The sequence below is a fragment of the Nicotiana sylvestris genome, chromosome 2 (genome assembly GCF_000393655.2).
Source record: "Nicotiana sylvestris chromosome 2, ASM39365v2, whole genome shotgun sequence".
Taxonomy (NCBI): Eukaryota; Viridiplantae; Streptophyta; class Magnoliopsida; order Solanales; family Solanaceae; genus Nicotiana; species Nicotiana sylvestris.
Window position 1 is genome coordinate 97,228,394 of NC_091058.1, and position 128,315 is coordinate 97,356,708.

The window sequence follows — 128,315 nt, forward strand, 5'->3', positions numbered from 1 at the left end:
CATTCTTTAAATACCAGAATAATACAATAAATTAACGGAATAAAGGTTTTAACATTTATATTGCAAAGTAAAAGGAGGAGGTCTTCCTAATGATCTTTTGTCAAAAAGCATATATTTTTTCTCATAGAAATTTTCAGCTTCTCAATTTACAACTAACAATAATTTAATTTATTTTATTTGTATAATTAGTAGTTTTAAGAATCTGTGCAACTTTTATTTTAATTTTAGTTTTTATTTTTCTTAGTCTTGAACTTTCTTAATTAGCTAAAACTTAAGTAATATTCATTGATAATATATAGTAAACTATACATTACATAGATTATTTGCTACAATTAAATTAAATTTATGAATTAAACCAAATGTATTTTATTTATTGGCGATTTTCATTCTCATAAAAAGAGGGATAATATGTACATTTGTTATTAACTCGATAATTTTTTTAAAATTTTATTGATATTTCTTAAACGTCGCGCAAAGTGTGGTAAGTTTACTAGTATTTAATAAAGTGCTCTTATATTTGAGTAAATTTTATGGATGGTCATCCAACTTTTGAATTCATTACATAAAAGTCATTATTCTTTGTTTTGTCACACCAAAATTATTTTACTTTGCTTCTGTTATTACAAAAATCATTTTGGACGGATTTTAAAAACTCTCACTTGAAAAGTGACGTGGCAGCCTTATTTAGTGTATTTACTTAACTATGTACTAAACCCATTATACCCACATAATTTATACACGAGCTAGTATTGACTATAAAACAAAATTTGACCCACCCATTTACCATAAAATTGATTCTCCTAATTCTGCTCTTTCTTCCCATCATTATCGCAAACCGTGATTAGAAAGAAGTCTCGGGTCTCTAGGAAGTTGAAAATTATGAAGGGGTGTTTTTGTATTAAATTTACAATTTGAATGGCATGGAATGTGCATTTAGTAATTTTCAACTATGAGATTCATTCAAAATATTTGTGTTAACTTATTAAGAAGTATTTTTTGGGGGGTTGGTCTTGCTTACTAGCTGTATATGGTAGAAATCGGGGCTACACGATTTAGTCCTTCGATAGAAAAAGTAATACCATGTCGGAAAACTAGGGCGTCGAGCTCGGGTCGAAGTTCCTTTCCAAAGTCGATGTCGATATCACTTACCGAGGTCAGAAGAAGGCATACTTCGAGATGATGCCGATATGATTCAGTAATGGAAAGAACAAGATACCCGCAATGGACCGGAGATCATGGCGTGAATTTCGGAATAGATTGGCCTTCGGCGATTAATCAGTCATCAAATATGATTTTCTACTATAATTAGAACTGTACCTTATTTAGGACCTCCCTATTATATAAAGGGGAATCCCATCCATTTGTAAAGATTCCTTATTCACTGATAAGAAAATATATGCTCATTACTTTCTTGCTATTTCACTTACTGTTCATCAGAGTTGCTTTATAATTTGCTATTCCTATTATCACACCTCGAGATTATCATAGGTCGAGGCCGAGATTTGGCTTGCATACTGGTTTGATTTACTTTATTCTCTAATTTAGCTATTTAATTCCTTGTTTATCAATTGATATTGGATTAAATCACATATCCTTAAAATCACAATATAAGTTTAATTGTTACTCGAATTATAGGGTAAACAGTTTGGCGCCCACTGTGGGGCTAAGGATAATAGTGATTGTTTTAGTGTTGATTCTGATAACACACGTTATTTCACACTTGTTCTTGTCAAGTATTTTTGCTCTCAAGTTAAAACATGTCAAACTCACAAAACACACCTATACATGGTGATGATGGTCTCGGATTTCACGGGGAAAACGATAATGTAATTGTTCCAGAAGTCAGGGTGCCACCGGCTAATCTCGGGGGAGCACTGATTGCGGATCTAGTCGATATCCATTCGCACGTTGCTCTAAATGCAGACCTAGGACCCCGAAGGGAGTATACGTAGGGAAGGACGATCTGGTTGTCAAGGTATGCAGGGTAGAAGAGACGGAGGATTTAGTCTCTAGGTGATAATCGAGATGCTACAGGCTCAGCAGGCCACTATTGCTCAATTGCAAAATCAACATAGGACTCAAAGTGGGCCGAGCCGGAAATCACTCTCCATACCAAGCCAATGCCAGAAAGGTCAAATGGTAACGAATCAGGGACTGATCCTGCAATAATAAAAATGCTCGAGGAGCTCACCAAAAAAATTGAGTCAGGAGAGAAGAAAATCGAAGATAATGATAAAAAAAGTGATAACATACAACTCCCGAGTTGATCAGATACCGGGGGCACTCCGATCCTAAAGGGTTTGGATTCCAAAAAATTCGTGCAGAAGCCTTTTCCTCATAGTGCGGTTTGAAGCCCATTTCTAAGAAGTTCCGTATGCCAGATATACCTAGATACAATGGGACCACCGATCCTAATGAACACATCATTTCGATCCTAATGAGATCGAGTCTGTTTTGTTGAAAACCTTTCGTGAAACTTTATCAAAGGGAGAAATGATTTGGTACCACAACCTGCTCCCAAATTCCATCGACTCATTTGCCATGTTAGCAGATTCCTTCATGAAGGCACACGCCGAGGCCATAAAGGTCGCAATAAGAAAATCTGACATTTTCAAGATAAGACAAAGGGATAACGAAATGTTGTGGGAGTTCGTATCCCGATTTTAAATGGAACGCATGGAGTTGCCACCGGTCGCAGATGATTGGGCAGTTCAAACTTTCACCCAAGGGTTGAACAAGTGGAGTTCGATGGCATCATGACAGTTGAAACAAAATTTGGTTGAGTATCCAACAGTAACTTAGGCAAATGTACACAATCGATATCAATCGAAGATCAGGGTCGAGGACGACCAATTAGGAGCCCTTTCTGATTCAGTACATCCAAATAGGTCGGCAGTTAAAACCCCGAGGGACGTCGATAAGGAGCCAAGGTCGAACAGAGAATGATATCAACCATATACCGTAGATCAAAAGAGCAATGGTTTAGGATGTGATTACACTCGGAATGATCGAAGAAATGATCGAGGACAGAATTCTTGGGGAATTATGAGCAAAAGTGGTTTTGATAAGCATGTCGATCCCATAGAGGCACCTCGGATATCAGAATATAACTTTAGCAACGATGCATCGGGCATTGTATCGGCAATCAAAAGGATCAAAGATACTAGGTGGCCCAGACCCATACATACTGATCCTTCCTAAAGAAACCCAAATTTGATGTGCAAGTATCATGGCACGCATGGTCACAAGACCGAGGATTGCAGGCAATTGAGGGAGGAGGTAGCATATCTATTCAATAAGGGCTACCTTCGAGAGTTACTCAGTGATCGAGCCAAGAATCATTTCAGAGAAAGGGACTCCAACAGGAAAAATGAACAGGAGGAACCCCAGCATGTGATTCATATGATCGTCGGTGGGGACGACATTCCCCATGGACCCATATTCAAATGCACCAAGGTATCAATTAGTAGGGAAAAATGAACCCGAGATTATGTGCCCGAAGGCTCCTTATCATTCAATGACGAAGAAGCAGAAGGCATTTCTTAGCCACACAACGACACTTTGGTAATTTCTATCTTATTAAATAAAGTTCAAGTTAAGCATGTTTTAGTGGATCCAGGTAGCTCGGCGAATATCATCCGATCGAGGGTCGTGGAGTAGCTCGGCCTATAGGATCAAATCGTGCCCGCAGCTCAGGTCTTAAATGGCTTTAATATGGCCAGTGAAACCACTAAAGGGGAGATTATTTTGCCAGTAAACGTGGCTAGAACCATTCAAGATACCAAATTCCATGTGATCGCGGGCAACATGAGGTACAATGCCCTACTCGGAAGACCTTGGATCCACAACATGAGGACAGTCCCCTCGACTCTCCACCAAATGATGAAATTCCCAACGTCAGACGGTGTAAAAAATAGTATACGGGGAGCAGCATGCTGCAAAGGAAATGTTTGCGGTCGATAAGGTAACGACGATATCAATGCTATCAACCTCAAAAAAGTCGAGCATCAAAGGTAAACAGGAAGCCAAATATCAATCACAGCCACCAGCCTGGACCTAATCAAAGAAGCAGGGGATAGGAGAAGAAGAAACCTATTTTATTAAACTAATTAAATAAAAAGATAGAGGGTAAATCCTAGTTAAGAATAATTAATTACAGATCTGAGATGAATGATATGAATAGAAAAACATAGCTGAGTATAAATGCTAGCAGTGATTATGGACAGAATTAATAACATGAAGAAAGATGCATTAAGCGACATTAAATGGCAATAAAATGTAAATAAAGGAAAAGAGTCACCCAATCTTGAGTGAGTCGGATCCTCCTTCATTTGATAAAGATTAATGATAGACAAATACAAAAACTTTAGGACCCTTTTTGGGTCAGATGGAGTTATAGGATCACAGATCCTCTAATCTTTAGAGAAATGTCTTTTTTCTCTTTTCTAGAGAGAGAGAGAGAGAGAGAGAGCCCTTTTTGGAAAGTCCTCTATTCCTATTTATAAGGGGTATCCCTAGAAAATCTCAAAAAAGTACAATTAGAGGGAATATCCAGTAGAATATTCCCTTTGAGGATTCCAAAGCAAACTAGTTGTTACATCTATCATCACTGCCCGACCTCGGCCTTATTGATCTCTGCCCGACCTCGGCCTTATTGGTCACTGCCCGACCTCGGCCATATTGATCTCTGCCTGACCTCGGCCAATTGTCTCCGCATGTCGAATTTCTCTAATATGATTTTGGCCCATACATTTAGTCCCTCCGCTTATCGAGGTCGTCTTTTGGTCGAGCTCGGTGAGCGGACTTCATTAATCGTAGTTCGAGAAACTCGGATGGGGAGGTTGACTAGTGTGGGTCGCGGTTGAGGGTGCCGCTCTTCGGGTCAAAAAGTGGTATCCCCTCAGGCTGAACTTGAGCAGGGTGAGATCGGGGCCAATGACTCGAGTGATGAGTTAATCGAGAAGACGGTAGAGTTGGAGAAGGCCGACGAGGTCGGGATGGCGACTTTGGCAAGGACGGCGGCATCGGAGAAGGTCATTCGCGTCCTCAGATCTGGACGGGCGATTCGGCCCTTGTAAGATGCCTTTTCTGATACTTTTGATTTGGAATGCTACTTTTTGCTGATCATTCCTAATTCTATTTTTCTTTTTCTTGAACGTTTTCCTCGATTGATGGTTTCAAAGGAATCATTGGTAGGCGTTAATCTAAGCGTGATCGAGTGTCTTTGATTGGTTCGAGCGAAGTCAGATGTTGCGCTATGCAACTCGAACAAGGTCTAGCTGTGAATCAAGTTCGAGCTAGGTCGAATGAGAGTTAAATTCGAGTGAAGTCGAATGTTAATTCGGGCGAGGATGCCAAATGCCAATTCGGGCGAGGAGGCCAAATGTTAATTTGGGCGAGGCCGAGTGTTAATTCGAGCGAGGTTGCATTCTTCTTTTTGGCGATGGTCTTTGGCCATATGGGTGTTATTTCGAGCTAAGGCTGAAATATTGACCTGTTGTAATTCGAGCGAGGTCGAATTCTTCTTTTTGGTGATGGCCCTTGGCCGTAGGGGTGTTATTTCGAGCTAAGGCCGAAATGTTAACCCGTTGTAATTCGAGCAAGGTCAAATTCTTCTTTTTGGAAATGGCCTTTGGCCGGAGGGCTGTTATTTCGGGCTAAGGCCGAAATGTTAACCCGTCGTAATTCGAGCGAGGTCGAATTCTTCTTTTTGGCGATGGCCTTTGGCCATAGGGGTGTTATTTCGAGCTAAGGCCGAAATGTTAACCTGTTGTAATTCGAGCGAGGTCGAATTCTTCTTTTTGGCGATGGCCTTTGGCTGTAGGGGTGTTATTTCGAGCTAATGCCGAAATGTTAACCCGTTGTAATTTGAGCGAGGCCGAATTCTTCTTTTTAGCGATGGTCGTTGGCCGTATGGGTGTTATTTCGAGCTAAGGCCGAAATATTAACCCGTTGTAATTCGAGCGAGGTCGAATTCTTCTTTTTGGCGATGGCCTTTCGCCATAGGGGTGTTATCTCGAGCTACGGCCGAAATGTTAACCCGTTGTTTCACTGTCAGATTTTGGAGGATCGCAGGTCGCCGTACTATTTGTGCATACGTCAGGGTGAATCCTGGCGTACTCGATTTTGTTTTTACTAGAGAATATTGGGTGTTCCCTAGGGGAGTCCCAGTTTTGCTTAGCTTCTACATTTCTTGCGTGAGTCCCAATTTGCTTAATTTCACTTGCATTGGAGAGTATGACATGTTTCCTGGGTGATTGCTCCTGCTTCTCTTAGAGAAATAGTTAGTTAAAATAAAATGAAAGCGTTTGTTACCTCGATTTGATCGGTCGACGAGTGGAGAGGAGTGACCACGTTCCCTTCTCCGGTTATGCTTTTAGTGGCCGCTACCAATTTGGCAAGAAAGGGTTGTTCTACCGAATAAAGAGGAATATATGCGGAAAATACCCTAAATCTTAGAGGTAGAAGGCAAGCCCTCATCAAGTACAATCCCGACATTCATCTTCACGAAGACGTCTGAATCGACAAACTTTCCGGAACCATCATCTCCGTCGATTTCCTCATCGGGAACGTAGAGGCTCAATTTAATAGATAATAACAAGAAAACTTTGGTCCTTCGCTTTTGATTTACCTTTATGCTTCTTCCCCAATTATTCAGCTTCTCTTATCAATGTAGTGACCTGGAACATCTTGCCAGCACCCTCGCAATCATTGGTGGTGATGATTGGTGTGTGGATATAAAGAAAGTCATTCTTCTGAAAGAATGTATGGATGGCATAAGCCAAGGCATTACGGATTCTTGCAACTACAGATATCCAGTGTAATCCCACTATACAGATGCAATATCAAAATAAATTTGTAAGCTCAAACTATGACATCCTCATAAAATGACAAAAGACAAAGAAGTTCCATATGCATGTAATCCCGAATTATGAGAATATGTTTTATTTGCAAAATTAACCAACATCATAAAATGATACAAATTTATTTTGTGATCTCACATATTTCAGCACTAATGATAGGAGTCACTAACAACGGAGCAAAATAGACCACCGCGTATCTTCTTTCAAGAAGTATAAGGACTAATTGCATCAATCAATCCTACCTCACTTCCAAATAATTTGTCGTTATTCCGTTTATATAGAAACATAAGCAAAAAAAAATGGGTATGAAACTCAAAAATATTTGGAAATCAAAGAGCAAATAAGGAAGTTCCACAAGCGCTAAGGTTGTGGGCCTACATGACTTATATTGGTAAAGTATAGGTAGACAGTGCGCGTCGGTTGGAAGCCAGAATCCTTGAGCTTGTCTATGAATTTCTCAAGTTTGCATTTGTAACGAAGGGATGACGCTGCAACAAGTAGAAAGTGGAACTAGAATTGAATTTAGTTCTAGAGGAAACTAAACTTTTAACTAGAAAATTCCCACAGACGGCGCCAAATTATTTGAACAATAAAATATGAGACCTTTTTTGTTAAACTAATTAAATAAGAAGATAGAGAGTAAATCCTAGTTAAGAATAATTAATTCTATATCTGAGATGAATGATATGAATAGAAAAACATAGCTGAGTATAAATGCTGGCAGTGATTATGGCCAGAATTAATAACATGAAGAAAGATGCATTAAGTAACATTAAATGACAATAAAATATAAATAAAGGAAAAGAGTCACCCAAGCTTGAGTGAGGCGGATACTGCTTCATTTGATAAAGATGAATGATAGACAAATACAAGAATTTTAGGACCCTTTTTTGAGTCTGATGGAGGTATGGGATCACAGATCGTCTAATCTTTAGAGAGATGTCTTTTTTCTCTTTTCTAGAGAGAGAGAGTCCCCTTTTGGGAAGTCCTCTATTCTTATTAATAAGGGGTATCCCTAGAAAACCCTAAAAAGTACAATTATAGGGAATATCCAGTAGAATATTCCCTTTGAGGATTCCAAAGCAAACTAGCTGTTACATCTATCATTACTGTCCGACATCGGCCTTATTGATCTCTGCCCGACCTCGGCCTTATTGATCACTGCCCGACCTTGACCTTATTGATCTGTGCCCAACCTCGGCCAATTATCTCCGCATCTCAAATTTCTCTGATCTGATTTTGACCCATACACTAACTTCAAACTCGAAAGGGTGAAGTTGAAACTTCAGACCTGAGGTCTCAACTCTCATGTTTGATTTCGAAATGTTTAATTTTAAATAATTTGTAAATTTCGATTATATTTAGCATTCGTCCAAGTTGTTATTTGTGCACTCGGCCCGAATATTTTGGTAGTCTTTCTGCTTGACGAAAAAAAGGGTCCACTTATACTTGAGTGAAAGAAGCCAATCGGTGTATATATTTATCCAACCACTTACAGCTTGTCGGGAGGGTTGTTACCCATCATTTCATAATATATTGTATCGTATTGTATTGTATTATATTGTACTGTATTATATTATATTGTACTGTATTGTATCGTTTGATAAATATAATGTTTGGAAAGATCGTATCGTTTGCTGTTGTTTCATGATATCACGTACCGACAATATAAAGAATAAACATGCAATATTATAAAGAAAAATTATGATACGGGCTAAATTTATTATATAAAAAAGTAGGGTAAATGATAAAATAAAATTATTTAATAATAATGAAGGGTGAGATGAGAGAAAAAGACAAGATAACAATGCAACCATACCAAATCGGTCGTTACGTAAAGTGACACATTTCGTCATTACATAACGACGGATTTAACAATACGATACAATAAAATTTAAGTAACAATCAAAACATATATCGTATTTAAAGTAATAATACGATACAATACAATAGACCATCCAAACAAGCTGTTAGACTAAAAATAGTCGGCTCATATATAATATATTTATAATTCATATATAAAAAAAAATATGTATAACTCAATGCAATAAGTGTATAATGTATGTACAGTATAACGGCTAGAAAATATAAATAGTAATTTCTGACTGGTTGTTTGCGTAAAGATTCTAATATATTTGAGCTAGACAGCTAAGGCAATTGTAGTAAAAATTGTGTGGGGTAACCACTTTTTAAAGTGGTCTTTACTTTTTATCCAGTATTTTTAATGCTTAGTAATAGTAGTCATTAGTCTATTAAAATTAATATGAAAAGACGTTATTCTTTCTTCTATCTCTTTCATGTTAGGAAAAATCTCTTAGTTATCACAGCTCCATCCTGATGTACGCAAACAGCTTAAATAACGATACCAATTGCAATGCTCGTTTGCCTTTACACCTCTAAATAGCATCATTAATCCCACTGTGAATCTGTACGATTTGAGAGAAAAAGAGAAACAAAAGGAAAAAAGCAAAAGTTAGTGCAAACCTTATTGAATGACTAGAATTTGAGTTATTATTGCAGTAAAATCAGATACAAGCAAGCAGCGGATTTGCCAATAAAGATTTTTAATTGGCAGAAACATAGACGCATTGAAATATCGTCTATTCAGTTCTGGGTCTGTCAAACCATTGACAGAGAGTTCAATTACTTGCATGGTAGTACTATTACTACACTTTACACATTCCCATTTACAGCAATCACTTTTCTTATTATCAACCCAAGTGGAAAAATGGTTGTAATGAGTTTTAAGGGCTGCTTTGATATGCAACACATCAATTCTCTCTTCTTCCAAACAGGCTGAATTATCATACACCAAACCAACAAAAATAAGCTGAAAAGTTAAGGATAATCGGTCTTGAACTTATAGTTACAAGTTCAAAAGTTAAGGACAATAGGTCCTGAAGTCCTGAACTTAGACTAACAAGCTCAAAAGTTAAGGTCAATAGGTCCTGAACTTAGGCTAAGAAGCTCAAAAGTTAATGACAATAGATCCTGAAGTCCTGAACTTAGATTAATAAGCTCAAAATTAAGGTAAATAGGTCCTGAACTTAGGCTAAGAAGCCCAAAAATTAAGGACAATAAGACTTGGACTAAAGTTACAAGTTCAAAAGTTAAGGATAATAGGTCCTTGAAGTCCTGAACTTAGACTGATAAGCTCAAAAGTTAAGGACAATAGGTCATGAACTTAGGCTAAGAAGCCTAAAAGTTAAGGACAATAAGTCCTGAACTTAGACTAACAAGCTCAAAAGTTAAGGACATTTGGTTATGAACTTACAGTTACAAGTTCAAAAGTTAAGGACACGTAGTCTTGAAATCCTTAACTTAGAGTTACAAGTTCAAAAGTTAAGGACATGTAGTCCTCAAGTTAAGTTCAAAAGTTAAGGACATGAGCAGAAGGGTATTTTCGTCCGAGCAGTTAAAGTTTATTAAAGCGGTGGCTAAAGACTAAAGACATTTTAAACAGTAACTTAAAAGTAAATACATGTGTTATTAGTAGCTAACCGTGCACTTCCCCGCCAATTGTAAGTTTACGTCCGCATGGACGATATGAGAAATGATTCTGCAAAAGAGCCTCCAAATTGTCGCTTCAGCCCCATTTAAAACTTCTGTTGTAGTGCCGTCGGACCCAGGGCTGGTCGCCTGGTCATCGGGGCGGAAGTATAATGACCCAAGTTCACTGGTCCGTGAATTGAAAGAGAATGATCAAAATTTTCCCAAAGTGATGGTTTCCCCAAATTCCATAATAGGTTAAAGATTAGCTTAAATCGTGGAGAGGCCCCTTGTGGCTAAGAAACTTGTTAGTTGGATATGGCTTCTATGGCTGGTATTATCGAATAGGATGGCTAAAGTATCAATATTTTTCCACTTCAATTCATACATTTTAGTGCACAAAATTTGGATCTCTTATTTTTGCAAACACAAATTATGCTAAGTTTGAATTTATTACCATATATTAAGTAATGAGCGCCAAAGTATTCCAAATAAACATATGCTTAAGATTTTAAACACTCCTTAGCCGTTACTTAACTTTAACATGAGTAAAAAGAAAGGGATATGAAATATGAGTAAGCTGGCGCCACAACGACCAGAATATTTATCCAAAATTCTCTCACCACCCAAACAAAAACATTCACAACTTTTTGAGTGTGCGTGTGTGCGCGCGCGCAGAAGGAGGACAGCTGCAATGGCAATGGCAGTAGCTCTTCGGAGGCTTTCATCTACAGTTGACAAACCCATTAAGCGTCTCTACAATGGTGGCTCTCTCTATTACATGGTTTGTTTTTGTTTAGTAGTAGTATCAGTTTTTTCCTTAAGTTAATTTCTCTTAACTTTGGTCAGTTTGTTGTTGCCTTGTTGAATTAATTCGTGTCGTTGTTGTTGTTGCAGTCATCTTTGCCAAATGAAGCTGTCTACGACAAGGAAAAATCTGGAGTCACCGTAAGCTCGTGATGAATTTGAATTAGTGTGTTATTTGAACTTATACTCGTCCCTTTTAGTTTCTGACTTGAAAGCCTGAATATTTTCAGTGGCCAAAGCAACTGAATGCCCCGCTGGAGGTTGTTGATCCTGAGATTGCTGACATAATTGAGCTTGAGAAAGCTCGCCAATGGAAGGTTCTATCTTCTTCTTGTTCTTTTTCTTTTTTTGTCCATCTCCTGCTCCCTGAAATTTTGTTGAATTACCTGTATCGGTATAATTTGATAACTTCACGTGATCGGTCAAAGAGCTTCGTCTTATATTGGAGCACTGCACCCCCAACCTCCCCTAGAAAGAAAGAATGAAAAGAAGTCCTCGAAAAAAAAACTTATGTCAGATTGTAGCAAATTAGAAAACTTAATAAGCACATAATGTTTGTGAAGCCGTGCCAAAAATGATGTTTCGGTTTCATCAAATTGAAGATAAACAAGTCTATATGAAATGCCTTTCAGATAACTTTTTATTATAACAATGGTATTTGGGTTGGATTTCACGCATCTCAACTATTGAGTAACTTTGTCCACCAAGGCTTAGGCAGATGGAAAAAAAATCACCTAGTGTTTCTATTTCAACTGAGATTTGAACCCTGGTGTAGGCGCAAATGCCTTTCAGATTACTTTGTGGGGAGTTCCAGTGCTGAAATTAATTAACTTATCAATCTCCTGTTAAGAATTCTTTGTCAGAAAAAGAAAAGGTTAAGAATAATTATGTCTCATTCCTTTTACTCTTCTTATCACATATAGTTTCCATTTGTGGTAATTGTCTTTCTTTTGTTTAAGATGCATAGAATCAGTTCGATATGGAAGTTAAATTCCTTACCAGAGTTCAAAATGCTTTCTTTAGGGGCTCGAACTCATTCCTTCAGAAAATTTCACTTCCCTTTCGGTGATGCAAGCAGTTGGATCAGTTATGACTAACAAGTATAGTGAAGGATATCCTGGTGCCAGATACTATGGAGGAAATGAGTACGCAGAATGTTTGCTAAATTTCATTCTCCTAATTCTTTTCTAATTAACCTGTATTTCCATGTTATATATCAGCTTCAGATATTCTTTTCCTATTATGAGAGAATGAGTGGCTGTCCAGGTATATAGACATGGCAGAAACTTTATGCCAGAAACGTGCTTTGGAAGCATTCAGGTTGGATCCTGTAAAGTGGGGAGGTAATAGATTTCTTTCATTTTGGGGCGTATTTCATCACCTAAATAGTGCTAGTAATAAAAGTACTCTTCCTTAATTAACCTTTATTATTGCAGTGAATGTGCAGCCTCTATCAGGATCACCTGCTAATTTTCATGTTTACACTGCATTATTAAAACCTCATGAACGGATCATGGCTCTTGATCTTCCTCATGGTGGACATCTTTCTCATGGATATCAGGTGCTTCTATATACTGGTATTCTGGTTATTGAGAACCAGTAACTTTGCTTAAAAAAAGTGTAAGCACTTAAGAAGTTTCTGCTAGTGGTTTGTGGTGTAAATACTGTACTCCTTCCTGGGTCCTTGGTAATGGGAATTTGCTGTTACCTGGGCTTCTATGAGGTGCATTTGTTATATTACTTATATCTTCTGCTTTATCATTCTCGTGGATGAAGAATTTCTCTAGGATTTAGGCCAACACCAGATAAGTTTGGCAAATATTTTTGTCCCACATCGGTGGGAAAAGAAGAGTTGGGGGGATTTTCCCCCTATAAAAGAAAGTTTAATGTTTAGGATTTAAATACACCTCTCATTTGCCTTCTTATCTTCTTAAGGCATTTGTATCTTCTCTCTTTAGTATTATTTCACTTGTATTTTTGGAGTGGAATAAAATATTGGTTGTGTCCGAGGAGTAGGCAAAATTAGCCGAACCTCGTAAATTTTGGTGTTCCTTTTATTGTTGTTTTATTGTCTTATTTATTATTTGGTGGCTGTCATAATTTTTGGTATAGTAGTTGTGACTTATTCACACTATATACATTTGGCTTCCGCAACAATTGGTATCAGAGCCAAGGTACTGTCTAAGTATGCTCTGTGGTTGCAGCATAGTCTGATCTTCCACATCAGAAAAGATTTATCTTGGTAACTGAGTCAAGGTTCTGTCTGAGTATGCTCTGTGGTTGCAGCTTAGTCTGATCTTCCACACCAGAAAGGAAATAATCTTGAATTGTGTCGTCAGCTATTAAATAATATTTGTGTCAAAGATGGGAGACAATAAACAAGAAGAATCTACATCAAGTGTCAACAATACGTCATCATTGGCATCTTCGCTTATGACAAGAATTGTGTCAAATGCGAAATTTGCGGTAGAAATATTTGACGGGTCCGGACATTTTGGGATGTGGCAAGGCGAGGTTCTAGATGTCCTTTTTCAACAAGGGCTAGATCTGGCCATTGAAGAAAAGAAACCAGATGTTATTGGAGAAGAAGATTGGAAGATTCTCAACCGTGTTGCTTGCGGTACCATTCGATCCTACCTTGCTAGAGAGCAGAAATATCCATACACAAAGGAAACTTCTGCAAGTAAATTATGGAAAGCACTGGAGGATAAATTTTTGAAGAAAAACAGTCAAAATAAATTGTACATGAGGAAGAGACTGTTTCACTTCACCTATGTTCCTAGTACCACGATGAATGAACATATCACCAGTTTCAATAAGTTGGTCACAGATTTGCAAAATATGGATACAACTTATGATGATGGTGACTTGGCCTTGATGTTGTTGGCGTCACTTCCTGATGAGTACGAGCACCTTGAAACTACTCTACTCCATGGAAATGACGAAGTTTCTCTCAGAGAAGTTTGTTCGGCTTTGTACAGCTATGAACAAAGAAAGCGAGAAAAACAGAAGGGCGGAGAAGGAGAAGCACTATTTGTGAGGGGTCGTCCTCAAAATCAAACGAGGACAAAGAAGGGAAGATCCAAGTCAAGATCCAGACCCAGCAAAGATGAATGTGCCTTTTGTCGAGAAAAGGGGCACTGGAAGAAAGACTGTCCGAAGTTGAAGAATAAGGCCAAACATAACAATGGAAAGGCCATTATGGATTCAAATGTAGCTGATTGTGATGATTCAGACTTCTCATTAGTTACAACAGAGTCATCAACATCTTCAGACATATGGTTGATGGACTCGGCTTGTAGCTATCATATGTGTCCCAACAGGGACTGGTTCGTGGAATTTCAAGAAGGAGAATATGGAGTCGTCCACACAGCGGATAACAGCCCTCTTACCTCATATGGCATTGGTTCAATACGATTAAGGAACCATGATGGAATGATCAGAACATTAACAGATGTTCGATATGTACCGGATTTGAAGAAGAATCTCATCTCTGTGGGAGCCCTAGAATCAAAAGGGTTCAAAATCATTGCAGAAAATGGAGTGATGAGAGTATGCTCCGGTGCACTAGTGGTAATGAAGGCTAATCGGAAGAATAATAATATGTACCGCTATCGTGGCAGTACAGTTATTGGGACAGCGACAGTGACATCCAGTGACGACAAAGAGGCAGAAGCAACCAAGCTATGGCACATGCGCTTGGGACATGCTGGAGGAAAATCCTTGAAAACTCTATCAGATCAAGGATTGTTAAAAGGAGTAAAGGCTTGCAACTTGGAGTTTTGTGAGCATTGTGTCAAAGGGAAACAGACAAGGGTTAAATTTGGTACAGCGATCCATAATACTAAAGGCATTTTGGATTATGTACACTCTGATGTTTGGGGTCCTTCCAAAACACCTTCATTGGGTGGGAAGCACTATTTTGTAACCTTTGTTGATGATTTTTCTCGAAGAGTGTGGGTGTATACAATGAAAAACAAAGATGAAGTGCTGGGAATTTTTCTCAAATGGAAGACGATGGTGGAGAATCAAACAGGCAGGAGGATCAAGTGTATTCGCACAGACAATGGAGGTGAATACAAAAATGATCATTTCAATAAGGTCTGTGAAAATGATGGCATCGTCCGACACTTCACTGTTAGACATACACCACAACAGAATGGAGTGGCAGAACGTATGAACCGGACCTTGCTGGAGAAGGTACGGTGTATGTTGTCCAATGCTGGCTTGGGCAAAGAATTTTGGGCTGAGGCAGTTACATATGCATGCCACCTCATTAATCGTTTACCATCTGTTGCTGTTGATGGCAAGACACCATTTGAAAAATGGTATGGAAAGCCTGCTGTAGATTATGACTCTTTGCACGTGTTTGGCTCAACTGCATATTATCATGTGACAGAGTCAAAATTGGATCCAAGGGCAAAAAAGGCTATTTTTATGGGAATTACTTCTAGAGTCAAAGGATATCGTTTATGGTGTCCTATGACAAAGAAAGTAATATTCAGCAGGGATGTTACCTTTGATGAATCTGCTATGGTAAATAAGGTAACAGAAGATACCAAACAAAATGAAGGTGCGTCTAGGCAGGTGGAGTTTGAGGGAAAATTTATTTTTCCTACACAAGAAGCAGATGAGGAAACAAATGAAGATTACCCTCTGGAAGGAGAGCCAGTAGAGGAGATTCCAACTCAGGAACCTCAACAACAACTTGAATCAATAGCAACCAGCAGGCCAAAAAGAACAATAACGAAACCTGTTCGTCTCATAGAGACGGTTGCTTGTGCAACCTCAATTGTAGCTGATGATGTTCCTACCACTTATAAAGACGCTGTCCAAAGTTCAGAAGAAGATAAGTGGAGGATTGCCATGAATGATGAAATACAGTCCCTTCATCAGAATCATACATGGAGATTGGCCAATCTCCCGAAGGGAAAGAAAGCAATTGGGTGCAAATGGGTATTTGCAAAGAAGGAAGGATTTCCTAACCAAGTAGATGTTCGCTACAAAGCAAGATTGGTGGCCAAAGGATATGCTCAAAAGGAGGGAATTGATTACAATGAAGTGTTTTCTCCAGTTGTAAAACATTCCTCCATTAGAATTATGTTGGCTTTGGTAGCACAATTGGATTTGGAACTAGTTCAGATGGATGTAAAAACTGCGTTTTTACATGGAAACTTGGAGGAGGAAATCTACATGACTCAGCCAGAAGGATTCAAAGTTGCTGGAAAAGAAAATATGGTGTGCAAACTTGAAAAATCGTTGTACGGATTGAAACAATCTTCTAGACAATGGTACAAGCGATTTGACGAGTTTATGTTGCGGCAAGGGTACAAGAGAAGCAAATACGATCATTGTGTGTATTTGCGCAAGCTTAAAGATGGTTCCTTTGTATATCTTCTCCTATATGTTGATGATATGTTGATAGCTTCCAAGAATTCGGAAGAAATTGATAAGTTGAAGATTCAACTGAAGAAGGAGTTCGAGATGAAGGATTTGGGTGAGGCAAAGAAAATTCTTGGCATGGAGATAATAAGAGATAGACGTTCAAAGAAACTCTGTTTATCTCAGAAAGAATATTTGAAAAGAGTACTACAACGTTTTGGCATAGATGAAAAGACTAAGCCAGTTAGTACTCCACTTGCTCCCCATTTTAAGCTAAGTACTACTATGTCGCCAAATGATGAAGCTGAACAAGAGTATATGTCAAGGGTACCATATGCAAATGTTGTTGGTAGCTTGATGTATGCAATCGTCTGTACGAGACCTGACATTTCACAAGTTGTTGGAGTTATTAGCAGATATATGCATAATCCAGGAAAGGAGCATTGGCAAGCTGTGAAGTGGATTCTACGGTATATTCACAATACTGTAGATGTTGGGTTAGTTTTTGAGCAGGAAGACAATCAGTATGTAGTTGGATATTGTGACTCAGATTTTGCGGGTGATCTGGACAAACGAAGATCAACTACTGGTTATGTGTTTACTTTTGCAAAGGCACCAGTTAGTTGGAAGTCTACTTTGCAGTCAACAGTTGCTTTGTCTACAACAGAGGCAGAGTACATGGCTATTACAGAGGCTGTGAAAGAGGCAATTTGGCTTCAAGGATTGCTAAAGGAGCTTGGTGTTGAACAAAAAGGTATCACAATTTTTTGTGATAGTCAAAGTGCTATTCAATTAGCGAAGAACCAAGTTTATCATGCAAGGACGAAGCACATTGATGTTCGGTATCATTTCGTACGAGAAATCATAGAAGAAGGTGGAGTCACGGTGAAGAAAATTCATACTACGGAGAATCCTGCTGATATGCTGACAAAGGTGGTGACTGCGGTCAAGTTTCAACATTGTTTGGATTTGATCAACATTGTTGAAAACTGAAGATTGAAGATGAAGACACAATCAAAATTTGTTATTGAGAGAAAATTGAAGATGTGGAATTTTGCCAAGGTGGAGATTTGTTAAGTTTGGCAAATATTTTTGTCCCACATCGGTGGGAAAAGAAGAGTTGGGGGGATTTTCCCCCTATAAAAGAAGGCTTAATGTTTAGGATTTAAATACACCTCTCATTTGCCTTCTTATCTTCTTAAGGCATTTGTATCTTCTCTCTTTAGTATTATTTCACTTGTATTTTTGGAGTGGAATAAAATATTGGTTGTGTCCGAGGAGTAGGCAAAATTAGCCGAACCTCGTAAATTCTGGTGTTCCTTTTATTGTTGATTTATTGTCTTATTTATTATTTGGTGACTATCATAATTTTTTTGGTATAGTAGTTGTGACTTATTCACACTATATACATTTGGCTTCCGTAACAATTTCATCTGATATGCGAGTAAGGGACAGTTTAAACTGAAATGTTGTTAAACAATCTTATATATCTGTGTATGCAATTTTTATCAGGTTGGTTCATACATTGCATTGATCTTTGTTAGTTAATTCATTAGTGATGCTTTGCCACTTAAAAAGACCGAACTTTTCTGCTTTAAGGTCATGCATGATCTTAAATCTGGAAGTTAATACCGGTAAAAATTGAATTAAATGAAGTTCGATGCATGTCAATTGATGCATATATGAGTGCATGTACCTGTTATGTTCATACATGCTGTACATAGCTCGAGGTGGAGTCGGCTTATTTCTTGTCAAAATTTGATTTCTTCTTTCTAGTGCAATTATTGTATGGTTTCAATTTGATTACATTATAAAGGGGTTGTCTTATGTTATGTTTGATTATCACAGACTGATACGAAGAAGATATCTGCAGTCTCTATATTCTTTGAGACAATGCCATACAGACTCAATGAGAGCACTGGCTATATTGACTATGACCAGGTAGTCTCTTCTTTCTTATTATAGTTCTTTTCATTTGACTCCTACACTTTACCCTCTCCTTTTAAATGGTGCACTTGTGTAATCATATTCAACATTGTAAATCCAGCTTTTTTTTAAGAGTTCCTTATCTTTCGAAGCAATAGTCATGCTGAGGCACAAAGCATTTTATAACATGATGAAAAGTAAAACTAATGTAATGTGATGACCGAAGGTCCATCATTGATTCAGTGTAAAGATGTCCAGATAACTGTTCATTAGTATGAGACAATATTTTGGAGCTGGCATTGCCTCCATTATTACATTTTTCAGATTATTTTGAAGTTTCTTTTACTTCTTATAACTGATTTTTCATCTGGTTATGTTAGCATGTGTAAAAGAAATTTATATGTTCATATGATAAGTACTATTGAAGGCTGATCTACTTTACTTCGTGCTTGGATGTTAGATTCTTACTAACGGGTACCTGTTCTTTTTGAACATTTTGTGACTTTTGATTTTTCTATGCAGCTTGAGAAAAGTGCCACACTCTTTAGGCCAAAATTAATTGTTGCTGGTGCTAGTGCCTATGCACGTCTTTACGACTATGAACGAATCCGGAAGGTAAAATTTACTTCACCATTGTGCAATATTTACTTTAGTTGTCTATATCAGCTTCATAAATTTTAGAGTAGGCATTTGACTTGTGCCTTTTCGCATATCTTACAGGTCTGCGACAAACAGAAAGCTATTTTATTAGCAGATATGGCACACATTAGTGGATTGGTTGCAGCTGGAGTCATCCCATCACCATTTGATTATGCTAATGTTGTCACTACCACAACCCACAAATCCCTTCGTGGGCCTCGTGGTGCTATGATTTTCTTCAGGAAGGGTGTTAAAGAGGTTAACAAGCAAGGCAAGGAGGTAAGTCTTAACTGTCACCTCAGCATCACATCTCTTAATATTTAACCAGCTTTTTAGGACTCTTTTCTGGTTGCTGGCTAAATCTGAGATACATATCGCATAGTAGCTAGTGTTGAAACTAATAGCCTAATTACATTTTGTTAATTCTGAAGGTTTTGTACGACTATGAAGACAAAATCAATCAGGCAGTCTTTCCTGGACTTCAAGGCGGTCCTCACAATCACACCATTACTGGCTTGGCAGTTGCCTTGAAACAGGTTTGATATCCTTACAACAGCATTTTTAATGCTTTTTTAATTGAATAGCCACTGGCTAAGTTCTTACTCGACATTTAGGGATATTCCTGAATAAAATATCCCTGTGTCCTAGCTGATGAAATAAGCTCTGCGATTTAAGAACTGAAGGATTTTGATGTTGGTTCAGGAAATGATTTTGTGAAACAAACAGAATATACTTATTGCCCCAGAATTTTACTATAAACACCTGCAGATAGCACTTTTGATGTCTTATTAAATCTTAATTTCTTTTCTCTGAGTGTGTAAAACTTATGGATTATATAAAGCAGCTAGTCGAGGACTAGAAACTAAAGCTCGAAAAGGTTTTAAGACATACATGAATGTCATTTATGTATTACTGTATTCAAAGTGTGCTGGGAGGTTTTGGAAGAACAACCTCTCTAGCCAATCGAAATTCGTCTTACTCCTTGTTGGCCTCAACACTTTCTGAAAAAACTTCAGTAACTCGAAAGGCCTTCCATTTTCTCTTTAGTATTTCTTAGGCAAATGTGAAAACTATTGTGATGGTAGTAGTTCTCATTATGCCTCTAATCCTACTAAATGCAGGCAATCACTCCAGAATACAAAGCATACCAAGAGCAGGTCCTCAGCAACTGCTCAAAATTTGCCCAGGTAAGAGAATGAGATATGCAGTTCCTAATAGAAGCATATAAGTGAAATCCGTAGTTTATTTACAGTAATCTATAAATTATGGTTGAGTCATTATCTCCATAATATTGATTTCGTCATTGCTGCTGCATATTTTTCAACCTTGCAGGCTTTAATGGAGAATGGTTATGAACTTGTCTCTGGAGGAACGGAGAATCACTTGGTTTTGGTGAACCTGAAAAACAAGGTAAAGTATGAACTCTTAGGACAAGGGAGAAACCTTCCTCTGTGAGTTTACTGTGAGGACTAGTAAATTTAACAACTGCTTTTGATGAATTAACAAAATAAGCAGTACAGTTATTGCAATGAGCTCTTAGAAAGATCGTATGAGGCATTAGTGCATGAGCTTGCTCCATGTTATGTAGTGGCATCTGTTATGTATTATCGCGAGAGAAATAGTACACCACAAATATTGAGCGTTGTCCTTTTACAGGGTATTGATGGTTCTAGGGTTGAGAAAATCTTGGAAGCTGTACATATTGCAGCCAACAAGAACACTGTTCCTGGAGATGTATCTGCCATGGTCCCCGGTGGCATCAGGATGGGTAAGACACCTCTCTCTATGATATTTTCTTCCATTTAGTTATTCTTCCTTGTAAACAAACTTGATAAAACTGTTGTAAATCAGGAACTCCTGCACTCACTTCTCGGGGATTTGTTGAGGAAGATTTTGTGAAAGTTGCTGAATTCTTTGATGCTGCCGTGAAGCTAGCAGTGAAAGTAAAGGCTGAAACTCAAGGTATGTATGATCCAGCTAGTAATGAATATTGGTTATACCATGTTTATATACTATGCGCCGATGGTGTAGTTAAATTGAACCCACAAGAATAGGTAACTCTCCATATTAAGTTTGATATGGTAACCTGGAAAATAAAGTAATAACCAGTTAGTAGTTAGTTTTTACTGATAGTGTAAAAGTTCTTAACATCGTTAGTGCATATAACTTGAATCTCATAAAACAATACCCTATTGATGTCCATCTGACTTGTTAGGTATACATGATTTCCAAAGTATTTGCCGTTTCCTTTTATTATCACTCTTTTAGTTCTTCACAGGAAGAGTTAGATTTTGGTACCTCAAATGTTTGCTTCATTTGACATTTTGTTTTATTTTTGTTTTTAAATATTAACTCCTTCCACAGTCACCATAAATATCTTATTGTATCAGGGACAAAGTTGAAAGACTTTGTAGCAACGCTACAATCCAGTGCTCCAATCAAGTCTGAAATTGCAAAGCTCCGCCATGATGTAGAGGAGTATGCTAAGCAGTTCCCTACAATTGGGTTTGAAAAAGAAACAATGAAGTACAAAAACTAAGAGTACATACCCAAGGTATGTCATTTATGGATGCTTTGTTTCATCATGAACTGGTGTCATTTGACTGTGACGAGCCATATAGCAACTGAAGCTTATAAAAATATTTTATGGTACTTCATATCGTATAGCCTGTGATGTGAAAGCGTAAGGATCATTTTCAGTGCTTTGAGATTGGGATTTTATTAGCATAATAATATGAATCTCAAACTTGTTCGTGTTGGTTTTGCTTGAGAAGTAGTTCACATCAGATTTCTGTTACTGCACCTGGATAAAATTCTATTGCAGCCAGAAACAGACGTGGATCCAGGATTTAGATTCTGTGGGTTCAACTTTTGATTTTTAGCATTGAACCCATTGTATTTTTAAAGTTATGAGTTCACACCTACCATTTGTTGCAATTTTAATGAATTTTTGCACATAAATTTATGCTCCGCGGCGAAAGTACTGGGTTCAGATGAACCTGGCGGGCATACTCTACATCCACCCCTGGTCAGAAACAGAAAAACTGTTGAATGCTACATCTTTTCAGGGAAATACTTCTCAAGTGATAATTTTCCCTTTCTCCTTACGGAATGTATTGTTCTCCTTTTCTTTTCAAAGAAAAAGAAAACGTATACAGATATATGCGACTCATATTGATTTTTGTAATTAGATGATAAATGTAAAGATACCACACAATTAATCAGAATAAACTTAATGATGATATAACACTTCCATCCAAAGTTTCCAACACATAGACGACTAGATGACAGATTTGGTTATGAAGTTCCAGACCATTCAGGAACACGTCTGAAAGTAAGTGCAGCTAATAAGCTGTTCAGAACTTGATCAACTGATGTATAATTGGGTCATTTTGTTGTAACACGGTAGAAATGTTGAATCTTGTCGCTGTGCTTGTAACGATTCAGATTTACTCCTTTCTATATCTATCCAACGTGGTTCTTTCCTTGGTCTTCATATTGAGGCTCATTTGTTTTCTTTTCACGTCTGTGGTTTGCATTGTGCGCGTAACAGGCACCTGATATCCAACTTCGTAAAGGTGAAAGGCGAAGAAAATCCAGCTATGGCTTGCTTTCAAGCACATGATTCTCATGCTTATGTATGTAAAATTCCAGCAGACGTTGGTTCCCATGTGAGCCAATTTGTATATTAAATACTTACGATCCAAAAGAGGTCTTGAAGCAATAAACTCTTGTTACCTTACATTTTTGTTCATTTACAAGTGGGATTCTGTTATCTCAAATGCTCTGCTTCATTATGTTACTACAACGACTTGCAATAAACCCTTGAAATTTTGTTACTACCACGACTGTGAATGAAAATCCTGCAGGTAATAAGAAGCTTAAAAAATGAAGCCCATCTTTTTGAAATCTCACTATAGTAATGCCAATAAAAATCGAAAATGAGAGACCCAAAGTAATGATAAAATGACTTGTAACTGTGAAGCTTTTTGTTTTTTAATCTTGGCCAATTCAAGTTGATCCAAGGCTCTTTCGTTCTCGGACTGATCCCCTGGATCTTCTTTAGCCGCGGGAAGACTTGGTTCTGTCAAAGGACCAGTCTTCCTACTCAACATAGGACTTAGCTGGGAAGAGACTTTCTTCTTCTCCCCTGCCAATCCGGGAGCGGCCTTGTCTTTTCCTTTGTACTATTTGTAGTTGATAAAGAATAAGCTCTAGAAGCGGATAGGCCGATGGTAGGGAAGGCTAGCACACCGAGGGTTCGAATCGCTCTCTTCTTTTTTGCTACTCCCTCCGTTTCAAATTAGATGAGGTACTTTCCTTTTTAGTCTGTTCCAAAATAAATGACACATTTCTAAATTTGGAAATAATTCAACTTTAAACTCTTCATTTTACCCATTGTACCCTTAATGAGAAACTTTTATAATCTCACAAATATCATGGTCTCACAAAGCTTTTACCCCTTAAGTTTTTAAGACTACAAGTTTCAAAAGTATTCTTCTATTTTCTTAAACTCTGTGCCGAGTCAAACTACCTCATCTAAATTGAAACGGATGGAGTAATTGAATAGATTTTTTTCTTTAGTGATTTTGCCCAACCTCATCTTTCTTCTCTTTTATTATGTTCTTGTCGTTCTCTGTTCTATTTGGGGCAACACAGGTTGAGTAGTCTAGTCTGAATTTACATCAAAATTTAGATAGATTGGCACTTAAAAGCTGACTTAAGTAATCTTTTTGGGACAGAGTGATGATAACATGACTATTATACCCCATCAAACTCAGAGGAGTGCCTTGAAACCTTACAAGTTAAACTCTTTTTTCTCAATCTTTCATAGACAACTTCTTTGATATCACCACATTCCTAACATATATTTGGCACCTATAAGTTCCCACTCATGTCTCACCCTCAAGACATGTTTCCTTCCCTATCTATCTATATTTATATCTATATTATTATAAAAGCACGAATAATTTATGCTAAATATTGAACGACTAAAATATCCCTGAAACATTGATCGACTTTTATGCCCTTAAATATTTCTATAATTTAAGGATCTAATGATAAATTACCTAATGATAGAATTCTTTTTCGATTTAAACTATACATATATCCGACCCTACAACGTTGATCCTACTTGAATTAGAAAAATATTGTTCCTAATTACAATTTTTTTTATAACAATGCACGTAATAAAAGAAAGATACCTACTAAAAGAAGATTTTAGTACTGCGTTATCGAAAACTTGTATAACATTCTAAACAATGTTGAAATTCTTACTATTCTTTAAAGCCTTAATTTGTATTTAGTACATATAAAGCTACAACTAAATTAAGTTAGTATCTTTTACCTAAATATTAGGAGTTACTACATATTTCAAACAAATTGAGTTAATTTTTAAAATATTAAATAATAAGAAAATAATTAATTGATAATTTTTTAAAATATAAAATCTAATTTTAAAGTGTTAAAATAATAGGGGAAAGTTTAGATGAATGTTTTTATTTTACATGATAATAAAGTGGTGAGATTGTGCTCTTTAATTTATTTATTTTTACTTCAGTATGAGTAATTAATTCTTTTACAAATTTCTCAAAGAAAATCGATTGAGGTTAGTCTAGATTAGGTTTCCTAAAACAAGTCCGTCCAAGTCTCCTATATATCGAAATTTAACAAATTTTTTCGTTGATTGGTTTATTTTCATTAGATGCTCATGCGCCATAACTTGGTAAAAAAATATGTATATTTCTCCTAAAAAGTACGTAAAATATATTTATACGGAAAAAGATTATCTGCTATTATTTTTTGTAACAGTTAAAAATATATATATTTCTCTAAATTCTTAACTAATCATGGACTTAATTTATCAAAACACGTGTATGATTAATATTTTATTGCTTTGAATGTGATAACGTAGTAATAATTTTACTCGGATTATATCCGACATAATTTAAATTTGACATAATTTTATAAAACTGAGACAACCCTCATAAATATGTCAAAGTACAATAGTGAAAAAGTAATACTTTTTGGAGGTGATTCAAAGATGGACAACTATATGTTTACTTTTGAGATGGAGAAGCCAAAGGTATAGAAGGAAACATACACCAAAAACGTCCTTTATAAAGAAGTATTAGAGATGATACTACCACACTGAATATTTATACACTATAAATAGAATATCATTTAACTTAACTAAATCGATCATCTTTGTAGGTTAAGGCGATATAATTTTGAATTCAAGTATTCTATTAATGTAATAACATTATTTTTAGCATTTAAATGGTTGTTGTATTTTTATCACATTAATTACTTTACAATAATCATATCATCTTGTAAATAATTTCTTACTAAATTTAGTTAGTTGTTCTTTCACATAAAAGTTCTGACTAAATATTTACGTGAAATGCACGTACATAATAACTAGTGTTTAAAAAAAGTTGGACAGAAGAAGTGGTATTTAAGTTAAGATTCAAATCAACATGAACCATATTTTCTCTGGTTGAGATGTTCTACTAGATTGAGGTAAATGTTACTCCATAATTTACTAAGTTTAAATGAAAACAGGTCCAAAACTTTAGGTAAAGTTTGAATATTGGAATAATTCAAATATTATTAGAAGAGTATATTTCAAAGTGTTATGAAACAATAAAAAAAAAAGAATATTGCAGAGAAAAGTAGAGAGAGAAGATTCTTATTGATTTGTGATCAATTACAATGGAATGGGATCCCTCTATTTATAGGGAAATAGTGACTTAGCCACTAAGTAAAATCCCTAAAATCTCTCTAAAATATAGACATTCACCATAAATAAAATACTATTTATAACACTCCCCTTTGAATGTCTATTCAACAGATAATGTGCCTCGTTAAAATCCTAACTAAAATAAAAATCAGTGGGAAAAAATTTCTAGAAAAGGAAAAAGAGTACACATGTTTAGAAATACGCCTTTTGGTTGTCCCGTTAAAAATATTGCAAGAAAAACCCAGTGGGACAAAATCTTGTAAGGAAAAAAGAGTACAATGCGTATTAACTCCCTTTGATGAGAGTATCAATTCACATCCTTGAGCCTTCGCATCCCGATCTTGTATACTAGCTTCTTGAAGGTTGACATCAGTAAATATTTGGTGAACAAATCAGCCATATTATAACTTGAATAAATATATTGCACCTTGAATCATCATTCTTGATAGAGATGTAATGTCTTCATAAACTGCCGTGGAATGGCTTTTTCAATATCTCCATAGAGGTAAAAAATTCTCGCTATCACATTATCATGCTTATAGTTATAGCAAGATGCATATGTGCACAAATTGCACTTACTGGTCCTTTTGATCTTGTGTGATAGTGATAATATGCCAGTATACTCTTTAGAGAAACTAACTGCTTGAATTCTGAAAATGAACAAACTTGTTAGTTTTGAAAGTTTAACACATATATAATCGCACGTTGAGATGCAATGCCCCTAGACAAATAATCCCTTTCTATTATGCATTTGCTCGGCTGCTTGTGTCGTCCCAGCTTTCTTGAAATTTTTATTGTTATTCACTTTTATTTATTATATATATCTTTTATCGTGGTGGTCGAATCTTAGAGATTGCCTACGTATCATGCCCCCACATGAATCAGACCTTGCGTAGTTCGGACTAAAGGCAATCACTTTTATTCATTACACAAAGATGGAATTACATTTGAAAACTTTAAGAAAATGGCTTGAAACACACACACTTAAATCAAAATAAAAGATACAATTCTTAACATCTCACAACGTGCCCCACTTTCCACTTGTGTTGTATATTATTAGACTATTTGCTCAATGTGGAGCTTGACCTGGATGACCTCCCAGCGTACGATACATCCTTTCCAATTCCAATGCTAGATGACGGGCAAAAGTGGGTGCATGTTCTGTAAACCTTTCATAGTCCATTCCCTGACAGTTTACGTAACTCTGAGAAGTGTAGACCGCCAGGTAGTGGATTTGTGCCCTGAAATCTTGGAGACGTTGGTCTTGGTTCTGCAATTGCTGCTGACGAGTGGTGGCTATATCTCTGACACGATTTTCCCGATCTAGAGCTGATTCTAATAGAGCTCGGAGTCTGGCCTGCTCTAATCTTGCTTGCGCTCTTTCCCTGTCGAGGTCTGCTTGTTGATGTTCTCTATTGCATCTTCTTGCCTCTTCTAGTTGTGAACGAAGCTGGTCTTCTGATCGCATCCAATAGTCTTTTTCCTTCTTGAATTGTGCCTTGTCTTTTTCGGATTGCCTATCCTGGCATTCCTTGTTAGATCTGGCTTCTTCGTTTAATTGTTGGATCCTTTCTTTTGCTTTGCTCAATGCCCTTTCATTTTTCGCAAGAATGGAATCATAATTTTGCATTCTTTCAAAGAGATTGGCGATGGTTTTTTGATCTTTCCAACTCCTCTTTGGCGTTTCAGAAACTCTTTTCATTTTTTGGAATCGGACATGAAGACTTTCATTCTCACAAGCTAGACTCTTCTTCTCGCCTTCGGCTTCTTGTGCTTGTAAATCTTTCTCCAAACTGAGGCTTCTCAGATTTTCTTTTAGGGCATGGATAGTTGCTTTGTACCCTTTTTCTTTTTCTCCCCAGATCAACCGCTCTTGGATTTTATCATTGAAGTTTTGAACATGGGGTCTTTTTGTTGGCCTTTTTAGCTCAGGTTCTGGTACATCATCCACGCGAGACCGTTTTTCGAACCACCTTGCATATCCAGGATTTATCTCACCCTTTGTAGTGTCTGGGACTTGAGTATCACTTTTCAAGTATCGACATCCATTCCACATCTGCTGAAGTAGAGCTTCGGGAATAGTGGCTTCTGGGTGTAATTCGATTACTTGCATACTCAAATCTTCATCATCAGGAACTATTTGATATCTCCCTAGTTGCCTTAGGACTCTTAGTGGTGCATACGGCTGAATGCTTCTTAATCCCAATAGTAGTAGATAACTATTTGAGGTTGACATATGTATTACTTCCCTCATCGGGAGCCATCCCAGGGTCCATTCAATTTGATTTGCCGTTAAAGCCTTTAGATGAGATACCCATGCTTCTATCCCTTCTGGAGCTCGATAAATTTTTGTTCTTTCCTCATAGCTCTCGATGCAATTATCATTGTTTGACCCATACTGTATGATCTTGGGTTGTTGCTGGAGATGTTCAATCACCCACATTTGCAACAAAATTTTGCATCCTTCAAAGACTTTTGCTCCTGATTTGTATAACCCGATAAATGTCTGATAGAATGATGGGGACAAGGGTGTGATTTTCTTTGGTGGTAAGGATTTGCACAACTTTTGCGGTGCGAATATCAATTGTTCGCTCTTTGTTTGGGAAGACCATGACTCCTAGAAAAGCCACCATGAAAGCAAATCGACGGTGAATCTGCCAAGTGTCTTTGTTTTGCTTATTAGTAAGGCCTTTCTCATGAATTTCGAACCCATCTGACTTTCCGAACCTTGAATACAAAAAGTTGAAGGAACAACATCCATTGATGACATTGTTTTTCCTGATTTGACTGCTGATGTTCAGAAGACCGAAGAATCGATGTACCGAAGGAGCCTTTGTGAATATCAAGCTTTGATTTCTTAGACTTCCGTCAAAACCAGCATAGCCAGCTATCTCCTCTAATGTAGGAGTAAGCTCGAAGTCAGAGAAACGAAAAACATTGTGAACAGGGTCCCAGAAAGTTACTAACGCCGCAATCAGATCATCACGGGGTTTAACTTTCATAATGTCCGTGAGATTTCCCAAATGCTTGACGACCCATTTTTGACTGTCTTCGCCTAAATCATACCACCACATTTGAAGCTGACATAGAAATTCTTCTGTACTTGTGGACGAGGGGCTTTGTGTGGTGCTCATTTTGTATCTGAAATTTAATTTTAATAAAGTCAAAATTCATTTTGAAAATTTATACTAAAAAAAATCATTTTCGAATTTTTATTTATTTATTAAATACCTTTATTTCAAAATTTTAAAACTATTTTTCTTTTTCTTTTTTTTTAAAAAAACAACCTATTTTATTCTTCAGTTCTCACCATGATTTCATTTAAGCTGGTCAACAAGCATGTTCGAGGCAAATGAATGCACAAGTAGCAAGTAGGATGCATCAGGATGGTCTTTTTGTTTCGGGTTCACCTGTCCTAGACAGACCCAACCCCTGTGTTGAGTCTCCAAGGCCAAATGTACATGATGCAAATAGACGTTCCTACTAGGGATCCGGTACATGGCTGAGTTATTCTAAGTGTAAAACCTGAGGTTGATTGCTCTAAACCTGGCTTACCCAAACGGACAGTTTGAGCCGAAGCGGGGGCAACGTACCGGGAGCACGAAAGTCTGCCCGGCCTAGTTACTTGTCCCAACTCCGTCTTATTTGGTATGACTTTAACAGAAAGGTGGGTCACGCGCACGTGTACACCATAAATTCAGAAGACTCAGAAAGAAGGGGGTTTCGTAGCAGTTGTATATATTCACAATTCAAATAATATTAAAGCGGTAAAAAACAACATTTAGCATATTAGCATATAAACAGTTGAAAATCATATAATAAATAAAGCCAATTATTGCAGTTATCTTAAGCTCGAATTCTTTAAACCCTGAACCAGTGGTTCTGGGTTACAACACGAATCCCCAGCAGAGTCGCCAGAGCTGTCGCACCTCCTTTTTACATACCCGAGAGGGTACAAGGGAGTTTTCTCCAATTAAAGGACAGTCGAAACGGGATTTATTTAATTATTTCAGAGTCGCCACCTGGGAATTTTAAGGCGTCCCAAGTCACCAATTTTAATCCCTGAATCGAGGAGAATATGACTCTGTTTATTATTCTGCGAACCAGAAATCCTGAGTAAGGAATTCTGTTAATCCGGAAGAAGGTGTTAGGCATTTCCGAATTCCGTGGTTCTAGCACGGTCGCTTAACTATTTTTATTATTGGCTTAATTATCTTGATTTTACTAAATATGTTTTTATTGCATGGTTTTATTACTGCTTTTTACTTATTGTTTACGATTATAGGGACGAATTACGCGTACGTATATTCGTATTATATATTTTTATAATTACCGAGGATCGTGCCACGCATACATGTACACAATAAATTTGTCCATGTTATAGTTTTTTATAAAATATATATTCGAAAATAAAAAATAAAATCAGGAACATCATCACCCCTTTTGTTTAGATAATGAACTGCACACCTCGGGTTATATGAAATTATTTAACACCTTTGGAAAAATCCTTTTCTTCAATATTCGCTCGAAATTGCGCGTACGCATAATCCGAGTTTGCTTTTTTTAAAATATAATCAGGGTACGCGAACGCATCCCTAATTGCGCAAAATACTTGTAATGGTATTATGGATTTTTCACAAATTATTTATTATATTCATACATTTTTTATGTGAAAATCATGAGAACTCCCATTTTAGAGGCATTTGAATTCTTTGAAAAGAATTCACAATCTATTAAAGGTTGCCCGTCGATAATTTCCGAGTATAAATTATATTCATTCCAACTATTCAAATTCAAAGAACAAAATAAAAATATGATTAATGCTATTTTTGACAAATATAACATATATATGGCAAAGAATGAATTGTATATGAAACTGAAAATGAATTATAAAGGAAAGAATATTTTTCAAGAACTTTTTTTATTATTAATTAGTGCAAGTTCTATTCCTAATTACCATTGATATAAAGTTTTGCAATTTGTGTTCACACATCTCATCTTATTCTCATATACTTGTTTTGATCCAATAGGCGAAATTAATTTAATTAATTATGCCTATGATTGAGTTATATATATAATCAAACCCATTTGATTCTAAATCTATGTGAATTATTACAACTATTAACTTTCACATCGTATAAGTTCCTAAACCCTTTTATTATTAAGAAAGAGAACAAGTCTAATTGACTTAATAAAATGATATTGCATGCAATATTACTTACCATATTTGACATCGTGAACATAACGGATTATACTAACTCGTCTTTCAACTATAGATTAGGAACACAACCAATGTTATGCCAAAAGATAGCTAATTGCAACCAATCATCATCTAGCTTTAAACAACAACTAATTAACTAACAAAATAAACTAATAGCATATTTTCTTTGATATTTCCATATTATGCTATACCTATCTAATAATACCGTAAAGTGTAAATAAAGCCAACTTTCTGCCATGCTTCCTATTTACACAACTCAAAGATAACTAAACTAATAAAATTTCAGCATGGATAACATTATTACAAAGTGAAAAAATAAGACAATCAACTTGTAGCCATCAAGTCGAACTCACTACTGGCTATCCAACATGAAATCAAAGTTGAAACTTAAATGTTTAAACTTAAACGATAGGAGGCAATATTACAATTTAAAATTTCATTTATTTGTCATGTTGAATCTCTTTCCAACATAAAGTTTAAGAGATATGTACCTGAAAATGAAGGTAGAAGGAGTAAATTTCAGCAGTTGCAGCAGTAATAAATTCAGCAGAATATGCCAAATAATTCAGCAGATTTGAGCAACAAACAGGATCCGGGGAACCCAAATGAACAGTGACGATATTTTTAAAAGACACTGCAGATTTTAACTGAACAATGGAATCAAATAAAGTTGAACAGATTCAACAAAAGAACAATATTTCAGATTTCAGTTTCTTTTCAGTTTCAAATTCCCATTTTTCTGATTTTTTTGTTTCTGCTGCTGTATCTGTGTGTGTGTGTGTATGACTGTTCTCTTTGTTTCTTTTATGTTTCTTCTTCCTATTCAGATTCCGAAAGGAATTTGATTTTTCTGCTTGATTTTCCACACTCAAATCTGACTTTTCACTCTCTTAAAATCTGCTAAGTCAGATTTTCTTTTGAACTACTGATTTTCTCTCTTTCCTTTCTTTTCTGTCTGAAAAGGTTCCTAAATCAGATTTTTCTTCTTCTCCTCTCCTAAAATTTCTCAAACTCTCTTCAAGTCCCCCCTCTTAAGCTGTCCAGCTCCCTGTATTTATACAAGGCTGGTCATATACTCTTTTAGTGCTGGATGGACCCTTTTCTCTTTTTAAAATCAGAAAGTTTCCATTAAAACTGCTTTTGAATAATTTAAAACTAAGTGCTATTTATCCTGTTTTTCAGCAGCCCCATTATCCCTTGTTCCCCATTATTACTTAAATTATAGCCACTATCATATTATTGAAAGCACACTATCACATTACCCTACTGTTTCATTCTAAAATAAACCTGAAATCCTTCTGTAATTACAGCCCTTAAACTAAAATCAGAATATGTTGCAAAACAGATTTTAAAGTCTGCTTTAACAGTTATAACCAGTCCTAGGATTAAAGACAGTACATCACATTTATGCACAAGAGTTGAATTAAGATAGATGATTCTCAATTGAATACTGAACCTGAATAATACCCACTAACATTACACAGAATATGCAGGATCATTTCGACTGAGATTCAAAACTGAACCAAAAAACAAACAAATACAGGAGCATTGTCAATATACTGACAATGCCCTGAAACTCAATGCTCAGAAATCAACACATATACAACATTCATTTGAATTTACTGGTTTATTAAACAAGAACTAACTGCTTAACAATAACTAATTAACTGGTTATAGCAAAATAATCTATTCAAAACAGGCTATCTCAGTCAACATTTCCAAAAGCAAGATTCATAATACAACTAATCGACGAACTTAATCGAGTCGATTACACACATTGTACATAATCACAATCAACAGAAACAATTCACATTTAGAATCAAGTTGACGGGTAGGGGACAGTATAACAAAAATTTGACTAGAAAATTATGAAGAATTAAACAAACTAATGAAACGAACATAGAATACACATACAATGCACATAAAAAATAGAAATTACCTCTGAACCTTTAAATTCAACTGAACTCAACTCGACTTGGATTTGGACTTTGTTTGAAATCAAACAGACCTTAGTCGAAGTATTTTCCACTGAAAATACTTCGACTAAGGTCGATTAAACCTCAATCTTTATTCAATCGGGACAGAATCCAAAAGTCTGGTATTTTTAGGGTTCTTGAAAGTTCGATTTGGGATTTACTCATTTCTGGTTAGATTCGAGGGAAACCAAAGATGTTCTAGGCATGAGGGAGGTCAGGGGGGTAACTGGTGTGAGTTTGAAGTAGGTTGGGATAAGGTCAGGTTGTACTCGAATCTTCAAATGAAGATTCGAGTAGTTCCAGTATGATTCGACCCATGCAACTAAAAGATCCTTGGTGAGGGAATTTAGGAGAAACTGTGGTGTTATTTTGGAGGTCATCAGAGAAGATAAGGTTTTCAGGCCAACCTTCGATTTAAGATTCGAAGAGTTGGGGCCTAATTCGAAGGAAACCAATGTTAGATCTGTGTAGAGGATGTTCAGGGGATTCTAGGGTGTTATTTTGGTGACCGGTGGTGTTGATGCCGCCGGGTTTCAGGCGGTGGGATCCTAGGGCGGCTAGGGTTAGGGGGGGTCTGAGGAAGGTGATGATGAACAGTAGAGAGGGGGGTTTAGTTACTGGGGCCGGGGTAGGGGTCTGGAACTTATATAGGGGAGGGGTGGATTGATCTTGTCCGTCCGATCAAGTAAGATTCACGGTCAGGATCATCTCACTTAACCAAACGACGTCGTTTAGTTTAACGTTGGGGTCAGACTGAATCGGGTCAATGGGTCGGGTTACGGGTTGTGGGTTAGGGTGATGAGATCTCATCCGTTGATTGGATTTGATCGAACGGTCCATGATGAACCACGACTAAACGTTGTCGTTTTGACTCTTTTTGGACTGGACCGGACCTGGGCTAAAGGGGGTAATTTGGTTTGGGCCTGGATTTAAATCCAGGTCCGATTATATATATATTTTTTATTTCTTTTTCAACTATTTCATTTTTCTAATTTAAATTTCTAATTTTAATTATAAAACAATTTTAACTTCACAAAAATATATTAATTACTCTATAACAATTATTTAACACACAGACAAGACATCAATCACACAGTGGAATATTTAAAATAGAACTATTGCATATTTTTTGTGATTTTATTTAAATTATCTTTTAAATGCATAATTAAATCCTATATGCATGCAACATGTATTTTATTTTATTTTTTCATTTTATTATGACAAAGTAAACACTTACGGACATAACACAAGTATTTAACACCACGCAAATTCAAAAATTATACAGTAAAAGAAATTTATTTTATTTTTTGATTTATTTTGGAGTAGTTTTCGTAAGGCAAAAAATTACGTGCTCACAACGTGTACCGATTTTCAAAAAATGTTCAGTTTTAGCTTACAGTTCAGCTTATAGTATCAACTTACAATTCATTATTTGCTTATAAAAGTTTATATGATTTATAAGATTTTCGTTATGTCCGTTTTTTCCATATTTTTTCCAGAAGGTCTCACTCCGCCTTTTTAGGAGGTAGCCTATGAGACTTATTGGGTATACTTTGGTGATACTTGGCTCGTTTGGGCCTGCTACGTCGTGTGACAGGTATTGAGGACGTAGGTAGCGAGGCACGTGGCTAGAGGAGATATTCCGAATTTAGTTTATAAACTCCATTGATTCATCCCAGCGGTAGCAGACTCTTTTCATACTATTATTTCTTTATAGATATTTATTTTATTTTCGGGGAATGCCCTGCAGGCTATGTATTTCAGTTTTGTCAAATTCTAGAGGCTCATGACTTGTTAGTGGGTTAGTATTAAGATATTTTAGGATTTATCCTTTATTGATTATTTTATCAGTCAGTTTAAGAACTGCGACTTGAGTAGAATGAATATTTAAGCGCATTAGGTTGGTTTCTATTGAATCTGAAGTTTTGATACAATTAGCACAGGGTTCACTCAACGAGTGGTAAGGGTTGAGTGCCAATCACATCCTACCTCAGTTGGGGGCGTGACAAGTTGGTATTAGAGCCAGGTTTGAGAAATCGTAGGGAGTCATGAGTCGTGTCTAGTAGAGTCTCATTTATGGTTATGTTTTGCACCATACTTATATTTGGGAGGCTACAGGACATGTTAGGAAAAAAATTTCTTTGTTTGACTCTTACATTGTGCGTTAGAGCTAAACATTTTAGAATTCTAACAATCTTTTTATCCCTCGTTTCAGAACAAATTGGTTAGAACAAGATCAACTTCATCATCTGATGCTAACAATATTGATATACCAGCTGGTAATCATCAAGAAGCACCAGCAGAGGTGCATACTGCACCAATGGCACCAGCTGCAGTTAGAGGACGTGGCAGAGGTAGAGGTCGTGGTCGAGGTCAAAATGCTAGGGGTAGAGGTAGAAATGTCATAGGTAATCAGGCTCGTGGTAGGGCCACTAGACAGGCACAGGCTCCACCTCAGCAGGCTGATAATGACTAGGTGGAAATCACACCCCCTCCTAACCTACTCAGGGCAAATCAACCACAGAAGCACGATGATCGAATTGCCAGAATTTTGGACTTTTTGGAGTCCCTAGCCCCTCCTGCTGGTGGTCGGGCTGCACCTGTTCATGCTCCTCCTTAAGACCCTCATGATTCGGATGAAAAGATTATAGAAGATGATTTTCAAGCTCCACTTGAGGTACCACCACCAGTTATCCCTGCAAATATTGCCCAGTTGGTGTAGTTACCAACAGGAAAAATTGATCCACATGCCTTTCTGAGATTAAAACTTCCTACTTATAATGGTACAGACAAGCCAAATGAACCAATTTTATTTTTGGAAGAGATAGAGGAAATGTTTATTTCTTTGGGTTGTCTTGAAACACAAGCCACAGAGTTGATTGGGTTTCGGTTGAAGGGTGCAGAAGGAAAATGGTGGAGAGGTTACAAGAAGGCCAGAGATTCTATATTACCGCCACTTGCTTAGCCATAATTCAAAGAAGCTTTTAGGGCCAAGTTTTTGCCTAGCAGTCGAATAGATGAGCTCCGACGCCAGTTTGAACATCTTAAACAAGGTACCATGTCAGTGACTGAATATGAGATAGAATTTACAAACTTGACAGAGTATGCCCCTAATTTATTACCGACAGAGAGAGAAAAAATGAGAAGGTTCATTGAAGGCTTGAATCCACATATGGCAAAAGATATGACTTTGCATCAGGATGACAAGACTTATCTTCAGGTTGTTAATATTGCTACACGTAATGAGGCATTTGATAAAATTGCCAGGGAAGCTAGAGATAACAATAAGAAGGCTAGAACAATAGGTAGTTATAGTGAACTTTCAGTTGGGGATAAGAACACGAATCATTAAGCTCACATTCAATCAACAGCTCATTTGTCTCCTTATCCAGCTCCACTCACACATGGCCAACAAAGTAAGGGTCAGACCTATCAGGGGTCCATTGCAACCAGTCAAGTCCAACCTTGGTTCTCCTATCCTATATGTTCTTTGTGCAGCAAAAGACATCCAAGGAAATGCCTTTTGGGTCAGAAAGGTTGTTTCCACTGCCATGATCCAGGTCATATTAAGAGAGACTGTCCACGGCTTAGACAAAATCCAGGGAAGGCTCCAACTACTCAGGCAACATCCATAGTTAATTCTGCAATTGCACCTCCTCCAATTCGGGAACCTAATACTCAAACTGGGCATGGTGCCAATAGAGGTGGAGCTCAGGGAGGAGGCGGACCGGCCAGATTCTATGCAGTTCTAGATAAGCAGAATGTGGAGGCATCTAACAAAGTTATTACAGGTATTCTCTCAGTTTGTGGTCGCCCTGCGTATGTATTGGTTGATCCTGGTTCAACTTTCTCCTATGTGTCTCCTTATTTTTGTGTCGAGTTTGAAAAAGCACTAGAACAATTAGGGGTTCCGTTTGAGGTTTCCACACCCATAAGGGAATCTGTTAAAGTTGAATATATATTCAAAAATTGCATCATACAGTTCAGGGCCAGGAAACATTAGCCGATTTGAACTTATTAGATATGGTTGACTTTGACATCATAGCTGGCATGGACTGGTTATCTTCTTGTCATGCTACAGTTTATTGCCACACGAAGACAGTTAAATTCTCATTTATTGGGTAAGATCCAGTTATAATTAGAGGTGAAGGGGGTACGCCTGTGGGTAAGTTTATTTCTTACCTTAAGGCTAGAAAACTAGTGAGCAGCGGGTGTTTGGCATATCTAGCACATGTGCGGGATATGAAAGCCTAATCCCCAATGCTTGAATCAGTACAGGTTGTGAAAGAGTTTCCAGAGGTATTCCCGGATCTCCCAGGGATACCACCAGATAGGGAGATTGAGTTTAGCATAGACACATTGCCAGGAACTCAACCAATCTCGATTCATCCTTACAGAATAGCTCCAGCTGAGCTAACTGAACTTAAGAAACAGTTACAAGACCTCTTAGATAAGGGTTTTATTCGACCTAGTATTTCACCCTGGGGTGCTCCAGTGTTGTTCGTGAAGAAAAAAGATGGTTCCCTACGGATGTGTATAGATTACCGCCAGTTGAATAAGGTTACTATCAAAAACAAATATCCACTACCTAGGATAGATGACTTATTTGATCAGTTACAAGGTGTTAGGTATTTCTCAAAAATAGATCTAAGGTCGGGATACCATCAATTGAAAATCGAAGAAGCAGACATCCCGAAAATAGCTTTCAGGACTCGATATGGTCACTATGAATTTTTAGTAATGTCCTTTGGGTTGACCAATGCACCCGTAGCTTTTATGGACTTAATGAACAGAGTCTTCAAGCCTTTCTTAGATGCATTTGTTATAGTATTTATCGATGATATTCTGGTATATTCCCGTAGCTAAAAAGAGCATGAGAATCATTTGAGAACAGTTCTTTAAATATTCAAGGAGCGTCAGCTTTATGCCAAATTCTCCAAATGTGAATTCTGGCTCGATACAGTTACATTTTTGGGACATGTGATCTCGAGAGAAGGCATTAGAGTAGACCCACAAAAATAGAAGCAGTTAAAAAAATTGGTCTAGGCTGACGACCCGTATAGAGATTCGCAGTTTTCTAGGATTGGCAGGTTACTACCGTCATTTTTTAGAAAGGTTCTCTTCACTAGCTGCCCCATTGACAAAGTTAACTCAAAAAGATGTGAAGTTTCAATGGTCTGAAGCTTGTGAGAAAAGTTTTCAAGAACTCAAGAACAGGTTAACTACAACCCCAATCATGACTCTACCCAGCCCTACAGGTAGATTTGTGATATATTGTGATGCTTCCAGAGTAGGGGTAGGGTGTGTTCTTATGCAGAATGACAAGGTAATTGCTTATGCTTCTAGGCAATTAAAGAATCATGAGAGAAACTATCCTACTTACGATCTTGAGCTAGCGGCAGTTATTTTTGCTCTAAAAATATGGTGTCACTACCTTTATGGAGAGCAATGTGACATTTATACAAATCATAAAAGTTTATAGTATATATTCTAGCAGAAAGAGTTGAACCTGAGACAACGTAGGTGGTTGGAATATCTTAAGGATTATGATTGCAATATCCTTTATCATTCGAGCAAAGCGATTGTGGTTGTTGATGCTATGAGCAAAAGATCCATGAGGAGTTTGGCCAGGTTGTATGCGGTGGAACGTCCAATAGTAAAGGAAGCCCAACAAATAGCTAGCCAAGGGATTCGTCTTGATGAGAAGTATGATGGAAGGTTGATAGCAAGTATGGGTGCTAAGTTTACTTTAGTAGAGCAAGTTAAAGCCAAACAATTCGATGATGCTAGCTTTCTTAAGCTCAAGGAAAGTGTCCTTAGTGGTAAGATTAAAAAAATTTCACTTGATGAGAATGGTGTGATGAGACTTAATGGTCGCTGATGTGTGCCTAATGTAGATGATCTTTGCATAGCAATTATGATAGAAGCTCATAGCTCCAAATACTCAATACACCCAGGTTCTACTAAAATGTATCATGATTTGAAAGATATTTATTGGTGGGATAATATGAAGCGAGATATTGCAGATTTTGTATCGCGGTGCCTAAACTGTCAGCAAGTAAAAGCTGAACATCAGAGACCAGACGTCTTAGCTCAAGTCATTGAAATACCAGAATGGAAATGGGAACGAATAAATATGGATTTCGTGGTTGGCTTGCCGCGAACTTTTAAGAAAAATGACTCTATTTAGATCATAGTAGACCGACTCACTAAGTCAGCTCACCTTTTGCCAGTCAAAACAACTTACACAGCACCCCAGTATGCAGCATTATACATAAAAAAAATTGTTCAGTTGCATGGTTCTCCTACGTCCATTATTTCTGACAGGGGTGCTCAGTCCAGTTCTAGAAGAGTTTTCAGGAAGGTCTCGGTACCTAAATTAATCTAAGTACGACCTTCACCCTCAAATGGACGGGCAGGCCGAGAGGACAATTCAGACCTTAGAAGATATGTTACGAGCATGTGTTCTCGATTTTAAAGGAAACTGGGATGATCATCTGCCTTTGATTGAGTTCGCATATAATAACAGTTATCAAGCAAGTATTCAGATGGCCCCATTCGAAGACCTATACGGTAGGAGGTGTCGCTCGCCTATAAGATGGTTTGAGATAGGTGAAACGAAGCTTATTGGGCCAGACATAGTACAAGATGCATTGAAAAAAGTGAAACTAATTCAGAAACGACTTAAAATTGCTCAAAGCCGACAAAATTCATACGCAGATATAAGACACCGCGATCTTGAGTTCAAAGTGGGTGACTATGTATTTTTAAAGGTGTCTCCAATGAAGGGCATTATGAGGTTTGGTAGAAAAGGGAAGCTTAGTCCGAGATATATAGGGCCTTATCCAATTCTTGAAAGGATTGGGCTTGTGGCATATCGTCTAGCTTTACCTCCTAAGTTATCTTCAATACATCTAATTTTTCACGTGTCCATGCTGAAAAAGTACTTTCACGAACCGAGTCATGTAATTGATAGGCAGGACATAGAGTTTGATGATGATACTCTGTCATATGAGGAGGTTCCTATAGCTATAATAGACAAGCATGTTCGTAGACTTAGAACCAAAGATGTTGCTTCGGTAAAAGTAATATGGAGCAACCATTCAGCTGAGGAAGCTACGTGGGAGCCAAAAGAAGCCATGAAGAAAAAGTATCCCTATTTATTTTACATTTCAGGTACATAATTTATTTAATGCTTTAAAATAATTAGATTGGTAAGTTATGGGGTGTTTGTACTTATAGTGATGTGAAGCAGCTTTAGCAGGTATATTGGTATGCCTTGATAATGTATTTTATTGGATTGAGCAACTGGAGGTGCGAAAATATTATTGTTGGGTTGTTTGGACAGGTTGAAAATTTTGGATAGCTCCAGTTACAGAGGAAATTCTGTCGACATTTTTGGGAATTTTTGGAGTTAGACAAATTTTGGGGTCCTAAGATCTTTCTTTTAGAAAAAATACATTTGCGACACAACATTCGAGGACGAATATTCCTAAAGCAGGGGAGAATGTAAAGACCCGTAATTTTCTAGCTTAAAATTTTGATAATACAGGTTTAATAACATAATTAAGGTGCCCGAAAGGTATAAAGACATACACAGTCTAAATAAGGTATTTAAAAATATTAAAATATGTACATAGGATTAAAATTTAAAAAAAAACAAATAAGATAAACTGGGCCAAAGCCCAATAAGACTACATAGGAACGTATTTGATTGGAAGGGTTTCAAAGCTATATGCATTGGTCTTCCTTAGTCACTAACCTACGAGAGTAAAAGGGGCAAGAAACAGAGAAAAAAAATCCCTTTTTTTGCTAACACATATAGCAACGAAAGAGAAACAGATTGGAATAACAAGCTACTACGGTAAACTCCACTTTCTTGTCTTTCTTTAACATTTTTAGTTTATTTTTCTTTTCCTACTATTATTTATCTACCATTAGTATATGCCTACTTGATTTAGAAAATCTCAAAAAGATCAAATAGTTTGATTAGTATTGGAAGGGAGTACTCTTAGTTTACTCCGTATTAACAAGGTTCAGAATAATTTAAAGTTTTGTTCTTTATTTGGGGCATTGTGTTAGTTTGGAATAAGTTAAGTAGCAATTGGATAGGAATGTCAGTGAATGAATATTTTGACCTTTGAGGTACTCTGAATGCAATTAGTCTGATACTTGATTCTTAGTCCAATTAACCAGGAAAGGATTCTAAGTATAATATTTGGAAGAACTAATCTAAGTTAGTATTAGTGTGTTAGGACGATAATCACTGCCAATGGGATATTTCCCTTGGACAAGAGAATTGTAAATAAAGTTATATTCTTTGAGTACGCATTGATGTAAATTGAACTTGATTATTTCATGTAGATTGAAAATTTGTGAATCGGGAGTGTTTAGAGGATACGTGAAGTCGAAGCTGAGCTAGATTTAAGGTGAGTTGAGGCTTACTCTCCTAGTAGAAAATTCCATTAGAACCCCTGAACTCCATGTGTTCAATAAATCTAAGTCATGTCTTCTTGCGATCCAAATACTACGTTCACTTCATTCTTATTCAGTACGATGAAATATGTGACAGAAACACATGCTCATTTGTATTGCCAGTCATTACGTGTGTTTGTTTGTGATATTTATATTCAGTTAAGTATTCAGTTTTAACATTAATTCATGCATCAATGTGATTATTTAGTAGGGAGAAGTGGCCAACCTCCCCAGCGTGAGTGCCATGATGCCAGGGTTAGTTACCCCACGCTTGCAGGTGCCAACTGTTTGTTGGGGAGATAGGCCGATACTCCCTCGTACGTGTTCCCAGATGCTCACGTACGCAGGGCCACTATGTGTACCGATTTTCAGAAAATGTTCAGTTTTGGCTTATAGTTCAGCTTATAGTATCAACTTACAATTCATTACTTGCTTATAAAATTTTATATGTTTTATAAGATTTTTGTTATGTCCGTTTTCTTTCATATTTTTTCTAGAAGGTCTCGCTCCGCCTTTTTAGGAGGTAGCCTATGAGACTTACTGGGTATCCTTTGGTGATACTTAGCCCGTTTGGGCCTGCTACGTTGTGTGGCAGGTATTGAGGACACAGGTAACGAGGCACGTGGCTAGAGGAGATATTCCGGATTTAGTTTACAGACTCCGTTGATTCATCCCAGCGGTAGCGGACTCTTTTTATACTATTATTTCTTTTTAGATGTTTATTTTATTTTCGGGGAATGTCCTGCAGGTTATGTATTTCAGTTTAGTCAAATTCTAGAGGCTCATGACTTGTTAGTGAGTTAGTATTAAGATATTTTAGGATTTATCCTTTATTGATTATTTTATCAGTCCGTTTAAGAACTGCGACTTGAGTAGAATGAATATTTAAGCGCACTAGGTAGGTTGCTATTGAATATGAAGTTTTGATACAATTAGCACAGGGTTCACTCAACGAGTGGTAAGAATTGAGTGCCAATCACGTCCCACCTCAGTTGGAGAGATATCTTTTAAGTGAGAGAGAATCTCAAGGGAGAGATTTTAGGATATGAAATTTTGTACATAATATAATTAAAAAGGTAAGACTTTAAAATAAATTGTACTAAAAGTAATTTTTATAATAGAAATTGTAGGGAATATAAATAAGTCTTTAAAGGATCGTATTCTATGTAAATTCCTCTTAAAAGGAATCTGTCACGACCAAAAAACCTAACCTGTTGTGATGGTGCCTATCGTGGTACTAGGCAAGTCGATATTTTCAGAACACTTTCAAAATTTAACAGAAATGAGTTAAGACATTTAAAATAATCAGAGTTTTACATAACAACGGGGTAAACCTAAATTATAAGTATGAAAAAATAGCCCGACATCAGGGTGTCACTAAGTCATGAGCATCTAAACAACCAGTTTAGAAACAGAGTCTACAACAGTCTGTGCCAAAATGCCAATACAGGAAAGAAGAGATAACAAGAAAGGAGAGACAAGGACTGCGAATGCCGGCAGCTACCTCGTAAGTCTTTAGTAGTCAACCATGCACGAGATCAACGTCCTCCATGTCCGAAAACACCTGGATCTGCACACGAGGTGCAGGGAGTAACATGAGTACATCCAACTCAATAAGTAACAATAATAAATAAGGAATTGAAGATAGTGACGAGCTACACAAATATAGTTCATTTTCGGTGATTTCAGTAAAGAATAGACATGCTTTCAAATCCGACAGCTTAAGTCAAACCAGTTTTATACAGTTTTAAGTTCAAGTAAACCGGATATAAAATCTTTTAGAAATTCCATAACAATGATAGATAACAACTAAGTGCAACAACAAATGAAAGCAAGTATAGTCTCTCAAGGCAACAGTCACTCAACTCATCTCAACAGCTCAATCACTCGACTCTCAGTCCTCAATACTCACACTCAATAGGTACCTGCGCTCACTGGTTGTATAAAGACTTCGGAGGGGCTCCTTCAGCCCAAGAGGTATATCGATGCGGCGTGCAGCGCGATCCAATATATAATTAGCTATAAGGCTCGTTGCGGCATGCAATCCGATCCATATATATTCAGCCCTCAGGCTCGTTGCTACGTGCAACCCGATCCATATACACTCACATAGCTCACAGCTCGGCACTCAAGCCCTATCTCAGTCACCAACCTCTTTAGTCCCTCAGACTCTCATAAATCATATAAATCAGCTCAACAGAGATAATAACATGAATTAACAAGAAACAAGAAGAGACGGAGGTGTGATACGCAAGTAAAACCATGGCTGAGTACAAAACAACAAATATCAGCTAATACAACAAGTACACGACCTCAACAGGTCCCAACAATAATATCATATGGCCTTAGCATGAATTCTAACATGAATTAGAGTAAAATTTCCCTAAAACAGAGGGAACATGTAGCTAACAGTAAGCTATTCGACTTTACAATCTCACGGGACAGACCAAGTCACAATCCCTTTGGTGCACGCCCATATGCACGTCACCTAGCATGTGCGTCACCTCCAAAATAATCACACGACACAAAGTTTGGGATTTCATACCCTCGGGACCAGATATATAACTGTTACTTACCTCAATCCAAGCAAAACGCTACTCCAAAATGTCTTTGCCTCGTGAGTCGGCCTCCAAATATCCCGAATCTAGCCACAAGTAGTACAACATAATTAAAATAGGCTAAAGGGAGCAATTCTTCAAGAAAAGTACTAAAATATAGCCAAAATCCGAAACTGGCCCAAACCCGGCCCCCGAGCCCATATCTTGAAATCCGACAAAAATCACGAAACCCGAAAGCCAATTCACTCACGAGTCTAACCATACTACATTTATCAAAATTCAACATCATTTGGTCATCCACAACCCCAAAATTCACTCTCCAATACTCTAGCCCTAAACCCCCAAATTTCACCTCAAAAACTCACCATCTAGGTGTAAAATTAGTGGGGAAACATTATTATTGAAGATAAATAGGCACAAGGAGCTTACCTCAGTAATCCCTTCGAAAATCTCCTCATAAATTCCCAAAGTCCGAGCTCAAAGTAATGAAAATGGTGAAAAATCTCGGAGTCTCATTTTTTATATGATCTGCCCAGGCCTTTCGCACCTGCGCTCCAGGTCTCGCACTTGCGGAGTCTCTTCTATGGCCCTTCGTCCGCTTCTGTGGAAATGACCAAGATCCCATTTTCCGCATTTGCGGCTCAACCTCGCCTCTACGGGCTCGCAGATGCGCTCCCTTTCTCGCACCTGCGCCCCCTGCCCAGCCTAGCCTTGCCCATATCTGCGCCCATCCTGCCGCACTGCGGCATCTCACCTGCGGCTAGATTCCTCGCAGGTGCGATTACACCAGCAACATGCCGACTTCAGCAATTTTCAAACTTTAAAACCTATTCTATTAACCACCCAAAATAAACCCGAGGCCCTCGGGACCTCAACCAAATATACCAACAAGTCTTATAACTTAATACGAATATAGTCGAACCCTCAAATCACCCCAAACAATATAAAAACACGGATTACACCTGGATTCAAGCCTAATGAACGTCTAAACTTCCAAATTCCACAAACGACACTGAAACCTATCAAACCACGTCTGATTGACCTCAAATTTTGCACACAAGTCACAAATGAGACCACAAACCTACTCCAATTTTCGGAAATCCAATCCGACCCTGATATCAAAAAGTCCACTCCCGATCAAAATTTCCAAAATTCCATCTTTCGCCAATTCAAGTCTAATTCTACCACGGACCTCTAAATCACCATTCGGATGCGCTTCTAAGTTCGAAATCACCTAACTGAGCTAACAGAACCATTAAAATTCAAATCCAACGTCGTTTACGCATAAGTCGACATCCGGTCGACTTTTTCAACTTAAGTTTTCAATCAAGAGACTAAGTGTCTTAATTCACTCCGAATTCACTCCATATCCAAACCAACCAACCCGATAAGTCAAAATACAGATGTAAAACACAAAAGAGGCAGGAAATGAGGGAACGAGGCTATAACTAACGAAACGAACAGCCAGGTCGTTACAAAATCAAACTTATATCAAGTGGAGCTAGCCTTCGATTATGAGTTCAGTCAAACTCAGTAATTTTGGTTCAAATGTTGTATTAGAATATGTATAAATTACTAATTTAGAACCTACTAACTTAAAAGGACAAAAATTCCACAAATCCCAACTCCGTATATGAGTTCTATATATCATATTCATCGTGATATTGACCTATTTTGCAACCATTAATCGGTTGAGAATCATAAAATGTAGAAAAGTTAACATAAATAGCCACCCACTTAACCGTTTAAACTAAAATTAATCGACAGATATATAATATGTGTATAATTCCATGTATAATATGTGTATAATAATATATAATTAGTGTATAATCCATGCATATAGGTTTTAAAAAAAGAAAATAGTGAATATGATCGACTATTTGTGTAAATAGTGAATTCGGTCTTGATCATATATATCGCGCGAAGTTATTATTGGGGCATTTACACAGATACCCACTTTTGGGGCCGCCTTCAAAGTTATGCCTGCATTGCACAAAAATTTACAAAATTTACCCACCGGAATCTGAAGTTGTTCTATCTTTCAATACAATTTCAAAAATCAAATCTTAAGTTCTTCTATCTTTCAAATGCAACTCCAGAAAATTCAAATCTTAAGTAGTTCAATCTCTTCAAGGCAAGTTCAGAAAACAAATATTAAGTTCTTCTATCTTTCAATTACAACTTCAGAAAATTCAAATCTTAAGTAGTTCAAACTTTTCAATGCAACTTCAGATTTTGAATCTTAAGTTCTGAAACATAAATTTATTTTTTGAATTTTAACAATCTAATATACGATTCAACGCCCAAATCTACTTCAAATGAGCTCAAATTTGAAACATAACTTTCAAATATCATAAGGAACAAACCTCAATCATCGAATTACCACAAGGACAATAAATCTAACAAACTCATTTGCAACTAAGAAGAAGAAGAGAAGAAACCCTAAGCACAACTTATAATGGTGTTTTGCAACTAAGAAGAAGAAGAAACCAGAAGGCTCCTGGATACATGGGACTTGAATACATAGAAGGAGAAAGCATCATCAAAGTTCCTGAATACGTGTTGTAGAAAATAAATTGTGTCAAGAAAATAAAATCAAGATTGAAAAATATTGCAACAATCGTAGTATTTGATTTCAAGTAATATGAGTGTTACAATTTCTATGATTCCTCCGATTCTACTTTTCCAGTATAAATTCAAGGGCCTTTGAGCTTGATCTTGAATTTGAATTTGATTTATTCGTCGTGAACACTTTGATTGCTGCTACGAATTGTATCACTAACAAGTAGCCTTGATCTTGAACGCATTGTATGTAATTTGACTTCGTTCTTGATCTTGAATACTTGAAATTTGTGTTGAAGTGCTTGAATGCTTGAACACTTGCAATTTGCAGAGAATTGTGGCCTTTGATCCACAAGCTCCCTTGTGTCTTCTTGTTATAATTTTTGGTGTCTTTTCTGAGTTATGAAGACCTCTATTTATAGTTGTGAGAGGGAAAAGTTATGATAAGAACAAACTCTTTCCGACTAATCAGATTGAAGAGTGACAAAGCCGCATTTGATTGGCCAGAATCACTTGCATATGTGGCGCGATTTCATTGGCCTTTTAATTTGACTGGGCATGCCTTGTCATTCTGACACATGGCACGATCCTATTGGCTCTTCCGTTTGACGTGGCGTGCCACATCATTTGACACGTGTCACCCAATTGAGCCTCTAGGAAGATGGCATATTGGACCTAATGAAGTGGGTTCATCATCTATAGCCCAACTAAATGGACTAACCCAATGGATTAAAACTTACTTATTTAATCCATATATATTGGACTTATAATTAATCCAATTATATTAGCCCAATAAATTTATTTGAACTAATATATCTTAAATTTAAAAATATAGTCTAAATAATTTTATGGATTTAAATCCAATAAAATTTAAATACCTATAAATACCTCCTACTTCAAGACTTATCGAGATATAGATGTGTCCAACTTAGTAGATGAGGCTTGAAGTACCATTTTTAGCTAACTCCAATTTAAACTTTCCAATCCCCTTTTTTTTGAAAAGTTTATTTATGAAATGGGTAACATCTCAAATAAAGAGAAAATCAGAAAACAACATAATTGTCCCATTTGTGATTATTGCCAAGGAAAAGTCCTTGTATTGCTTTGATGTGGCACATGTGAGTCAAACAAATAGTACACAACATTAGAACTTTTAAGGAGAAAGACTCCAAATTAAGGTACCTTTTCACGTATCTTACAATTTGAATTCTATTTGGAAGGTGTCTTACAATTCAAATTCTATTTGTAGTAGATAGTGTTCGACCGCCTTAGTTGTTAATCCCACATTGGGACTAAATCCTTGATGCCGTTCTTATAAGCCTATATAAACCTCATACCGTCTCGTCCATTGAGAATCAATATCTGGTCAAGCAATAACGAGAAGGTAATTTCTATCTCTTTTCTTCTGCGTTCTTTTTTTTGTAGGCCAAGAAGTGAAGGATAAATCCTTGTCGATATATACGATCAAATTCACAATAACATATAAGAAGATATATCCCTCGCAATATATAGACGGACAAATTTACATTGCTATATAGATGGATAAATTCATATCAACATATAGACAGATAAATTCATACCAACATATAGACGAATAAATTCTCATCACCATATAGACGGAAAAATCCACATCATTATATAGACGGACAAATACCCATCACCATATAGACGGACAAATACCCATCACCATATAGACGGACAAATCCATATTACCATATAGATGGACAAATCCACATTACCATATAGACGGACAAATCCATATCACCATATAGATGGACAAATTCGCATCACCATATAGACGGATAAATCCACATCATCATATAGTCGGATAAATCTAAATCAACATATAGAAGATTGAACCCATGACAATATATAGAAGGAAGAATTCTTAATCGCATATAGAAATTTGCCTAAAGCACAAATGACTAGAATCTTCTCCTTCGTTTGTCAATTGTCGTTGACTTAATATTTACTAATCTTTTTATTTTATTTTTTTATGCAGTTTTGAAGAGATGGTTCACTTCAGAGACTACACATCTCCATCCTTCAAGCGCAAGTATCTCATAATCGATGCTAAGAATGGAGGGGTTATAACCAAGCTGTTGACTTACCCTCCACTAGTTGGTCGATATGTAAATTTGTGGCCACCTCTGCAGAATTCCCTCCATATGGTGGATTGGACTTCAGAGCACAACCAAAAGCCAACTAAAATATGGTCCCTTCAAACTCCTTACCAATGAAAACTCAATATCGCGAGTACCCTTCCTTGCTTGGGACGGTGTGTGATTCAAAGAAAGATACGTTGGGGAGACACTTTGAGAATTGACGATGAATATCATTATATCCCGGGATATTGGGAATGGGATGAGGACATATTTGGCAGAGGTCAACGGGCTTTGAAGACAACAAGAATTTATGATGCTGTCTATGCTTCTTTATTTACATATGATCGAAATTCAAACATCTTGCGAGCGTTTCTTGAAGCTTGGTGTCCCACAATAAATACCTTACTTACATCAGCCGGAGAACTATCAATATCTCTTAGGGATTTACATACCATTGGCGGTTTACCTATTGGAGGTTCTCCCTACGAATAAGTTGTGCCCGAAGCTATCGAACTCACAGATGTTAATGAGAAGAATGAAAGATTTACTCCTCAAGCTTGTGGATACTTGTTTACCGCCTTTAACCATCTTCAAGAAGGGGAGAGTCATGATCCAAAGGTCTCATTTAGCAAGTGGATTGAATTTTGGTGCAAGAGAGACTTGAGATATAAACCTGCTCCAGCAAGGAGGGAGAAAAAATCTACCAGTTTGAAGTCAACGCACAATCCCACTGGAGCTATACCAGAAGTAGTTGCATGGTCTAGCGCGGATGAGACGATGTTTGCTAACATTATGGTTCGACATTAAAAGAGAGAAGGCACATATCTGGCGGTATTATTATCTTGTTGGTTGTGTGCATTTGTATTTCCCTTTCAAGATGGCGATTTTATTCGACCCGAGACCTTTAAAACAGCGAGCATGGTGGCATATGGATGGAAATTCAACCTTGCAATCCCAGTTCTAGCGAGCATCTACTATGGTTTGAACAAGATCTCCAAGTCCTCGTAGCTTGAGCATATCAAAATCTCTTTTCGCATTCATTATGTATATGGTTGGTTTGCTCACTACTTCAAGACACACTATGGGCTTCCAAAAAGGCCATATGTTCGATTGATGGTGGCATATTCTGGGGAAGGTGATGCAAGGTATTTGAATGATACAAATGCAAAAAAGTGCATCCATCAAGCAGATAATGCATCCATCATGCAGATAATGCATCTTGGGCTTCTACCATGCTAGAGGGGTCTGAACCTTACTATTTTAAGGATAATGATAAAGCATCGGAATCGAAAGTCAATTATTTTATGAGTATCCATTTTCATTATCTTCCTTTGAGGTGTGGGAACTCTTTCATTCTTGAACCATATAGTCCACATAGATTCAGCCGTCAATTTGGATTTTATCAGACCAGTCCTGGTATTTTGGAAAATGACCTTTGTAGCGCCTATTAGAAGAAGGACACAGATTTTGGCGAATTTGTGTGTTACATAATTCCACCAGCGCGAGGGCGACCTTCCCCCGGCTATATCTATGGTTAAAAAGCTATTTTCATCAGAGTACATATCTTGGTGGACAAGTGTACATGGGAGCTTTCTTGAAGATCATTTAGAATCTTTGGTGACTTTTGTTGGGCCAATCACTGATGTACATTTAGAGATCACGCCTCAAGAACATAACAACAAGGACAAAGCTCCTACTTTGAAATCCCAAGTGGTTGCACCATGCGATATCAAGGGACCTCCATATAAAGAAGCTCAAAAAAAGAAGGACCTTCTCAGGCTCATCAAGTCCATGAGGGTTCCTTTCCATTAGGCATTGTTGTCCCTACCTCCAACAAACGCCCATCCTAAAATGAGAGTGATAGTAGTCATGGCGATCAAAACTTCAAGCGGGTGAAGACATATTCAAACAAATAAGGAGACACTGATTTGGGTGTAGTCGAGATTACCTACAGTATTGGCAATGCTTCAAGGACTTTGACGGTCATTAAAGAGTTAATACTTAAAACTTTCATATTGTCTTATAACATATAGGTAACTTCACTAACCGTCAATCTTTTTTTTATATGCAGCCAAATAATGATCATATTTCGATAGCGTCACACCAAAGCAAGCCAGAGGGTAGTAGTGAATCTGGGGCGAATCCGGACTCGAGGAAATCACTTTCGATATCTAAGTCAGACCAAGAGGCGACTTCCATTCCTAATCTTGGAGAAAAATCGGGGCCTAATTTTCACCAACGATTAGCACCAATGATATCTATATTTGATGGAAGAAAGGTTGTCTTGACTCTTCGCAAGGATTTCATCTTGAATGTTTGGGCTAAAATTCATACCAAACTCTCTGACCTTACTGCAGACAATGCTTCTTCTGTTCAATTCGAGATCCAAGTGATTTTCGAGGAGATGTATGGAAAGGGTGTGGATATTTCTTCTCTAAAAGACCTATTGATGTCTTTCTTTAAGCTTGTCAATTTATATGACTAGGCACGATCAACTCTTTCTGATAAGGTTGGGGACATTGAAAAATCATAGCCATTTTTAAAAGCCAAGCAACATATTGATCTTATCTTGACTGAAAAAGGGGAGAAGGACGAGGAACTGTCTACCACTAGTCAATCTCTCAAAGAGGCCAAGGAGAAGGTGAAACAGTTAAGAGCTCTCCGAGATGCTGCCAAGAAAGAGGTTGAAGAGATTGAATCTAGAGTCTCATCTGCTGAAGAGGCGTACCGTAGATGTTCTGATGTTTCCTTAGCGACTGCTGATAACTTGGCCGACGTGGAGATAAAGAAACAACACTTAGAGGCCACCCTTAAGGATTTAGTCAATTACAAGTTGGGTTTAGATTAGCCTATATAGAGTATTTTATTTGCCTCTTATTTTTTTCCTGCATTTAGTTAACTAGCGACTATCCTTGAAACGGAAAACTCCATCTGTTTTACTTTACATTGTGCGTTTTTATTAATGTTTCCCCATCTTTTTTTATCAGTATCAATAGTTGCTTGCTTAGCATGATGCATTGACGTCTACGTAATAAAACTTGGCTTTCATTTAAACATAGTTGTCGTTCGTGTCTCGAGGTTCTCTATATCTGAAGATATATCCTCCTTTTTCTTTGAAGATGATATTGTTTATCACCTTTGTATCTTTGCGGTGGGAAGTATATATCTCAGTATGAGAACGTCAAAAATATGAGCCATTTGATTTTATGGGAACTAAACTTTAAAATATAACACATATTCGATATCAGCAATCAAACATGTTCCAAATTATCCTGGACAATATTTTGAAACTAACTTTATATTGCACCATGCTGTCAATTCCAGATTTGCGCAGTCTTACCAAAAATTTCATATCTTGGTGTAGAAACGTCAAAATTACGAGCCATTTAATTTCTTGAAAACTAGACTTCCAAATATAGAAGATATCCAAAATTCTCAGTCAAACAACTTCAGGATTGGCCCAAATAATATTTTGAAATCAACTTTATATTGTACCACGCTATCAATTCCAGATTTGTGCAGTCTCACTAAAAAAATCACATTTTGGTGTAGAAATATCGAAATTGCGAACCATTTGATTTATTGAAAACTAGACTTCAAAATATAGAACATCTCCAAAATTATCAATCAAATAACTTCAGAATCGTCCCAGATAATATTTTGAAATCAACTTTATATTGCACCATGCTGTCAATTCTATATTTGCGCAGTCTCACCAAAAAAATTCATTTCTTGGTGTAGAAACATCGAAATCACGAACCATTTAATTTTTCAGAAACCAATCTTCAAAATTAAACCATATACAAAATTCAAAATTTAATACATTAAGGATAGTTTCAGATAATATTTCAAAGTCAACGTAAAATTCTGACACGCTGACGATTTCAGATTTGTGCGACTTCACCAAAACTTTTGTATCTTGATGTAGGAACATCGAAATTATGAACCAACATATCTAAAATGAAAGATTTAATACCTTAAGGACAATTTTGGATAATAATTCAAAATTGACTTTAGTTTTTGATATGCCAACAATTCTAAATTAGTGCGACTTTGCCAAAGTTTTCATGTCTTGGTATGGAAGCCTCGAGATCGAAAGACGTTTTACTTGCCATCAATCAAGATTCAAGAGCTACATTCTCACAAATATCTTGGGTTCATGTATCACTGAATTTGAAACGTTGTGCCAAACAATCTTTCTTCTTATACTTGTGTTCCCTTTTGACGTCTCTCTTCTCTTCCTTTTTTTTCTAGGGAAGAGGGAGGACTTGGAGACCAACAAGCTTGAAGGTTTGTCGAACCTGAAGATATAGAGAATCCTTGGACTTCAATGCAAATACTTGGCATCCTCCTAAAATCGTCCTGTTGAAGATACCAATTTACATGGATGGTTTCCCCCTTTAAATCAAATGAGATCCAAAGTTCAACAGGAGGGTGGCGTTTCAGCTTAATTTTACATTCCTTCATACTTCATTCGGACAATAATTGGGGCACTATGTATCTTTTGAAATCATGCGACTGAACTTAGAATGAAACTCTAAGCTGCCTACGTGCCTCGGTGAAGAGGATCAAGTCATACCGTAGTTCATAATGGGTAATTTTTTTAATAAATTTTTTTAAGTCCTAACTTTTGCCCAGGCTGACTCTTTCGAGGTTTTCAACCTAGCGGACTTTTTTGTATGCGTCGTACACAATTTAGACTCATGCCAGCCAGGAGTGTAGGAACATGCAGTTTAGGCTCATGCATCAAGAAGCGTTGTAACTTCAAGGATAATACTTCTTCAAAAACTTGTCATTGATAGGGCCGATTCTCATGCCATCTGCATTAACCAACTTGTAAGTCCCACTTGAGTATGCTTCTTGTACGACATATGACCTATCCAATTTTGAAGTGAACTTCCCTACAGGTTTATGAGAAGTAATAATAGGCCTTCGCACGGCAAGGACTTGATCTCCTACTTGAAAGGATCTCGGGAGAACTCTTTTATTAAAGGCACGAGACAATCGAGCTTGATAACATTCAAGACTCTATTGAGCTTCCAACCTCTTCTCATTAAGAGCCTCCAACTCTGCTAATCAAAGTCGAGCATTTTCTTCATCAGTGATCCCTTCTTGAATAGCTGATCCTAATGAAGTTATTTGACGCTCGAGTGGCAAGACGGCTTCGACTCCATAGACAAGTGAATAAGGAGTCGCTTGCATTGGCGTGCGGTGATTTGTCCTATATGCCCACAGAGCTTCTTCCATACGGTCATGCCAATCTCGTTTGGATTTGGAGACGACTTTCTTTAACAAGTTGCATAGAGTCTTGTTGAATGCCTCAGCTAGACCATTGGCGGCAACATTGTACATATAAGAGTTACGTTGCTTAAAGCCAAAGAGATCACAAATTTTGTTCATCAACCTATTGTCGAATGGCTTGCCATTATCCGTTATTATGTAATGAGGAATGCTAAAATGATAAATTATGTTTACTCGAATGAAACTTGCAAGATTTTCCTTCTTTACTTCCATAAGAGCAACAACTTCAGCTCATTTTGAGAAGTAATCAGTTGCAGCCAAGATGTATAGGTTCCCACTAGAGGACTTTGGTAGTGGTCCAACAATATCCAATGCCCAAACATCAAACGGCCAGGATGCAATAGTCGGGTGCAACACTTCAGGAGGCTGATGAATAAAATTTGCATGGAATTGGCAAGCCTTGCATCTTCGAGTGTAGTCCAAGCAATCATTTACAATCATTGGCCAATAATATCATATCCTTTTTATATGAAAGTGGAGCTTTGATCCAGACTGATGTGACCCACATACCCCATAATGTGCTTCTTGCAAAGCTTGGAATGCTTCATTTTTCCCTAAGCATCGTAAGTGTACTCCTTCGAATGGCTTTCTATATAGAGTATCTTTGTAGTAAAGGAAGCGAGGTGCACGACGACGGATTTCAGTCCTTCTCCTCGGATTTTCTGGAAGTATCCCATAGCTTAAGTAGTTGATGATGGGTTGTCTCCATTCTTCCTTCTCAGCTCCAGAAATTTCCACAAGATGCTCGAGTTCATTTTCTTTAGTTTCACCTCATTTGGCAGCGGTACTACCCATTTTTGGCAGATAGTAACTTGAGCTTGATAAGGCAGGGTTAGCGATGAAGCTAGGGCAGCTAGAGCATTAGCCTTCTTGTTTTATTTCCTAGACACATGTTGAATAATCACATCACCAATCCATCCCATCAATTTCTTAGCATAATTATGATAAGGTCGTGGTTTAGGTTTCTTGACTTTGTAACTACCTAAAAGCCGATTGACCACTAACTGGGAGTCACCAAAGACTTGCAAGTGTAACTGCTTCATATCAACAGCAATTTCAAGCCCAAGTACTAACAGTTGATACTCAGCAACATTGTTGGAACAGAGTTGTGTCAAGGTGAAGGAGTAGGGAAAAACTTCACCTTGGGAAGTGACAAATACTACGCCAGCACCAGCTCCTCCACGATGCGCAGCACCATCAAAGTACATCTTCCATGGAGGTTGAACTTCAACGACCATTGCCTCCTCATCCGGTAGTTCGTCAGTTAGCTCCCAATCATCAGGTATCAGATGATCTACCAAGAAGTCTGCCAATGCTTGTCCTTTTACAGCCTTTTGAAGGATATACAAAATCTCGAACTGTTGAAATTGGAGGTACCATCTCGCTAGTTGATCACTAAGAACAGGTTTTGACATCACAAACTTGATGGAATTTACCTTAGAAACAAGACAGACAACATGAACTTGAAACTAGTGCTTCAACTTTTGAATTGAGAAGACTAGTGCCAACCACAACTCTTCAATTGGCGAATAATTTAGATCATTTAGTGTCATCATCCTGCTCAAGTAGTAAAGAGAGTTTTCTTTTCCCTCACTATTTTCTTGAGCCAACAGCGCTCCAACAGACCTTTCTTGTTCCACAATGTATAGTATCAAATGACTTTCTAGGTATAGGGGCTGCTAAAATTGGAGGCTTCATCAAGTAGGATTTAATGCTCTCAAAGGCATTGCTACACGCTTGGTCCCATTTGAAAGGGACACCTTTCTTCATAAGGCGACTGAATGGTTGACACCTCCCAGCTATGTTTGAGATGAATCTCCTAAGATACGCTAACTTTCCTTGTAGACTTTCCAATTCGTGAATATCCCGAGTCTTAGGCATTTTCAAGATTGCATCTACTTTGGCTTGATCAATTTCAATCACTCGATGTCGGATAATGAAACCAAGGAACTTTCCGGAAGTAACTCCAAAGGCGCATTTCAATGGATTCATCCTAAGTTGGTACCTTCGGAGCAACTCAAACACCATTCTCAAGTCTTTCAAGTGGTCTCCCCTCTTTCGTGATTTTACCACCAAGTCGTCCACATAGCATTCAACATTTTTGTGGAGAAGGTCATCAAAAATATTCTGCATAGCCCTTTGATAAGTAGCACCAGTGTTCTTCAAGCCAAAAGGTATTACCCTGTAGCAATAAATACCTTTTAGGGATGCGGGATGCAGTAAGATCTTCCTCTTTTGGTGCCATGAGAATTTGGTTATAGCCCGACGAACCATCCATAAATGACATTGCCTTGTACCCATTAGTAGCATCGATCATCATCTTTGGAATAGGAAGCGGGAATTCATCTTTAGGACACGCATTATTGAGAATCATGAAGTCAACGCATACTCGAATCTGGCCATTCTTCTTCCTTAAAGGGACAATACTTGAAACCCATGTTGGGTATTTAACTTCCCGAATAAATCCAGCTTCAATGAGTTTGTTAACTTCGGTTTCAATTAGGGGAACCAAGTCTGACCTAAAATGCCTTTGAGCTTGCTTAACAGGATGAGTGCCATTCTTGACTACAAGGTGATGGACTACTACTTTAGGGTCCAAGCCAGGCATTTCTTTGTAACTCCAAGCAAAGACATCCATAAACTCCTTGAGTAACTCAATATAAGTGCTTTCTTCATCAACTTTTAGTAAAGCACTTAGTAGGTGGGTCTTGGTTCTTCATCAGTGCCAAGGTTAACTTCTTTTAAGGCATCAATCGTTGCCTTCGCCCGTTCTTCAAGTTCAGGGGGAACATCTTTCGCATCTTCATCTTCTTGAGGGTCCCCATCGTTGAAGGATATGTGATAACATGGTGAAACATCGTCCAATTTCTCGTCATCCTCCATTAGAGATAAAGCATCGTGCTCGCCTTGCGCAGCAACATGATACGAAGAACCTACACTTTCTTCGTCTTCATCACGTTCTTTAGTGTAGACCACAGTGTATGGCTTTACTTTCAATACCTCATTACACGAAACTATGACTTTTGTTTGTCGCCTTATTATAGAAGGAACCGGACTTTGGAAATCCTTAGAGATCTTCTGAATTTTGGGCGAAGTCGGTGTTCTTGTATTTTGATAATTTCTCTAGAACTTATTCCCTTTCTTTAATGGACCCAATCTCAAACACAAAAGTCCTCACAATTGATTTTCCAAGTCGATCAAAGACAGAAGGCTTGATAGAAGCGACAGATTCATTTTCTACAGTGATATAATTGTTGTTTGCCCTTCTTATAGAGATGCGCACAGGTGACAGTTGCTTGTATCCCAAACCTTCACGTGGTTGCCTCGTCGCAGCTTCTAATGGGATCTTCCCTAACTTTGACGGTACGTTGGAATTGTATCCAGCTTTTGCAAATAACTGTAAGCATTAGGATCAAAACCTTCATCTGTTCGCTTTGTAGGGAGTGCCACATTCTGCAAATAATTTTGGGCCACAAACCCTGAAGTGGCTTTGAGGACAACTTTATTGCCTCAATTTGTTTTACCGGAAGAGTTAACTCCTTTAGCATGTTAGTTTGGAGATAAGATGATTCACCTTCATCTTTATTACTTTTAGGGACATATTGAAGTGCAGGAGTTACTTTCTTGCCATAAGACGCAATATCCCCTCTATAACATTTATTCGAGTTAGGTTGTACCTCCTCAGTAACATATTTGACTCTACCAGTAGTCACCTTAGCTATTTAGTTGTAGGCTCATCATTCTTCCTTTTTATGACATCATCAGCTTTTAGCTCCTTCATAATGCGGTTCTTTAAGTAGAACTTTGCATCGGCGAAGTGTGACTTAGCCTCAGTGAATGGCTCATCATCAACAACTATCTTATTCTCGACTTCACCCTCATAGTATTTCAAACTTTGATGGCAGGTAGATGGAACCACTTTATTCTCATGTATCCAAGGCCTTCCAAGCAAGACACTGTATGAAGTCTTTGCATCGATCATATGCAGCCATGTACTTGATTCCATATCTTCAATGGTGATTCCTATCCTGATCGCACCTATGGCACTTTGCCCCCCTTGGTTGAATCCTTGGATCATCACACGGCTTTCAGAGAGTTCGTTCATGGGAATACTAAGTTCTTTCACAGTGTAAATTTGCAATATGTTCACTGAGGATCCTCCATCAACCAAAATTTGATTTACCCTTTTATCACGCATATAGTTAACCAGGTACAACGGGCGGTTATGAAAAGTGTCACCTAGTAGAAGGTCGTCATTTGTAAACATAACTTTTTTCTCCCAGGCGTTAACTTCTTGAGGAATAGACTCGATGGGATTTTCTGAAGATGGTGCCAATGATATGTTATCACTCTTTTCTTCCCCTTATCAGCATTGCAACAAGAGGCCTCAATATCATCATGGGAAATCTTCATGCGGAACCAACATGGCAAGAAATCCTCCAAGGTCACTGGATGTCGTGGCTTTTGAGGGTGGTGCATCTCCACTTTTGCTTTCTTAAAACGCCTAACTGGATTCTGTTTCATTGGTCTTTTTACCATCATCTTCCTTATTGGTTGTTCTATTGATTCTTTTCGTGGGCTCCTTTTGTGGCGCCTACGACGAGTCACCAACATCCAACCTTCATTATCATCAGGTTGATCGTCTTTAACTTTGTTGTTCTCCAGTAATTCTTCATCTTTGATTTCTTTTAAACTGCGTAACTCATCTAGACTGAATGAGCCAAAGGTGATAGAGAATTGGTTTGCGCTTGCTTTCTTATCTTCAAGCATGATCTTCTTTTCATGGGCCAAGTCCATAACTTTGTCCTTGAAGACAAAACACTTCTCCAGAGGGTGGCTTACAAGTCGGTGATATTTGCAGTAATTTTGGTCATTTATTTTCCCAGCTTCATTTGGTCGCTTCATCTCTGGAAGCTCAATGAGATTTAACTCGAGGAGTTCTTCAAAAATTGCTGGCACATCAGAGTATAGAAATGGGTATTCCTTCTCTTGCATTTATTTTAGAGTCAACTTCCTACTTGGTTTATCTTGAAAAGAAGTGGATTTCGTATTATGCTTCTTGCTCACCTTCATTATGAACTTCACATGTGATGTGTTGACATTCATGGCTTCTTTGTTTTCTGACCTCGATACCAACTTGCTCCATATCTTGACTTCTTGCTTGCCGCTCCCTTTGCGAGGCTCATAGATAGGTAACCTTTCGTTTCCAGCGGAGGCTATGCTTAACTCCATGTCGTGGGCGCGAGTCGCAAGTTCTTCAAACATGCTAGGCTTGATACCTTGCAAGATGTAGCGGAGTCCCCAATACATGCCTTGGATGCACATTTCTATGCCAGAAGCTTCACTAAGCCTCTTTTTGGAGTTGAGGCTTGTATTCCTCCAACGATTGATAAAGTCGATAACTGGTTATTTGTTGATGAGTATTTGTGAGTTCTATCATACTCACAGTATGTCTCGTGCTATAAAAACGATTGAGGAACTCTTGCTCTAGTTGATCCCAGCTATCAATAGATCCATCCTCGAGGTCTATGTACCAGTCAAAAGCATTTTCTTTTAGTGAGCGAACAAACTACTTGACGAGGTAATCTCCATAAGTCCCAGCATTATTGCACGTCTCAACAAAGTGCGCCACATGTTGCTTTAGATTACCTTTACCATCAAACTATTGAAACTTTGGAGGTTGATAACCAACAAGCATCTTCAACATATCGACCCTTGCAGTGTACGGCTTCGCATATGCAAGGGAGGACTTGACAGCAACTTCATACTTATTTTTAATAGTTCCTTCAATAAACTCCTTCAATTGATCGATTGGAATCATCCCTTCAGATGAGACACGGATCGCCTTAGCGGATGCTACTTGTCTTGGGGGAGAATCACTCTTTGTAACTTTTGGGAGCTTGCCAGGTGCGTGGGTAGATTCTTCTTCCATCAAGATTCTCACCCTATCTATTAGCTTGTTGATTCTATCATTTTGATTTTGCATGCACTTGGTCAAGCCAGCGATTGCTTCCGTCAAGTTTGCCAACTGCTCCTCCACAGATGAAGTGTTTGTCATCATGTCTTGCATGATTGTTGTGGACGATGGAGAGTAGCATGGATTGTCACACAGATTGATCCTTGATTGGATCATGTTATGTGGTGTAAGTGGGGAGGATCCATCACTTGAAGCATCATCATCTTCCTTCATAGTAGAGTGCTTAGATCCGGAGAGGTCAAGCAGAGCAAGAGTTTTCTTGATCTTTTTAGCAACATCGCTTCCTCCTTCGGGTGCATTTGTGGAAGACCTTGCCCCTTTTAAGGATGAAGATTCGCAAATAAGGGTAGATGCGGACGGCACTTGGGGTGCTTATTGTCCTAAAGAGCTTGTTTTGCTCCTCGTAACTGGTACAAAACTTCCAAAGCTAACATCGAGGATGTTTTCCACATCAATATAGAACCTGAAATTAGCAGCCTTGGTGGAAGTTGAACTGGAGTTGATTTCTTTTGAAGCCATTTCGATGTTCCTGAACTTTGGTAATTCAAATGTTGAGATGAGAGGTAGAGATTATCCCACTGGGTGTGCCAGAATTTGTAGATAATAAATTGTATCGAGAAAATAAAATCAAGACTGAAAAATATTGCAACAATCGTAGTATTTAATTTCAAGTAATATGAGTGTTACAATCTCTATGATTCCTATGATTCTACTTTTCCAATATAAATTCAAGGGCCTTTGAGCTTGATCTTGAATTTGAATTTGATTTATCCGTCACGAACACTTTGATTGTTGCCACGAATTGTATCACGAACAAGTAGCCTTGATCTTGAACTCCTTGTATTTAATTTGACTTCGTTCTTGATCTTGAATACTTGAAATTTGTGTTGAAGTGCTTGAATGCTTGAAACTTGCAGTTTGCAGAGAATTGTGGCCTTTGATCTACGAGCTTCCTTGCGTCTTCTTGTTATAACTTCTGGTGTCTTTTTTGAGTTATGAAAACCTCTATTTATAGTTGTGGGAGGGAAGAGTTATGATAAGAACAAACTTTTTCCGACCAATCAGATTGAAGAGTGACAAGGCCACATTTGATTGGCCAGAACATGTCACTTGAACATGTGGCGCGATTTCATTGGCCTTTTAATTTGACTTGGCATGCCTTGTCATTCTGACACATGGCACTATCCTATTGGCTCTTCCGTTTGACTTGGCGTGCCACATCATTTGACACGTGACACCCAACTGGGCCTCTAGGAAAATGGCATATTGGGCCTAATGAAGTGGGCTCATCATCTGTAGCCCAACTAAATGGACTAGCCCAATGGATTAAAAATTACTTATTTAATCCATATATATTGGACTTATAATTAATCCAATTATATTAGCCTAATAGCTTTATTTGAACTAATATGTCTTGAATTTAAAAATATAGTCTAAATAATTTTATGAATTTAAATCCAATAAAATGTAGATGCCTACACATGTGACATGAATACAAAGAAAAAGAATAAAGCAACGAAGAAGAAGATAAAAGTGTATGTATCTGAAGTTACCAAAAAAATAAAAATCAGTTAAACCTTTAAAAAATATATATGAAAAAAATAATGGATAGAAAGCTATTGCGTCCACACCAGGTCATAATATTCTATTCGAAATTACTGCAGCCATTTAGTTACCGACCAATTTTATCCTACCAAGAAAGTTATTATCGTCGAACTTCGCTAAAGTGTCACATGTGTACATCGACCAAAAATTGTCAAAGTTTCTAGTTGCCATCATCTAGAAAATCTAATTTATGTTATAGATCATTTACAAATTTTCCATAATTTGAAGGCCTTATTCCATCTCTTATTCTGGACCAATTAGGCTTGCCCAGCTTTCAGAGAGGCTAACTGGGCTCATACAAGTTGGCCCATGGGCTTTAATAGATATTCAGAAGAATTAGACAAACGAAAAGAAAAAGGAAGCAAGGTTTACTCTTTATTTCTGTATATGATTAGAAACCAAATTTCTGGTTATGAAGAGTGAAGGTATTTGATGCAATACCCATGGAATAGCTATTTGTGTGTATACGTTCCACAGTTGCCTCATTCATCGCTAAATCGCCAATAAAGAGGGAATGCATTTTGAAATGTAATATAAAATGGTCGATCATATTGTAAACGTGGTCAAAGAATACTTCTTTAGGGGTTGAGACTACTTTTTCCTTTTCTTTTATCAAATGAAAAGGTGGAGAAGTGCCAGTAACGTAGCCTAAGAAAGAAGAAAATTAAGAAAGGCAGATTAAAAAAGAGTATATATCCAGAACCTCTAACTCTATATAGATTTAAACAACCAGAAAGTATTTCATGTAGGGATGGTTTTGATACACTCAGATAAAGAAGTAATATATGCAGATAGAGATTGAAGCTTGGAGATTATATTCTGTTATGATGCTAAAAAGACCACTAACTAAACGATGCTAAGACCTATTAATTGTGTTCCCTTTCGAATAAATCATCAGCTCCAAATTCACGCTTTCTTTTGAAGCCTCTGCTTTAAGATAGATTTTAAACTTTATTCCTCAAGCAAAATCGTTAATGGAGACCTCTATGAGTTCCCACCATCCCAGATTTCTTCTAAATCTGCTTTGACTAAATGATATATCCTGTTCTTCGGCTTCTTTCAGTTCTAACTGTGTATATATTATATTGTTGGCAATATATATAAAAAGTTATTGTCAATGTTTTTCACCTTATTTTCCAACAATCACATGCAAAATGTGCATATAAAAGATCGCGACCAAACTTAGTTGGGATTCAACTCTGTCTACAGATACGGCCGAGAAAAAAGAAAATGTTTCATTACAATAGTAGCCATGGATGTTGATTCTCATAATCATTTGAGTTAAATAAGGAATTGATGCATGTTTACATCATTTATTAATGTAATTATCATACTCATCGCAACATACAAGTGCTTGAAGAAATCACAATTAACAAAGACACAGGAAAGTGATTCAATGGGAATGAATCTTGAAGCTAAATGACTTAGTCAGCCATGCCTTCCAGCCCTTTTTCCCATTCTGAGCAATCCCATTTGCCCTTCCTTCTGTCATCAGTGGCTGTTTTTGCTTCTTACAGAGGATGAAATTCCTCACTCCTACTGATCCTATCGACTCCAATGGTCCTAGAGCTGAAAAATCAGTTGAGAAAAAAACGTTATTAATGCCTAAGTAAAGTCACCAATATATATGTACTTCTGCAGTGTTTACTCCACAGTGGGATAGAGGTAGGGATTAAAAAAAAGAAAAGAAAAACAAAAGATTAAGATATACTATATTGTGTACCATCAAGTCCAGCACTGGCTGGGTAAAAGAAGAAATCATTGACATGAAAGCCCAGAACTGGAAGTCGGCCCTCACGAGCATATTGTTTCAGGGCAATTTCAACAACACCAGCAACCTTATCATTCTCACTCACTACAAATCTTAACGGCCCAGCACTTCCCAAGACATTGACCGTGATCAAGAACCTAGTAGGAGTATTCTTTATTGGCTTCTTCTCCATCTCTCCTTTCTTGTTATATAGTAGTTAAGAAGTTTTTAGATTTTCAAGAAGCAGCTAGGTGATTTTCTACAGAGCTGCAGTTATTGAGCCAAAGGAGATAGACAAGTTTCTATGAAAATTGATCTCAAGGGTCAAGGCCAATACAGCGATAGTACCAGGCTTCTTTAACAGAGCCAAAGGAGAGGCAAAACGACAAGTAAAGAACAGCGGGCATCAAAGTTTTGATGATATCAACCATTCAAGCCGCGAGGACAGGTGCTCTTGCTCAGGCTTCTGCAAATGAAGAAAACAAGGCGTGGAGATGTGAAATAGGGAATAGTTGGAAAAGTTAACGTCAACTACGCAACCTTTTGGCAGAGGACGAAAAAAGGGAAGGCTATGCTTCTTGAAATGTGACTCTGGATTCTTGCTCTGTTTTTTGGGCAAATCCAATGCCTCTTCTTCTATTATGTACATATAAAGTATTCAAGTTAAATACACCGTAACTTTAAGTAAAGAATTTGTATACTTAACAAATACCTGGCATGAAGTATGTTATACATATAACGAGTCGCACGAATCGCGTTGGTTTGATTCTTGAATTCTCAAGTTTAATGCTCTGGTAGAATAAATAAAGAATAAGTGAAACACACAACTACAATTTATTTAAACCATAATGGATTCAATAAAAATAAGTTACATAAGCAAACATGGTTTCTTTATTAATTTTGTAGAGTACTAACTACTAAGAATCCATGTATAGGTTAGTCGTCCATCAAAACTTAAACAATGGGACATTATTGGCAAGGATAAATAAAAAATTTCCTTTTCAGATTCCTCTTAAAAATTGAAATAAATCCTTACATTCAGTGCTGTGTAAGTCAACCAAAACATAAGTAATGGGAATATTTGCTAGAATAATTTACCTAAATAGCCGCCCATTTAATTTTTTTAAATTAAAAATAGGCAACGGATGTATAATATATGTCTAATTCATGTATAATACATGTATAATTGTGTATAATCAATATATAATCTATATATACTGGCTAGAAAAAGTGAATAGTGAATCTTGTTGGGACCGAAAAATTAGGTGTCATGCGGAATCTAGTAAAACAAACTTTGAACAACGACAACAAAGGAGAAATCTACCAAAAGAGATACAAACATATAACGTGGTTCGGTCAATTAAGCTACATCCACGGGCGGAGATGAACAATCCACTATATAAAAAGAGAGTACAAAAATATTGAGAGAACAACCTCACGAAGAGGCAAACACAAGTGACACACTAACATTTGTCCCGTAAAGTTCTTCCCCCTAAACACAACTCTCAAACCCCATATGGCTACATTGTGGATGTTGTTGAATGAGAATGATGGATCTTCAATTTATAGAACCCCAAAACTTTTCCTATAAGAAAAAGGACTAGCCAAATATGGAAAAATTATACTTTTCTTCTAGGAAAAGAAAAACCCAATTATGATAAATATGTTGTCATTTTATTCAAGAGATACGAAAACTAATTATGGTAAGAAAATTAGGACAACACCTAATAATTCTCCCCCTTTGCTTGAATTTTCTAACAAAATAAACTTGATCCACCTTCATCACATAACCTTCAACAGGTCGCATCTCCAAATTTTCACCCAAATTTCTCATACAAAAACCACGATTACCGTCAAATAGGTTGCGACTAAAACTGAACCCGCCAATATGAACCTGTCTTGAACCTTGCTCTGATACCATTGTTATGTTACGGAAGAGGCAAACCCGAAAATAAAGAAGATAAAGAACACCAAATTTTAACGTGGAAAACCTTTCAAATCGAAGGTAAAAACCACAGGATCATAAAGATCCAAAAAGATCCACTATAACAATAAGAGGGTTACAAAAGTTCTCCAAATTGGCTACACAACAAGTGCCAAACACGGAGCAACAATAGCAACAAAAGCAATAACTAATCAATTGAAGAAAGAGGAGAATCCACAAAAATAAAGCTGCTATTCGAGGCTCGAAATCAGATGCTTCGACCTATATATCCGATCTTCACCGTTCGAATCAAATATGAAGATATTAAAAACACTCGGTCAAAGTTTCAGCCCGATCCAACGGTTAACGAATCAGAAAACATGATTTAAAGTTGGTTGGTTCGAATAAAAATCTGCAGCAAAAACAAATACTTTTCTTCTCTCTTCTCTCTTAATGAAAGCTTTCTCAAAAACCACTCTTATGTGCTTAAGTCTTTGAAAGATTTCTATCAATGAGAATAGAATAATTCTCCAAGGTTGTCCTTTCTTGCCATAATGGTTGCATGTAATATTATAGTATTTGAACCTTGACTTACTTCTACTTTTACCTCTATTCCTTGAGCCTCTTGTTCTATCTCGCCCCCGGTCTTCTGCAACCAAGATATCTGCTTGTGAGGATGAACCCTGAGATTGTCTCCTTACTTCCTCGTTCAATACACCACTTTTGGCATATTCCATGGTCACCTTACCTCCAGGGGTTGAATTTGTCAAAGAAACACGAAGAGTTTCCCAAGAGTCAGGCAGAGTATTATGAAGTCAAAGTCCTTGTATCTCATCATCAAAATTAACTCCCATTCCAGACAGCTGATCAAGGACGCCCTGAAAAGAATTTATGTGATCAAGGATAGGGTTGTCTTCCTTGTATTTAAAGGTCATCAATTGCTTTAGCAGGAACAACTTGTTGTTCCCAGTTTTTGAAGCATAAAGAGTCTCTAACTTTTCCCATAATGATCTCTTATGTGTCTCATTCACAATATGGTTGCGAATATTATCTCCAACCCATTGTCGTATATGTCCACATACTAGTTGATGCTCGAAATCCCAATCTTCATCTGATATACTCTCGGGTTTATAAGCTGCAAAAACGGGTAGATGCATTTTCTTCACGAATAACAAGTCTTTCATCTTGCTTCTCCAAATATTATAATTGCTCCCATTTAAACATACCATCTTGCTCATATCCGCTTTCATTCCGTAACAATAAGAAAATCAGGATAACACCTAACAATTCTCCCCCTTAGCCTGAATTTTCTGACAAAATAAACTTGATCCACCTTCATCACATAACCTTTAACAGGTCGCATCTCCAAATCTCCACCATAAAATTTATCTCAACGTGTGTAGCACTCCGATCAAATTTCTCATACAAAAATCACGATTACCATCGAATAGGTTGCGACTAGAACTGAACCCGCCAATATGAACCTGTCTTAAACCTCGCTCTGATACCACTTGTTGGGACCGAAAAATCAGGTGTCATGGGGAATCTAGTAAAGCAAACCTTGAGCGACGACAACAAAGGAGAAATCTACCAAAAGAGATACAAACATATAACGTGGTTCGGTCAATTAACCTACATCTACAGGCGGAGATGAACAATCCACTATATAAAAAGAGGGTACAAAATATAGAGAGAACAACCTCACGAAGAGCAAACACAAGTGACACACTAACACTTGTCCCGTAAAAAATTTCCCCTAAACACGACTCTCAAACCCCATATGGCTACAATGTGAATGTTGTTGAATGAGAAGGACGGATCTTCAATTTATAAAACTCCAAACTTTTTCCTACAAGAAAAAATGACTATCCAAATATGAAAAAATTATATTTTTCTTCTAGGAAAAGAAAAACTCAATTATGATAAATATGTTGTTCTTTCCTTCAAGAAAAACGAAAACCAAATATGGTAAGAAAATTAGGACAACACCTAACAAAACTGACGGGCCATCTGTGTAACAATATCCCTATTTACAATGCTTCAGTACGCTCCATCGGTCAAGTACTTCACTCCATCATGATTCGGCACTGGTATTTAAGTCAGAGGTGGATCCAGGATTTGATGGTTGCGGGTGTCACTGCATTTAATTTACAGTAATGAGTAGTCAATGAGGTTGAATTTGGATATACATGCATTTGATCGGTTCGCTCTATTTTAAATTAACTTTATTCGGTTCGATACGCATGATAACCAAACTGAATATATTTGGCCATTTCAAGGAAAAAATAAAAATACTAACTAAATAAAAAAGAAAAATGATTAAATGCATATTTTTAAAAAAATATTTGAGATCTAGAACAAATAGTGCAAGGAAATATACTTTTCTAATCTAAATAACTAATAAAAATGGAATTGTACATAGAGAGAAAATACAAAAATGAAGATAAAAGAAATTAAAAAAAGAAGAAAAGAAAAATAAAAGTAAACTGGAAAGTGTTAACACAGTAAAGTAAAAACTTTTTTAATCTAAATAACTAATAAAAATGAAATTGTACATAGAGAGAAAATACAAAAATGAAGGTAAAAGAAATTAAGAAAAAGAGAAGAAAAAAAAAGGTAAATTGGAAAGTGTTAACACAGTAAAGTAAAATTGGTTCTACAATATGAGCAAATGAGGATCTATATTGAGTATTGGGCCTGGCAAGAGGTACTATGACCATGGCACCTTTAACCAATCTGCTTGGGTTAAATTCAAAAATAGCCAGATTTACAACTGGTCGTTCAAAAATAGTCCAGTTTTAAAAGTAATCAAAATTTAGCCACTTTTCATGTAAAGATAAATCTGAGCGATAATACTGTTCAAAACCCGAAAAATACGCCAGTATATTATGCTGGAGTTCCAGCATAAGTATACTTGAACTCCAACATATTATACTGGAGTTCCAGGATAAGTGTGTTGGAACTCCAGCATAATATGATGGAGTTCTAGCATAAGTACACTAGAACTCCAGCATAATATACTGGAGTTCCAGCAAAGTATACCGGTCCAGCATAATATGTTGGAGTTCATACACATGTGCACCGAACTCCAGTTCATTATGCTTGACCGGTCTCTGTTGCAACAAAATAGTGGCTATTTTTCATTGACTTGGTAAACGCTGACTATTTTTGAATGACCAGTCCGAAAACTGGCTGTACCGTGCTATTTTTACATTACTTGGGGTGCCATTATTTACCTATCTATCTTTTTTAGGTGAAATATCTATACTATATTAAAAGCACGAAGGTCCTTAGCGAAATGTCGTTCACCTTTTTTACCCTTTAAAAAAAAAGTTTACATTGGATAAAATTATAAACTCAAAAAACTTTCCTTATATTTAGAAGTTCTAAATAAATAAAAAAATCTAATATAATTTAGTGTTTGACATTTCTCCTAATAAGGATACAATATATTAAGACATAAAAGAATACAAAAAAGGTAGGAGGAAAGATTTTTGTTGGTTTCCAACAAGGAAACTTCACGTTTTATGTGGTATTTTTTTTCTTTGTCCTTGTTTAATCAAAAAGACCAATTTTTCTTTTCATATGATTTATTTGTTGTTTTTAAAATTTAAATCATAAGTATTTTATTAGAAGCTTGGTTGTTAAATTCGTTAAAATTTACTATGGCATTAAGTTTTGAAATAGTAATTATTGTTGAAAAAAATAGTAATCATTAATTTGTGATAAGAAACTAATTATCATAATTTAATTTACAAAAGTACCTAAATTACCTTAATGCATATGTTAAAATAAAATAGATGGAAAAGGACTTTTATTTTTTGGTCAAACAAGAACTAATATTATTACTGAGAAATTTTGCTACATAATATAACTTTACAAAACAAGAATTAGTTAGTAAATTCATCTTGTAGCTAATAGAATTTTTTATAATATATAGCTGATTCTGTCACTAAGTAGGATTTGGGATAAATTTTATGATTTAACTACATAATTTATCTATCATTAATTTTTCTTCTCTTTGTAGTTAACTTGTCTTAGAATATATGGTACCTAGATGACTATTTTGATACAAAATTAATATAAAAGAACGAGATACATAATAACACTAAACTTTCAATTATCTTGATTGTTGTCGTGCTTAGATAGAACATCCACTATTTTTTGTTACTAAGTAGGCTCAATATTTGTCATATTCAAGATCTTATATTTTTAAAAATCTTATTGTTAAGGGCTTATATTTTCATAATTTTATACGGATCGATAGAAGGTGCACGCGCATCGCGCATATCCTAGCACAAAGACCCTTAGTGAAATGTCATTCGCCTTTTTTACCCTTTAATATAGATTTTATATTGGTTATAATTATAATTTAATTATTCTACTAATATTTAGGACGTAAAAATCAACTAAATTTTGGTCATTAAATCTTGCCTTATTCGGACTACATATATAGAAACTCAATTTTAGGAATTTAACACCAAATAAAAATTTACTTATAAATCCTTTCCTTAAATAAATTATGTAAAGTAATTATGACATTTTCACACGTGCATTAGATAAAATGTGTATAAACGTGTTAGAAATCTACTAATAAAATTTTAGATCTAATTTTAGGTTTTCAAAAATTAAAGATTACTAATAATATGTAAACCAAACTTAAACATACTAGGTCGTGTATGAAAATATATATAAATAATTTTAATACGACATGCTTGCGTTTTGAAAATAATAGTAGTATTTTTAATTTGAAGTAATAAGTACTATAATGTACTTTAAGTTAATTATTTGAATTAGTTGAATACATATTGTAAATTTATACACATATTAAATTAAAAATCAATTACAATACTCGAAAAGTAAAACATATATAAGATAAATTTATATATTGAAATTAATTAAAATAAATTATATACATCTATTCATAAGTAATTTAAGGTAGTAGTTAAAAGAAAACATAGTGAGCGAAATGTATAAATTGATATTTCTCATTGAATTAGCTATACAAAATCAATATTCTTTGTTGAAATAAATTTACACATTTATTTTAATTTAAAAATAATATTTATATAATTTTTTAAAAGTTTTATACTCATTTAGATAGGTTACACGCGCAATGCGCGTACCGTAAAACTAGTTAGTAAAAATACATGTGGATACATGAAATTTTATCGGAGCGACCGGGTGGCATACCACCCGGACTCCACAACATAGATCCGCCCCTGATTTAAGTTTATTTAACTTCATGACCTTAACTTTAGACTATAGAACATTAAAATAAGGGACTGGCATAGAAAACTAATATGGGATTACATGGAATGAATCAACATTAGGAAACATTCATAAATTATTTTGAAAAACTCATCAAATAACATTCAACGCAAAACTTTAAAGCGACGAGTGGAAGTCCAAAATCTTTATAAAGTAAATCATTTTAGTAGCTCTTATCTATACCCATGGGCGGATGCACATAGGTGGAAGCGGTGTTATCCGAAACCGCTTCGCCGAAATAAAATATTAAATGTTTATATTAGTATTCTGTAAAAATAAAGCAATATATGATAATAACACCGCTTTTTGGTGAAGAGTACTTCTTGGTTCATTGGTCAAGATTATATTTGAGTTTGTAAAGGTTGTAGGTAAGAACGTAGGCCTTCTATTTTTCGAACAACTTTGAGCGAGCATTTTTGTTAAAATTTTGAGACTAAGGAAAATCGAACATACACCTCCCTTTACAATAATATTCAACTAAACCATTGACCGAGGCTTTCAACTTGTGGGAAGCTGATTTTAGATAATACTTTATTATAATATATATAAATACAACACCGCTTAAAAAAGTTCTGCATATGCCCCTAGTCGTCACACTGTATGCTGCAGCGCCCAACTTTGGTCGACTGCATCGCTCGTCACTATTAGCCTCTACTTGTAGCCTCACAGTCTCCTGTTGCAGCGCCCGCTGTAGTGCTGCACTCTACCAAACCCTTCGTGAACTCCATTTTTGGATGCTCTTGAGTCCAAATTGACTCCGGATCATCTTCCACATCGTTACAAGCACGTTAAAATACTTGTGAAGCATTTTTACGCCATTTAGCATATTTTCCAACAGAATACACTTCTTGATCTTCAATCGTAGTCCAGCTAATTCTCATGAAGCTCTTTTGGTGTGTGACCTCGATCGATCATAAGACGTCGAGATGACTTCTTAACACCTATATTACATGTTGGTAAGCCACCCTGGGTGCTATTTTTCGAACATCTTTGAGCAAACATTTTTGTTACAAATTTGAGGCTAAGAAGAATCGAACCTACACCTCCCTTTGCAATAATATTCAACTAAATCATTGGCCAAGGCTTTCAACTTGTGGGAAAATGATATTAGATAATACTTATTTTTTTATTATTATTTATATAAATACGACACCGTTTACAAAAAGTACGACATATATATACCCTTAGACTAGTAAAATAAAATGGATATTATACACTGGTCAAAGAAGTCCCATCTTTTTAAGGGGTTGAGACTACTTTTTCTTTTTCTTTCTTTCTAACGAAAAGATGCAAAGATTTGACAGTAACAGTTATATATATATATAGCTTTAAACATCCAGAAAGTGTTTATAGAGGGCAAAATACATAGTTTGTCCCGGAACTTAACACGGATAATTTTTTACACACTCAACCTTTTCAAAGTGTATCTAAGACACACTATTTTTATTGACCAGTTTTTTGTTTGGAAATTGCATCCACCTACCAATCAAAATGCAACACATGTCATAACTCAATAATAAATAAATATATACTTAAAATAAACCTTAATTGATTAAACTTTTTCCAATAAAATTAAATATTATATCACCTTATCCCCCCTCCCCCCAAAAACCCAAAAAAAAATCTTCCCCAAGCCTCCCCTCCCTCATCAACTTCCTCCTCCTCCACCGTCTACCCTCTTCTCCAAGCCCCCTTCCCATCGGCTTACTCCTGTAAGGCTCCAATCCCTCCCCTTTGTTTACTTTAAAAACATGAGCAATAGCTAGTAACAAGAATTCAACAAATACAGTCTATTTTAAAGAGGACAACACTTAGAAATAGAAAAAAAATCACACCATTGAAGTATGTCATCTGCACTTCTAAAAACTTAAATAAGGAGTAATTTTTATTTTTTATTTTTACAGAGAATGAGAATTCAACTCAAACTCACAAAATAAAAGAAAAAACCCACATAACATAAAACCTGACATAACTAGATCCACCAAAACACTTTTAAATGAAGAAATTACAAGTCTTTATTATAACTCAAGAACATAAAACTGCATAATATTTGTTTAAACTCAAAGATGGAAACCAGAAATGACATGACTTGAAGATCTTAGCTTCTGGGTTTAACTCAAACTACTCTATTTTGTATACAGAAGGTAATGGCTTCCATGGCTGCTACCAACAACTGGGTTTTGAGAAGAAAAAAAAAAGAGAGAAAAGAGACAGGCTTCAATGGTGAAGGTATGGTGGTTCTTGGCAGGTGGGTGTTGGTTAGGATGGTGGAGAAATTGTGGAGAAACAACGGTGGAAGGTGGGTGTTGGATTTGGCGGAGGATAGCCAGTGAATTAGTTTAGGAAAACGGGAAAAAAAATAAAATAAAGAAAGAAAATAAATTTTTTATTGTTCACACACCTTATTTTATTGGTAAAACATGCACTAGCCACGTCGACAAAAAAGGTATGTATTAGATACTTTTGAAAAGGTTGTGCGTGTAAAAGGTTATCCGTGCTCAAAAGATGTGTCAAGGGGTTTGGTCTTTAAGTTCCGGAGGCAAACTATGTATTTTACCTTTATAGAGGGATGGTTATAGTACACTCGGAACAACCAATAAAGTAGCTAGTACACAGATTTGAAGGCTTTGCTTTTAGAAAGATATATTAACCATTATTGCTCAAGCAAAATCGCTGGAAACCTCTATGATTTCCCACCATCCCCACATCACTCTTCTTGAATATGCTTTGATTTTTAGGATATCTTAGGCAGAGGCGGACCTATGCGTAATATTGAGGGGTCACCGATCCCATAAAATCGACAGAAATTTTAATATGTATATGTATATGTATATACTTTGAAAATAATTAATTTAAATTACTTAGTATGCCGAACACTAAAAGCATTTAGGAGGCACTGATTGAACATAATATTGTGCTGCTGTCAGTGTTAAAATCCTGGGTCTACGTCTGATCTTGGGAATGAACTTTTGTTCCATAGAAGTTGATTCTCATAAATACTTGAGTTACTTACATATATTTTTTAACCATCTTGGTATCTGGAATCCGTTGGCATGACTAATCCAACCACATATGGCACGTTAAGAGTAAATCAGTCAATACCAGGAATTGATGCATATATACACATCATTTATTAGTACACAACACTTATAGGCTTGACGAAACCACAATTAACTAAGGCACAAGAAAGTGATTCAATGGGAATGAATCTTGAAGCTAAATGACTTGGTCAGCCAAGCCTTCCAACCCTTTTTCCCATTCTGAGCAATCTCATTTGCCCTTCCTTCTGTCATCAATGGTTGTTTTTGCTTCTTGCAAAGGATGAAATTTCTCACTCCTAGTGATCCTATCGAGTCCAATGGTCCTAGAGCTGAAAAATCAGTTCAGAAAAAACAAGGTTATCAATGCCCTGAAATGTGGTACAAGAATTGAACATATCCTAAGTAAGCACACAAAAAAATCTAATAGCACAATAAGATTCATTCTGAGGAGTGAGGCTTGAGTGGATGAGCACCTTTGTTGAAATTTTATTGCTTCCGGTTACTGCAGTAACTTTTTTAGCATAATAAGTTGCTTAGTTTTAGGATGAATTTCAATTTTAAATTTGTATGTTTGTTGAAATATTTTAGGTTTTTTTGATTTTCAAATTATGTGGATTTTTTGTTCCTAATTGGCTATTTAAAGCCTTGTTATGTTTAATAAAATTATTGAGAAACGTTTTCAATCAATACCTTAAATAGTTTTGTTGTCCCATCTTTTAAAAAACCAACAACCTACACCATCAACGGGTAGATTAAAGGTTGTAATTTTTCTGTTTGGGTGCCTATTCATTATTACTGTACATAATTCTCCTATTACAGTAGTACTTTTTTGGGGTGTATAAAGCCACAATGCCCAGGCAACTATATTATTGTATTGATGCAATTAAAAGATTAGGAGTTCTAGTAGAATTTCATAAAGCTTTAGCTCGAACAACTGTAATTTAATTGGAACAAGAGACTCCACTTCAACTCAATAAATGATTAAGCAAAATATATCACTAAAAGAAAAGGCAATAGGAGAATTGTGTAGAGTAATAATGTAAAGGCATTTTTTTTTTATATATATATATAAAAGAAAAAGATTCAAGAGGATGTACTGTACCATCAAGTCCAGCACAAGCAGGGTAAAGAAAGAAATGTTTGGCGTCTGAACTCAGAATTGGAAGTCGGCCCTCACGAGCATATAGTTTCAGAGCAGTGTCAACAACCACAGCAACCTTATCATTCTCACTCACTACAAACCTTAACGGACCAGCACTTCCCAACACATTCACTGTAATCAACAACCTAGTACTATTCTTCTTCATCTTCTTATTCTCCTCCCCTTTCTTTATTGCCTTCTGCATGCATATTTTCTCAGAAAATGATTTCATCAACTTTCTCTCCATCTCTCCTCTCTCTCTCTCTCTCTCTCTCTCTCTCTCTCTCTCTCTCTCTCTCTCTCTCTCTCTCTCTCTCTTTAAGTTTTTAATTAGTCCTCCTGAATCTTTTGGATTTCCAAAGAAGCAGACAGATGGATTAAATTTATATGAAAATGCTATCTCAAGGGTCAAGGCCAATGCAACGATAATACCAGGCTTCTTTAACAAAGCCAAAGGAGAGAAGAAACGAGAAGTAAAGAAGAGTGGGCATCAAAGTTTTGATGGTATCAACCATTCAAGCAGAGAGGAGCTTTTCTCACAGGCTTCTGCAAATTAAGAAAAAAAGGGCCTGAAGGGAAAAATAAGCTTCAACTACGGAACTTTTGGGAGAGAAAGAAAAGGAAAGATGTGCTTCTTGAAATGGACACTGGATTCCTTCTCTGTTTTCTGGGCAAGTGTTAAGCCGCTTCTTCTGTTATGTACAATATTAATACTAGACAGCATATGACAAGTTCATGTATTCCAACCAAATTAATGTTTAAAATTGAAGAATAAAGATAAAAGCTATGGTACTACTATATACCAAACACAGAGAATAAATACACGGAGAAGTGTGGACTCTCTGGCCGAGCCACATGTTTTGAAGGGGGTTCAATTGAATCTTCTAAAGCCAGACAATTCTACTATACAAATAGGGTAAAAATAATATTTTTTTACATAGTTATAAATTGTTGAATTCTCTTAACATAAAGAAAATTTCTAATGTATTGGAAGAGATGGTTCAAGACTTAATTTATTATGTAGTAAGTTTAAATCGTGTGTGACATTTCTGCATTTTCTTGAATCCCTTGGCTCTGCCATTATCTGAACTGCTAATTAGCTCAGACAAATCCATGAGAAGCAAATAACAAAGGATTATTTAATGCTTTATTCACAGGAACAAGTATATATTTAATTCACCAGATGTAACTGAAGTATTCTATAAAAAATTAAACAATTTTACCAAGTTGACAAGCGTCCCAGAAAGAATAAATATAAACTGTTAACAACTACCAGGCATGACGTAAGCTATACATAAACTATAATTCTTGATGAGCTCTGGCCTATGCCCTTTCGATAGTTGTTTAGGACAGAGCCACAAACCCCTTTGTGATCGTAATAATAGATACTATAATATTGGGGAGGTTGAGGTTTATATTAAAGTCGTGGCTTTGAATTTTGGATTATCAAGTTTAATGTACGGCAAGAAATTGCAGAAATATGATACTTTTTTAGGTAGTCTTTAATTTTGACCCCCCGCTTGTCCTATGACTAGATTTAAAATCAAAAGTTGAAAGTGTTGCTCATGAGGCTAGCAAGAAGTAAGGCTGTCTAAGGGGAGGGTACTAGGACATTAAGGGTTACGGGTTAAGGGTAAGGGTACTTTACTTAAGGGTATTTAAGGGTATGGGTTAAAGGTATTTTTTTGGTCCCTACCAGTACCCCTATTAGTCCTAAGGGTGCGGTACCGATACTTAGGAGTACTTAGGGATAATTTTAAATTAAATTTTTTTTTGGTATTGGTCTGGTACTAGTGTTGTACCAACATGGTACCTTAAGGGTACTAACGCTATTGTTTCAGGTACCTACCATTACTCTTACCCTTCACCCCAAATCCCTTACCCCTACCCACCCGCTGGAGCGGTACGGTCCGGTACTGATACCGATATTACCTTACCCTTAGACGGTCCTAGCAAGAGGTAACACTTATTAAACTTAAAGTTCTGCCCATAAAACAAGCAGAAACAAAAATTCAAAACCATCATCCACTTTTGAGGGCTATTTGTGTACTTCACCCAATGTATGGAGTACTAAGAACGCAATGGCTAGATGTGAACTTAAACAAATTGGACAATCTTTAGCATGAGAAAAAAAATTATAGTATTTCTTTTTAGATTCCTCCGAGAAATCGAAAAGAATCCTTACAATCAGTACTATTTACAACAAAAATAATAGGAAATTATTGCAATGCATCAGTATGGACGGCCAATTAGTACTACTTAATTACAACTCCATGTTAGTCATTCGTTGGATGTTTTATTTTAGGGATTTTCTTTCCTATACAATATTTAAAATTTATTTATTAAAATGTCCTAGATTTATATATTATCCGATCTAACTATGTTTTTCTTACAATTTATATATACTCCATTATTAGTGTCTTAAATTAGGGGATTCAGTTATGCCCTTTTCTTTTTTCTCTCTTTTCCTCTTTCCCTATTCTCTACCGCCTCTCTCCTTATACAATCCATTATTAGTGCCTTAAATTAAGGGATTCAGTTATACCTTTTTTTTTTCTCTCCTCTCCTCTTTCTCTATTCTCTGTCGCCTCTCTCCACCCAAAAGCATGATATTGAATCCTGTAATGATCTTATAGAATTAAAATGCAAGAACTAAAAAGAATCGAGAATTTTCAACGGCCAAATGTATTTATTATTCTTCAACTTAGTTACAATTGGAAATTACAAATTGAAATACAAAACAATCTGAAACTCCATGGATAGCTCCTAACCTGAAAGAAGAGAATTAGGGTGAGGTAAGAAGAAGAGAGAAGAAGGAACGAGAGAGAGATTGTGAGCTGGACAGAATTGAAAGAAGAGGGAGGGAAATTACCGGTCCAAAATCTGAATTGGTTGGCCCAAGTCTCTTTTGTTATAATAGCCCACTAACTACCCTAACTATCTCCACCGTTGGATTAAACGCATCTGGCACTTCAATCTTTTAATCGGTTTTCCTTGATTTTGCCACGTGTTATACTGAATAACCCCTAATCTCTCATATACCTCTCCTTCAGACATCTACCTTTCCAAACCTAATAATACCACATCGTTCAAATCGACCTTGTCCTCAAGGTCGGAACTGAGCTGAAAACTCCGGGAGCTGGCCTTTGATGTAACCCCAGTCCTTTCACGTAGCTTCATCTGCGTTGAGGTTAGTCCATTGCACGAAAACCTTTACTGTTGCCACATTATTGAACTTCATCATCCTTCTTTTCAAGATTGCTAATGGTTGCACTAAGACGCGCCCATCGCCGTTACATACTGGAGGTTGCCGGCTAGGCATAATCGTGGGTCCAACTCAGCGTTTCAACTGGGAGATGTGGAATACATGGTGGATCTGAGACCCTAGTGGCAGATCTAGCCGGTAAGCTACTGAACCCACTTTCTTTAGTACTGTGTAAAGCCCGTTGTATCTAACACAAAGTTTAAGATTCTTATGTATAGCCACTGATGCCTGCTTGTAGGGCTGTAGTTTAAGATAGACCAAGTCACCTTCATTTAGGGATCTGTCAGTCCTATTTTGGTATGCGTAGAACTTCAGACGAGCCTAAGCTTGTACCAAGTTTTATTTAAGTTGTTGTAACATCTGTTGTCGTTGGGCTATGCATGCCCCAACCTATGAGTGTATTGAGTGAGGGAGAGATCCCAATGGTATCTGTGGAGGAATGAACCCATAGAGTGCCTGAAAGGGAGTAATTTTCAGTGAGCTATGGTGGTTGGTATTATACCACCATTTTGCTAATGGCAGCCACTTAAACCATTGTTTGGGTTTGGAGAATACCATGGATCTGAGATAGGATTCTAGGCACCTGTTGAGTCTTTCAGTCTGGCCGTCTGTTTGAGGGTAGTAGGTTATAGACATGGTAAGTTTGGTACTCATAGCCCTGAATAGCTGTTTACAGAAATGGCTGGTGAAAATGGGGTCTCTGTCTCATACAATTGTCTTAGGCATGCCATGCAACTTGTAGACCTTATTCAAGAAGATATTAGCCACATCATTGGCTGTGTAAAGATGTTTTAAGGCTAGTAAGTGATCATATTTGTTCAGTCTGTCAACAACCACAAGAATAGCATTCTTTTGGTTTGAAAATGGTAGAACTTCAATGAAATCCATGGCTATATCTTCCCATGGTAACACAGGAATATGTAAGGCCTGTAGAAGTCTTGAAAGGTATACATTTTCTGTTTTGATTCTTTGACAAGTGTCACATTCAAAAACCCATTTGGTTATGTGCGTCTTTATATTGGGCTAATAGAATATAGAATTGATCCTCTTATAAGTGCCCTGCTGGCCAGAATGGCCTCCCAAAGGTGACATGTGTAAGGCTTCAAAGATTTTAAGCCTTAAATCAACCCCTCTCCCTATATAAATCTTGTATTTCAAATCTTATGACTCCTTGAGTCAATGTAAACTTAGATTTGGCCCCAGGGTTTGTAATCAGCTCAGTTATGAGTTGCAAGGTTGCAGGGTCATGCTCATAAGATATTTCTATCTCCTTTATCTATGTAGGTTCTACTGTAGAAATAACATATAGTGTAGGTTCCTCTTCCAATCTTCTAGATAGGGCATCTGTCACCCTGTTTTCAGTGCCTTTTTTGTATTGAACCTCATAGTCTAGACCCAACAGTTTAGTCAGCCCCTTCTGTTGTAATGCAATTGTTACCCTTTGTTCCAACAGGTACTTTAAACGATGGTGATCAGTACTAATGATGAAATGGCTCCCTTGTAGATAATGTCTCCATCTTTCCACAGCAGACAACACAGCCATGTATTCCTTTTCATAGGTGGACAACCCCATGTGTCTAGAAGCTAGTGCTTTGCTGAAAAAAGCAATGGGTCTGCCTTCTTGCATCAACACTGCACCCATCCCTTTAGCACAAGCATCACTCTTAATTATAAATGGTTTAGTAAAGTCTGTTAGAGCTAACACATGAGTTGTTATCATGGCTTCTTTGAGCTGAGAAAATGCCTACTCAGCTTCCTAATTCCATTGGAAGGCATTCTTCTTAAGCAGGTTGGTTAGAGGACCGCTAATGACTCCATAGGATTTAACAAATCTCCTATAGTAACCTGTCAGTCCCAAAAATCCCCTTAGGACTTTAATTGATTTGGGAACAGGCCAAGTGGACATAACCTCAATTTTGGAAGGATCAATGGCCAATCCCTCCCCAGATATGATATGGCCTGAGTAGTCCACCTTAGGCTGCCCAAATGAACACTTTGACAGCTTGTCACAGAGTTGTTTTTCTCTCAATATCTCTAATACTTTTCTGAGATGGATAATATGAATATTAATGGAAGAACTGTTGACCAAAATATCATCAAAGAATACCAAGGCAAACTTTCTCAAATAAGGTTTAAAAACATGATTCATTAAGGATTGAAAGGTGGTCGGTGCACTTGTTAGGCCAAAAGGCATAACCCTGAACTCATAGTGCCATAGGTGGGTCCTAAATGCTGTTTTATAGATATCTCCTTCCCCCATTCTAATCTGATGGTACCCTGACTTTAAATCAACTTTAGAGTATATGTTTGACCCACACAATTCATCCATCAGATCATCCGCTAAAGGAATGGAAAATTTGTCTTTTATGGTCATGTTATTTAGTTCTCTATAGTCAATACAAACCTCCAACTCCCATCTTTCTTTTTAACGAATAGGACATGAGAAGAGAAATGGGAGTGACTAAGCTAAATCAGCCCATTATGGAGCATGTCATTGACCTGCTTTTCTATCTCATTCTTCTAAAAAAAGCTATACATGTAGGGTCTTATACTAACTGGGTTAGCATCTGCTTTCAGAGGAATATGGTGATCATGGTTCCTTCTTGGTGGCAGGGTTGTGAGTTTAGCAAACATATCTGAAAATTATTGAATGACTAAACTGATAGTTGCAGGTATATCCTTCTTGCTCTGCAATTCTGAAGCTGAAATGGTAAACAAATGAGCCCACACTGTCTTTCCCTTTTTAATGAGTTGTTTCACCCCATATGCAAACATATTTTTCAATTCCCCTTGACTATAAATGCCCTTCAATTCTACTCCCTTGCCCTTGTGTGTAATTTCCACCTTGTATTCCACAAAATCTAGAAGCACGTGATTGTGTTTCTTCACTCAATCTCCTCCTAGAATCATCTCATTTCCCCCTAATTTTAGCAGCCTCGCAGAGTCTTCAAATTCCACTCCTTGAACTTTTCATTTGAAGATTGGGCAAGTGTGATAGCTCATTGTTGATACCCAATTTTTTTCTATGTATTTTTATATACAAAATACTTTCAAAATAACATGTACATACATATATAAACATGCCCAAGAGTTTTGGTATTTTTTCCTAATTTTTAAGATTTTAAAATAAATTTATTATCTATTTTAGCAGTATAAAGACCAATAATTACTTCCAAAACCATCAATTTTGGTGAATAATTAATTTTATTCTCATATTTATATTACAATATAGTTAAGGTGATTTTCGTATATTTTTACAAATTTATTTGGTCTTTATAAAACTAAATTGCATATAATTGCAATTATAGCCTACTTTAAGATTAATAGCATTTTATAATTTTAAAATTGGGTCCAATATTTTTAAATTAATATTTATATACTATTAATTGTTTCAGTACTTTTCATTTGCCTTTTAAAATCATCTTTACTTTTTTTATAAAATAAAAAGGAAAATTGGCTATTTAATATTTAGCCCCATTTTTATTTCAATAATAGCCCCATTACATTTCAATTGTAGCCCTTAATTTGACTCAATTAAACCAGCCCAACTCCATTTGGACCCAACCCACGACCCAATTCCAAATGACCCGCCCGATTCCTACTATTGATCCAGGCCGTTGATCATTTTGATCAACGGCCATAAACCACCCATACCTTTTTTAACCCCAAACGACTACCCTAATCCCTCATTTACCATCTCTTAGTCGCCTTTGAAACCTCTCGTCTCTCAAACTCTCTCAAACTCTCGGAAACCCTAGCCTCCTTCTACCCCTCTTCAACCACCACTCCACCGGAATCCATGGCTTCTCAGGCCATGGATGGTTGGTACTCACTCCCCTCCATCAGTACACCATGGTTGTTCGAAGCTTCGAGACCTGAACTCGATGGTTCTCCTTCAGATCCTTCTCAGATTTGTAGATCTATGGCTTCTCCGGCCATTACCCCGGTATGTTCAAGCAATATGAGTCTTTTCGACTCAGGATCTGACTTTCCTCAAAACCTTTCTCATTTCTAGGGTTTTCTCTGCAACTCTAAGCCGTCTGAGGTTCTGTACTCGCCTATTTTTTCTTAGATCTGTGATATGTCTGGGCTTTACTTGACATTTTAAAAGGTTTTTCCCCAAATTTCTTTTTCAAAATCGCTCAATTTCAATTTTAGGGTTTCTGAAAAAGTTTCTTCAAATATCTTTCCGATTCTTTCTGTTCTATCTTCGTGTGTGCTTACCTATGTTTTACTCGTATGCTTTCTTTTCTACTATGCTTGAGTTTGCTCTCTTGTTTCCTTTCTATTATGCAAGATTCTTCTACTTTTGTTGTTATTCATGTACTCACATGTTAATCTGTGTTGTTAATCCTTATTCTTTGCTATACGTGTTTATGGTTGAGTTCTTTGATTTTGTTCACTTTATTTAGCTCTGTTTGTGTTCTTGCTAAGTATATTTCACCTGCTTTTGTTTATGCTCGTATCATCTCTTTCTTTTGAACTTGTTTAAACTCCGAGTTTTCTCAAACATGTTCTCATGACCTTGAATTAGTTCTTTCTATCATGTATGTTTGTTTCTCATAAAGTCTTTGGAAGAGACTTCTAAGCCTCTTTCAATGACCTGCTATCTCACCTCTATGTCTGACTCAATTCGAAACCCTATGATTTGGGGTTTTTTTTGGCAAGTGATATTAGGGTTCCACTTTGGGACCCTAGGCTTTCAGACTCACTATGAGTCTGTAACGGAACTTGATTCCCTTTTGTTTGTGACTCTAAGGCTTTCAATGTTAGACTCTTTTTCTGAGTAACCTGACGATTCCTTTCGTTTGATTGGTATGCTTTATATATGTGAAATTTCTCTTTCAAAAGGTTTTTACCAACTGATTAATTGATTCTGAAATTCTTTTAATAAGGTTGACGAATTGTCACTGATTTTTCTTCGATTGAACCTCCTTTACCTTTCTTGACTTGGTTCATTCGAATTGAACCTGTAATTTTGGTTTCATGGCTGTTTGATTGATTCCCTTGCCATATTTGGCACAAACCGTGTACCATTGATGATTTTCCTTAAATAACTTCTATGTATTTATCCCTTTTGTGCTACTTTGAAAGGTTTTAATTAAAATTTATTTCCTTAACTGGCTTTTACCCGTTGGAATCAGAATCCCTTAACCAAAGGGAGATTGATTTCAATGATATTTCCTTGCCTTTCTTACTTGTTTCTCTGCACTATAAAAGAGACTACCCTTATGCACATTTAAGACACTTCGAGTTCAATACCTCGAACCTTTAGATCAATACTTTCAACTTACGTACACACTTTATTGCTTTGAGTTCAATACCCTTACAACATTCTGCTCTTTTTTGGGATCTTTTGGAACTTTTGCTTGTAACTTGGCTTTTTCAAGACTACTTTTACTTGTTTGTTTTTCCTGAAACTGGTATGTTCTAATTTAGCTTTCCTGCCTCACCCCTATGTGTTTATTTACAATTTTCTGCAATCCTGTTTATTTTGTTGTTCATGATTAATGTTAACTATGTGTGTTCTTTCCTTGCATCTATTTTCTGTTATGAATCCCTACCCTTATTACCTTCTATGTGTTTGAGTTAAGGTTCATGGCCTCGCAATATCCAAATTACTGCCTAGGTCCAAACCTGATCCTCAATGGATCTTAACTCCCAATTTTGGCTGACAGGCTGGTCAGGGGTATGCCAGCACTCTTAAATTGCTGGGCATGACCACCATCCTGCCATGGCCTTCCCTAATTCCCCTCTATGCACATACACTTACTCTTAGATTCTAAGTTCTGTCCCCCTCTTATGAGCCATGCTTTGGGACCCTGGGTTCTCTCTGAACTTGAACATTTGAGGGCTGACTCTTCCACACTGCACTATAATCTAATTCTGCAATGTGTTTGGGGTGTAAGCACTGCCCTGAGTCCCTTTGAGACTCTTGGGAACATTGACACATCCCAAATAAGAGAAAGGCTTTTGGAAAACGGATCCTAGAAGTTGGTTTATCTCATATTGCTAGACCTTGAGTCTGAATTAGGCTGTTTGGTTGCAGCTGGAAGTTCTGATGTACTTTTTTTGATTCATTCGGGTCTATAATAATTTGTAATAACTATGGGGTTCTAGTGAAAAAGGGGAGGGTCATTTATGTATGCATATGGGTAGACAGCATGCTCATAGGGATTACTATTTACAAATTCTGCATTTATGCATATCATATAGTACTCCTGCCTATAAGTTATGCATTACACGTAGAAATCTTGCCTATAAGTTGTTTTATTACTGCATTAGAAACCATGCCTATAAGTTTCTGCATATAGAAATCATGTATAAGTTTCTGCACTTATGCATTTAGAAATCCTTCCTATAAGTTATGCATTACACGTAGAAATCTTGCCTATAAGTTGTTTCATTACTGCATTGGAAACCATGCCTATAAGTTTCTGCATATAGAAATCATGACTATAGTTTTGTTTCTACATTTTTGCATATTCATCTGCCGTTAGGCAAACAATCATAGGTTTAATAATAATCAACTTCATTCATGAAACCATACCTATAGGGCTCCTGCACTTACATAATCGCTTTAAAATCAATAACACTTAGAAATCATGCCTATAGGAGCAGTCGTCTGAATCTGATTCGTCTATTTTATCTATAAGTCTAAAATCAGTAGTAATGTTTGTTTAATATCCGCAGAATTTAATTGGTTCTAAAATCAGTAACCCTTCTTTAAAATCAGTATACTTCCACCTAGGTAAGCAGTAGGTAATTGTTTAACTGTGTCAGTTTTAATAAACTGCAATCAGACAAAGCCTAATTCGGACTCCTCCTCTAAGAAATATGTGATAAAGCAGCATGTCCTAACGCTTTAAATTTAATTCAGACTATAAACCAGTATTTGAAGTCATGCTAAATAATTTGCTCCTTTAAGTGAGGAGGCCTGTTTGAGCCCTTAAACTGCTATTTGTTCCCCCTATTTGCTTATGAGTTTTGTTTGTCGCATTAGAATTTTGTCCTTTTAAAACTCTGAAAAGCCCCAACCTCCCTCCCTTTTGGATTAGTAGTCCCAAATGCCTCCGGGACTGATAGGATCGGGACGGGTAATAGCATGCAATAAGTAACGATACTATTCCGCGTTTAATACCTTAACGGGGTGGGAAAGGGTATATATGGATATGATGACCGGTGCGCTAATCCACGTGTAGCCCCTCTTTTGAGGAGTGATTACCGGGTATTGCATTGATGTGATCCCTATTGTTTGTAAACCCAGGACCCCTTCTCTTTTACTCGTTATCCCTTTTTTAACTGTCCAGACTATTTGCTTAAGATTTATGTTTTCTTTATGTTTCTTCAAACTTTCAATTCACTTACAACATTATGTGTAAATCCCCTTCTATTTGAGACCTTTATTTGCTTACTTGTTAGTTAAAGTCACAATTGTAACATGGCCGGGAACCACACTAGTGGATCTTGAGGGGTGCCTAACACCTTCCCTCGAGATAATTTCTAGCCCTTACCCGAACTCTGGTTTTCCAACTCAAACTCTTCTCTAGTGTCTTAATGCACTTTAATCATTAGGTGATGACTCTTCAACCCAAAAAACTCAATTCCCAAGAGGAAACGAGTTGTCCTCCCAAATGTTATGAACCCAATTTCGCCTTAGAAAAAGGGGGCGCGACAGCATGGCGACTCTGCTGGGGACTTCTTTAGGCTTTTACCATCTCATGTTACTTGTGACTTCACTGCTTCTTTATTACCTTTATTTAATGTCTTTACCTCTTTTCTGCTATGAAACTGACTTGGCTCTTTGTTTCTTTTCTTTAATGCTTTCTTTTACCGCTTTCCTTCAATGCCGTTGTAATTATGAGCAATTATTGTAATCATTACTTTATGAACGTGCAAATACGTGACAACTTGTTTCATTCTTGTAATTGCATATTCAACATCATATTCCACTCATGACAAACAAAATACCATAGCGACGCTTATAATGAGTGGTTGCGCCCTTCAATATTATTACCCCTAAATTTGGCAAAGGCGTATTTACGATAAAACCAGTCGATCAGCGGTGCAGTCGATGATTCTGTGCCTTTCCCTCTTGAGTTGTCCGCTCAAGGGTACCGGTCTAATACCCATAGAAACCTTACTTTGTTCAATTGTGCATGCATCACTGTCAAACCTAGTCGAGTCAGTTATGTTGTCCGCATAATGACTCTTTAAGATAGCCTTGTCCAAAGTCCAGTGGGTTTCCTTGAAACCCAAATGGACGCTACCATGTCTTTGAATTTATTTGGAGAACTAAATGTTGCTCATGCTAATTGTTGATATTTAATAGCCGAATCTGTCAGAAGTATGGTCTCACCCTTTTGTTTTGCAGAAATGAATGACAAAGTTCCCGACTTTGGTATGGTCAACATACCCTCACTCTTGCTGACCTGGTGGAGGAACCTCTCATCAAGTAACCAAATCAACGAATGGAAAGAGAGAGTCACCAAGGCTAGTGAGAAGCTAGAATATCTGGAATACAGTCTGCTGGAGTTGGAAGGGAAAGTGAGGAAAAGAGTCACCAACTGTCAAAACGCTGAGGAAGGCAAAGGAGAACACCTGGCGAAGGCATTTTTACTAGAAAATCTACGCAAGCTGGAGGATCTGATCAACGAAAACATTCAACCTGAAGAAGGTCCTTCTGGGACCAAGTAGCTAGGAGTCTTTTCTTTTGCTTTAAGAATGTAATAAGGCCAATGGCCATTAGTGACATTTTATTTTCTGCTATTTTTAGTGTCGTTTTGGGATTCGTCTTATTTTTATCAATAAAATAAGGCATTTAGCATTATAAGTTCTCTGAATCAACTTGTTTCTAGGCCTACCTCGGGCACAACGAGGCTCCCAAATTAGGACACGAATTATATTCTCGCACTATGTGTTTAAATATCGCAAATTCTTTTTCTTACAACCCGCACTAACTTGCTACCTTTGTTTTTTTTGTTTTATTCCCCTCCCCAAAGGTTAGTTCGTGCACTCTGGCATCGTCATCATACTCCACAAGATCTAAGGGCCCTTCTATACAAGCTGTGAGCCGAGGAACACGCCTCAACAATTGGTCCATCAGAACCACCAGGGCCCGGAAAGCTTCGGGGTAGCAATGCTGAACAAAGCACCATGCATTATCTTTATTTTTCGCTAGTTGACTTTCTTTTCGCATTTTTAATATTGAAATAAGAGCTCCAATGTTCAAAACAATTATGAAATTTATCAAAGCATTTCAGTTTCTTATAAATCTTGCTCTTATTACTTTTTATCGTTTACTTTATTTACACAGCATTACTATTACTTATCTTGATGTACCGACGATTGTGACATGCAATGAGATAACGCAATAAATGGATATAGACTCAGAAGAAGATGATATACCAGAAGAGGTTGTTAAAGAGGTTGAGGATTTTGAGATCAGACCTAAGTCTAACCTGGACGAAACTGAGGTTGTCAACCTGGGAGATGCAGAAATTGTCAAAGAAACGAGCATCAGTGTTCATCTATCACCATCAGAAAAGAAAGAGTACACGGAATTTCTAAGGGAATATGAGGACATATTTGCCTGGTCTTATGATGACATGACTGGTCTCAGTACATCTACTATAGCTCAAAAACTGCCAATCGATCCGACATGTTCACCAGTAAAACAGAAGCTCGGGAATTTCAAACCCGACATGAGTTTGAAAACCAAGGAAGAAGTCACCAAGCAAGTCAAAGACAAGGTTCTCAGGGTAGTAGAGTATCCAACATGGTTAGCCAATATTATGCCAGTGCCGAAGAAGGATGGGAAGGTTAGAGTCTGTGTCGACTACCGGGATCTCAACCGGGCCAGTCCAAAAGACGACTTCCCCTTGCCGAACATACACATTCTAATTGACAACTGCGCCAACCATGAACTGCAGTCGTTCATTGATTGTTTTGCTGGGTATCATCAGATAAGGATGGATGAGGAAGACGCGGAGAAAATGGCTTTCATTACGACATGGGGGATGTATTGTTACAAGATGATGCCGTTTGAGTTAAAGAATGCTGGGGCCACCTACATGAGGGCCATGACTACTATTTTCCATGACATGATACACAAAGAGATCAAGGTGTATGTAGACGACGTCATCATCAAATCCAGGAGAGCCACTGACCACATGGAAGATCTGAGGAAGTTCTTCAACAAACTAAGAAGGTACAACTTGAAGCTGAATCCCACCAAGTGTGCATTCGAGGTTCCTGCCGGAAAACTACTTGGGTTCATTGTGAGTCGCCGAGGAATATAATTGTATCCGTCAAAGGTCAAAGCCATCCAAGAATTGCCACCACCAAAGAACAAGAAAGAGGTTATGAGTTTCTTGGGAAGACTTAACTACATCAGCCGGTTCATAACTCAATACACTGTCATTTGTGAGACAATCTTTAAGATGTTGAAGAAGGACGCCGCTACCAAATGGACTGATGATTGTCAGAAAGCCTTTGACAGAATCAAGGAATACCTGTCAACACCACCAGTCTTGGTCCTGCCCGAGTTAGGTGGACCTCTATTAATCTACCTTGCAGTATTGGATGGAACTTTCGGCTGCGTTCTGGGGCAACATGATGAAACGAGAAGAAAGGAGAAGGCCATCTATTAACTCAGCAAGAAGTTCACCCCGTACGAGGACCGGTATTCTCTATTAGAACACACCTGTTGTGCTTTGACTTGGGTAGGTCAGAAGTTGAGGCACTATTTTTGTGTCTATACTACATATCTCATATCAAAGATGGATCCCTTAAAGTACATCTTCTAGAAGCCCATGCTCATTGGCAAGCTAGCCAAGTGGAAAATCTTGTTGAGTGAATTCGACATTGTCTACGTGACTCCGAAAGTGATCAAGGGACAGACACTAGCAGACCACCTTGCTGAAAATCCCGTGGACGGAGAATACGAACCCCTAAAAACGTATTTTCCTGATGAAGAGGTATCTTTCATAGGGGAAGATATTGTAGAATCCTATGATGGTTGAAGAATGTTTTTCGACGGAGCATCAAACTTCAAAGGAATTGGCATAGGAGCGGTCCTAGTATCAGAAACCGGCCAGCATTATCCGGTGTCTGCCAAGCTCAGGTTCTCGTGCACCAACAACATGGCCGAGTACGAAGCCTGCATCTTAGGGCTCAAGTTGTCCATTGACATGAACATTCAGGAATTACTAGTGATCAGAGATTCAGACCTGCTTATACATCAGGTCCGAAAAGAATGGGCAACCAAGAACTCCAAGATACTCCCTTATCTGCATCATGTACAAGAGTTGAGGAAGAGGTTCACAAAGACATAGTTCCAACATGTTCCCAGAGTTCAGAATGAGTTTGCCGATGTATTGGCTACCATATCGTCCATGATACAATACCCAGACAAGAACTTCATTGATCTTATTCCAGTAAAGATCTATGATCAGCCAGCTTACTGTGCTCATGTAGAAGAAGAAGCAGACGGAAAACCTTGGTTTCATGATATCAAGGAATATTTGACGAAGGGAGAATATCCAGAACTCGCAAATCCTACTCAGAAGCACACACTTCAGAGATTATCTAACAACTTCTTTCATAGCAGAGGAATGTTGTATAGGAGGACTCCTGATTTGGGATTACTAAGGTGTGTCGACGCAACGAAAGCATCCAGATTATTGGAGGAAATTCATGCAGGGACCTGCGGACCACATATGAACGGCTTTGTCTTAGCCAAGAAAATACTCCGAGCTGGTTAGTTTTGGATGACTATAGAAACAGACTGCATCCAGTATGTCCGAAAATGCCATCGCTGTCAGATACATGCAGACATGATAAAGGTGCCTCCAAACAAGCTTACTACAACAAGCTCGCCATGGTCGTTCGCCGCTTGGGGAATGGATGTTATTGGACCTATCGAGCCTGCCGCATCAAACGGGCACAGGTTCATTCTAATGGCAATTGATTATTTCACCAAATGGGTTGAAGCAACATCGTACAAAGTAGTGACTAAGAAAGTGATAGCAGATTTTGTCCGCGACCGTATTGTTTGTCGGTTCGGAATTCCGGAGTCAATCATCACTGATAATGGTTCCAATCTCAACAGCGACCTGATGAAAGCCATGTGTGAAACCTTCAAGATCAAACACAAGAATTCTACGGCTTACAGACCTCAGATGAACGGAGCTGTAGAAGCCGCCAATAAGAAAATACTAAGGAAGATGATAGAGAAACATAAGCAGTGGCATGAGAAGTTATCATTTGCTTTATTGGGATACCGCACCACAGTTCGCACATCAATTGGGGCAACTCACTATATATTGGTTTATGGTACAGAAGCAGTCATTCCCGCCGAGGTAGAAATTCCTTCCTTGAGAATCATACAGGAAGCAGAACTTGACGATGCAGAATGGGTAAGGAGTCGCTACGAGCAGTTAGCTCTTATAGATGGGAAAAGAATGAATGCAGTTTGCCATGGTCAATTTTATCAGAACAGAATGTCCATAGCCTTCAACAAAAGAGTCAAGCCGAGACAATTTACACTGGGGCAGCTGGTGTTAAAGAAGATTCTCCCGCATCAAAATGAAGCCAAAGGGAAGTTCTCTCCCAACTGGCAGAGTCCACACATGGTTCACCAGGTTCTAACCGGAGGAGCCCTCATACTTGCAGAAATGGACGGTGAAGTTTGGCCGAAGCCAATCAATTCAGATGCAGTGAAACGATACTATGTGTAACTCTTACGATTTCTTGTATGATGTAATTTGAAATACGCCTGACCTGATTCCCATTTAAGAGATACGTAGGTAGCCCTATGGGTTCGGTCACAGTTCAATAAAATTTTCATTTCCCCTGCTATTGGAAACTGGGACAGAATTTTGAGGAGGACCCTCAAAATTCCAAAGTTGATTTCAGCCATTTATCGCACGCATCCGTCAGAAGCACCAGCCCAGTAAACTGGGGAAGAATTTTAAGGAGGACCCTCAAAATTTCGGAGCGAGAGAGGTTGCAATGTCTTGAACCGCGTCGCATTCGTTGGTTCATCTAAAGAAAACTATTTTAAATTATGTATTTATGTTACATTTTTTCTAAATCATACATGTCTGGTATCAAAATTGCTTTGTTTAGCAACGCTACCTCAATGATACACAATGACAAGCAGGACAAGCAAAGCTCATGGGGAAACGAACTAACCTTCCCCCCTACAAAACTCATGATTTTTCTTTGGATGCAGGCACTCAAGTCATAAAATCATCAGATATATCTATACACTCATACTTCTCGGGAATACAACTCTCGGAATCATCACCTATTTATAGTTGCTATCCGTACACGACATCCACAGCAACCACAATATAGCAATCAGCTATCAGCTATCAGCTATCATCTATCAGCTAAGAGATTTCATTACTATTCTCCTTTTATTCTCTACATTGCATAAGGCTACCTTTCTGCCTTCCGAGGTTAAGCTCTACCTCCATCTGCATCTTCTGCATTGCATAAGGCTACCTTTCTGCCTTTCGAGGTTAAGCTTTGCCTTTATCTGCATTTCTCTACATTGCATAAGGCTACCTTTCTGCCTTCCGAGACTAAGCTCTGTCTCCATCTGCATTTTCTGCATTGCATAAGGCTACATTTCTGCCTTCCGAGACTAAGCTCTGTCTCCATCTGCATTTTCTGCATTGCATAAGGCTACCTTTCTACCTTCTGAGACTAAGCTCTGTCTCCATCTGCATCTCCTGCATTGCATAAGGCTACCTTTCTGCCTTCCGAGGTTAAGCTCTACCTCTATCTGCATGGCTAAAATACCGCCACCTTATTTCTCTTGCATGGCTGAAATATCGCCACTCTATTTCTCTTGCATGACTGAAATACGGCCATCTTATTTCTCTCGCATGGCTGAAATACTGCCACCCTTTATTTATGTCTTGCATCGGCTGAAAGATCGTCACCTTCTGCATTTTCATGGGATGAAAGATCGCCAAATTGTCCAAAGGCGTCATTGTTCGGAGGCATCATTTTCATAGACCGAGAACGTCATGCCATGGCCTGAGGAACCCATTTTATCTTTTGCATATCATTATTCAAAGGCATCATGGTTCGGAGGCATCATCCTCATAGCCCGAGAACATCATTTCATAGCCTGCGAATCCTTTATCATACGCTTCATGGCCCAGGACATCATGGTCCGAGGACATCATCCTAACCATCCAAAGACAGCATTCACGGTCCAACGGGAACTTGCATCACGTTTAAATTTATGCACAATATATATGTTGGTATTGTTCATTCGCAGGTACACCGGCTAGCAACGGCCGTCTCAGCAGGAGCAATCCCGCTCTAATTCCCGTAGCCTATCAGACTCTGACCATCCTTTCTCAACCTAAACATCGCGTCTGCTTTTCAAAAATCTCCATCGGCATACTCCACCGATGGATCCCGAACTACATATGTCCTAATTCCTGTAATACCAGGGATATGTAGGCAGCTCAGAAACCAGATCTCGGTCAAAACTCTTCAAAATCGTTTCATTCGGTCAAAATTGGCCATCATATCTTTACCCGACAACTCTTTCATCCTTCCCGGGTAAAGAGGGGCAGCTGTTGATACCCAATTTTTTCCTATGTATTTTTATATACAAAATACTTTCAAAATAGCATGTACATACATATATAAGTATGCCCAAGAGTTTTGGTATTTTTTCCTAATTTTTAAGATTTTAAAATCAATTTATTGTCTATTTTAGCAGTATAAAGACCAATAATTACTTCCAAAATCATCAATTTTGATGAATAATTTATTTTATTCCCATGTTTATACTAAAATATAGTTAATGTAATTTTTGAATATTTTTACAAATTTACTTGGTATTTAAAAGACTAAATTGCATATAATTGCAATTATAGCCTACTTTAAGATTAATAGCATTTTATAATTGTAAAATTGGGTCCAATATTTTTAAATCAATATTTATATACTATTAATTGTTTCAGTACATTTCATTTGCCTTTTAAAATCATCTTCACTTTTTTTTATAAAATAAAAACGGAAATTGGCTATTTAATATTTAGCCCCATTTTTATTTCAATAACAGCCCCATTACATTTCAATTGTAGCCCTTAATTTGACTCAATTAAACCAGCCCAATTCCATTTGGACCCAACCCATGACCCAATTCCAAATGACCCGCCCGGTTCCTACTATTGATCCAGGCCGTTGATCATTTTGATCAACGGCCATAAACCACCCTTACCTTTTTTAACCCCAAACGACTACCCTAATACCTCATTTCCCATCTCTCAGCCGCCTTTGAAACCTCTCGTCTCTCAAACTCTCCGAAACCCTAGCCTCCTTCTACCCCTCTTCAACCACCACTCCACCGGAATCCATGGCTTCTTAGGCCATGGATGGTTGGTACTCACTCCCCCTCCATCAGTAAACCATGGTTGTTCGAAGCTTCGTGACCTGACCTCGATGGTTCTCCTTCAGATCCTTCTCAGATTTGTAGATTTATGCTTCTCCGGCAATTACTCCAGCATGTTCAAGCAATATGAGTCTTTTCGACTCAGGATCTGACTTTCCTCAAGACCTTTCTCATTTCTATGGTTTCCTCTGCAACTCTAAGCCATTTGAGGTTCTATACTCACCTATTTTTTCTTAGATTTGTGATATGTCTGGGCTTTACTTGACATTTTAAAAGGTTTTTCCCCAAATTTCTTTTTCAAAATCGCTCAATTTCAATTTTAGGGTTTCTAAAAAAGTTTCTTCAAATATCTTTCCGATTCTTTCTGTTCTTTCTTCATGTGTGCTTACCTATGTTATACCCGTATGCTTTCTTTTCTACTATGCTTGAGTTTGCTCTCTTGTTTCCTTTCTATTATGCAAGATTCTTCTACTTTTGTTGTTATTCGTGTACTCACATGTTAATCCGTGTTGTTAATCCTTATTCTTTGCTATACGTGTTTATGGTTGAGTTCTTTGATTTTGTTCACTTTATTTAGCTCTGTTTGTGTTCTTGCTAAGCATATTTCACCTGCTTTTGTTTAAGCTCGTATCATCTCTTTCTTCTGAACTTGTTTAACCTCCGAGTTTTCTCAAACATGTTCTCATGACCTTGAATCAGTTCTTTCTATCATGTATGTTTGTTTCTCATAAAGTCTTTGGAAGAGACTTCTGAGCCTCTTTCAATGACCTGCTCTCTCACCTCTATGTCTGACTCAATTCGAAACCCTAGGCTTTCAGACTCACTATGAGTCTGTCACTGAACTCGATTCCCTTTTGTTTGTGACTCTAAGGCTTTCAATGTTAGACTCTTTTTCTGAGTAACCTGACGATTCCTTTCGTTTGATTGGTATGCTTTATATATGTGAAATTTCTCTTTCAAAAGGTTTTTACCAACTGATTGATTGATTCTGAAATCCTTTTAATAAGGCTGACGAATTGTCACTGATTTTTCTTCGATTGAACCTCCTTTACCTTTCTTGACTTGGTTCATTCGAATTAAACCTGTAATTTTGGTTTCATGGATGTTTGATTGATTCCCTTGCCATATTTGGCACAAACCGTATACCATTGATGGTTTTCCTTAAATAACTTCTATGTATTTACCCCTTTTGTTCTACTTTGAAAGGTTTTAATTAAAATTTATTTCATTAACTGGTTTTTACCCGTTGGAATCAAAATCCCTTAATCAAAGGGAGATTGATTTCAATGATATTTCCTTGCCTTTCTTACTTGTTTCTCTACACTATAAAAGGGACTACCCTTCTGCACTTTTAAGACACTTCGAATTCAATACCTCGAACCTTTAGATCAATACTTTCAACTTACTTACACACTTTATTGCTTTGAGTTCAATACCCTTACAACATTCTTCTCTTTTCTGGGATCTTTTGGAACTTTTGCTTGCAACTTGGCCTTTTCAAGACTACTTTTACTTGTTTGTTTTCCCTGAAACTGGTATGTTCTAATTTAGCTTTCCTGCCTCACCCCTATGTATTTATTTACAATTTTCTGCAATCCTGTTTACTTTGTTGTTCATGATTAATGTTAACTATGTGTGTTCTTTCCTTGCATCTATTTTCTGTTATGAATCCCTACCCCTATTCCCTTCTATGTGTTTGAGTTAAGGTTCATGGCCTGGCAGTATCCAAATTACTGCCCAGGCCCAAACCTGATCCTCAATGGATCCTAACTCCCAATTTTGGCTGACAGGCTGGTCAGGGGTGTGCCAGCACTCTTAAATTGCTGGGCATGATCACCAACCTGCCATGGCCTTCCCTAATTCCCCTCTATGCATATACACTTACTCTTAGATTCTATGTTCTGTCCCCCTCTTACGAGCCATGCTTTAGGACCTTGAGTTCCCTCTGAACTTGGACATTTGAGGGCTGACTCTTCCACACTACACTATAATCTAATTCTGCAATGTGTTTGGGGTGTAAGCACTGCCCTGAGTCCCTTTGAGACTCTTGGGAACTTTGACACATCCCAAATAAGAGAAAGGCTTTTGGAAAATGGATCCTGGAAGTTGGTTTATCTCATATTGCTAGACCTTGAGTCTGAATTAGGCTGTTTGGTTGCAGTTGGAAGTTCTGATGTACTTTTTTGATTCATTCGAGTCTGTAATAATTTATAATAACTGTGGGATTCTAGTGAAAAGGGGGAGGGACATTTATGTATGCATATGGGTAGACAGCAGGCTCATAGGGATTGCTATTTACAAATTCTGCATTTATGCATATCATATAGTACTCCTACCTATAAGTTATGCATTACACGTAGAAATCTTGCCTATAAGTTATTTCATTACTGCATTAGAAACCATGCCTATAAGTTTCTCTATATAGAAATCATGTATAAGTTTCTGCACTTATGCATTTAGAAATCCTGCCTATAGGTTATGCATTACACGTAGAAATCTTGCCTATAAGTTGTTTCATAACTGCATTAGAAACCATGCCTATAAGTTTCTGCATATAGAAATCATGACTATAGTATTGTTTCTGCATTTCTGCATTTTCATCTGTCGTTAGGCAAACAATCATAGGTTTAATAATAATCAACTTCATTCTAGAAACCATGCCTATAGGGCTCCTGCACTTACATAATCGTTTTAAAATCAATAACACTTAAAAATCATGCCTATGGGAGCAGCCGTCTGAATCTAATTCGTCTATTTTATCTATAAGTCTAAATCAGTAGTAATGTTTGTTTAATATCCGCAGAATTTAATTGGTTCTAAAATCAGTAACCCTTCTTTAAAATCAGTATACTTCCACATAGGTAAGCAGTAGGTAATTGTTTAACTGTGTCAGTTTTAATAAACTGCAACCAGACAAGGCCTAATTCGGACTCCTCCTCTAAGAAATATGTGATGAAGCAGCATGTCCTAACGCTTTAAATTTAATTTAGACTATAATCAGTATTTGAAGTCATGCTAAATAATTTGCTCCTTTAAGTGAGGAGGCCTGTTTGAGCCCTTAAACTGCTATTTGTTTCCCCCTACTTGCTTATGTGTTTTGTTTGTCGCATTAGAATTTTGTCCTTTTAAAACTCTGAAAAGCCCCAACCTCCCTCCCTGTAGGACTAGTAGTCACAAATTCCTCCGGGACTGATAAGATCGGGACGGGTAATAGCATGCAATAAGTAACGACACTATTCCGTGTTTAATACCTTAACGGGGTGGAAAACGGTTGATATGGATATAATGACCGGTGCGCTAATCCACGTGTAGCCCCTCTTTTGAGGAGTGATTACCGGGTATTGCATTGATGTGATCTATATTGTTTGTAAACCTAGGACCCCTTCCCCTTTACTCGTTATCCCTTTTTTAACTGTCCAGAATATTTGCTTAAGATTTCTGTTTTCTTTATCTTTCTTCAAACTTTCAATTCACTTGCAACATTATGTGTAAATCCCCTTCTATTTGAGACCTTTATTTGCTTACTTGTTAGTTAAAGTCTCACTTGTAACATGGCTGGGAACCACACTAGTGGATCTTGGGAGGTGCCTAACACCTTCCCCTCGAAATAATTTCTAGCCCTTACCCGAACTCTGGTTTTCCAACTCAAACTCTTTTCTAGTGTCCTAATGCACTTTAATCATTAGGTGGCGACTCTTCAACCCAAAAAACCCAATTCCTAAGAGGAAATGAGTTGTCCTCCCAAATGTCATGAACCCGATTTTGCCTTAGAAAAAGGGGGCGCGACACTCATCACATGATTTTCATTAGCCACAGTAACCCTCATAGGAGAGGTATCTTTGATCACACATCCCATCTTTTTAGCAGTTTACATATCTAAAAAACTATGGGTGTTGCGTGAATCTAACAGAATGGACATACTATTCCTTTTAGATTCTCCTTTCAACCTAATAGTGTTTGGAACCTTAGTTCCTGATAATGCATTAAGGCTAACTACCTCAACAATAGATTCCTCTTGTAATTCTAGGGTTGCTTCCTCATACCCTGCCTTTGTTGGCTCTTCCCCATCCTAGTCAGTAGTTGCAGATATAACATTTAGCTATTTTTGTTTGCACTGGTGACGTGGGTGGTATTTATCCTCACACTTGTAACGTAACCCTTGAGCCCTTCTACTTTTAAAGCAACTTATTTCCTTGGTTAGCAAATGAATTGATGAAAAACTTATTAGCTTGGGATGCATATCCTGCACTTAGCCCCTTGCCCCTTTGCAACCTTTCCTTCTTATTCAAGGACTCTAACAGATTCTCCTGATGCCCAGCCTTCTCCACAGCTTTGCTGAAAGAGTATGGATCCAACATTTTAACTAAGTGAATAATCTCTTCCTTCAACCCTCAATGAAGAACTCTAGGAAAAATTCTTCTGGAATTGTAGGATTTCTAATCAACACCCATGCCTTCAATTCTTCAAATTTCTCCAAATACTCATTAACATTCCCCTTTTGTTCAATGTTTTTGAATTCACCAATTAGATTCACTTTATTATTAGCTGCTCCTTCGAATCTGTTAAAAATTTTTGTAGTGAAATTTGTCCATCTAACTATGCCTTTACTGACATGATAGGAGAAAAACCAAAATTCAGCCTTAGCAATAGGTGAAGGACTGCCTCCTCTAGTTTTTGTTGTGTATCAGTGATGTGGTTATACTAGAAGTACCTCTCACATTTGCACAACCAAGCACAGGGATCCACACCTTCGAAGTAAAGGATCTCCCTCATCGAGTGAGAAGAATTTCTGTGTGGTCTACTCAAAGAAGACTATCTATTTTCCCACATGCGCTGCCTACTCCCAGAACCCATGATTTGTAGACCTTTAGTTGGAGCACTGCCCAATGTCCCACCTTGTGGTGGAATAAGTTTCTCCATTAGCATATTAATCTTCTTCCTTAAGTCATCAATTTTCAAGTCATTGGATGATATGTAATTTTGTAACCGGGCCTCAAGTTTTTTAACTGTTTCGTCAGTAGATTTTGATCTTGTTTCTGCTCCTTTAATTATGAATTTGGCCAAGATGTAGCTCTGATATCAATTATAATGATCTTATAGAATTGAAATGCAAAAACTAAAAAAATCGAGAATTTTCAACAGACAAATGTATTTATTATTCTTCAACTCAGTTACAATTGAAATGCAAAACAATCTGCAACTCCATGGATAGCTCCTAACCTGAAAGAAGAGAATTAGGGTGAGGTAAGAAGAAGAGAGAAGAAGGAACGACAAAGAGAATGTGAGCTGGACAGAATTGAAAGAAGAGGGAGGGAAATTGCCGGTCCAAAAACTGAATTGGTTGGCCCAAGTCTCTTCTGTTATAACATCCCACTTACTACCCTAATTATCTCCACCGTTGGATTAAATGCATCTGGGCCCTTCAAACTTTTAATCTGTCTTCCCTGATTTTGCCACATGTTATACTGAATAACCCCTAATATCTCATATACCTCTCCTTCAGACATCCGCCTTTCCAAACCTAACAAATCTTGGACGCACACCTCCGTGAAACTTGAAATTTAAATAAAAAGTCCAACGTCTCCACCTCCGTCAATGTAGCACACCTCGATGATGATAAATTTGTATGGTACTATAGCATACAAATTAAAATAAAATTTCGTATAAATTTCATACAACTACAACAACATATAAACTTAAATCAATTTTTTATAACTAATTATATAGTATACAACTTATTTATAACTTATCTACAACTTTCATACATAATTTTTACCCTGTTAAATACAACTACAACATAATATAACTTAAATATAATTTTCATACAAATTTGATACGATATGTCTTTTGTATATATTTTGCATATGATTTGTATATATTTTGCATGTGGTGTTCTTCTTCATATCTGAAATTCCAATCTAAACTTTCTCTCTTAACAATTTTGATATATACTAATAACTTTACGTAAAAACATAGTATTTATAACTTAAATACCAATTTCATACAACGATTCATTCATTATACAACTATTTTTCAACTTTCATACAACATTCAAATAAAAACAATATAACTAAAACATTCACTTGTTCTAGAAATAAATTCTATGTTTCAAGGCCTTAAAACCTCCTTTTTGTCTTACCTCGATTTGTGTGCGCAGTTCGGGCGTGTATCCGGAAAGCCATTAAGTGAAAATCTTTGAAAAATGGTGAATTTTGCTTTTAAAATGAATTTAGGTTGACTTCGGTCAATTTTTGGGTAAACGGACCTGGACCCAAAAATATTGGACTTGGGCGTATGCCCGGAATCGAATTCCGAGGTCCCAAGCCCGAGAAATGAATTTTTGAAGAAAATTGGTTAACTGAAAATTTTAGAGTTTTTGGAAATTTGAATGTAATTGAATTTGATGGTATTGGGCCCATATTTTTGTTCCGGAGCCCGGTACAGGTGTTATATGTGATTTAAGTCGAGTCTGTAAAATTTGGTAGGAAATGGACTTGAAATGACTTGAATCGGACCTTCGGTTGTTAAAATTTGAACTTAAGAGTTCATGTGATTTTCATTTGATTTTTATGCTAAATTCGTAGTTATTGATGTTATTTTGATGATTTGATCGCACGAGCAAATCCGTATGATATTTTTGGACTTGCGTGCATGTTTTGTTTGGATCCCCGAGGGCTCGGATGAGCTTTGGATAGGCCACAAAATATTTTGAACTTAGGAAAAACTGCTGGTAAATTGCAGATCTGCAGGCTTCGCAATTGCGAAAAACCCCTTGCATTTGCGAAGACTGGCTGGATAGGGAACTTTCGCATTTGCGAAGCTTATGTCGCAAATGCGACCTTGACAGGCACCGCAATTGCGACCACTGTTCGCATTTGCAAAGAAAGCAGACATGGGCCATCCTTCGCAATTGCAAAGCTTTGACCGCTATTGCGAGTTCGCATTTGCGAACCAGGCTTCGCAATTGCGATATTTGCGCCTGTGTAAATCATGACTTAGCCAAAAATCTCTCATTTTTCAAACTTCCTCAAAACCTAAACACCTTTGGGCGATTTTTCAAAGACAACTACTCTTCCAAATCATTTGTAAGTCATTTCTAACTCATTTCTTTCAATCTAATCTATCTTTTTACATGATTTCAACTCAAAATTAAGGGTTTTCATTAGAGAAATTGGGTGTTTTGGGTAGAACTTAGGATTTTTGAATTTTGGGAATTTTGACCTCGATTTGAGGTCTGATTTCAAAGCAAATTATATATTTGAGTTCGTGGGTGAATGAGTAATCGGGTTTTTGGTTCGAACCTCGGGTTTTGACCATGTGGGCCCGGGGTCAATTTTTGACTTTTGGGAAAAACTTTAGAAAACTTATTTTCATGCATTAGAATTGATTCATTTAGTATTTATTGATATAGTTAAGTAACTTGTGGCTACATACAAGCGAATTGGTGGTGGAAACAAGAGGTAATGCGGTAGTTGAGGTTTGAATTGTGTTCGTGACATCGAGGTAAGTGTTTGGTATAACCTTAGCTTGAGGGATTAGGAGTTGTGTCATATTTGCTATTTGTTAGTTGTTGAGTATGACGTATAGGCATGGTGACGAGTATCTATACGTTGGTGTCAAGCATTCCCGTGAGTCTTATACTATGATTAATGTGACTCCATTTGTATTGTTCATGCCTTATGTGATGATTTCTATTGTTGAGCAAGACTTGCGAAAGTAATATTGGTATTTGAACATTGAAGAGCATTGACTCAAGTTGTAAAATGATTTGTGGAAGTATAATTGGCAATTGAACATTATAGAGTATTGGTTCAAATTGTGAATTGAGTTGTGAAGTAAATGTGAAAAAGAAAAGAGGATTATGATATTGTCTCCCTTGTTGGGATGTTATTGTTTTAAGGTTATCTCCATTTGCCGGGATGTTATTCTTTTGATATTGTTTTCTCTTGCTGGGATATAATTGTTGTACTATTGTTCCCTTTCTGGGATTTTATTGATTTCCTTGCCCTTATTGCTTTGTTATTGTTGTTTGGGTAAGGAAGAGTGTTAAAGCACGAAGAGTGATGCCGTGCATGATTTTTGTGAGAGAGTGTTAAAGCACGAAGGGTGACGTTGTGTATGATATTTGCGAGAGAGTGTTAATGCACGAAGGGTGATGTCATGCCGCACGATGTACAATTTCGTGCCTTTATATGAGTGATAATCCATGAAGGATCATTCCGTGCCATGATTATGTGAGGGAAAAGCACGAAGGGTGATGTCATGCCGATTTTATTGATTTTATGGTGAGGACGAGAGTAAAAGCACGAAGGGTGATATCGTGCACTTGTCTTTGGTTTTCGTGAATTCTATTGATAATTGAGTTATGGTGTTCTTTACATTTAACTGTTGGTTTTTGTTGCTACTTGTTGTTCCCCGCAGCGTGATTCCCCTCTTCCTGTCTTTAATTGTAAAGTTTTACTTTCATTTTTCGTTGTATATGATTTAACTGCACAAGTTTATTTGGTATTCTGGTCCTAGCCTCGTCACTACTTCGCTGAGGTTAGGCTAGGCACTTACCAGCACATGGGGTCGGTTGTGCTAATACTGCACACTGTACTGTGTGCAGATCTCGGTATTGGAGCATACAGACCTTATCTTTGGGTTGCTTCTTCAGTCCATTCGGAGATCCGAGGTAGTCCTGTAGGCGTTCGCAGGCCTTGGCTTCTCCTTCTATCCTTTCATCCTGTTTCATTTATGTATTTCAGAGACAATGTTGTATTTATTTTCGGGCCCTTATTTGTAGTATTCCTAAACCGTCTGTGAAATTGTGATACCAGTTCTGGGTAGTTTATGTTTAATGATTTGTATTGGTAATATTTAAATGGTTATATTCTGTTCTTCCGCTTATGAAATTATGTTGTTCACATAATGTTGGTTCTTAATTGTTTAAGAATTAAATTGGGAAAAAGGTAAATAATGCAAATGGTCGGCTTGCCTAGCTTTCACTAGTAGGCATTATCATGACTCCCGAGGGTGGGAAATCTTAGTCGTTACAAGTTGGTATCAGAGCTCTAGGTTACTTAGGTCTTACAATTCATGGACAAGCTTAGTAGAGTCTGAGGGATCGATACGAAGACATCTGTATTTATCCCTAGAGGCTTTAGAGTTAGGAAAAACTTCACATATATTCTATGTTGTCGTGTGGTTTGGTCTCTCAATGCTAATTGAATATCTACTCTGTTCTTTCACAGATGGCAAGAACACGCGCTTCCTCATCCACTGATCAGCAGCCCGAGCCCCCAGCAGCAGCTCCCACGAGGGGCAGAGCGCAAGGCCGAGGTAGGGGCAAAGCTCAGCCCAGGGTAGCAGCAGTAGCGGTGGAGCCTCAGGTTGAGTTTGATGATGAGGTTCTGGCCCAGGCAGTTTCGGTGGGCCCAACTCAAATCCTATAGGGGTTCATTGCTACCCTAGTACTCCAGAATGCTCTAGTCTGTCTAGTGGGCCTTATGGAGAGTGTTACCCGGGTAGGCTTACTTCCGATAGCACCAGCCGTCTCTCAGGCCGGGGGAGGAGTGCAGACTCCCGCTACCTGCACTCCGGAGCAGATGGCTCCCCAGTTTTAGACTCCAATAGCTCAGCCAGTTAGAGCAGTTCAGCCGGGTGTGGTAGCTCATACCTGTGATGGAGCAGCTATGTCTGTTGATGCCTTGTGGAGATTGGACAGGTTCACCAAGCTCTTCACAACCACTTTTAGTGGTGCATCTTCTAAGGATCCCCAAGATTATTTACACAACTGTCATGACTTTCTCAAGAACATGGGGATAGTGGAGACTAATGGGGTCGACTTTGTTGCTTTTCGCTTATCTAGATCCGCCAATACTTGGTGGAGAGATTATTGTTTGGCTAGACCAGTTGGGTCACCAGCTTTGACTTGGGATAAGTTTTTTCAGCTATTTTTGGAGAAGTTTCTTCCTATCACTCAGAGGGAGAACTATCGGAGGCAGTTTGAGCGTCTCCAGTAGGGTTCTATGATCGTTACACAGTACGAGACCAGGTTTATTGATTTGGCCAGTCATGCTCTTCTTATACTTCCCACTGAGAGAGAGAGAGAGAGAGAGAGAGAGAGAGGAGGTTCATTGAGGGATTCATTAAACCTATTCGACTTCAGATGGCTAAGGATACATGGAGCGAGATTTCCTTTCAGGATGCGGCCAATGTGGCTAGGAGGGTTCAGATGGTTCTATCATAGGGGGGTGGTCTGGGGTCTGATAAGAGGCCTCGTCATTCAGGCAGATTCAGTGGTGCCTCGTCTGGAGGCAGGGATTCGTATGGTAGAGGCCATTTTCCTAGGCCTTTTCAATCAGCACTTCAGGTTTCTCATGGTGCTTCAGGTGGTCGTGGTTCTCATATGCAGTATTCCGATCGACAGTCTTATAGTGCACCGCCAGCTCCTATCAGTGCACCGCCGCTCCAGAGTTTTCGGGGTGGTCATTCAAGTTGTCAAGGTTAGCAGTCTCAGTAGTCGAGGGCTTATTATACTTGTGGTGATATGGGGCATATTGATAGGTTTTGCCCTCGAGCATCAAACAGTTCTCAGCATTAGGGTTCCCGTTCCATGGTTCAGGCACCGAGTGTTCCACAGCCCGTTCAGCCAGCCAAAGGTGGAGGTATAGGTACTAGAGGTGGAGGTAGAGGTATTAGAGGTAGAGTTTAGGCCGCTAGAAGTGGAGGCCAACTAGCAGGAGGCCGTCCTAGAGACGTAGTTTAGAGTGGTGGGGCTCAACCCCGATGTTATGCTCTTCCAGCCAGGCATGAGGCTGAGGCTTCCGATGCAGTTATCACAGGTATTGTTCTAGTTTGTAGTAGAGATACTTCAGTTCTATTTGATCCAGGGTCTACATACTCCTATGTGTCATCTTATTTTGCACCGTATATGGTCATGCCTAGTGATTCTTTGAGTGATCTTGTATATGTGTATACACCGGTGGGTGATTCTATTGTGGTAGTTCGTGTCCATTGTTCATGTATAGTTGTGATTAGGGGTCTTGACACTCGAGTAGATTTGTTACTGTTGGATATGGTTGATTTTGATGTCATATTGGGGATGGTCTGGTTATCACCTTACCACACTATCTTGGACTGTCATGCTAAGACTGTGACCTTAGCCTTGCCGGGGTTGCCTTGTTTAGAGTGGAGAGGGACTCCTGGTCATTCTGCCCGTAGTGTTATCTCATATATGAAGGCTCGACATCTGGTCGAGAAGGGGTGTTTGGCCTATTTGGCATATGTTCGTGATTCTAGTGTTGAGGTTCCTTCTATGGATTCTTTGCCTGTTGTTCATGAGTTTCCTGAGGTTTTTCCTTCAAACATGCCGGGTATGCTACCTGATAGGGATATTGACTTCTGTATTGATTTAGCTCCGGGCACCCAGCCTATTTCCATCCCGTCGTATCGTATGGCCCCGCCTGAGTTGAAAGAATTGAAAGAGCAGTTGCAAGACTTTCTTGATAAAGGATTCATTAGGTCTAGTGTCTCGCATTGGGGTGCGCCAGTGTTGTTTGTTAAGAAGAAGGATGGATCGATGAGGATGTGTATAGATTACCGGCAGTTGAACAAGGTTACAATCAAGAATAAGTATCCATTGCCGAGGATTGATGATTTGTTTGATCAGCTTCAGGGTGCCAAGGTATTTTCGAATATTGACTTGAGATATGGATACCATCAGTTGAGGATTAGGGCATCCGATATCCCTAAGACAACTTTTCGCACTTGGTACGGGCATTATGAGTTCTTGGTAATGTCATTTGGGTTGACCAATGCCCCAGCAGATATTATGGATTTGATGAACCGAGTGTTCAAGCCTTACTTGGATTCGTTTGTGATAGTCTTTATTGATGATATTTTGATCTATTCCCGCAGCCGAGAGGAGCATGAGCAGTAGCTGAGAGTGGTTCTTCAGACTTTGAGAGATAGTCAGTTGTATGCTAAGTTTTTGAAGTATGAGTTCTGGTTGAGTTCAGTTGCATTCTTGGGTCATGTTGTATTATCAAAAGGTATTCAGGTAGATCCGAAGAAGATAGAGGCAGTCAGGAAATGGCCTAGACCCGCATCAGCTACAGAGATCCGGAATTTCTTGGGTTTGGCAGGCTATTATCGTCGGTTTGTGGAGGGTTTTCATATATTGCAACTCCGATAACCAGGTTGACCCAGAAGGGTGCCCAGTTCAGGTGTTCAGACGAGTGTGAGGCGAGCTTTCAGAAGCTCAAGACAGCTTTGACTACAGCGCCAGTGTTGGTTTTGCCTACAGGTTCAGGGCCATATACAGTTTATTGTGATGCATCGTATTGGACTTGGTGCGGTGTTGATGCAGGATGGCAAGGTCATTGCTTATGCTTCGCGGCAGTTGAAGATTCATGAGAAGAATTACCCAGTTCATGATTTGGATTTAGCAGCCATTGTTCACGCATTGAAGATTTGGAGGCACTATCTATATGGGGTGTCATGTGAGGTGTTCACGGATCACAAGAGTCTGTAGTATTTATTCAAGCAGAAGGAGCTAAATTTGAGGCAGAGAAGGTGGTTGGAGCTATTGAAAGATTATGATATCACCATTTTATATCATCCGGGGAAGGCCAATGTGGTGGCCGATGCTTTGAGTAGGAAGTCAACCAGTATGGGCAGTCTTGCATATATTCAGGTCTGTGAGAAACCGCTTGCTTTGGATGTTTAGGCTTTGGCCAATCAGTTCGTGAGGTTAGATGTTTCTGAGCCCAGCCGGGTGTTAGTTTGCACAGTCTCTCGTTTTTCTTTATTGGAGTATATTCGAGATCAGCAGTATGATGACCCTCATTTGTGTGTCCTTAGGGACACGGTGCAACACGGTGGTGCCAAGAAGGTTACATTAGGAGATGATGGAGTTTTGAGGCTGCAGGGTCTAATTTGTGTGCCTAATGTTGATGGGCTTCGAGAGTTGATTTTAGAGGAGGCCAATAGTTTCCGGTACTCTATTCATCTGGGCGCCGCTAAGATGTATCAGGATTTGCGGCAGCAATATTGGTGTAGGAGGATGAAGAAGAATATTGTTGCATATATGGCTCGGTGTTTGAATTTTCAGCAGGTAAAGTATGAGCATCAGAGACCTGCTAGTTTGATCCAGAAAATTGAGATTCCTGAGTGGAAGTGGGAGCGTATCACTATGGAATTCATTGTTGGACTCCCACGGACTTAGAAGAAGTTCGATGTAGTGTGGGTTATTGTTGATAGGCTGACCAAGTCAGCACATTTCATTCCTGTGGCAGTCTCTTATTCTTCCGAGAGGTTAACTGAGATCTATATCCGGGAGATTATTCGTCTTCATGGTGTGTCTGTGTCTATCATTTCGGATCAAGGTACGCAATTTACCTCACATTTTTGGAGAGCAGTTTAGCGTGAGTTGGGCACACTGGTTGAGTTGAGCATAGCATTTCATCCTCAGACGGACGGGTAGTCCGAGCGTACTATTCAGATTTTGGAGGATATACTCCGAGCTTGTGTCATTGACTTTGGAGGCTCGTGGGATCAGTTCTTCCCTTTATCGGAGTTTTCCTACAACAACAGCTACCAGTCGAGTATCCGGATGGCTCCTTATGAGGCTTTATATAGTAGGCGGTATCGGTCGTCGGTTGGATGGTTTGAGCCAAGAGAGGCTCGATTGTTGGGTACGGCTCTAGTACAGGATGCCTTGGACAAGGTCAGGATCATTCAGGATAGGCTTCATACAACTCAGTCCAGGAAAAAGAGTTATGCCGACCGTAAGGTTTCGTGATGTGGCATTCATGGTCGGTGAGCGGGTATTGCTACGGGTGTCGCCTATGAAGGGCATGATGAGATTTGGGAAGAGGGGCAAGCTTAGCCCTAGATTCATTGGCCCGTTTGAAATTCTTGATCGAGTGGGAGAGGTGGCTAACAGACTTGCGTTGCCACCGAGCTTATCAGCCGTGTATCCAGTGTTTCATGTGTCCATGCTTCGGAAGTATCACGGCGATCCATCCCACGTGTTAGATTTCAGCATTGTCCAGTTGGACAAGGACTTGTCCCATAAGGAAGAGCTGGTAGCTATTCTAGACCGGCAGGTTCGTCAGTTGAGATCGAAGAGTTTCCCTTCTGTTCGTGTTCAGTGGAGAGGTCAGTCTATTGAGGCATCGACCTGGGAGTTCGAGTCTGATATGTGGAGCCGTTATCCCCATCTTTTCTCCGACTCAGGTACTTCCTTCTTATGTCTGTTCGAGGACGAGCGGTTGTTTTAGAGGTGGAGAATGTGATGACTTTTTAAAATAAATTCTGTGTTCTGAGGACTTAAAACCTCCTTTTTGTCTCACCTCTATTTGTGTGCGCAGTCCGGGCGTGTATCCAGAAAGCCATTATGTGAAAATCTGTGAAAAATGGTGAATTTTGCTTTTAAATGAATTTAGGTTGACTTCGGTCAACATTTTGGGTAAACGGACCCGGACCCGTAATTTGACGGTCCTGGAGGGTCAGTAGGAAAATATGGGACTTGGGCATATGCCCGGAATCGAATTCTGAGGTCCCAAGCCCGGGAAATGAATTTTTGAAGAAAATTGTTTAACTGAAAATTTTAGAGTTTTTGGAAATTTGAACGTAATTGAATTTGATGGTATCAGGCCCGTATTTTAGTTCCGGAGCCCGGTATAGCTCTTATATGTGATTTAAGTCAAGCCTATAAAATTTGGTAGGAAACGGACTTGAAATGACGTGAATCGGACCTTCGGTTGTTAAAATTTGAACTTAAGAGTTCATGAGATTTTCTTTGATTTTTATGCTAAATTCATAGTTATTGATGTGTTTTTGATGATTTGATCGTACGAGCAAGTCCGTATGATGTTTTTGGACTTGTGTGCATGTTTTGTTTGGAGCCCCGAGGGCTCGGGTGAGTTTTGGATATGCCACGGAGTGTTTTGAACTTAGAAAAAATTGTTGGTATGTTGCAGATCTGCAGACTTTGCAATTGCGAAGCCTGGCTCGCAATTGCGAGCTCGCATTTGCGAAAAACCCCTCGCATTTGTGAAGACTGACTGTGACGACCCGAAGGGTCATCACCGCAGTTCTTCCTTGTTCCGCGTTTTTGAGGCCTTGAAAACCTTGCTTTTAGTTGCCTCGATTGGAACTTGGGCGTGTGCCCGGAATCAAATTCTGAGGTCCCAAGCCCGAGAAATGAATTTTTGAAAGAAATTGTTTTTCTGAAATTTGATATGAAAATTTGAAATGAAAAGGAGTTAGAAAATATAGGTATCGGGCTCGTATTTTGGTTCCGACGCCCGGTACAAGTCTTAAATATGTGTTAAGCACTATCTGTAAAGTTTGGCTAAAAACGGACGTCATATGACGTGTTTCGGACTAAAAATGGAGAATTTGAGTTATGAAAGTTGAAGAAAGAAAATCATGTGTTTGAGGCTTGATCCTATGTATATGATGTTATTTTGGCGATTTGATCGCACGAGTAAGTCCGTAAGATGTTTTTAAGGTTGTGTGCATGTTTGGTTTGGAGCCCCGAGGGCTCGGGTGAGTTTTGAATGGGGCCCGGGAGGTCTTGGACTTAAGAAAATGCAGGTTCAGGTGTTGCAGACACCAGCGCGGCCACGGTCATTTCCGCGCGGTCCGCGCTGGAGACGCGCGGCCACGATGCCTTTCTGTGCGGTCCGCGTGGCTGAGTCAGGGCTAGGGTTTCAGGTCAACTAGCGCGGCCGCGCACCAAAACAGTGATGTCCGCGCTGGAAGGGTTCAGAGAAGCCCCAATTTTTCTCCCACTCGGCGCGGCCGCAACACATTTTTGTGCGGTCCGCGCCAGGTCCTTAGAAAGGTATATAAGTTCGGAAATCTCAGTCATTTTTCACTTTTCAAAAACCCAAAACCTAAGAGGCGATTTTCCAAACAACTTTTCTTCTCCAAAACGATTGGTAAGTGATTTCTAACTTAATTTCTTTATCCCTTAACATCTTTTAATATAATTTCAACTTCAAATCAAAGATTTTCATGGGGAAAATTGGGTGTTTTGGGTAGAACCTAGGTTTTCTACAAATTGAGAAGTTGGACCTCAATTTGGGGTCCGATTTAAAAACAAATCATATATTTGGATTCATGGGGGAATGGGTAACCGGGTTTTGGTCCGAACCTCGAGTTTCGACCACGTGGGTCCGGGGGTATTTTTGACCTTTTTGGGAAAAACCTTGAAAAATCCATTTTCATGCATTGGGGATGATTCATTTAGTAATTATTAATGTGATTAAGTAACCTATGACTAGATCCGAGCGGATTGGTGGTGGAATCAAGAGGTAAAGCTATACTAGAAGCGTGAGTTGAGTTTGGAGCATTCGAGGTAAGTGTTTGTTCTAACTTTGGCTTGAGGGATTAGGATTTGGATATTATTTGCTACGTGTTAACTGTGGAGTACGGTGTATAGGCATGGTGACGGTTATCTATACACCGAAGTCTAGCATGACCGTGAGTCGTAGTTGCTTTTAAATTCGAAAGATGTGAAACAGTTGAGCTAATTACTTGCTAATATAATTATGAAGTGATAGTTGAGAAGCAAATGAGTTAAAGAAGGAAGTGTGGTATTTTTTCCTTGCCGGGACCTATTGTTGATTTGTTCTCCCTTGCCGGGATGTTTAATCTTGTTGTATATTCCCTTTCCCCGATTGGTTGTGACGGATGATTGGGTGAGGAAAAGCGATTATGCACTAAGGGTCTTTCCGTGCCATGTTTTGATAATTATGCACGAAGGGTCTTTCCATGCCATGTCTCTAATTATTTATGCACGAAGGGTCTTTCCGTGCCATGTCTCTAATTATTTGAGCACGAAGGGTCATTCCGTTCCTTGATGTGAGAGTTATGTGAGGAAAAGCACGAAGGGTGATGCCCGTGCACTATATTTGACAGTTTTGGTGAGAATTGAGAGTAAAAGCACGAAGGTTGGTGCCGTGCAGTTGTTGATTCACTTGCTCTCTTTCATAGATGCTAATTATTCAGTTTCCATCTCTCTGTTCGTTGGTCTTATATCTAAATTGTTACACCCCACAGCATGTCCCCTCCCTATTATCTGTTTAAATTCTGTATATCTTTCCGTTGTTGCACATATATCTGTACAGGTTATTTGAGGTAGGTCCGGTCTAGCCTCGTCACTACCTCGCCGGGGTTAGGCCAGGCACTTACCAGCACATGGGGTCGGTTGTGCTGATGCTACACTTCTGTGCCCTTTTTGTGCACAGATTCGGGAGTAGCTTATGGACCGCAGTAGCAGTAGATTAGGAGCGTGCCTTCAGTCCAGAGACTCCTAGGTAGTTCGCTGGCGTGTGTGGGCCCTGAGACTCATCTATTTTATTTCTGTTTGTTTTCATTGTATCGAAGCAGACTCCTTATGTATTTTCTTTCAAACTCTTATTTGTAGTATCTTATAGTAGTCCGTGAGTATTGTAACACTAAATCTTGGGTAGAGGATGATGTTAATTTTTCTGCATTTTCGTTCATTTAATATTAAATTAAGGCTTCCGCTTGAATTTATTATTTTTATTATTATCTTGTTGAAAATTTGTTGAAAAGGTATGTTAAGGTTGGCTTGCCTAGCTCCGACAGTAGGCGCCATCACGACTCCCGACGGTGGGGAATTCGGGTCGTGACAAGTTGGTATTAGAGCCCTAGGTTACTTAGGTCTCACAACTCATAGACAAGCTCAGTAGAGTCTGAGGGATCAGTACGGAGACGTCTGTATTTTTCCCGCAGAGGCTACTGAGTTAGGAAAACTTCACCTTGTTCATTCTTGTCGTGCGATTCTGTTTCTCAAGTATTGATTGTCTTTCCACTCTGTTCTTTCGCAGATGGCGAGGACACGTGCTTCCTCGTCCACCGTGCAATAGCCTGATCCCCCAACAGCAGCCCCTATTACGGGCAGAGGGCGAGGGCGAGGGCGTGCCAGAGGCCGGGGCAGGGCTCAGCCCCGAGCAGCATTTCCAGCGACGGAGCCTCAGGTCGATTTTGAGGAGGAGGTTCCGGCCCCAGCTGTTCCAGTGGGCCCAGATCAGGTCCCAGAGGGTTTCATAGCCACTCCAGTGCTTCAGGACGCTTTGGTCCGAATGGTAGGCTTTATGGAGGGCATTTCTAGAGCGGGTTTGCTTCCCGCAGCTCCAGCCACATCTCAGGCTGGGGGAGGAGTTTAGACTCCCGATACTCGTACTCCAGAGCCGGTAGCTCCTCAGGCTCAGGTTCCAGCAGTTCAGCCAGCTGTGGCAGCCCAGCCAGGTATTGCGGCTCAGTCTAGTGATGGTGCGGCTATGTTCGCGGATGCTTTGTGGAGGCTTGATCGTTTCACCAAGCTCTCCACTACTACATATAGTGGCACTCCCTCAGAGGATGCTTAGGATTTCATATTCAGCTGTCATGAGGTTCTACGGACTATGGGCATTGTAGAGACCAATGGGGTCGATTTCGCCACTTTTCGCCTGGCAGGATCCGCCAAGACTTGGTGGAGGGATTTCTGTTTAGCCAGGCCAGCAGGGTCGCCATCATTGACCTAGGATCAGTTTTCAGAGTTATTTTTGGGGAAGTTCCTTCCCGTTACTCAGCGAGATGCTCTTCGCAGGTAGTTTGAGCGTCTCCAGCAAGGTCCTATGACGGTCACCTAGTATGAGACCCGGTTCATTGATCTCGCTCGTCATACCATTGTGATACTCCCCACTGAGAGAGAGAGGGTGCGGAGGTTTGTTGATGGGTTGGCCCAGCCGATCCGTGTTCAGATGGCCATGAGTGCCGGTGGTGAGATTTCATTTCAGGAGGCGACAGATGGTGCCCGCCGGATAGAGATGGCACTTGCTCAGGGAGGTGGTCATGGGTCTGATAAGAGGCCCCGTTATTCCGGTAGATTTAGTGGTACCTCGTCTGGATGTAGGGATTCATATGATAGAGGCCACTCTCAGAGGCCCTTCCAGTCGACACTTCAGGTTTCTCATGGTACTCCAGGCGGTGGTGGTCCTCAGCAGTATTATTCGGGTCAGCAGACCTTTAGCGCACCACCAGCCCCCATCAGTGCACCGCCACTTCAGAGCTTCAGGGGAGGACATACAGGTTGACAGGGCTAGCAGCCCCAGCAGCCGAGGGAATGTTATGGTTGTGGTGACCCGAGTCACATTGTCAGGTTTTGCCCCTGAGCCTCGAGTAGTTCTCAGCAGCAGGGTCCTCGCCCTACGATTCAGGCAGTAGGTGATCCACAGGCCGCCAATCCATCTAGAGGCGGGGGTAGGGATCATAGGGGTGGAGGGAGAGACCGTAGAGGTGGAGCTCGGACCGCCAGAGGCAGGGGTCAGCCAGCAGCCGATCGCCCCAGAGACACAGTTCAGGGAGGTGGGGGTCAGCCTCGTTGTTATGCTTTGCCGGCCAGGCCAGAGGCCGAGTCATCAGATGCTATGATTACAGGTACTATTCTGGTATGTGGTAGGGGTGCTTCTGTGTTATTTGACCCGGGATCTACGTATTCTTATGTGTCGTCCTATTTTGCACCCTATTTGATCATGCCTAGTGAGGCTTTGGGTATTCCTGTATATGTGTCCACACCGGTTGGTGAATCTATAGTGGTCGACCGAGTGCATCGTTCATGTGTGGTGGTATTTGACGGTCTTGAGACCCGTGTCGACTTATTGGTTTTAGATATGGTGGACTTTGACGCTATATTGGGGATGGACTGGTTGTCCCCGTATCATGCTATTCTGGATTGTCACGCCAAGACCGTGACCTTGGCCTTGCCAGATTTGCCCCAACTTGAGTGGAGAGGGACCCCAGGCCATGCCACCTGCAGTGTTATTTCATATGTCAAGGCTCGATGTATGGTTGAGAAGGGGTGTCTAGCATATCTAGCGTATGTTCGCGACTCTAGCGCAGAGGTTCCATCAATTGACTCTGTTCCTATTGTTCGGGAGTTCCCCGAGGTTTTCCCTTCAGACCTGCCGGGTATGCCGCCCGACAGGGATATTGATTTCTGTATTGATCTGGCTTCGGGCACTCAGCTTATTTCCATTCTGCTATATCGCATGGCCCCGCCAGAGTTGAAAGAGTTGAAAGAGCAACTTCAGGACTTGCTTGATAAGGGTTTCATTAGACCCAGTGTATCACCTTGGGGTGCACCAGTGTTGTTCGTGAAGAAAAAGGATGGGTCGATGAGGATGTGCATTGATTACCGGCAGTTGAAGAATGTGAAGATAAAGAACAAGTATCCACTGCCGCGGATTGACGATTTGTTCGACCAGCTTTAGGGTGCGAGGGTGTTTTTAAAGATAGATTTGAGATCTGGCTACCACCAGTTGAGGATTAGGGCGTCTGATGTCCCTAAGACAGCATTTCGCACTCGGTATGGGCACTATGAGTTTTTGGTCATGTCATTCGGATTGACTAATGCCCCAGCAGCGTTCATGGAGTTGATGAACCGAGTGTTCAGACCTTATTTGGACTTGTTCGTGATAGTCTTCATTGACGATATTCTTATATACTCCCGCAGTCAGGAGGAGCATGAGCAGCACCTCAGAGTGGTCCTTCAGACCCTAAAGGATAGTCAGTTGTATGTTAAGTTCTCAAAGTGCGAGTTTTGGTTGAGTTCGGTCGCATTCCTGGGTCATGTCGTATCAGCAGCAGGTATTCAGGTAGACCCGAAGAAGATAGAGGCAGTCAAGAACTGTCCTCAACCAGCTTTAGCTACAGATATTCGGAGTTTCCTGGGGTTGGCAGGTTACTACCATCGGTTCGTGGAGGGGTTTTCATCCATTGCAGCCCCTATGACCAAATTGACCCAGAAGGGTGTCCAGTTCAGGTGGTCGGACGAGTGTGAGGCGAGCTTTCAGAAACTCAAGACGGCTCTGACTACGACACCGGTATTGGTTTTGCCCACAGGTTCAGGGCCATATACGGTCTATTGTGATGCGTCTTGTATTGGGCTTGGTGCAGTATTGATGCAAGAAGGCAAAGTCATTGCCTATGCTTCGAGGCAGTTAAAGATCCACGAGAAGAATTATCCGGTTCATGATCTCGAGTTGGCAGCCATTGTTCATGCCTTGAAGATCTGGAGGCATTACTTATATGGCATGACGTGTGAGGTTTACACTGATCACAAGAGTCTTCAGTATCTGTTCAAGCAGAAAGAGTTGAATTTGAGGCAGAGGAGGTGGTTAGAGTTGCTAAAGGATTATGATGTTACTATCTTATACCACCCGGGGAAGGCCAATGTGGTGGCCGATGCATTGAGCAGGAAGTCCGCCAGCATGGGTAGTCTTGCTTATATTCCAGTCAGCCAGAGGTCGCTTGCTTTGGATGTTCAGGCCTTGGCCAATCGTCTTGTGAGGTTGGATATTTCTGAGCCTAGCAAAGTGTTAGCTTGCACGGTTGTTCGTTCCTCACTATTAGAGCGTATCCGCGAGCGACAGTTTGAGGATCCCCATTTGTATGTCTTGAGAGACACGGTGCAGCGTGGAGGTGCCAAGAAAGTAACCTTAGATGATAATGGTGTATTGAGATTGCAGGGGCGAGTTTGTGTGCCCAATGTTGACGGGATTCGAGAGTTGATCTTAGCGGAGGCCCACAGTTCTCGGTATTCTATTCACCCGGGCACCACGAAGATGTATCAAGATCTGAGGCAGCACTATTGGTGGCGTAAGATGAAGAAAGACATCGTTGCGCACGTGGCTCGATGTTTGAATTGTCAGCAGGTTAAGTACGAGCATCAAAGACCTGGTGGTCTATCTCAGAGGATTGCACTTCCCGAGTGGAAGTGGGAGAGGATTACGATGGATTTCGTTACTAGACTTCCGATGACTCGGAAAAAGTTTGATGCAGTTTGGGTCATTGTTGATAGGCTGACCAAGTCAGCGCATTTTGTTCCTGTTGCAGCCACCTATTCGTCCGAAAGGTTAGCCGAGATTTATATCAGGGAGATTGTTCGCCTTCATGGGGTGTCGCTATCTATCATTTCGGATCAGGGTCGCAGTTTACCTCGCATTTTTGGAGAGCGGTTCAGCGAGAGTTGGGCACCCAGGTTGAGTTGAGTACAACATTCCATCCCCAGACAGACGGTCAGTCCGAGAGGACTATTCAGGTTCTTGAGGATATGCTTCGAGCCTGTGTCATTGATTTTGGAGGCTCGTGGCACCAGTTTTTGCCTTTAGCAGAGTTTGCCTACAACAACAGCTACCATTCCAGCATTCAGATGGCTCCGTACGAGGCGTTGTATGGTAGGCGATGTCGGTCTCCAGTTGGATGGTTGGAGCCGGGAGAGGCTTGATTATTGGGTATGGATCTGGTTCAGGAGGCCTTGGACAAGGTCAGGATTATTCAGGATAGACTTCGTACAGCTCAGTCCAGACAGAAGAGTTACGCAGACCGCAAGTTCAGAGATGTTGCCTTCATGGTTGGTGAGCGGGTATTGCTCCGTGTATCGCCTATGAAGGGTGTGATGAGATTTGGGAAGAAGGGCAAGCTCAGCCCTAGGTTCATCGGTCCATTTGAGATTCTTGATCGTGTGGGAGAGGTGGCTTATAGACTTGCCTTACCACCTAGCTTGTCAGTTGTGCATCCCGTGTTTCATGTGTCTATGCTCCGGAAGTATCGCGGAGATCCATCGCACGTGTTAGATTTCAGCATTGTCCAATTGGACAAGGATCTGTCATATAAGGAGGAGCCAGTGGCTATTCTAGACCGGCAGGTTCGACAGTTGAGGTCGAAGAGTTTTTCTTCAGTGCGTGTTTAGTGGAGAGGTCAGCCTCCTAAGGCATCGACCTGGGAGTCCGAGTCCGATATGTGGAGCCGTTATCCTCATTTATTTCCCGACTCAGGTACTTCTTTCTTTTGTCCGTTCGAGGACGAACGGTTGTTTTAGAGGTGGAGAATGTGTCGACCCGAAGGGTCATCACTGTAGTTCTTCCTTGTTCCGCGCTTTTGAGGCCTTGAAAACCTCGCTTTTAGTTGCCTCGATTGGCGTGCGTAGTTCGGGCGCGTAGCCGGAAAGTTTTTATGTTAGAATATGTGAATTATGTGAAACATTTGATGAATTTTGGTATTAATATGCATAATGTTGACATCGGTCAACATTTTGGGTAAATGGACCCGGACCTGTGATTCGACGGTCCCGGAGGGTCCGTAGAAAAATATGGGACTTGGGCGTGTGCCCGGAATCAAATTCTGAGGTCCCAAGCCCGAGAAATGAATTTTTGAAAGAAATTGTTTTTCTGAAATTTGATATGAAAATTTGAAATGAAAAGGAGTTAGAAAATATAGGTATCGGGCTCGTATTTTGGTTCCGACGCCCGGTACAAGTCTTAAATATGTGTTAAGCACTAGCTGTAAAGTTTGGCTAAAAATGGATGTCATATGACGTATTTCGGACTAAAAATGGAGAATTTGAGTTATGAAAGTTGAAGAAAAGAAAATCATGTGTTTGAGGCTTGATCCTATGTATATGATGTTATTTTGGTGATTTGATCGCACGAGTAAGTCTGTAAGATGTTTTTAAGGTTGTGTGCATGTTTGGTTTGGAGCCCCGAGGGCTCGGGTGAGTTTTGAATGGGGCCCGGGAGGTCTTGGACCTAAGAAAATGCAGGTTCAGGTGTTGCAGACACCAGCGCGGCTGCGGTCATTTCCGCGCGGTCCGCGCTGGAGACGCGCGGCCGCGATGCCTTTCTGTGCGGTCCGCGTGGCTAAGTCTAAGGGCTAGGGTTTCAGGTCAACCAACGCGGCCGCGCACCAAAACAGTGCGGTCCGCGCTGGAAGGGTTCAGAGAAGCCCCAATTTTTCTCCCACTCGGCGCGGCCGCAACACATTTTTGTGCGGTTCGCGCCAGGTCCTCAGAAAGGTATACAAGTTCGGAAATCTCAGTCATTTTTCACTTTTCAAAAACCCAAAACCTAAAAGGCGATTTTCCAAACAACTTTTCTTCTCCAAAATGATTGGTAAGTGATTTCTATCTTAATTTCTTTATCCCTTAACATCTTTTAATATAATTTCAACTTCAAATCAAAGATTTTCATGGGGAAAATTGGGTGTTTTGGGTAGAACCTAGGTTTTCTACAAATTGAGAAGTTGGACCTCAATTTGGGGTCCGATTTAAAAACAAATCATATATTTGGATTCATGGGGGAATGGGTAACCGGGTTTTGGTCCGAACCTCGAGTTTCGACCACGTGGGTCCGGGGGTATTTTTGACCTTTTTGGGAAAAACCTTGAAAAATCTATTTTCATGCATTGGGGATGATTCATTTAGTAATTATTAATGTGATTAAGTAACTTATGACTAGATTCGAGCGGATTGGTGGTGGAATCAAGAGGTAAAGCTATACTAGAAGCGTGAGTTGAGTTTGGAGCATTCGAGGTAAGTGTTTGTTCTAACTTTGGCTTGAGGGATTAGGATTTGGATGTTATTTGCTATGTGTTAACTGTGGAGTATGGTGTATAGGCATGGTGACGGTTATCTATGCACCGGAGTCTAGCATGACCGTGAGTCGTAGTTGCTTTTAAATTCGAAAGATGTGAAACAGTTGAGCTAATTACTTGCTAATATAATTATGAAGTGATAGTTGAGAAGCAGATGAGTTAAAGAAGGAAGTGTGGTATTTTTCCCTTGCCGGGACCTATTGTTGATTTGTTCTCCCTTGCCGGGATGTTTAATCTTGTTGTATATTCCCTTTCCCCGATTGGTTGTGACGGATGATTGGGTGAGGAAAAGCGATTATGCACTAAGGGTCTTTCCGTGCCATGTTTTGATAATTATGCACGAAGGGTCTTTCCATGCCATGTCTCTAATTATTTATGCACGAAGGGTCTTTCCGTGCCATGTCTCTAATTATTTGAGCACGAAGGGTCATTCCGTTCCTTGATGTGAGAGTTATGTGAGGAAAAGCACGAAGGGTGATGCCCGTGCACTATATTTGACAGTTTTGGTGAGAATTGAGAGTAAAAGCACGAAGGTTGGTGCCGTGCAGTTGTTGATTCACTTGCTCTCTTTCATAGATGCTAATTATTCAGTTTCCATCTCTCTGTTCGTTGGTCTTATATCTAAATTGTTACACCCCACAGCATGTCCCCTCCCTATTATCTGTTTAAATTCTGTATATCTTTCCGTTGTTGCACATATATCTGTACAGGTTATTTGAGGTAGGTCCAGTCTAGCCTCGTCACTACCTCGCCGGGGTTAGGCCAGGCACTTACCAGCACATGGGGTCGGTTGTGCTGATGCTACACTTCTATGCCCTTTTTGTGCACAGATTCGGGAGTAGCTCATGGACCGCAGTAGCAGTAGATTGGGAGCGTGCCTTCAGTCCAGAGACTCCTAGGTAGTTCGCTGGCGTGTGTGGGCCCTGAGTCTCATCTATTTTAGTTTTGTTTGTTTTCATTGTATCGAAGCAGACTCCTTATGTATTTTCTTTCAAACTCTTATTTGTAGTATCTTATAGTAGTCCGTGAGTATTGTGACACTAAATCTTGGGTAGATGATGATGTTAATTTTTCCGCATTTTCGTTCATTTAATATTAAATTAAGGCTTCCGCTTGAATTTATTGTTTTTATTATTATCTTGTTGAAAATTAGTTGAAAAGGTATGTTATGGTTGGCTTGCCTAGCTCCGACAGTAGGCACCATCACGACTCCCGACGGTGGGGAATTCGGGTCGTGACACTGATTGGATAGGGAACCTTCGCATTTGCGAAGCTTATGTCGCAAATGTGACCTTGACAGGCACCGCAATTGCGACCACTGTTAGCATTTGCGAAGAAAGCAGACATGGGCCATCCTTCACAATTGCGAAGCTTTGGCCGCAATTGCGAGTTTGCATTTGCGAATCAGGCTTCGCAATTGCGATATCTGCGCCTATGTAAATCATGACTTAGCCGAAAATCTCTCATTTTTCAAACTTTCTCAAAACCTAAACACCTTTGGGCGATTTTTCAAAGACTACTACTCTTCCAAATCATTTGTAAGTCATTTCTAACTCATTTCTTTCAATCTAATCCATTTTTTACATGATTTCAACTCAAAATCAAGCGTTTTCATGGGAGAAATTGGGTGTTTTGGGTAGAACTTAGAATTTTTTAATTTTGAGGATTTTGACCTCGATTTGAGGTCCGATTTCAAAACAAATTATATATTTGAATTTGTGGGTGAATGGATAATCGGGTTTTGGTTCGAACCTCGAGTTTTGACCATGTGGGCCGGGGGTCAATTTTTGGCTTTTGGGAAAAACTTTAGAAAACTTATTTTCATGCATTAGAATTGATTCATTTAGCATTTATTGATATAGTTAAGTAACTTGTGGCTAGATACAAGCAAATTGGTGGTGGAAACAAGAGGTAAAGCGGTAGTTGAGGCTTGAATTGTGTTCGTGGCATCGAGGTAAGTGTTTGGTCTAACCTTAGCTTGAGGGATTAGGAGTTGTGTCCTATTTGCTATGTTTTAGTTGTTTAGTACGACGTATAGGCATGGTGACGAGTATCTATACGTTGGTGTCAAGCATGCCCGTGAGTCTTATACTATGATTAATGTGACTCCGTTTGTATTGTTCATGCCTTATGTGATGATTTCTATTGTTGAGTAAGGCTTGTGAAAGTAATATTGGTATTTGAACATTGAAGAGCGTTGGCTCAAGTTGTAAAATGATTTGTGGAAGTATAATTGGCAATTGAACATCATAGAGCATTGGCTCAAATTATGAATTGAGTTATGAAGTAAATGTGAAAAAGAAAAGAGGATTATGATATTGTCTCCCTTGTCGGGATGTTATTGTTTTAAGGTTATCTCCCTTGCCGGGATGTTATTGTTTTGATATTGTTGTCCCTTGCCAGGATATGATTGTTGTACTATTGTTCTGTTGCCGGAATTTTATTGTGATTTTATTGATTCTCTTGCCCTTATTGCTTTGTGATTATTGTTTGGGTAAGGAAGAGTGTTAAAGCACGAAGGATGATGTCGTGCATGATTTCTATGAGAGAGTGTTAAAGCACGAAGGGTGATGCCATGTATGATATTTATGAGAGAGTGTTACTATACGAAGGGTGATGTCGTGCCTTTATATGAGTGATAATGCACGAAGGATCATTCCGTGCCATGATTATGTGAGGTAAAAGCACGAAGGGTTATGTCGTGCCGATTTTATTGATTTTATGGTGAGGACGAGAGTAAAAGCACGAAGGGTGATGTCGTACACTTGTCTTTGGTTTTCCTGACTTCTATTGATAATTGAGTTATGGTGTTCTTTACATTTAACTGTTGGTTTCTGTTGCTACTTGTTATTCCCCGCAGCGTGATTCCCCCTTCCTATCTTTAATTGTAAAGTTTTGCTTTCATTTTCCGCTGTATATGATTTAACTGCACAGATTTATTTGATAGTCTAGTCTTAGCCTTGTCACTACTTCGCCGAGATTAGGCTAGGCACTTACCAGCACATGGGTTGGTTGTGCTGATACTACACTCTACACTGTGTGCAGATCCCGATACTGGAGCATACGGACAGCTTTGGGTTGCTGCCTTCAGTCCATTCGGAGATCCGAGATAGTCCTGCAGGCGTCCGCAGGCCTTGGTGTCTCCTTCTATCCTTTCATCCTGTTTCATTTATGTATTTCAGAGACAATATTGTATTTATTTTTCGGACCCTTATTTGTAGTATTCCTGCACCGCCTGTGAAATTGTGACCTCAATTCTGGGTAGTTTATATTTAAGGATTTGTATTGGTAATATTTAAATGGTTATATTCTATTTTCCTCTTATGAAATTCCGTTGTTCATATAATGTTGGTTCTTAATTGTTAAAGGATTAAAATGGTAAAAAGTAAATAATGCAAATGGTCGGCTTGCCTAGCTTTCACTAGTAGGCGTCATCACGACTCCCGAGGGTGGGAAATCCGGATCGTGACATTCTTCTTCTTCTTCTTCTTCCTCTTCTTCTTCTTCTTCTTCTTCTTCTTCGAGTTTCAATATGAAATCTAGCCAAAGTCAACTCTGATATTCACCAAGCACCCTCAAAATTGAGTTATCAACTCCAAAGAATAGTTTCAATTGTTTGTAACAACACCCAATCCAAAAAAATAATATTTTTGAAAACTCAAAATTCGAATTCAAAGTTTTTTAATGGATGTCAATGGTGGAGAGTCAAACACCTTCAAAATTTATTGATTGACAATTTCAATTGTGCAACAAGAAAGGAAATTGCTATGTTAAAACTCTATAGTAGAGCGATTGAAATCCAATAATGAATTCTCTTGGGAAAAAAGGACAAAGTAGATGAGAAAAGAGAGAGAGAGAGAGAGAGAGAAAGAGAGAGAGAGGGGGAGAGAGAGAGAATAGAGGGAATAAGTGAATTCCTTATTCAATTCTTATTATAAAGAGATACTCATTTAATACCAATTTTTATATAATTAGTAAATTTTATATCAATTTGTAATTGAGTTAAAACTTCAGTTGTGAGAATAAATAAGTATCAAAAGTAGTATAGATAGGTAAAAAATTTAATTCATGGTCTTGACATTAGATCATAGAACCTTAAAAATGAAGGGTTGGCATGGAAAATGAAAATTAATTTGTATGTCATATAGAACTAGTAAATTTGCCCGCTCGTCGTGCTGGTCATGGAAGGCCTTAGCGAATTTTACGGACAAATACTTTCTAATATCCGAATTTTGAAAATAAACTTCAAATCATACAAGCATTTACATGTATATTCAATAGTTTTTTTCTACAGGCGTTTGAATCATCAAATGTTGAGTCAATCACTTTTCTTGTTTTACACCCTGAAGTCACAACTCCTAAGATATTACTACTGTGTGAAAATCATATTACAATGTGATTTGGTCTCACACAAAAGGTTTCTCAGATTGTTCTTCTTAAGTCACTCAATTTGTTGTCACTTCTCTCAAACTTGCACCATTATGCAAGTACAAATGAATATGTGGGGCTACAATAAGGTAATAAAAGTAGTGTATTTCTCTTGTTAAGATCGTCAACCAACCACTTTAAGGTCTTGTGAAATATAAACAACTGATGCCAAGTAACTCCTCAAATAACTTGACGCTGCCAATCCAACAAAGGAAAAAGCTGCAATGTCCATCATGTTCTGTTGGGTTGTTTATAGAAGAACTAGCTCTCACTGAGTTCTTCTAAAAACCATAGTTCTGATTCGGGTGGCTCAAGGGGAGCATAGTAGAACTTCTGCTTTAAGCCCCAAAAATTTTGAGGCCCCAGCAAATATATATATATATATATATATATATATATATATATATATATTGGCGACAAATAATGAAAGACCCAAGCGATGTCATCCGACTCCGGTTCATCGAAAAAATTTACTCTATGTACCAATAATATGCAATAAAGAAAAATTACTATAATAATATAATATGACAAACATCGGGTGTGTTTGGTATAATGGAAAATATTTTCCGTGAAAAATTCATATTTTCTTGGCAACCAAGTGATAATATTATTCATTTTCCTGTGTTTGGTATGCAAATTAAGGAAAATGACTTCTCAAGAGTATTCATAAATAATTTAGATATAATAAACATGAAGTCATAAACTTTCAAACTAACAACCTTCCGGACCCACAAATTTCATAAACTTTCGAACCGCTAAACTTTCAAAATCGCGGAATTTCGAACCTGTAAACTTCCAAACACATAAACCTCCGAACTCATAATTTTGGAATTTGTAAATTTTTGAGCCTTTAGACCGATACATAATAAAATTAAAACTGAAAAATATATTTAAAAATATTTTTTTTCGGGGGGGGGGGGGGGGTGGGGGCAGTAAAACGAAAAAAATAGAAATTTAAATTACAAAAAAAAAAGTAAAAAAAGAGGAATGTGCGGGTTGGGGGGGTTGGGGTGGGTGGTGGGTGGTGCAGAAAAACAAAAAAAACAGAAATTTGAAATTGTAAAAAAAAAATTAAGGTAAAAATAATATTTTTGGGAGGGGAGTGGGGGTAGAGAGGTAGTAGGGTGGGTGGTAACGGAAAATTAAAATTTGAAAAAAAAACCTTTTTTGGAGAGGGGATGGGGTGGGTTGGTGAGGGTAGGGAAAGAGTTTTGGAAAATGTTTTCCCTTCTCTTGATAAGGAAAATATTTTCCTCCAATTGAAGGAAAATATTTTCCTCCAATTGGAGGAAAATGAGTTCTAATGAAAATATTTTCTAAAACATTTAAGTCAACCAAACATGGGAAAATTGAAAAACATTTTCCGAAAAATATTTCCTTTGTACCAAACAGACCCATCCTCTAACTAATATATTGATTCTGCTGGTCAGGTATTCTATCGTTCAAGTGGAGGTTGCAGGATCGAATCTCAACCCTAGGCTCATTGTCTTGCAAATGCTTGGTTTGTTAAAAAATTAGACTTCATCAAGAATTGAACCCTTGACCTCATCATGAGGAAGACATTGATTGAGTTAACACTCCTAGACTTGTTTCAATTTTTTTTTCGGAAAATGCCTAAAAATGCCACTCAACTTTCAGAAATAGTTTATCCATGTCATCCGTTAAAAAAATACTCATTTCATGTCACTGCCGTTACACATTTGGCTCATCCATGCCATATTGACTAACAACTCAATTTTTATTTGGCTCATCCATGCCACTGTCGTTAGTCAATAATGGCATGGATGTACCAAGTGTGTAATGACAGTGGCATGAAATGAACATTTTTTAACGGATGGCATGGATAGACCATTTGTGAAAGTTGAGTGGCATAGGCCTTTTCCGATTTTTTTTTTATAGAAACTTGTTAAACCAACACTCCAAGACTTCTTTCATATTTTCTATAGAAATTTATATCTACAGGTTTAAACATTGGGAAAAAGTTATTTCAGCATCATCCAGTTAAAATCAAAATTCTGAAAAAAATACTCTGCCTCTGCGATATGCAAATTTTGGACGTGTTGGGATGTTATCTTTTGCTTTTTTCAGCTTTCCATCTCTCTCATCATTTATCCTATTTTTATTTATTTATTCACTTCTTTAACATTTTCCCATGGACAATATTGAAGTTTATATAAAAAAGTATAAAATCTTTATTTTAAAAAAAGAAGAAGAAGAAGAAAGAATGTTTACTTTTGAACAATAGAAACATTCTATAACTTCGAATTAAATTACTCAAATCTTCATGTTAGTGAATAAAAGTTTTACAATAAAATCCAAGATAATATATTACAAATACGTGGTTATATCTTATTAACTTAATTAACTATTACCAATATAAATAATAATATTACTATCTTAAGTTAAAAGTTTTATGTCTTATAAGAATACTATATCATAAAGTTTAAGGCCTCTTATTAAAATTTGGCTTTAAGTTATAATTTTATTGAGCCGCTCTTGGTCTAAATTTTCCCTTAACTTTGAAAACTTTGAAATGCTACAATTTTATTGTGTTCTTTCACTTTCTCTTTTACAAATTACTATATACGAGTAATCCTGGATTTGTATCGGTCAGTGCTACTGCTAAACTGTTTCAGAAGGTTGTTTCTACTCCTGTAAATCCTTTTCAGTGTCAAGTGGTGATGGAGCAGTTGTGCATAGAAAGCTCTCCAAAGTTTCAACAGGCAATGATCCTGGATTTGCATCGGTTAGTGTTGCTTCTACTCATGTAAATACTTGTTCAGTGTCAAGTGGTGATGGAGCAGTTGTACATAAAAAGCTCTCCAAAGTTTCAACAAGCAATGATGCTGATGGTTGTGTTGCTGCTGCTGAAAGCAATTCATGCCCGAATTCTCAGGTCAGCACTCAGAGAAAGCAACAACAAATTAAACTTTCTAAGGAAAATGGCGGCACCATAGTACATCAGCAGCAACTTACAGATGTTTTGCAATCAAAAAGTAGCAAGACCTCCTCAAGACTTGACACACCTACGGTGACTGGTGCTGCCAGAATTATCCCGTCTAAATATAAGACTCCTCAGTCTTTACACCGTCACTGTCCAACCAATAATCCTGGAGGAACATCTCAAAGTTTTTAGTGGCCTCCCAAAGCTCATCCAAAACAAACATAGAGTTTCTTGCAATAAAACACTATTAGACAATTTTCTGAAACAAATTCATATGTTCCATATTTCCATCAATATATATATAACTCCTTTTGGGGAATAAATTTGCATGTATACCTGTTTGACTTGAACTATGCGTGTCTGACTTGTCTCTTGAACTATGCGTGTCCGACTTGTCCTGCAAATGTCTAATTTTACCTTTGACATTGGGTAGTAAATGACAGTTTCTCCATATGAACCCAACAATAGTACTAATGTGGAGAAATGTTAAGATTCTGAGTGCAGCCAATGAGGAGAAATGACACATGTTGTCGTCACTATAATGTCTGCTGATAAAAATAAAATACAGAAAGTTCCTCTAATATTCCGTTTGGACAAATTCAATTACCATTGCTATGAATTTGCTTCAAAACAAACAAATTCAAGTTTCGAACAGAATATAAAATAAGTTTCTAAAGTTTTCCTCTAACCATTATTGTTAGAAAACAACATGTGAAACAAACATGTGAAGGTATAGATATTGATTTCGCATTATGAACACATCAACTTGGAAAACAACTCCTCACTAGGACTTGACAACTGTGAAATGTATCTCCTACAAAGGCAGAATGGTTAAATTCTTCCGAAATCTTAAATTGAGCACCACATTCCTTGAACATCCGATAGTTCAAATAGCTAATTTGATGCATAAAAACAGTACTAACAAAAAGAGTGAAGTAACAAAAAGAGAGAAGTAATTAATTGAATATAATATCTAAATGCTACATTAATTGAATATAATATCTACGGGCTACAGATAATTTCCTTTTACTTATGTGCTTACTAAATTCAAATATTTAAAATCTTTAGAACCAAATGGCCAAGTAACAATCAACAAAATTTGAAAAGAGGAAGTTTAACTATGAGAAAGTGAGACAGTATGCTTTTTGAAACTTTATCTTCCAATTTTGAAGGAGTCATCTTAGTGTCTAAGAAAATTGACATATGGGTTTTACAGATACAGTGAATTATGCTTTAGTTTTAAGTATAAATATGAAAAAGTTGAATATGTTACCCTTGCATTCTGTAAAATCAACTCGAGGGAAAATGACATTTCAGGTTTGAAACGATCCGGGATTTTTCAAATTCCAACAACTCTAACCTTCATATTCCATTGCATTAAATTGCTTAAAAATTTCTCTGATTTGATGAACTGGTGAAACCATCCTTCAAAAGTTGTAGTAAGAAATATTATTTAGAACAGAATAAAGAGGGAATGAAGAACAAATAGCATAAATAATAACTGCTTTGAACGTTGGAGAAGGAGAGAACGTGGAGTTAGATTAGGATTGTTATGCCAATCCCACTTTGGGAATTATGCAGTCGTGTGGTTTAATTTTGGGGTATTTTATTTATTTTTTTCCTTAAGTAATAAGTATTAAGTATATGAATAAAGTTTACTCTAAATATTTTGGAATTGGCTGGTTTCTTTTGGAATTGGCAGAAAGTTTAAAGTTTTTTTACAATAAGTACTAAATGACAAGTTTGAAGTTTTTACCTTTAAAAAAATTAAAATAAAGCTTTTGAAATTGGCAGTTAATATTAACTGCCAGATTTGAAGTTTCAGTTATATTTCAAAAGAAATAAAATTCGAAAATAACTGTCATCATTAATTTATTTTTACATTTTTTAAAACAAATTTGAAACTCCAACAAAGTTGGAGAATCGTCCGAAAAACTTACGCATGTCAATTTAATGTTATGTCACTTATCGTTATGACCTTTGTTTACCTCTCCTATTATATATATAAATTAAATTAAATTTTTTAAATTAGATTTGAAACTCCAACAAACTTGGAGAATTGTTCAAAAAACTTACACATGTCAATTTAATGTTATGTCACTTGTCCTTTCTTTACCTCTCCTATTATATATAAACTAGTATTAGTACCCGCGCAATGCGCGGACAAAAATCATGTCAAATTGTGATGTATGTTGTTTGAATCATGTGCGAATAATCTTAAAATATAAACCTCTGAGATAAAAATTATATAACATTAGATATTAATTACGAAGAAGGATATGAAATTATTGTTTAAATCTCGTAGTAGACAACCTATTTTTTTTAATATATATTTGTAGTAGCATAACCCTTATTTTTAGTACTTGCATTTCGTTTCGCTGTCAATATTAAAGAATACTAAACATGTCATGTTATGATCTGTCTTGTTTGAGCATATTAGATAATATTATTTTAATAAAATTCTTACTACCACTTTGTTTTTATTTGAAAGTCAAATATGTCTTATTTATCACATCATTTTTATGCAAATTATTTTTTGGTTCTTTTCTTATAGTTATTGTATTATTTATTATTTAATATTATTATACTATTACATAATTTTTTATTAGCTTAATAATTAAATTAATGTATTGCTTATTATCCTTTAATAGTCTTTAATAAATATAAATATTTTATTCTTGAAATTTGATTTAATTTTACGTTTGTAACCTCTTATTTCGGAATTTTTTTAATCATTTAAATTTAAAGTAATACTTTAAAATATAACCTAATTATTTTGTTTTTAAATTAATTTAAAGTATAAGTATCCTCACACTGCCTCTATTTTTTATGCATTCTCTTCCCTACTACAATATTTTAATTAGTTTTTATATTAATGTTTCACCTATAACAAAAATAATATTATATTTTATTTTAAATTATAACTTTGAATTAATTTATTTGATTATTATATTCCAAGTGTATTGAGTTCTCTTAGTAATTATTTTGGTATTAAATGCAGTTAAATTTTCTTTCTTTTTTATCGTTAAGATGCAAATTTAATTTTTAATTTTATTAGTAA

The 128,315-nt window shown here is 38.0% G+C and overlaps 4 protein-coding genes across 5 annotated transcripts; 1 reads left to right on the forward strand and 3 right to left on the reverse strand.

Moving 5' to 3' along the window:
- The first annotated feature begins 10,838 nt into the window (after positions 1–10,838).
- Positions 10,839–22,848, forward strand: LOC104226107 (serine hydroxymethyltransferase, mitochondrial). The gene is made up of 16 exons (XM_070168100.1): positions 10,839–11,136; positions 11,250–11,300; positions 11,390–11,476; positions 12,183–12,304; positions 12,426–12,502; positions 12,596–12,720; positions 18,390–18,482; positions 18,990–19,082; positions 19,188–19,385; positions 19,538–19,642; positions 20,228–20,293; positions 20,439–20,516; positions 20,763–20,874; positions 20,958–21,068; positions 21,497–21,660; positions 22,660–22,848. The coding sequence occupies exons 1-15, from the start codon at positions 10,924–10,926 to the stop codon at positions 21,643–21,645; spliced, it is 1,680 nt and encodes a 559-aa protein (XP_070024201.1). The 5' UTR covers positions 10,839–10,923; the 3' UTR covers positions 21,646–21,660; positions 22,660–22,848.
- A 30,973-nt stretch (positions 22,849–53,821) lies between these two features.
- On the reverse strand, positions 53,822–56,684 carry LOC138885292 (uncharacterized). Its single transcript, XM_070166226.1, has 4 exons — positions 56,245–56,684; positions 55,673–56,183; positions 55,029–55,482; positions 53,822–54,270 (listed from the first exon to the last, which is right to left on the reverse strand). The coding sequence occupies exons 1-4, from the start codon at positions 56,682–56,684 to the stop codon at positions 53,822–53,824; spliced, it is 1,854 nt and encodes a 617-aa protein (XP_070022327.1).
- Positions 56,685–62,846: 6,162 nt separating this feature from the next.
- On the reverse strand, positions 62,847–64,149 carry LOC104224946 (uncharacterized protein At4g22758-like). 2 transcript variants are annotated; one of them, XM_070167453.1, is made up of 3 exons: positions 64,091–64,149; positions 63,352–63,844; positions 62,847–63,197 (listed from the first exon to the last, which is right to left on the reverse strand). In XM_070167453.1, the coding sequence occupies exons 2-3, from the start codon at positions 63,569–63,571 to the stop codon at positions 63,022–63,024; spliced, it is 396 nt and encodes a 131-aa protein (XP_070023554.1). In that variant the 5' UTR covers positions 63,572–63,844; positions 64,091–64,149; the 3' UTR covers positions 62,847–63,021. The 2 variants fall into 2 exon arrangements, with proteins under 2 accessions (XP_070023554.1, XP_009774977.1); XM_009776675.2 differs by lacking the exon at positions 64,091–64,149 and having other exon boundaries at positions 63,352–64,014.
- Positions 64,150–73,660: 9,511 nt separating this feature from the next.
- On the reverse strand, positions 73,661–75,228 carry LOC104224945 (uncharacterized protein At4g22758-like). Its single transcript, XM_009776674.2, has 2 exons — positions 74,717–75,228; positions 73,661–73,943 (listed from the first exon to the last, which is right to left on the reverse strand). The coding sequence occupies exons 1-2, from the start codon at positions 75,000–75,002 to the stop codon at positions 73,768–73,770; spliced, it is 462 nt and encodes a 153-aa protein (XP_009774976.1). The 5' UTR covers positions 75,003–75,228; the 3' UTR covers positions 73,661–73,767.
- Positions 75,229–128,315: the final 53,087 nt, after the last annotated feature.

Excerpts from the sequence above, each read along its gene's own strand:
- LOC138885292 (XM_070166226.1), bottom strand. The coding sequence starts at position 56,684 with ATGGATGTCTTTGCTTGGAGTTACAAAGAAATGCCTGGCTTGGACCCT. Across the intron at positions 55,483-55,672 it reads TACATTGTGGAACAAGAAAG|GTAAATTCCATCAAGTTTGT; the intron begins GTCTGTTGGAGC and ends CTTGTTTCTAAG. Across the intron at positions 54,271-55,028 it reads AGTGGTCAATCGGCTTTTAG|TTGTTGCTCTTATGGAAGTA; the intron begins GTAGTTACAAAG and ends AATGAGCTGAAG.
- LOC104226107 (XM_070168100.1), top strand. The coding sequence starts at position 10,924 with ATGAGTAAGCTGGCGCCACAACGACCAGAATATTTATCCAAAATTCTC. Across the intron at positions 12,503-12,595 it reads GGATCCTGTAAAGTGGGGAG|TGAATGTGCAGCCTCTATCA; the intron begins GTAATAGATTTC and ends TTATTATTGCAG. Across the intron at positions 20,875-20,957 it reads CCCCGGTGGCATCAGGATGG|GAACTCCTGCACTCACTTCT; the intron begins GTAAGACACCTC and ends GTTGTAAATCAG.
- LOC104224945 (XM_009776674.2), bottom strand. The coding sequence starts at position 75,002 with ATGGAGAGAAAGTTGATGAAATCATTTTCTGAGAAAATATGCATGCAG. Across the intron at positions 73,944-74,716 it reads TGCTTGTGCTGGACTTGATG|CTCTAGGACCATTGGACTCG; the intron begins GTACAGTACATC and ends CTGATTTTTCAG.
- LOC104224946 (XM_070167453.1), bottom strand. The coding sequence starts at position 63,571 with ATGGAGAAGAAGCCAATAAAGAATACTCCTACTAGGTTCTTGATCACG. Across the intron at positions 63,198-63,351 it reads AGCCAGTGCTGGACTTGATG|CTCTAGGACCATTGGAGTCG; the intron begins GTACACAATATA and ends CTGATTTTTCAG.